Below are 144,179 nucleotides of genomic sequence, written 5' to 3' on the forward strand. Positions count from 1 at the left end.
TTCTTCTCTATTATTTCTTTTGCTCACTTGTACTCCAGTACATTTTTGTCCATCTCTCAGGATTCCTGCTTCTGATAAGCTTTAAGAAATTCTTGCAATTTTTAAAAAAAATGTCTTTAGCTATTTACTCTTCAAAACCTCTCTTTGCCCTCTTAATCTTTCACTTTTCATTTAATTTACCAAAGATTGTCCTCCTTTCTGGTGTGAAGGATTAATTTCTACTTTTTGAAAGACAGTACAAGGAGGGAAAGCTAAGACTTGGAGCTACCTTGATCTACATTTATCTCTGACAAACAGAGCACATATCAACTTTGCTTGCTTGCCTTTTTGGCTTGATCTCATTGGTTTTGGTTTCAACTATTTTTTTCCCCTTAGATACCATTTTAAAATTACAAATCAGTTGAAAATGAAACCTGTGCTAAGTAAATTTTACTCTCAACTTTGTTTATTGTTGGTACATACTAGTATAGTCCTAATCTTTGCCTGAGCCTGGAATTTCTTGATTATGCACAGACTGCTATGCCCTCAGGGAGCTGCATTGAAGTCCATGGGCCTCAGCACAGGCACAGCAGTCTCTTCATATGAAAGAAGTTGTGGAGTCCAGGCTTATGTTATCATGGACATCTATTTACACTTTATACAATTTTCTCCACTAAACATGTGTCTCCATTTCCTGTTATGACAGCATGGGCATAGGATAAATTTTTTATGGATTAGCAAAATCCTTAATGGTCCTAGTAAAATGATTGACTTCAGGCCCTTTGGAAAACAGGGTGTATGTGCGCGCACAGCAGTGCCATCCCCAGACAACCTAGATGTGAAAGGAGGGTGGGTGTAGTATACATCCTGGACAGGGCCAAATGTCTTTGGAGTCAACACAACCAGAAGGGGAGCTTCTCTGTATCCATTTTCAGTAACAAATACATGTTTTGTGGTAACTGAGCTCATGCCTGTCAGTGTCATCATTCCCTGGAGTGATTCTGCCTGCTGGTGCTAATTTATCAATAAGGAGAGCTGGAGGTCATTCAAAAATACCAGGCTCTACTTTCTGCCATCACCTGCCTGTCCAGCTACTTATCTTGAATTCTTTGACTTTTTCACTTGATGTACTGCATGTGGCTGAAGTGTAGTGTAAAAATTCCTATCCTATCAAGAAGATATAGATCTCAAAATATGATAACAGCACCCTATAGAAGGAGACAAGAATAAAGAACCCACTACTAGCCTGTATCGAAATAAGCATTAGCAAGGAGATTGAGCTACACTTCAATATATTTTCTAACTTTGACCCATTTTACCCTTGATAATCTAAGTTAAATATTACTCAATCTAATGAAGTAGGGCAACTCTTTATTTAATTTAAAAAAATGCTGACCTGGAAGCTGATGCAACTACACTGATTTCAAAGTTGTTTAAAATGTAAGCTTGACCTAGTAGAGAGTTGTACTGTGCAAAACTAATCTAGATTGGAGTTTCTGGGCATGAATACAATGCAAATAAATAATAAAGTATAACAGAAAACACACCAACACTTGCTGTAACATTTATTTTTTATTTAGTCTTCTTTCCTGCAAATGTTTACACATCTCATTAAAGTCAGGTGGACTAATCAGTGTAAAGTGAAGCCAATGTGTAAATCTTTGCAGGATTGAGCCTTCATCTCCCGTCTCTGTTTAATCACTCACAGCCCACCCTAGTAGGTTTTTTTTAAAGCAAGCCCCCTGCCTTACATTTTCCTTGTGCTATATTCTACACACTGAATATCCCCAGCGACTTTCATACAACTATCTCTCTTAATAATTTCCATCCCAAAGCTCTTAATGGATTCATATTTGTAACGGCCTACAATATTCCGGCCATAATATGGTTTCCCCTTCATTCAAGGGGGTGAAGTGGTGGCGGGGAAACTGAAGCAACGAGAGAGTGATGTCTAGAAGCCCATGGCAGAGTGGGGAACAGAAGCCAGCCCCCCCCCCCCCCCCCGCCCTTCAGCAACTTGGCCAGGCTTCTTCCTCTAAATAATACAGCTGGAATCAATATCAGCAGAAGGAAAGATGAAGTGAGGGGGGAAGAGAGACGTTTGCAGATGAGATCAAAGGCGATGCAGCCTCCTGGGCGCGGGCTCCCCCTTTATTGACTCACTTGGTGGGAGGGGCAGCCTGAGCTGGGACAGTCCTGCATCTTCCAAACTCCTGCAGGATAGTTCCGTGCCAGCCACAGCCCCATCACCCAGCCGGACCTGCCCTGAGTCATGCCCCAAAGGAGGGGGAGTTGGGGCGGATGAGGAACTGCAGGTGTCCGCGTTGTGGGGCTGTGGCAGCCAGCAGAACCCCCGCCCCGGCTGGCTGCAGGGACTGAGCGCGCAGGGCAGAGCCAGAGCGCAACCCGCGCGCTCTGCTACCTCTACGGCGGCTGCCCGGCTTTTCCCATCCCCATAGCAACCGCCCGGGCAACAGGCGCTCGAGCTCTGCGCTGCTCCTCTAGCACAGCGGGCCGGGGGAGCAGCCTCGTCGTCGCAAGGTGCCTACACAGGGCTCGCGGGGGGTCGCACAGCGTTGGGCGGGAGCGGGATGCAGCAACCAGGGGCGGTAGGTGGGCGGCGGGGGAGCCACACAGGGCGCAGCCAGAGGCGGCTCGCTGCGCAAGCAGGGCGCTGAAAGCAACTGGCTTCCTTGCGCTCTGCCTTTGGGGGAGCACGTTCAGCCGCGGGGCCCTGCCCCGCGGGCGGGCACGAGCTGGCACTCTGCCCCCGGGAGCGCTGCCCTCGGCAATGGACAGCCCCATGCCGCCTCCGTCTTGTTTTGTTTTAAAGCGCGTTGCAACTTCCTCCCTCTACAGCAGTACCGAGCTCTGCGAGGAGCGCCTAGCTCTCTTCCCACTCCCACGCCCCGCTAGGGTCGCAATCAAGCAGTGCCGAGGTGACCCTTGTCCTATTGCAAGACCCTCTGTGGGTGGGTTGTTTTTGTTTCGCCTCCCGTTTAAAAGACGCCAGCCTTTCTGCCGAGCATGTTTCCCTTCTAGTAAAGAGGCTCCACCTCTGCGAGGGCTTGATTCGTCTAGCACTTTTAAGATAATTTATGGAGCAACCTGATGAGCTTATTGGCCAAGTTGCATGGTCCTTTTAGAGTCGGATCCTACCTGGCTGGGGGGTTGTCTCCCTCTCGCTCCTACTCGCTGGGGGGATACCGAGATTGCAGAGTAACTACTAGAGAGTGACTTGTAAGAAAACCAGAGAAGAGAGACTTAAAGCCAATGGATTCATGGAGGCGTCCCTCCTTCCCGTGGCCTCTGTGCAGTCCCTGCAGCAGGGGGAGGCTTCTGCTCCTGTTATTGACCGTGCGTTTGGGGAACTGGTAAGTACAAGTGACGACGGGACCTGAAGTGGCTCTGCTTTGTAGCCTCTCTCCCTCCTTCATTGATCGCTTTGGGTTGGGGACGTTGCATAGTAGCAGCCCATTGTAATTCGGAGATCACAGGCAGGTTTGTCCCACTCCCCTCCGCCCCCATCACCCAACTCCTCCTTTATGTTTGTTGTCAGATCACTTTCAGCTTGGACTTGCATCACTTTCACCTGCCTGAGAGCATTGTGTTCTCTAGGAAGGGGGGGGGGGGTGCCCTGTTGTTACAAACCTTAACATAAATTATAACTCTTTTGCAAATGACTCTCTGCAGCCACCTCTAGTGAATCTGACATTGATAAAGTAAAACTTTACTTGATATGTTTGTCATTTGCGTAAGAAGCGTTTGTGGAGCGCCTGCTTCAGTTTAGCTGCAGTCAGTGATCTTCAACTTACCCTTCCTTTAAAATAATGCATTTTTCTTACCACTCGAAATTCACTGTAGGGGGGCTGTAGAAGTCAGTACAGTTAGGAATCTATCAGAGCTTGTACATATTTTCCAGCATCTGTTTCTCAAGAGGACCTTAATACTCAACAGTAAACATTGTTTCATGCAAGCTGCAAGTTATCAGAGTTTCATCTTCGGCAATTAGTTTTATGCATTTATTGATTTGGTTTAGTTTGTGAAAAATAAATCTCTGTCATCTGACAAGTGTCAGGTTGCTGTTCCTGTAGCTGAAAAGTACTCTGATGTAAATAAATAATACAAATAATTTGGGAAATAACTTAGTCTAATCATTTATTTGCAGAAGAAATAAACCAAGATATTTGTACAAAAAAAAAAGGCAACTGCTTATCGTATTTTAGTTTTCCTCCAAACTCTGGTACTATCTGCGTGGCTTTAGGACATAGGTCCCGATCCTGCACAATTGAATCAATGGGAGTTTTGCCTTTTTCTCTGATGGGATCAGGATCAGGTCCATTGTGCACATGTGGAACAGCTGGGTAGGTTCTGAGGTGCTGTTGAAGTCTGTGAAGCTGAAAATGCAAGCTTTAAGACAAATTTACAAGACTGAGCATATGGGCTCTAAAGAAGACATTATTTTCTACCTTGTCAATATGCCATTTATAAATGTCCATAAAAGATTTAACATAATGATGATTTTGTTTTCTTTTTATCTTTCAACTCCTTTAATAATTCAGAGGTAACATATATTATTCCTTACTTAATGCATTCATAAAAAAACATTAAGTAGCTATAATAGTGCAATAGAATATTGCCCAGTGTGCCTATCTTTTTAACTATATGCATAAAATTATCATTCAGAGATGATGTAGCAGATGTGGTCTAGGATGGTAAGAAATCCATTAGCATATGTTTAAAGAAATCCATTAAAAGTTAGACCCCCCCCACGCTGAACTATAATGTATCAGTTTATGTGAAGTGCGCAGATCTTGGCTTATCTCTCATCTTCAGAGGACTGCTGTGTGATCCCAGTTAGAAACATCACTGATTACCCTTTTCTTTGGCATGTACTAGTGTCTGTTTCTTTTAAAAAGCTTGTCAGATTAAGGTAACATTTTTCAAAGGCATTGATGGAAATGATACCAGCACAGCTGTGCATCTTCAGAATGTTTCTTAATGAACATGTTGTGCCTCAGGTATGAAGGAAATTACCAAGTGATTTGAGAGAAAAGAATATGTATGCTCATTTTATCAGTTCAAATACTAAGTTTCAAAGACAGGAAGAGTTCTCTTAAAAATAGTTGCAGATGACATTTCATTTTTCACTTATTAAAAATAAAGTATGATTGTTTTAGAGGACTAGGTATGGATTTTTAATCATATATATATATAATTAGTAGTAGATTTATAAATAAGTTAATGAAGAACCCTCCATTGAGAGAAAGAAATGCACCTGGATGGATTATTTTATTCTGGGCTGCACAATCTCTTCTCAGATAATATGGAACCTATATCAGCTGTTTTCAGGCTTGCTTTTCATTCAGAGACTAATTGGTAATATTCGTTGTTGAGAGCTTTTCCAAGTGACCACAAATGGATATGTTTTCCAGAGACTGAATCTCTGATGTGTAGTTTGTTACAGCTCGCTGCTGTTCTGCAGGGAGCTCTCTGGGACTTTCCAGAGCCCCTTCTTAACATTCTGCCACTAAGATGAAAGGAAGTTTGGAGGGAATTTTCTGCTTCTCTGCATTCTGTTCTAATCTCTGTCAGAGATGGCTTTTCCTTGAAGTTCATGTGAAAAACATTCTAAAAAGCAACATTTGCCTCAAGAATAGACCGCAATGCCCCAAACTGCAGACACTTTCCAAAAATTGCTCAAGATCGGAGATCTCCAAACTCTGATACAAGGTCCCTACCTTTCACACCACTCAGACTTCAAAGGACCTAAATTGGACATTCTCTGTTATATGTCAGTAAAGACTGCTCTGTAAGTAACATACTTAATGCAAACCTAAAGGCAAGGAAATGAAAAGTTGAGTACCAGTAGTACATACCTTTTAGTCTAGACTACAACCTAGAGATGCACATGCATCACAACCTTAACTCTGCCTACAGATACCAACCTTCCAACATCCCAACTCCAGCCCTGTGTTTAACTGCAGCATAGATATACCCAAACAGACCAGACCAGACCTCCCTCCTCCTCCTTTCAGCACAGTTCTGTGAAATTACACATGCTCAGGTTTGAAGAAAGGTGTGTTGAATGGTTGGTACCTTTACTGGGGTGAAGATAAGGTTGTGGTGCTTTTTCTGTGGTGTATGGTGGTTGTGCTGGAATAATGTACAATGGAATCTCAGAGTTACGAACACTAGAGTTACGAACTGACCAGTCAACCACACACCTCATTTGGAACCAGAAAAACACAATCAGGCAGAAGCAGAGATGACAAAGAAGAAGGAAATACAGTACAGTACTATAAATGTAAACTACTAAAAAAAATTAAGGGAAAGCAGCATTTTTTTTCTGCGTAGTAAAGTTTCAAAACTGTACTAAGTCAATGCTCAGTTGTAAACTTTTGAAAGAACAGCCATAACATTTTTTTCAGAGTTACAAAAATTTTAGAGTTACGAACAACCTCTGTGGAGGTGTTCATAACTCTGAGGCTCTACTGTAGTTACCCATCAGTCACTTACTTTTAAATGCTTGTGTTTTGCAATAAGATCATAAATATTATGCTGTCTAAATATAAAAACACTGTAATTATAAATAAATGCATATATCACCATGACACAAAAACCTAGACTATAACCCAATAAAACTACTTTTCTTTTATTAGTAATTTCTAAATACACACAATATAAAACCCTTATGAAAAAGAAACATAAGTTATTACTACACATAAGTGATATATGTTGATCAGCCTCCAATGCACATAGATAGACAACTGAAACATAAATCAATATTGATACACTCTCCTACCAATATACATTATTCTCAAGAAATAGCAATTATACTTTATCAAAAATGTAATTTAGTTGATAAATATATTTAACTAATAAAACTTTTCCATCTTTATGTATCCTTTATGGAAAATATTTATATAGTGAATTCCAGATAGCAACAATTTTCCTTTTTTCTCACAACAGTCCATCAATGAAAGTGTTAAGGCTATTGTGATAAAATATGCCTTTCTTAATAATTTATAAGAATGTATTTGTAGTGACAATAAAATATTTATGATGTTCATAACAGTTAATTTCCTTTTATGTGCTTGGTATATGATGTGATAAGAAAGGACACTGTTGTCCATTAGCAACTGTAACTGGTTTTGGTTTGTTTGTTTGTTTTTTTAAGTGAAGGTTGTTTTATTAACATTTAACCTCATTTTAACATTTTCTTGATTTAATATACAGTGTATCAGGTCATAGTTAAGTACTGAGAAGAAACTGTTCTTAAAATAATTGTGCTTTTCTTACAAGTGACTTAAAAGGAAACTTTCAAACTTTGGCAAACTAGATGAAAGAGGTTATTAAAGCTTTGCCAGTCACTTTTAATATGAGGGTCTTGTGACATATACCTGTATTTGAATAAGAGGTTCTCCATTACCCATTCAGGCAGAAATCCTGCAAAAAGAACTATCCAGGCAGGCTCCCATTGTCTTTAGTCAGTCTCCATATGGATGCAGGGGTCTATCTCTGCAGTGTAACTTGCAGAATTGGCACCTCAGTTTCTGCTTGAACCCACAGTGAAGTTATAATTTCTTGTGTATAACAGAATACGTGGTTTCTGTGAATTCAAGAAACTAAACTATAGGCAATGCTATTCAAACCCGAAGAGTTTGGGTACCTTGACACTGTACTACCATCTGGGTGACCAGTCATTATGACTCAACACCATTATGTACAGATGTATTATCTCAGCACAAACTCGGCAAAGCAATGTCAATTGAACTTAAATCATATCTAACTCCTCCCCATTTCTGTGGCATCACCTACAAAAATCATTGTTTGTTTTATTTTTTTTTAATTACAAAGTATAAACAACCAGCTAACTGCATTTAAGCCATTGAGTTGTGAGTATGCCTTAACACAGGGGTAGGCAATCTATGGCACGCCTGCCGAAGGCGGCACGCGAGCTGATTTTCAGTGGCACTCACACTGCCCAGGTCCTGGCCACTGGTCCGGGGGGCTTTGCATTTTAATTTAATTTTAAGTGAAGCTTCTTAAACATTTTAAAAACCTCAGTTACTTTACAGACAACAATAGTTTAGTTATATATTATAGACTTATAGAAAGAGACCTTCTAAAAAAGTTAAAATGTATTACTGGCACGTGAAACCTTAAATTAGAGTGAATAAATGAAGACTCGCACACCACTTCTGAAAGGTTGCCGACCCCTACCTTAATAGAATAACCATGTTGGCATGTCAGTTATCAGTAGCAGAGAGGAGTGGTGATAATAAATAGCAATGGGCAAAAGTCAACATGATTTCTGTAACGGGAAATCATGTCTTACTAATCTATTAGAGTTCTTTGAAGGGATAAACAAACATGTGGACATGGGGGATCCAGTGGACATAGTGTACTTAGATTTCCAGAAAGCCTTTGACAAGGTCCCTCACCAAAGGCTCTTACGTAAATTAAGTTGCCATGGGATAGGAGGGAAGATCCCTTCATGGATTGAGAACTGGTTAAAAGACAGGGAACAAAGGGTATGAATAAATGGTAAATGTTCAGAATGGAGAGGGGTAACTAGTGGTGTTCCCCAAGGATCAGTCCTAGGACCAATCCTATTCAATTTATTCATAAATGATCTGGAGAAAGGGGTAAACAGTGAGGTGGCAAAGTTTGCAGGTGATACTAAACTGCTCAAGATAGTTAAGACCAAAGCAGACTGTGAAGAACTTCAAAGAGATCTCACAAAACTAAGTGATTGGGCAACAAAATGGCAAATAAAATTTAATGTGGATAAATGTAAAGTAATGCACATTGGAAAAAATAACCCCAACTATACATACAATATGATGGGGGCTAATTTAGCTACAACTAATCAGGAAAGAGATCTTGGAGTCATCGTGGATAGTTCTCTGAAGACGTCCATGCAGTGTGCAGCGGCAGTCAAAAAAGCAAACAGGATGTTAGGAATCATTAAAAAAGGGATAGAGAATAAGACGGAGAATATCTTATTGCCCTTATATAAATCCATGGTATGCCCACATCTTGAATACTGCGTAGAGATGTGGTCTCCTCATCTCAAAACAGATATACTGGCATTAGAAAAGGTTCAAAGAAGGGCAACTAAAATGATTAGGGGTTTGGAACGGGTCCCATATGAGGAGAGATTAAAGAGACTAGGACTTTTCAGCTTGGAAAAGAGGAGTCTAAGAGGGGATATGATAGAGGTATATAAAATCATGAGTGATGTGGCGAAAGTGAATAAGGAAAAGTTATTTACTTGTTCCCATAATATAAGAACTAGGGACCACCAAATGAAATTAATGGGCAGGAGTTTTAAAACAAATAAAAGGAAGTTCTTCTTCACACAGCGCACAGTCAACCTGTGGAACTCCTTGCCTGAGGAGGTTGTGAAGGCTGGGACTATAACAGGGTTTAAAGGAGAACTAGATAAATTCATGGAGGTTAATTCCATTAATGGCTATTAGCCAGGATGGGTAAGGAATTGTGTCCCTAGCCTGTTTGTCAGAGGGTGGAGATGGATGGCAGGAGAGAGATCACTTGATCATTACCTGTTAGGTTCACTCCCTCTGGGACACCTGACATTGGTCACTGTCGGTAGACAGGATACTGGGCTGGATGGACCTTTGGTGTGACCCAGTATGGCCATTCTTATGTTAATGTTTATGACACTGAAGGGAAGCTTCCGGCTTAGGATGGTGTAGAGGAGGCACAGAAACTTAGTTTTATTTGCAAAAATAACAGGAGTACTTGTGGCACCTTAGAGACTAACAAATTTATTAGAGCATAAGCTTTCGTGGGCTACAACCCACTTCTTCGGATGCATATAGAGTGAATCATATATTGAGGAGATATATATACACACACATACAGAGAGCATGAACAGGTGGGAGTTGTCTTACCAACTCTGAGAGGCCAATTAAGTAAGAGAAAAAAAACTTTTGAAGTGATAATCAAGATGGCTCAGTACAGACAGTTTGATAAGAAGCAAGTGTGAAAATACTTACAAGGGGAGATAGATTCAATGTTTGTAATGGCTCAGCCATTCCCAATCCCTATTTAGCCCTGAGTTGATTGTGTCTAGTTTGCATATCAATTCCAGCTCAGCAGTCTCTCGTTGGAGTCTGTTTTTGAAGTTTTTCTGTTTTAAGATAGCCACCCGCAGGTCTGTCAAAGAATGGCCAGACAGGTTAAAGTGTTCTCCCACTGGTTTTTGAGTATTATGATTCCTGATGTCAGATTTGTGTCCATTAATTCTTTTGCGTAGAGACTGTCCGGTTTGGCCAATGTACATGGCAGAGGGGCATTGCTGGCACATGATGGCATATATCACATTGGTAGATGTGCAGGTGAACGAGCCCCTGATGGTATAGCTGATGTGATTAGGCCCTATGATGGTGTCCAAGCTCTAAGATATAACTGCATTTGCTCCAATCCCTCAGATAGAGACAAGCACCTACAAGATCTCTATCAAGCATTCTTAAAACTACAATACCCACCTGCTGAAGTGAAAAAACAGATCGACAGAGCCAGACGAGTACCCAGAAGTCACCTCCTACAAGACAGGGCCAACAAAGAAAATAACAGAACACCACTAGCTGTCACCTTCAGCCCCCAACTAAAACCTCTCCAGCGCATCATCAGAGATCTACAACCTATCCTGAAAGATGATCCTTTACTCTCACAGATCTTGGGAGACAGACCTGTCCTCGCTTACAGACAACCCCCCAACCTAAAGCAAATACTCACCAGCAACCACACATCACTGAACAAAAACACTGACCCAGGAACCTATCCTTGTAACAAAGCCCGATGCCAACTCTGTCCACATATCTATTCAAGTGACACCATCATAGGGCCTAATCACATCAGCTATACCATCAGGGGCTCGTTCACCTGCACATCTACCAATGTGATATATGCCATCATGTGCCAGCAATGCCCCTCTGCCATGTACATTGGCCAAACCGGACAGTCTCTACGCAAAAGAATTAATGGACACAAATCTGACATCAGGAATCATAATACTCAAAAACCAGTGGGAGAACACTTTAACCTGTCTGGCCATTCTTTGACAGACCTGCGGGTGGCTATCTTAAAACAGAAAAACTTCAAAAACAGACTCCAACGAGAGACTGCTGAGCTGGAATTGATATGCAAACTAGACACAATCAACTCAGGGCTAAATAGGGATTGGGAATGGCTGAGCCATTACAAACATTGAATCTATCTCCCCTTGTAAGTATTTTCACACTTGCTTCTTATCAAACTGTCTGTACTGAGCCATCTTGATTATCACTTCAAAAGTTTTTTTTCTCTTACTTAATTGGCCTCTCAGAGTTGGTAAGACAACTCCCACCTGTTCATGCTCTCTGTATGTGTGTGTATATATATCTCCTCAATATATGATTCACTCTATATGCATCCGAAGAAGTGGGTTGTAGCCCACGAAAGCTTATGCTCTAATAAATTTGTTAGTCTCTAAGGTGCCACAAGTACTCCTGTTATTTTTGCGGATACAGACTAACACGGCTGCTACTCTGAAACCTTAGTTTTATTTAACATTATTGACTGTAAGTTGGAATAAACAGTGCATTGAGTCAGTCAGAAGATAAAACTGAAGTATTGGTCCTGCAAAGTTTTACGCACATGAGTAATTTTATGCATGTAAGTAGTTCCAATGAGTTCTATTAATCTATTTGCCCATGTAAAGTTAGATTTGTGTAAGTACTTGAAGGACCAGGGCCTAAATTGTTAGCAGCTGTGACGACATTGAAATAATACTAAAGAACCTTGAGAGACTAGAAATGTTGTCAGGAAATAGCAAGATGAAATTTAAATGTCAAAAATGCCAGGTAATATATCTAAAAGGAGAGGGGAAGCATATCCAGCACTGTATTTTGGTTTCCTCACATCAGTGCAATGGGAGAGATGAATGCAAGTATTTTTTAAAATTCAAGAGGTTCTTTAAAATATGTTTTTATTCATCGATTTCTAAAGTAAGAAAGGTCCATTATGATCGTGAAGTTTGACATCCTGCATAACATGGGCCATATAATTTCACCCAATAGTTTCTGTATCAAGCCCATGACTTCTGTTTGAGCTATAGCATATCAGAAATATATCCAGTCTTCAGTTAAAGACTGTAAAGTATAGCAAATCTACTGTGTCTCTAGGTAAGGTGTTCCAATGGTTAGTTACCTTTTTTTTGCCTTATTTCTAGTTTGAACTTGTCTAGCTTTAGCTTCCAGACATTGGATCTTGTTATGCTTTTTATTCTAGATTAAAGAGATATATGTTACTGCCAGTCCCAGTCCCCATCTCTGGATGGTCTCCAGTCTGTTCTGAGTCGACCTGACCACTGGATCCCACATGCTTCTAATCCCCATTCCCCCGACTCTGGGTAGTGACTATGCACTGTTTCTAACTGTGGGTCTCTCAGATACAGTGACAGGTGTCGACTCCACATCTGACACACTTCCTTAGGATATGGTCAGGAGCCCATCTGCCTTAAACCTTGATCCAAAGTCTCAACCCACCTGAGCCCTTAGTTGCTCATATACACTCTCTCAGATGCTCCTCACTGCAGGCACTCCCAAGTTCTCAATTTACTACTTCAGAAACAAAGTGGCAGGCAAGCAAGGAATATAAGCTTAGCAAAGGAATTTCTTAACCACCTTCACATTTACTCTCAAGAAAGTACTAAAGAGTTACAGATTTATGCAAAATAACATACTGAGACCCATCCTCATTAGTCTCACATCACTTCTGAGAGTCTGAGGTCTGGTCAGCATTTCAGGCAAGGCAGTGTCCCTCCTGCTTCTCCCTCTCTACAGCCAGGTCTTCTGGCATAGGGACATGTATGGACCCTCTTGCTCGAAAAGTCCCCTCCTTACATACTGTCTGCTGCTTTTTGCCCATGTGCTCCATCTGGGAAATTCCAACCTCTTCTTCCAGTCTTGTTTCTGTGTTGAGAGTTCATATTCCCATGATGATGGGCCAGTACTTGAAAGACCATCAAAGCTGGTGATCCTAGATTGCTCTATGATGGTTTCTCAGCCATAGACGTTCAACTAGGTGTCAAGCGCCAAATAATAAATGGATGTTATAATCTAAAATAGAAGGAAACACTACAAAATAAAGGTCACTGTGAAGGTTACAAACCAAGATGGAAGTTGCAATACAAAACAGAGTTCACAATTTGATACAGCCACATCCCACTTTGTCACACTGTCTACTGTTTGAAATCTTTCCCCATAATAGGTATTTGTAAACTATGATCAAGTAACTCCTTACTTTTTCTTGTAGTGACTATTGTAAATAAATGGAGCTTCTTAAGTATCTCACTATAAGGCATACTTTCCAGATGTCAAATCATTCTCATAGCTTTTTTCTAGACCCTTTCCAATTTGTCAACATCCTTCTTGAAGTGGGCACACTAGAACTGGACATATAGAAGTAAAACCACCTCCCTGTTCACAGTGGCGGATTAACAAATTTGCCACCCCAGGCCCTGAAAAAATTGCTGCCCCCCCGCCCCAGCTCACCTCCGCTCCCCCGCGGCAAGCCTGGGAGGGAGGGGGGAGAAGGGGAGTTGTGGTGCGCTCAGGGGATGGTGGTGGTGGAGCGGAGGTAAGCTGGGGCGGGGAGCGGTTCCCTGCCCCGCCCCAAGGGTTACTCCCTGTGCCCGCCGGCCCCAGCTCACCTCCGATCTGCCTCTGAGCACACCGCTACTCGCTTCTCCTCTCTCCTTCCCAGTGCTTTCACCAGCAAGCCTGGGAGGGAGGTGGAAGGAGGGAAGCGCGGTGCGCCTGGGGGAGGAGGCGGGCCGGGGATTTGGGGAAGGAGCGGAGTTGGGGTGGGGCCGGGGGGGGGGGGGGAAGCGAGCAAATTTGCTGCCCCTGCAAATTTGCCGCCCTAGGCCTAGGCCTTGTTGGCCTAGGCGATAATATGCCACTGCCTGTTCCCACTTGATATTTCTCTGATCATGCATCCCAGGCTTTCTTTCACCCTTTTAGCTACAGCATTACACTGGGAGCTCATGTTCAGCTGGTTATCTACCATGACCGCATAAGTAATTTTCAGTGTTGTTTTCTTGTGTGACCTACTTTGTGTACCCTACATTCTTTGTTCTTAGATGTATGACCTTGCATTTGGCTATATTAAAATGCATGTTGCTGAAATGGCCTCACTTTACCAAGTGATCCATGCTAATCGCTAATAACTGATCTGCCCCCATCATTATTTGCCAGTCCACTAATTTTTGTGTCATATGCAAATTTTACAAGCAATGATTTTATATTCTCTTTCAAATCACTGGTAAGGCAACTGAACAGCATTGGGCCAAGAACAGATCCCTAGTGGCCCTCACTAGAACCACTCTCATTGGATGAAGATTCTCCATTAACAAGTACTTTTATCTTGCTTATATGAAACCCCCAGGAGATGTGATCCTGTTCTGGACAACACAAATTTCAGATACACAAGGCTTTACTATATATACTTCCAACATCATGTCTTCAGCATTCATGGAATATCGTATCCTTTTTCTATACCATTTCCCCCCTTCATGACTGTAATTACTTAGGCTACGTAATTACCTAGGGTTATCCTTTTATCTTGGGTCCTCTGATGATTCTCCACTTATTTATCCCTGTTTGGTTTGAGTAGGTAGTTCCACATTAGAGTGTAGAGTTTGTTTACATTTAATTATTCAGTTAATTGCAGGATCTGGCCAAAAAACAGAAAAATGATGGACTTCAAAAATCAGAAGGACCTTTCAACCTAACTCATGTGTAGTTGATATCAGGAACTTCAGAAGGATATCGAAGCATTAGAAGACTTGCCAATCCATATTGCTCTGTTTTTCTTATATTCACTTGAAATAAGTTTTCCTAAGCAGGATTTGATTGGACACACTCCTCATTGTCTGTTAGTGGTATAAATACTTTTGATGACTACTTTATTCATTATGATAGGATAGATTTTTTTTTTCTGTTTGCATGATATATATTGAATGCTGATTTCAGAAGGTACTTTGTGGAAAAAGTTGAGATGGTTTTTACTACAAGAGGATTTTGCAATTGAAAATCCCATCACATTTACAATATCCAGCTGTTCTTTGGCACAATCAGAATAAGAATTCTACTGATGTTCGTGTGGTAACATTAAAAATATCTGAATAGGAGAAAGGAAGAGCTTCCTTGCTGAAAATAATGAGCACTCTCAAGTACCTTGCTAGACAAATACTTGCTTTAAGGGCCCATGGTAATGAGACAGGCAACTTCAGTGAGTTTCTCACAATGGGTGTAGATGTGTGCCTAAAATGCAAAAGTGGATGTCACAATTATCAAGCTGCACAAGTTTTTACTTCCAAAATAAACTACTTGAAACATCTTCAACAAGATTACAGTGGCGGGAATTGACATGTGAATATGGAGTAGAGTGAGAAACCATTGCTGCTGTCATCTGTGATGGAACAAAAGATATGTGTGATCTTCAGTAAGATAGCATTTGCATAGTCTTTCCTGATGAAACCTTTTCCAGGAAGATTTTTTTTTTTAAACCAAGCCACAGAAACCATATGAGAAGATATTTCTTACATTTTTTGATATCTTCCTGGGACTGTGAGAGACTAACCTTAGCTGACCCTGATAATGTAATTGGCCAAACAATGTTCAGGTTTGTGTGTGTGTGTGGGGGGGGGGGGGGTAGGGAAGGCAGCTGTTATCTCTTTGTTCACTTATCAGCATATGTTATTTTAGTCACACGAGAATCTTATTCCTTATCTCAAATTATGAAAGAAGGGGATGCATGAACAGTTAGGTGTTGTCCTTTGTAAATCCAAAATACTGGAAATAAGGTTTTGCAAAAGCCCTGTATGCAAAAGCATCCTATCTGAAATCCCTCTGTCAATCAAGGTAAATTGTTTTGGGATCACAAAATTGAGCAGTTTTGAAATCAGCATAAAGAAATGCGTGTGGTTCTGAATAGAGTTAGTTAAGTGAAAAACTCAACTGATTTCTGGACAGTTATGTAAAATGGGCAACATTGTTAAGGCTTCAAATAACTTTTAAATTGATTTGGGTACTTCAGCTTCTGAACAAAGCTTTTCAAGAGAAATCAGAACATACATGGTACAAAAGAAGCGTTCGTTATGGAATAGCTCTGGTACATTAGGTCCAATGATAATTTCAGTTTAAAGCTTTAAAGCTGCTTAAACCAATAGCAACAATAACCATCAGAGGTCAATTTAAAATTTATTACAGATGGTATCCACCTAAAAATATATGTAAAGCAGGAGAGAGCAATGTGTAATTTCCTCAGAACATCATTTAAATGGAATATCTTTTAGAATCTATTCTTCAGTGAGTGACTTCGTTCACAAATTCAACCAAGATTTTATGAAAGAACTAGTGAAACTGGAACAGTGAATATTTACTGGATGAGATGACAGACAATGTCCTTGTTAAGTACCCAGAGATAAGTTTGGTTGTACTGAAAGTTCAGTTACCTATGTTCAGATAGACTTTGTTATGCAAGCATCACAGATGTTGAAGGTCATTTAACTAGAAATATAAGAAAACTGTTTCAAGTGAAGATTTTGCTGTGACTAAACTTAAATTGTTGAGCTTATTATTTGTGGGAGAATTTTTTTAATGTCCTTTGAACAATATATTGCTAATCTGTGATGAATCAGAAGAGGCTTGATCACCTTGGCATACCCATTAAGATACTGCTAGCTTGATTGCCTGGGCACTTAAAAAAATTGGCAAAGGATTTCATTACGCAGAATGATTGAAAGAGAACTGAATGGGTTTCTATTAGGGAGCTGAGTGTTTTTGATTTTGAAACAAAGTTTTTAATATTTAATGTTAAACAATTTTTTGTATCTAGTATATCCTCTAAAAACTCAACCATTCCTCCTGCTCAATAAAAGTGCCTCTGATTTCTGTGTACAATATATTTTAACAGTATATTCAAACTTCCTCTTCCTTTAAATTTTTCTACTGCCTTAGGGCCTGATTCTTACATTGAATAGACCGTCTGCAAGCAGTCTTGTTTGAAATCATTGGATCCACTTGGGGAGGCAATGTGAAAAAGGGTGGCAGAACTGATTGTTAGGAGTTACATGTCTTGAGCAGAAAAAGGCTAGTTATATTCAAAGCACTTCTAAGGCCTTTATTTATTCATATACAAGGACACACTGATTAGTATTTAAATCTAACCCTAGCTTTTCATCATATTCCCCCGTAACATAAAATATGTAACCATTATTGTCCGCTCTTGCAACTTTATTGTGACACTTGTGATATTTGGGGTTCCTTTTAAATGGGTTTCCATGAATGTCTGACTTCAAGCTCATGAAGTTTTGGCTTTAACCAGAATTGTTGTCATCACATTGACAATAATGGGAGATTGCGTTTGCCCTCAGCAAAATGGCCTCCATGTCCTTTTATTCTTTGCAGGTGAAAGTGAGGCTGCCGGCTTCCATTGTTTCCAAAGCCAGGCTGCCATCAGGAAATGAGACTGTGGGAGCAGGGGAAAGGGAAGTTATGAGGAGTCAAAGGAATGTGGTGTACAAAAAGCAGAATAAGGGGATGCAGGATAATGTGGGGAGCAGGGAATAGAGGAAGCTGGAGGCAAATTGAGAGGAATATAGGGACATGAGGTAGAGTAAAGAGGGCTGTTGGGGAATGTAGAGAACAGGAGGAGCCACCCCACATCCCAAGGGATGGGAGAGAGTGCATAGGGTTCCTTCTGAGTAGTAAACATGGAGGTCTGCCTCATGTCTTTTGAACACGGGGGTTGGTAATACATCAAAAGCAACATAGAGATTACCTCATATATATGCTCCCTCTTTTGAATCAAACTATCGTCTTTGATTGATCAACTCTAACGTACTTTCTAAGAATGCCTCTCTCTCTCCCCCCCACTTCCCCCAATATGGTTAGTTCTCCAATTGCAGCCACAGAGGTGGGGAGTTCTCTGGATTAAGTACCCATTGCAATGAAATAATACATATTTACCGATGAATAATATTTGTGTATATCCAGGACTCCCAGCCTTTCTCTAACCCATGGAAGGCACAGTTGGTCCATTTTTGGTTTCTTATTTGCCCTTAATGGGCTTTGGATCAGGTCCTATTGATGATGTGAACTTTGGCCAATTCATCCAATTTCTGAAGCCTCATTAGCAGGCCTTGAAAAAGAACTTCTTTATAGTATAGGACCATGTACAATGCTCTGGAGTAGGATAGTGGCTGTTCAGGTGTCTGACCAGCTGGAAGCCTTATCTGGAAGGCTTATCAATAGAGCATTATTGTATAAAGACAAAGTCTATGCAAAATATCCCAAACTGTATCATTAGAAAGGATGGTTATTTGCCATAACAAAAAGATGAGGAAATCATCACTTTGTCCAGGCAAAAAGGCAAAATCACATTTTTAATTAAAAAGAAAAAAATACTGGAAGACAAAATTCTAATTAATACAGTCTAGATTACACAGGAGGCCTAAACAGAACACAGTGGGAAGCCCAAAAAGGAATAACTAGGTTTTCATAGCTTGTGTTATGTGATTGGCTCACTTATGTGCGGCATGGAAGGGTTTTACCTAGTGGGACTATAAATGGGTAACAAAGTGTGTGGGTTGAACACTGGGGCTGTTAATTTTGTTAACTTAATTTGTTACTCCTGTGAATCTTGTTCTTGTAATGATTTTTATTTAGTGGATACATCTCACACTCACACAAGGCCTTGGAGGATAGAGCACACATGGAGCAAGTCTTGCTGTTACTTACTTCCAGGTTCTGTTAAATATATTTGGGTTCTGGCCATATCAGGGCTCTGCCAGCCTACAGAACAAAGGAACAGAACCAAGACTGGGTCTTCTTAATGTAGCAGTACTCTGGTGTCTGTTGATCACGCAGACTGTTCCTTATGTCTTCAACTTTGTCCTTGGTTCATTCATATCTAACCAGTATCAAATGTCCCAGGTATATGGAGGTGGAATGGGGGATGTGTCATGAATACCAATGTAGTGACTTCAGTAGACTGTTAATAGGCACTGAAGTACAGTAGAGCCTCAGAGTTACAACACCAGAGTTACAAACTGACCGGTCAACCATGCACCTCATTTGGAACCAGAAGTACACAATTAGGCAGCAGAAAAAAAAAAAAAGAGTACATTACTTTGTTAAATGTAAACTACTAACAAAAAAGGGGAAAGTTTTTAAAAAAAAACTTTTTTTTGACAAAGTAAGGAAACTGTTTCTGTGCTTGTTTAATTTAAATTAAGATGGCTAAAAGCAGCATTTGTCTTGTGCATAGTAAAGTTTCAAAGCTGTATTAAGTCAATGTTCAGTTGTAAACTTTTGAAAGAACAACCATAAAGTTTTGTTCAGAGTTACAAACAACCTCCATTTCCAAGGTATTTGTAACTCTGAGGTTCTACTCAGAGCAACGAAGGGGTTAACAATGGGCTTTGACTAAAGGTAAGTGCAATGCTAGTAGTTCTGTTCAAAGCAATAGTGAAGGTAGGTGCAAATTTCAGCTCTTTTACAAGAGCGTTGACCTGAAATGTTGACCCTGTTCTCACCACCTTACTGACGTCTCATCATAGCTTTTTATTATAAGTATTATTCTGTGTTAGGAAGGAAAGCAAAGTCTCCAAGTTCATAAAGTCATAGCGAACACTGTACACTCCCCTGTGGCTTGTGCAATATTAGTTCCCATTATCCAGAAATAAAATGTCTTATCAACCACAATTAATCATTTAATTCATTTATGAAAACTCTAAGGTCACTTTATCTAAAACATTTAATCTTTATGGTCATTGATTGCGTTTAGGCACTTACATTTATAGAGTGCATATAATCCCTGGTTGGTACCTCACCTTACATATGCTGCATCCGGCAGAAGGAGTAATATCACTGCTTTATTTTTTATAATTCATTGCATAACCTGACAGATGTTAATTACAACTTAAAGTTAATCTGATTATTTTCCCTCATATTAAAAGTAGAACAAAGACCTATGATATTAAAGTCTAAAGATGAACATGCTGCCTGATGCTGAAAAGACTTATTCAGTCATTAGTCACTTATGCTCAGGGATTTATTAGTCATGGTAATGTCTCTAATTAGTTGGAGGGTATAGAGCAAATTAGGGCACTTTTTGTCTAATTACAGTTAACCATATATATGTAGTTACTGTTCAGTTTATCATCATAGCTACCGTAATAAAAACCTCTGTTTAGAAATGAAATTTCTTTTTATTTATGGTGAGACTTATTTATGCTCCTTCAAATTTATTTTTATTTTAATAGAATTCATAGTGAAGTCAAACTCAGCATCTGAAGTATAATGGGTGATAATTAGTGTAGTGCCATGGAACAGTAAATTTTTAATGTTTGAGAATCTTATCAAATTCATTCTTAATCTTAGTGCCTACAAATATTCTCCAAAGGCTTCATAGAGAGTGGTCTTGTTGAGACAAATCATATTTATTTTCCATTACTTTACACTTCCCGTAATACACAGGAGGAAAGAGATGTCATGCAGTGGAAGTACTGAAATATTTTGTGACTGAAACTGGAAGAAAATAAATATACATAAAAAAGTAAAATTGTCCTCTCTCCACTGGTTTTAGGAATGGGTAAAGTTCTAGTGGTAAGGATTGTGGCAGAAGATGGGAGTGAAGGGTGGCTTTAATATGCATGAGTATCAATAATTTATTTTTATTATGGCACAGTAATAAAAAGGTTTCTATCCCAAGTCTGCCCTTGCCAAATATTCAAGCTATAGCCTTTAATTCAACAGTTTCACCTCTGTGCCATAGAAAAAATATAGCCACCCAAGAAAATGAACAAAAATACCCCTTCCTTGAGCTAAAGACATAACTCCTTTAGCTATGAGTTGGTGGCTCTTAACTTTGGTGTGGGAAGGTCACTAAAAGGAGACATGATCATATCCACTTCATCTATTCCTTCAGAATTTAATGAAAAAGCCCCGATCCTTAAAGTGACTCCACTTGGGCAGATCCCTGCACCTCCATGGAGTCCTGCTGGTTTTAGTGAGTCTTTGGTAGGTGCAGGTTCTGTCTGTACCGAGTCACAGTTGCAGGGCTGGAACCTTTAAATAAAAAAGAAGAAGAAAAGGCTTGCTCCACAGCAGTGATGTCTCCTTCCAATGTACATTTGTTGTAAATTCAGTCTAGCTACTCATTATCCTCAAGGAAAAAAGCAAAGAGAGTACAGAGCACATACACTCTTACTAAATTTAAGCATTGATTAGAGTAACCAAGTAGGTAAAAACAGGGACAAAACATAAAATAATAGCAATTGGTAGTTCTGAAAAGATGAATGTACAGTTGCAAGACTTCTGTTAATACTCATTTTAGTGTTCGGTATGGAATTCCACTAATGGGAATCTTTAAATATTTAATAGCTGATATTTGTATAATGTCTGTACAGTACTGTAAAGATGTTAAGTGTTATGCAATGCCTTTCAAGTATAAAGAACTAAAGTGATTTCCACACTATTACAGGGGGAGCTGGCAGTGAACCCTGTATCTAGGTTGCCTAACACTTTCTATTATAAAAGATTCTTACAACTTTTTGAATAGTTATTAACACCTCAGTTGTTTGCTGTAGGCCTTTGATCTTTCCCAGGAGGCAAGCCCTGGAATCAGAGAGGTGCCTTTTGCTCATTCCATGAAAATCCATTTAGCTTTGGCTTAATTCTAAACCACTGAAAATAGCAATTTCCTCTTGTGCCTGCTTAATTTTGGCAGCAAGCCAAACACCATGAACGTTCTAAGGCCATGTCCTCACAACTGCAGCAGCAACATGTACTACAATGGGACCCCCCAGGAACAGACTGAGCAGCCATAGTTGTTGTAGCAGGGAGGGGAAAAGAACACTGCTGGGCTCCCCCTGACCACCTGGACATCCAGCATGTCACCCTAGCAGCCCAGTCTTCCCTCTAGGGGCACTACATGAGACAGAAAAGTCTTTCCACCTCCCAAAGTGAAAGACAAAACCAAACTAACATTAATCATCGTCCGAAAGCCAACACTTTCTGTGAAAAAAATAGTTTAGTTTTAATCCCAATTTTCAATTGGGAAAAAAACAGTTTTGATAGAATTTTTTCAACCAGCCTAATTATGTATTTTGAGAAATTGTAGGAGATCATCTGATTAAAGACTAATTTGGGGTATCTATACAAAGGATGAGAGTTAAGTTTAATCATTCATATTCTTGCAGTGTCATTTCCCGACTTCTTTGAATACTTGACTCCATAGGCTTAAAGTTTTCTCCATGTAGAACTTTTTCTTTTTGATTTTATTTTGATGAAATAGAATCAAGAGGGCTTGATTTATATGTGCATAACACTTTTAAGTTAGTTTAGACATTTAGGCTTAAGAACTTTGAAGATTCCCCCTTAATGATTAAAAATATGCATTGACTTTTGTAATCATTTATAATAACACATCTTAATGGCATTAATTCACTATAGGAAAGTAAAACTTTTTAAAACTAAAGGTGGGATTTTCCAAATCACCTAAGTGACTTTCAGTGAGACTTGTGATCATTAGTCACTAGAATATGTCTACACTACATTTTAAAACCTGCAGCAGCAACTCTCAGAGCTTGGGTCTACAGGCTTCTGCCACAATGCTAAAAACAGCTGTGTAGATTTCAAGCTTGGGCTGGAGCTCTAGCTCTGAAGCTCAGGCAGGGTGTTGGGGTTCAGAGAGTGAGCTCCAGCCCAAGCTGTAAGGTTAACCCTGTTGTTTTTAGTGCCATAACACAAGCCCTGTGAACCCATGTCTGAAGGCCAGGTCTCTGAGACTTGCTGCCATGGGTTTTAAAATGCAATGTAGATGTATCCTTAGGCACTTCTGAAAAATCTTACCCTAGGAGTACAATGGAAAGCAGTAATTTTTTTTTTAAACAGTATTGATGTGCAACTTCTTCCAAGGATAATAATATAATTCCTTTTTGTTGCCTAATACCTTTGCTTATCTTAGCATTGTAACTATGACTTTTATGGGTTCCATATGCTCTATTATAATTAATGGTAGCCATTGTCTCTTTGTCAAGATACATTGTATGACTCCCATAGTTACTGCTGAGAGAAGGTGGGTGCAGTAATATCTTTTAATGGACCAATTTCTGTTGGTAAGCGAGACAAATTTTCGAGCTTACACAAAGCTCTTCCAATAAAAGGTATTACCTCACTCACCGTGCCTCTCTAATATCTTGGGATCAACATGGCTACAACAACAACACTACATAGTTACTACTATCAGTTTGATGCACTTTGTTTGATTAGAAGCCCACAGCAATTTCCTTGAAATACGTGGATGAGTAACATGGATTGCAAATGTTAGCAATGGAGAAATATTTAAGTCCACACTCATTTGATTCAAATGGAGAGAAAATTACTTCTAGGCAACTTTTGCCCTTTTGGAGATCATCTGAGTGGGTCAATAGACACATTCAAGCCACTACCATTTTTCTTCTGACTCAGTGATAAATTATAAATTGCTTCTTATCTAATTGAAGGGTAGATAATAAATGGGCATGTAATTGTTTTCCTTGTGTATTTCTTCGATCTTGATAAAATGTCCTGATAAATAATTGGAACTAAAATAAATAATAGCACTCTTGCTGCCATATGTTTAAATGCAAATAAACTAATGAAATTGACACAACTTTTAGCTCCTAACTATGAACATTTAGTCATAAAAAATGCATACATTAGGAATCCTTGCTCATTATCTGGACTAAATAAAATAAATGTGTTCTGTTTTAGAACATTCTGAGGCTAGAACTAAGTATTACCATATGGGAAATCTTGGTTTGGGAATGATGTCACTGGGCACTAGGAGAGTTGGCGACATTAAGGTGATGGTCTTGATTTCTGAGGGACACCTACTCTCATGATTCAACACCCCTTAGAAACATTAACATAGTGATTTAAATACAACAATTAAATTGGGAAAAGCTTACAAAAAATCAAAATAAAGGTAAAATTGCTGTTAAGACTTCATTCTACTTCACTTTATTTGTGATCTGAGTTATTGATTCTGAATGGCAAACACTCTTCTTGACACATTTCTCAGGTGGATGAGATACTAGGTTCTCTGTGCTGCCATAAAAATAAGCAATAAAATATATCAATTAGGTGTAACTATGTGCTGGCACCAGAATACGTTCAAATCTTTATTCTACATAATAACTAGGCTGCCATATTTACTCTTTTTATCATTTCATTCTTCATGCAGTGTGTATTTGTTTCACTGTTTCTCTTCCCTCATGTTTCATTGAACCACGCTTAGTGCTGATAAAGCAGATGATGAGGATGATGAAGATCTAACAGTGAACAAAACATGGGTACTTGCACCAAAGATTCATGGTGCAGATGTCACTCACATACTGGACTCCTTACTTCAAGGCTATGACAGTAAACTTCGGCCAGATATTGGAGGTAAGTTCATCTCACATATAGTAAACAGAAAATATGAACCAGAGAATGCAGACATTGCATGGGCTTTAATGAAATGGTGGCAAGTAGCTGTTTAAAAGTCAACTGTTCATTAATTAATATATCAAGCTAGATAAACAGAATGTAAATAACATAGAACGTGTGAAAATAACTTTCAACTTTTTTATAGCAAGTACAATAGAAATTGTATATATCTGTTTTTTGTACTATGTAAAGTATTTAATTTTTAAGGCAGTATCAAATAGGTAACAAATTACTGCAATTCCAGGTTTCATTTTTCATTTTGCTATTTTAAATGTGATACCTCTGATAAGAAGGTATTCCACATACATAGCTCTCATTGACTGTCAGAAATCTATCCTGAAATCTGCAAATATTTATTCAAATGTTTCTACCCAGTATTTTTAGTCCTGTTGGAGATAACACAATGCAGTCTGTTTCATGAACAGGTTTAACTCAACTCACTGTTACTACTTATTTGTATCTAATCATGGAACACCATAATACCAGGGTACAAAATATATCGGAAGGACACAACAGGTCATGCTGGTGAGGGAGTGGAACTATATGTGAAAGAAAGTGTAGAAGCAAATGAAGTAAAAATCTTAAATGTACCATAGAATCTCTATGGATAGTAATTCCATGCTCGAATAATAAGAATATAGCAGTAAGGATATACTACCGACCATCTGACCAGGATGGTGATAGTGACTGTGAAATGCTCAGGGAGATTAGAGAGACTATAAAAATAAAAAACTCAACAATAATGGGGGATTTCAACTATCCCCATATTGACTGGGTAAATGTCACCTCAGGATGGGATGCAGAGATAAAGTTTCTTGACACCTTAAATGACTGCTTCTTGGAGCAGCTAGTCCCGGAACCCACAAGAGGAGAAGCAATTCTAGATTTAGTCCTAAGTGGAGTACAGGATCTGGTCCAAGAGGTGAATATAGCTGGACAGCTTGGTAATAGTGACCATAATATAATTAAATGTAACATCCCTGTGGCGGGGAAAACACCACAGCAGCCCAACACAGTAACTTTAATTTCAGAAAGGGGAACTACACAAAAATAAGGAAGTTAGTTAAACAGAAATTAAAAAGTACAGTGCCAAAAGTGAAATCATTGCAAGCTGCATGGAAACTTTTTAAGACACCATAATAGAGGCTCAACTTACATGTATACCCCAAATTAAAAAACATAGTAAGAGAACCAAAAAAGTGCCACCATGGCTAAACAACAAAGTAAAAGAAGCAGTGAGAGGCAAAAAAAGCATCTCTTAAAATGTGGAAGTTAAATCCTAGTGAGGAAAATAAAAAGGAGCATAAACTCTGGCAAGTGAAGTGTAAAAACATACCGGTAATTAGAAAGGCCAAAAAAGAATTTGAAGAACAGCTAGCCAAAGACTCAAAAAGTAATAACATTTTTTTAAGTACATCAGAAGCAGGAAGCCTGCTAAACAACAAGTGGGGCCACTGGACGATAGAGATGCTAAAGGAACACTCAGGGACGATAAGGCCATTGCAAAGAAACTAAATGAATTCTTTGCATCAGTCTTCATGGCTGAGGATGTGAGGAAGATTCCAAAACCTGAGCCATTCTTCTTAGATGACAAATCTGAGGAACTGTCTCAGATTGAGGTGTCATTAGAGGAGGTTTTGGAACAAACTGATAAACAGTAATAAGTCATCCGGTCCAGATGGTATTCACCCAAGAGGTCTGAAGAAACTCAAATGTGAAATTTCAGAACTACTAACTGTAGTTTATAACCTATTAGCTTCTGTACCAAATGTCTGGAGGATAGCTAATGTGATGCCAGTTTTTAAAAAGGGCTCCAGAGATGATCCCAGCAATTATAGGCTGGTAAGCCTGACTTCAGTACTGGGCAAACCAGTTGAAACTATAGTAAAGAACAAAATTGTCAGACATATAGATGAACATAATTGGTTGGGGAAGAGTCAACATGGTTTTTGTAAAGGGAAATCATGCCTCACCAATCTACTAGAATTCTTTGAGAGGGTCAACAAGCATGTGGGCAAAGGGGATCTAATGGATATAATGTACTTAAATTTTCAGAAAGCCTTTGACAAGGTCCCTCATCAAAGGCTCTTAAGCAAAGTAAGCTGTCATGGGATAATAGGGAAGGTCCTCTCATGGATCGGTAACTGGTTAAAAGATAGGAAACAAAGGGTAGGAATAAATGGTCAGTTTTCACAGTGGAGAGAGGTAAATAGTGGTGTCCCCCAGGGGTCTGTACTTGGACCTGTCCTATTCAACGTATTCATAAATGATCTGGAAAAAGGGGTAAATAGTGAGATGGCAAAATTTGTAGATGATACAAAGCTACTCAAGATAGTTAAGTCCCAGGCAGACCGCGAAGAGCTACAAAATGATCTCACAGAACTGGGTGACTGGGCAACAAAATAGCAGATGAAATTCAGTGTTGATAAATGCAAAGTAATGCACATTGGAAAACATAATCCCAACTATACATATAAAATGATGGGGTATAAATTAGCTGTTACCACTCAAGAAAGAGATCTTGGAGTCATTGTGGATAGTTCTCTGAAAACATCCACTCAATGTGTAGCAGCAGTCCAAAAAGCTAACAGAATGTTGGGAATCATTAAGAAAGGGATAGATAATAAAACAGGAAATATCATATTGACTCTATATAAATTTTGAATACCGTGTGCCCCATTTCAAAAAAAAGCTATTGGAATTGGAAAAGGTTCCGAAAAGGACAACAAAAATGACAACATATGGAACAGTTTCCGTATGACGAGAGATTAATAAGATTGGGACTTTTCATCTTGGAAAATAGACGACTAAGGGGGGATATGATAGAGGTCTATAAAATCATGACTGGTGTGGAGAAAGTAAATAGGGAAGTGATATTACTGCTTCTCATAACACAAGAACTAGGGGGTCACCAAATGAAATTAATAGCAGCACAATGCACAGTCAACCTGTGGAGCTCTTTGCCAGAGGATGTTGTGAAGGTCAAGACTATAGCAGGGTTCAAAAAAGAACTAGATACATTCATGGAGGATAGGTCCATCAATGGCTATTAGCCAGGATGGGCAGGGATGGTGTTCCTAGCCTCTGTTCACCAGAAGCTGGGTGACAGGGGATGGATCACTTGATGATTACCGATTCTGTTCCTTCCCTCTGGGGCACATGTCATTGGCCACTGTTGGAAGACAGGATACTGGGCTAGATGGACCTTTGGTCTGACCCAGTATGGCCATTCTTATGTTCTTATGGATCAAGGCTCCTTTGTTTTAGACTTTGTACAAACACACAGAAAGAGGTGGCCTTTACCTGAAGAGTTTACAGTCCAAATCAGTGGTTTTCAACCTTTTTTCATTTCTGGACCCCTAAAATATTTCAAATGGGGGGTCCAGAACCCTTTGGAAATCAAATATAGTCTGCGGCCCCCCAAGGGTCCATGGACCACAAGTTGGAAACCACTGGTATAAATAGATGAGACAAAGTCTGAGAAGGGAAACAGAGGCACAAAAAGGTGAAATGACTTGTCCAAGGTCACTGGTAGGGCCAGGATTGGAATCTAGGTTTCCAGACTCCCACACCAGTGCCTTATTCATAAGTCACATTGCCTTTCTGTTTCTGAGGATCTTTTTTTCACAGACTTTTGTCCCTGAATAAAGCATAGGTTATCACACTGTTTCCTCTGTTACTTCTCTCCAGAACCAGGAAAGCTTGTAGCCCTATGCTTCACAGGCCTCAAAATTTGGCCCATACAAAGAAATACAATCTATACCTTCAACTCCTGTCCTGCTACTTATTGAAATGCAGTAGATATTTAACAGAGAAAGAAACAAAATCAGTCAATAATGCACTCATCCTATACTCCATTCCAATTATGTTGATAAAATCTGGTGTTGGTTTCAATGTCTCAAGACTTGCAGAACAGTTACTTGACTGGGATTATCCTTAACTTTCAAGGTAATAATATCCCACTGAAGAATTTTTGCTGTTGAATTAATTTGACTCATTTATAGTAGGAACATTTTTGTCTCTGAACTTGAAGCTCATGGGTTCAAATACCAGAGCAGGATTTGGTCTCTTCCTGATGTTGACACAGCATTTCAGTATGTGAGAACAAGGGGGAGTGCTGTGCTGTTAAAAGTAGAATCCTTTGACTGAGACACTGGGTTTCCTTTTCTGCCTGTTTCTGGTGACTGTCTAGATGAAAGTTGAGAATCCTATGACAATTTTGAAATTTAAAAAGAGAGAACACCATTGTGTAGCCAGTCTTTTTCTGTCCCTCTCATTCCAATATTCATGAGCTTTGCTAACTGCTTTATAGCCACTTGGTTTGTTTATATGTTCATTATTACTAACTTATTTGTTGTTTGTACTTTGACATGCTTAGAGCATAAAGATGCTATTCTAAAACCATATTCTGTTCTAAGCATACTACTGCTGGTTTCTACATAGAAACAAGGTTGTATAAATCCAAATTACATACAGACATTACCTTGTGGAAGGTTTTTATTATTAATATGTATATATTAGGAAATCAATAAAGTGAAAGTGCAGTAATGCCTTGCCTTGCTTTTTGTCTGTTTGTTCCAGGGATTTTTTTTGGTTCATTTGGCCCTCCTGAGTTTACAGTGATCCATGTAGTTTCATCCTTAGTCCCATGTGTGACGGGTTTGGTCACAGAGACTCCCTTGGTACTGTCACCTGATGGGCTGGAATTACCTCTGCACCCGTTTTCCCTGCCAGCTTGGGACTTCCAGAACCTGCCTTGTTGAGCCAGACATGCTAGTCTGCTGCAACACAGACCCAGGTCTGGTCCATGCCCCCAAAGCTGCAGACTTAACTGAAAACAACTCAGCAGGTCACCTAGTTCCCAATGGGATCCAAACCCCAAATAAATCCGTTTTACTCTGTATAAAGCTTATACAGGGTAAATTCATAAATTGTCTGCCCTCTATAACACTGATAAAGAGAGATGCACAGCTGTTTGCTCCCTCAGATATTAATCACTTACTCTGGGTTTATTAATAAACAAAAGTGATTTTATTAAGTATAAAAAGTAGGATTTAAGAGGTTTTAAGTAATAACGGCCAGAACAAAGAAAGTCACAAAGCAAAATAAAACAAAACATGCAAGTCTAAGCCTAATACATTAAGAAACTGATTACAGGTAATATCTCACCCTCAGAGATGTTCCAATAAGCTTTTTTTCACAGATTAGACCTCTTTCTACTCTGGGCCCAATCCTTTCCCCTGGTACAGTCCTTGTTAGTTCCAGCAGACATCTCAGGTGGTAAGCAGGGGTGTTCTCATGACTGGCAGCCCCCTTTGTCCTGCTCCACCCCCTTTTAGAGCTTTGGCACAAGGCGGGAATCTTTTGTCTGTGCTTGTCCCCACCCCCACCTCATCAATGGAAGAGTACAAGGGTTAAGATGGATTCCAATATCATGTGACATGGTCACATGTCACTGTAAGACCCCTAGTCTCCATTCTTCCTGGGTTGGCCCACAGGTACACAGGAAGGCGTGCAGGTAAATAAACCATTTACAACCGGTTGTCCTAGTCAATGGGAGCCATCAAGATTCTAAACCATCATTAATGGCCCATACTTTGCATAATTACAATAGGACCTCAGAGTTATACTTCATATTTCTAGCTTCAGATACAAGAATGATACATGCATACAATTAGGATGAATATATTCAGTAGGTTATAACTTTTGTTATGAGACCTTACAAGAGACCTTTTGCATAAAGCATATTCCAGTTACCTCATATTCACACCCATAAGCATATTTCCATAAAACATATGGAGTGTAATGTCACACCATGCATGGTCAGTTCTCAAAGTGACAAAAACATGGATTGAGATGGTTGACATTTTCAGAGTTTCCAATGTGAAATAAAATGGAAGAAATAAAGATGTTCACTGTTTTCATCACTCCCCACTCCAGTCTCTGTTCTCTTCACCCCCATTTTTGACCTGTTCTAGACAGGCACTGCCTAGATCCAAAGGAAAAAGTGACACTTCTCTTACTAGACACAGGGTCCAGCTACTAAATGGGCATGCATGAGCAACATGAGGTTCACAAGGACCCTCAAAATGCAAACCTGCAGTATGAAAGGGGGGCACACTCACCCAGTCAGAAGCCATTAAATAATAAATTAATGGAGATATCCCATCTCCTAGAACTGGAAGGGACCTTGAAAGGTCATCGAATCCAGCCCCCTGCCTTCACTAGCAGGACCAAGTACTGATTTTTGCCCCAGATCCCTAAGTGGCCCCCTCAAGGATTGAACTCACAACCCTGGGTTTAGCAGGCCAATGCTCAAACCACTGAGCTATCCCTCCCCCCCTAATATTATAGTGTTCACTAATTCTTATAGATGTTTTCCCCCGCCTGCCAACTTTACTTCTGTCTCGTCTGAATTGGGCATCCTCCATCCTGATGTCATCTAAACTCTGATCTCATTCTGAGATTAGGTTATCTATTCTGCTGGATCAGCTGAAATGGGAGCTTTGCCAGTGATTTCAGTGGAGCCAGGATTTCACCTCCTGGCCCATTTAACAGCACCCTGAACACGTTGAAGGTAGGTAGACAGATGGAACCTTGTGGCACCTCACACAAGGACCCTTGAGTGTGAGAAACAATTGGTTATCTCATGGATCTCTCTCAAACTAGGAGAGGCCCATTCTAGAGACCACAAGTGTGCCCACAGTATCTCAGCAGCCCTTCATCACCTCTGTACAGCCATGTCAGATGACCTCAAATGTTCTTTGGAACTGAGAAAATAGAACTCCACCTGGGTCAACGAAAAAGTGGAAAAAATTAATTCTATATTAAATACTTTCCTTGTGACTCTTTTCTCTTTCTGCCCATAAATCAGCAGAGGGACAAAGGGGCTTCATTTTTAAAATCTTCCAGCCCATACCCACCACATTTTTATTCTGCCCAGTCCTCTTGGCTAGGGACAATGAGACAACCTTAATTCTTCCTGCCCTGTTGTGAGGTGCTGCATGACATGTCCTCTTCCCTTCATGTATATCTTCACGCACTCTGCAATATGAAGTAGAAAAAGGGAAAATTCATAGTAACAATGTTTTTAAAAACCAATAATTCTATTGCTGAGTCCTGGCCTCTCTCTCTCAAATTCCCCTCCTATAAACCAGCCGGGGGAAGGTACTGCATCCATCCTGTGACACCTATACAACAGAAGACCTTTATAAGGCAGACAGGTATTTTAAGAGACTATCCAAATAAATTGAATGCAATTCTATCCTTCCTCTGTTAGAAGATGATCTCTTTAAAGAAGCTAGTTTTTTGTTGAACACGTTAGACTGTCTTCCTTGTATAATGAAATGAAAGTCATTTAAATGTTAAATATTTTAAGAGTTCTAAATTTTGTCTATGAAGTGACATATTGATCTAGTTGATAAGAATTATTAATGCATCTTCAGGTATGCTTTCATTGGAATATAATTACATAGGTTGAAGAAACCTGGCTAAAAGCCATTTTATTTTTCCTACACATCTTCAATAAGAATTGACAAATTACACTGAGATTTTTCTCTGTGCAGTATGTAGATATGTTTACTCCTAGACCTGATTGATTGCTGTACACATGATTTTTCCAAACATTTTCTTCTTTCTGTTTGATTCAAATTTTATTTTGGCAGATGATTTTTTTTATTTTCTTCCTCCACCTGACCTTTTCCCATCACTGCTTCATATAGTTACAAAACATATCAGACAAAGGTAAATTTTCCAGTATGAAACAAAGATTCATGTCGATGATTGTAATTTAATGACAATGAAAAAAGGGAGTTATGTTTCATATGATTCTGTGCACAGTGATCAAAAGCCAATCTTATGCAATGACTACTCCTTCTGTATTTGATAAGAGGATCACTTTTATTCTTATTTCAATAAATAGCATAGGTTACATTAACAGCATACAGTATATAGAGTTGATTACATATGTAATTATTATGGCTACTCTTTTGTTTAGTGAGAACTACGGTAATTGAAACAGATGTCTATGTTAACAGCATTGGCCCAGTTGATCCAATCAATATGGTAAGTCCTGATTGACTGCAAAATATATTTGGATAAATAAGAAATACCACTATCTTTATTCAGATTAATGCCTTTAACTCCTCTAACTTTCATCCAAGTATAGTGTGCCCCGTAGTGTTAAAGAACATTTATGTTATGTTTTTAAATTGAATTATACCATTATGACAGAAGCTGAAGATTCTCTGTACTTTGAGAATAGTTTTCTTACTAAAATCCATCACCAAAAATGGTAATTAATAAAAAATAAAATGCCATGACCTACCAAACATAATGCATCAGCTTTTCAGCTGAGATAAATCAGGGTAGTTCACTAAAGTCAATGGAGCTTTGCTGATTTACACTAGCTAAGGATCTAGCCCAATATTTTAGTATTCACCAGTTCAAATCTTAATTAATGAAGAAAAATAAGAGTTGAGCTGGCATTTGTGAATTAACAATAGTTTTATGGAGTAATTTTCATAGGGATGGAAAGCGGGGGAAATACGAAACTGCATTTTTTGGCTGTTCTTACAACTCTTACGTAGTCTCATCAGGCCTTCTCCTATTGGTATATGTTGGTGTGTCTCAATTGACTTCAAGGGGGTATGCTGATGTACACCAGCTGAAGAACTGATCCATCATATTTAAAAGGAACTATTTTGTAAAAGACTGAAGTAACAGCATTCTTGATTCATATTGGTTGTATGCAGTTTCTTAAACTATTTGCATTATTTTACTTTTACAATATGTGTAGTTTCTCATGAAAAATATTGGCAGCTTAAAAAGGAGTCAGTGTATGCCATCCCCTGCAAAAGAGTCCTCTCTATTAGCTGTTGCTCCTGATAGGATGAGCTGTTAGCAATCCTTGCACTCCCATGAACTTGAGGACAGAGATTGTGTCTGGCCCCTATGCATGAATGAGGTCAGCTCATTGTACCCTCTACCCTCAAGCACACCTGTCCAGCATCAGACAAACTCTTGCATTCATACAGCATGTGAGTACTTAAAAAGGTAAAGAACGTGCACATTGCAGTGTTAGACATTTCTGAGCTTTTTATAAATGGTTACCTTAAATGATTATAAAGAGGTCCAGTGTTTTTGCACATAATGATTTATCATGGTCTATCTGAACACAAGCTCTCAAAAAGCAGGAAATGTATACGTTGCTTACATATCAAGGTAATAGGTGCAAGAAAAACCTAAAGTAGATGGTATGACCTATGGCCAAGGATATATATTGTACCCTAACAGCCTTACAAGCCCAAAGGCCTCTGGCATGAACTGCAGGTACTGTCGGGGAGTCACTCTCTCTGACTGGGTTATATAGGAAGGAATAAGTGAAAAACCCCTGAGAGAGGAGAGCAGAGGAGCAATGGGGAAGTGGAAAGCTATCCGATCTCCACCCTCCCTGCGCAAGCTTCTGCAACCCCATCTGTCTGCCTATTGCGAGTTCCTTTCACCTCCTCTCCCCATACCTAGTTTCCCTTGGCAGTCCCTGAAACAGTTCACTGTGGCAACAGCATATGTGGCTAAGCAGCCACCTGTCCAAGGGTGTAGCGAATAATAGCAGCCTCTTCTGTCAGACACTAGCATCAGTGGACAGCAATCTAATTTCAGTTGTTGGGTTTAGTGTGCAGGTGCTGGATGTAGTGTTGGTGGCCTGTAATATACAGGAGGTCAGAATAGATATCCTGGTTGTCCCTTCTAGCCTCAAACTGCATGACTTTATAATCTCTTCTACTCCTTCTGTATTTGTTTATCTTTCATTGCTCTTACTGGGCCAGATTGTGATAGATGCTTGCTACTAGTTCAGTAGTATTTCACACTATGAGCCGTGCCATTGCAGTCAGTGGGGCTACTTAGTGGAGTAAGGTGTGTGTTAGTGGAGTAGGGGTATCACAGTCTGGCCCTGAAGAAATCGCCTGTGTTAACGTTGTACTTTTTCTACTTTGGGCCCAGATTATGATCTTCTTACTCGTATTGTTGAGCAGTTACTAGCTAGAGTACTCCCACTGAAGTCAATGCAACTGTTCATGTGAGTAACTGCTGACCAGTGTAAAGGTAGGTGGGGAGAATGTTGCAATTTGGTCCATGTCAACTATACCTCAGTTATTTATATGAAATAAATTAAAATCACCATCCTCTTTGGTTTCTGAAATATACTAATGGTGTATGGCTTTGGGTCAGATATCATGCATTTCATAAAAAAAAAAAGCTTATTATGAAAGGAAAAACTACTGATACTGGAGACAGAAAAATCCACCCTTCACCCCGCAAAAAAAAAATAATCAAAGCCCTTTTGTTCCCCATACGTTTTTAAAATCAAGGGAGAACTAAATATCACAGCTATGGAAGCACTGTAGCCAGAAGTTTAGAAAGACATCCATAAGGCATCACATTCCATATCCTGTTGTAAACACCAGTGTTTCATATTCAGTTAGTTCTTGTAAACATTCATGGAATTCTCTTTGCTATCAAGTGTTGCACGCTTATTAGGGAAGGTGATTTTACTAGGATTCAAATACTTACGCCAAATAAAAGTCATTTCATTTCAAAACCTTTCATTTTCCAAACTGCTGATATTTTACAGTTAAGAATCTTCCTCAATAAGATATTTCACTTCCTTTGCATATCACTTAGTCATAAGTGGAACATTGGGTGCTAAAGATATATTACTTTGAAAATTACATTAAGATCTTCAAATATGAGCAAATAAGTACAGTGTGGAAGTTTATTACTGACTTTATTTTCTCTCATGAAGTCTGGTTTATTGATCATACATAAACCTTTGTCTTTTGGGTTTCTTGCATAACTTTACATAAATATATAATTCAATCAAACATTTACATCCTCAATGAAATAGAGAAATATACATCTAAAAATGTGCAATTGTAAAAAAAAAAGGGAAAATACGTCGTTATAATAGAAAGTATAAAACTGGGAAAATGCAGAGGACTGTGTTAGCAACCTGACAGCGGGTGTAAGGGCAACACTGTTTCACAAGTATGTAACGCACATCTGCTCTGTGGTGCTTTGTCTCCCTCTATTGGTGGCTGAGGTTGATGAGCCTGCTATAACCTTACCTTTCAGTGCAGACAACAGAGGCTCATTGTTTCAGGTCCAAAGGTCTCAGGTTTGATCCCCACCTCCAATGACCCACCCATGGACTTTACATTGCAAGTATATTTACACAACTTTATCTGAGTTGCTGTAATGTCTCCCATAATGTTTTATCTGACATAAATAAAATAAAATATAATAATCTTGATTTTTTTTTAGTTGTTACTACCTTTTCTCTCTTTATCTGCCACTGTTCTTCTTTCATGCCTCTTTTTCTCTCTTTCCTTCTATCCTAAAACCAATAAAATGCTTAGTTTCCCTCTCCTAGTTTCTCCATTCTCCCTCTCTTTACACAAACATCTCATTCATCGTCACTCCATACTCCAGGCCATGATTAGGTAAACAGGATATCTCTGCTCCTGGGCTAGGTTGATTTCAATATGAAGGAAGACTCTAATGTGCTGAGTTGAAGACAAGGCTCCACTCTGTACTCTCAGGGCATCTGTTGGCTTTTTTGTCAGCCTCTGCTATGCAGAAGTGGCAGACTTCACTTCTGTTAGGAAGGAGTTAACAGGGAAGCAGATTTTTCTTTCAACTACTGATTTCAAGTTAAACACCCAAAATTCTTCAGTTTTTTTCAGCCAGTACGTCTCCAGGTTTTGGGTGCTAAAATTCTGCAGTTAGATTGATGTTTGGAGGATGCTTTTAAAAAAAATACTTTGTAGCTTTGAAGTGTACAATCCATATTTGAATTGATAAGATGTTGTTATAGCCTCTGAAAAGGATGGTAGTACCCTATCTTCTAAAGCCTTTTAAAGTGTTTTTGGTATTTAGTGCCAATGAAAATGGGCTGATGATTGACCACAAGAAACACCAAGTTGAGCTGCATGTAGACTGCTGGTTGTGCTCTAGTGGTGTAAAATATGTGAATTCAATAAAATTGGACAATTTTTCAAAACCTTCTGTAACTTAGTGGTACACAGATGTAAAGAACACACAAATGAAGAAATTGCACCTCTTCTCTTTATATACACTTATATATACTTATTGTTACATGTAACACATTATATTACTACCCTAAAGAGATTAGAGCAAAATAACTTCTGTCTCTTTTCTAGTTTGTACATTTTGACAACAGTTTGTATATCATCAGTTTCATTGTTTCTACTGTATAAGCAATTAGTGTACCCTGCAAAGCAAAAGGGGGATGGCGGGGGAGGGGAGTTTGTAATATTTTAAAGACATTATTGTTAAACCACTAACATAGGAAGGCATAATCCATGACAATATTTATAATTAACTTATTTTAGAAAGTTGTGGTGTCCTTCTATTATTTAATCTGGTCATACGACACAGTATAGTCAGAAACAGCTTTTTTGTAACAGAATATAACACTGAAGTAGTATGTCACATGAACCGCTGTTTCTGAACTAGTTTGATAGAAGGATGTATATTTTGAAGAGCAAACCAATTACCTTTCTGATTTTAGTCTTTGTCCCCCACTTCTACCTGATGAACACATTTATACTTGCATGAAAAAAGAGGCTGTAAGTGTATGTGAGATAGTTGGTAGAATTTGTCTTTGATTGCACCATTTTGTAGGTGTTGGCTGCCAGGATTTAATTTACTGAAGTTCTACATAAATTTTAAATGGTGTGGACATGATAATCATCCTCTTGTGCCTAAAGGGTGTTTTCAGACACCATATGGTCTGTGAGTATCTACAGACACCAGGTGCTTGAGTAAATATTTTCCATGTGCTGTACAGGTACAAATCTGTCTAGTCTTTGACATCATACAGTAGCCACACAAGATATGACTAAGAGCATTTTGAATGACCAATGCCCTGGTTACAGCAGTAAGTTCTGCTGAGGCACAGGTTCTATCAGCATAGAACTTAGGCCCAGATCACACAGTGAGTTTCCAATTCTCATCCCCATGCAAGCCCATTTACTTGGGCTTTGCGTAGATCCACATAGGGGTTTCAGATGATGGAATCCTTTCCTTCTCCTCCCAGACAGGAGCCAGGTACAGAGCCACGTTATGTCTACTAGTACCAGGTCGAAGTAGTGGAATCAGCTATGAGTCTAGTCTATGGACTCTGCCCTGTCTCTCTCCATGGAGTGAGCTTTTGTGTAGCACTGCTCCAAAATGTGCAGGTGATACAAGTTCCCGAGCAAAGACTTTCCCTGTCCTTTCCTGCATGCAGTGGAACTGTGGCAATCCCTTGCTTTTCAGTTTTGGAGAGGCCATGCAAGAGGCATGTTATGGTGATTGAAGAGGGGCATGACAAGCTCCCAATACTTCTTTTATACCACCCTTACATAAAATAGAGCTGGATCCTGTAATTTTTGTTAATCCAAAACTCCCATTAAAATCAATGCATACTCACACTGCAGTAATGGGAGTTTTGGGGGAAGGAATGCAGGAAAAGTTCCATAGTTAGGAAATGCAGTTATTTTACAGAGCCAAAAGGCATTCTAGGCACTTCACAGCACAGATAAACCACGTGTGATCCCTGCCCCTGAAGTATTCACAATCTAGTTTCACACATGATACTATGGAGGGGAAACAAATAATGGAGAGAGAATGTGGTAATAAAGACAGGGGCCACTTTAATGAGATTGTATAGTTACTCACTAATGCAGGGGTCGGCAACGTTTGGCACGCGGCTCGCCAGGGTAAGCACCCTGGCGGGCCAGGCCAGTTTTATTTACCTGCTGACGCGGCAGGTTTGGCCGATTGCGGCCCCCACTGGCCGCGGTTCGCTGTCCCGGGCCAATGGGGGCGGCGGGAAGCGGCGCAGGCAAGCGATGTGCTGGCCGCGGCTTCTCGCCGCCCCCATTGGCCCGGGACGGCGAACCACGGCCAGTGGGGGCCGCGATCGGCCGAACCTGCCGCGTCAGCAGGTAAATAAAACTGGCCCGGCCTGCCAGGGTGCTTACCCTGGCGAGCCGCGTGCCAAACGTTGCCGACCCCTGCACTAATGGAAAGTGCACATAATGATTGGGGAAAAAACTTTTTGCTTGCATGGTTTTGATTAAAAGTGTATAAAAAAGAAAAATCTCTATCTTGGCTGACTCCCACATCTTTAATATTTAGGTAACAGTTTTGGATCTGCTTCAATTTTAGTGTGGTATTTGTTATTTTTTCTTGAATGTCAATCAAGATGGCACTATTTATTCAACTTTTAAAGTATATTAATGGATTTTTGGTTGTAGAACTTCTGACTAGAATACATTCCTGTAATTATACTTCAGTCTTACAGTTTCATTTCCTTATTATTCCTGAACTTGACTTTTTTTAGCTTGTGTAACTTCTATGTGACTCTTGCTAGTTATCCATTGAAGGCTCCTGTTACAGCAAGCTAACAGCCATACTTTGAAGCATAGCACCATTATTTTTAATAAGGTAGCAAAAGCACTGGATACGTCAAAGATTCACACGGTACATCAAACATTGCTTCACTAGGCACAGTGAATGGCATGGGCAGTTGTAAGGCTTGGTTTTTCTCATCTTATTGCACCATTCGTTACTTTGATCTGTAGTACTTGCTGATGGTTACTTTTAAATATCAATTTTTAAATGCCATTTTTATTCCTAAATCATAATCACTAAGAAGCAATACTTCATTTGTAAAGGTTGGTGAGGCTCATTTCCCTGTGGCTGGTAAGGTATAAATGCCCTGATATAGATTACTAAGCATTGTCCTTTATTTGTCCTAGTATAGGATGCTTTGTAGTTTGGTGCATTGGGAATGTGACACAGGATTTCAGTTACTTTTCCTTTTTACACCTTTTAAAGAACAGAAACTTGTTCTGTTAAAATTCAGTTAAAGTATCATACAATGTACATTAAACACATCAGAAAAGAAACAGTCTTGGTCAGAAAGTACATTACCATAGACATTCATTATTCCTATGCTGAAAAATGTAACACGTAATAGTGCATCACTTAATTGTATTTGAAACTGGATATTATTGAATTAAGTGTTCTATTTAATGAATGTAAAGTGACCAGTATAAATAAAGAGTGATACTTGGAGAGAGGTGCTGTAGCTATTTGTATTAGTTGTAGGGAGTAAGGGCCTGATCCTGCATATGCTTTAGGATTGTACTTCAGTTTACACACGTAGCTAGTCTTATTGACACACACTGGTGGAATCATCTACAGGAGGAGTTGAAACACATGTATGAAAAATGGACAAATCTAAATAAATATATCTATATGGTGTAGTGCCCTAAACCTACTCTTAAAAAGTAAATATAGTTCCAGGTAAGACACACAAGAAATACATAATAAATAATAACTGTCCCACACAACAACTCACCATCTATTTCTAGAGCTATGTGAACCCTCCAGGTTTTGGCTCATGATGGGTTTGTGAACTGAACAGACATTGAGAGTGAGCCAATTCCTGAAGCTCTGCTTGACAGCTTTGCTTGGTGGCTGGAGTGCAATGATGTCTAAGAGGAACATGCCACAGTCAGTAGAGTCTCTTGGCTTGGCGTGGTGAGGGAGAGAAAAGGGTGGTGGCGAATGAGGCTTACTAAGATTCACAGGTGCAGATGTACATATAACCTGTATCCATATATGTAAATTTGTCAAAATTTGGGGTGAGGATTCTAAACTTCTAGATCACTGAATCCAAACAACTTGTGTGGCTTCTATATGCATATTGTATACAATTCTCACTGTAGTTTTTCTCCTATGACAGTATGTCTCCCATGATGCTCTACTCTCAGGTCAGGTCAGCAGTACAAACCTTTGCTCAGCTCTGGAAACCCCCTCAGCTTTTAAAGCTCAAGCCCCTCTTTCAATTGAGCTAACAGAATACAGTTTTTCAATTTACTTTTCTTAATAAGGAAAGGTGGATTTTTAATGTTTTTTGTTTCTGTCAGCATTATGTGTGATTTGTTATCCACATGTATATTTGATGTTTGCTGAAATATATATATATATATATATATATATAATATGTATGTGTGTGTAAACAATGAGTAAGCAGATGTCTAAATACTACTTTAGTAAGCTTGGCAGTTGAATTGTGCTTTGCTTTGAAATGTACTTAGCTTAAGAATCCATATGCCTATTAGTATCATTAATCACTGTTATTTTATAATTTCACAGACACAGTACTGAACAAATATCAGTTTACATTCTCATTCTCTTACATCTTCACATTCTCTGTACAGACATTTGGGTATTTCACAGTAGATGAAACTTATTGCTCCAGATCTTGCATTGCAGTTGCTTTGCCTCACATCACAGCTATTGTAAAGTAACGCAAAACTTGTCATATCCACTTATAGGAAGATTACCGCAGTATATGAGGATCTTCCAGTTATGTGGTGCGGAAAGCAGATCCTATGCCACTCCCCCTTCCCATGGCTGGTGCAAGGGGTGTGGCTGGGAGAGAAAAGGAAAGGAAGTGTCTCTAAGGGAACCTTTGGACAGTTGGCACATACTAAAGCAGCTTTCAGAGATTCAACTAGAACTGGCCCAGAATGGCAATGTCACCTTTGCATCCCTCTCCCAAGTAACATTGTGCTCTTCTCAGCCACCGCTGAGAATCTGGGCAATTGTCTCTTAACAGACTTACTGTCTACAGGAGTTGATCTATTTATGGTTCCACAAAGTTTTTTTTTAAAATGCTCTTCAGTGGAAAGATACCCTGATTTGTGCATGCCATCTATGAATCCTTTGATGTATGGCTTTTGTCATTTTTAACACTGTATACCTAGGCAACTTTATGCTGTAGTGAAATTTTAAATCATATATATCCAGCCAGCTAAGTTTTGACTGTCTATCTATAAAATAACTCTGCTGTTTAAACCATAGTTGGCTTAGTTTTTCCATATCTAAAACTATCATTGGATAATTGACAAAATATATGGTGCTAGATCCTCAGCTGATATAAACTAATATAACTCCATTGACTTCAGTGGAGTATGCTATATGTATACAAGCTGAAGATTTGGCTCATGCTATGTTAGACATCTTAGACAAAACAACAATATGAATGGCCAAACCATCACCAAAGACAGAGGGTTTTTGTTTTGGTGTATTAATGTTTCCTGGCTTTCCAATATTTGATATATATTTCAATTGTTGATGCATATCTAAACTATTACCTATATCTTTTTAAAAAGCATTTGAAATTAGTAATTGAAAGATACAGTTTTGGGAAATGGAATTCCACCAGGAAATCTGCTGCCTTTTTTTAACCATGTTTTAGTATCTGCTATTAAACATAAGTATCAAATTCTGCTAATGCTATACAAGACCATATGTCCCTCTTCATAGCCTTCACTCCCCTCTCCTTCTTCTATCCAACTTGCTCCCAACACACACAGGCTACTTGGCTGCACTGTGGTAATTTTTTGTGAGATTTCCAATCAGCCCCTCTCTCTGGTGATCTGTAGGACAGACTCACTATCTTTCATTTCTTGTACCATTTTTAACACTTTCTGAGCTATCCCCTGCATTGTCAATTAGACAGTAGATATTTTTCAAAATATATCCCTATACATTATTATTACTTCCTAGCCTTCCTGTGCAAATATTGCCTTTTGATGTTGTGTTCAAGCTGTGAGAATCATCCAACCAAACTTAATTTCTGTCTATTAGGATTTCACATTATCATGCAATAGTTACTTTTACAGTTCATCTTGCCTAACTAACATTTAAAATACACTTTGAGATCCTTAGAAGAAAGCCTGTGTTTGTGCCATCATGTATACATACTACTCTAGTCAAGAAGTGATGATTTCTCATTGTGGTTGTATTTGTGCATCACAGATGCTAACAGTAAGTAAATTATTTTTTATTTCTTTTTCTTTGCTTATTACTTTTGGTTGAGTCTTATACATTCTTATTACCATGTTTTGCTTTAGGTGCTGTGGAAAGTGCATCAATGACATTTTACTTCAGACAGTTTTGGTTTTTTTTGCTTTTTTGTTGGTTTGGCATAAAATAATAATTTGATACTTTTTTTGAAGTATCAATAAATATCTCTGAACATCATAGATCAAATCTCATTTTAATAGAGGTTACCTCAAAATGAATGTTGAAGCATTTTTGAGATTTTACAGCATAATTGAATCTTGTGCAATTTGTTCCCTTAAAATTTGCACCCACATCTTTGTGCCTTCAGCTCAATTATGGATGATTGGGTTTGAGTCTCTCTAGTTATATGATGGTGGGTGTAACTCAAGAAGTCAGAGGTGCAGTTACTCAGGTTTACAGGTCACTGATGTCAACCACAAAAAGGGAAGATGAACCCTAGCCCCTTTCAGCATTCACCCCATGGCTCTTTGTGTATTTTCACCTTATGATGCTGTTTGGCTGATTAGCCTTCTCTTTCATTGCTTTGAGGTTTTTATAGGAATGGCAACAGCAGGCATACTTATGTTTAAATGAAAAGCAATGCATCACTTTCAGCAAGGGAACTCCTGTGTGTTTAAAACAAATACATAAAACCCAAACTCTCAAGTGCCATAATTGCAGGAAGTACTCTAATAAATATTTCAGGTAGAAAAATAATTAACAGGCATGATTTTTATTAGTAGTCTCTAATTTATACAGAAGAGTCAAAATAACTCTTATTATTTATTTATACAACCACTTATCTGTTTTTCACATTCATAATGGCCCAGATTAGTGTGTACACCAGATGTAACAACAAAGAATATGAATTTATCTGCTATATTATTACAATTTAGGGAGTCAAATGGACTTTTTCTATACACCCCTTGTGAACGTGTCATTGCAGTATTATTTCCATTAGCCTGGCATATGCTCACATGGCAGCCTATAGTAAGATCTGTTAACGGGAATTATCTGATTGGTTTAAAGTTTCCAACCACTGATGAAACTGTGTTCTGTTCAATAAAGTTCCTACAAGCCCCGGCTGCCTCTCCTCTCCATCAACACAATATCAAAAATGTCAGATTTATAGGTCAAAATGTATTGCGACTCATTGGGCTTCCCAGATCTGGCCTTAGGGTCCTAAGGAAATAACCAAAAGTGTTTGCTGAAACAAGTAATTTAATTTCAGCTTCAGTCCCAGGCATGGGGATCTGCTGTTGATGAATCCATTGCTAAGCCTGAAGCAGTTCCCATAGTTTTAAAAAAGGGGGCTTTAAAATAACTCACCAAAGAGAGCAGCCACATTTTTAGAACTTTTGTTAGAGTAGCTATAAATGAAAGACTGCTAAATATTTTAATACTGGAGATCTTGCTTGAAAGCCCTTGCTTACATGCAGGTAGCGGGGGGGCGGGGGTGTGAGAGAGAGAGAGAGAAAATAAGTGCTCACGGACAGCATGTTGGTGAGATGCTGATAAAAACAGCTAATGCTGATAGTTTTATTCCATGCATTCCTACCTTTTAAATCATATTTTCACTATTTTGTATTTGACTGCCTTGATCACCTAACCCTTTTATCCCCACACCAAACTCTGTCTGTGGAATTTAGTAATATCTCTCCTTATTGATAAGGACAGAATGCCAGTATATTTTCTTTAACTTTCCTGAAGAAGAATCAAAGATTTCCCTCTCTTTTTCTTGAAATCTCTTCCTGAAAACTCTTTCTTTCAGTTTAAGTTTTCAGCCAGAACCAACCAAAGAGGGCAATGACCTCTAGACAGAACTGAACTGAGATGAAATAAATGGGTTTTCTTCTTCATCTCTGCAGCTCATTTGAAGCAAGCTGCACTGCAGACCTTTGCTGAGACTTCATCTCAGACTTTGGCTGAAGCAAGTCTTATGCTATTTCTTGGACTTTTGGCTTAGGGAAATATGGTTGTATTTGTGTTTGTCCCATAAAGAATCAGGACATTTTTACTCTTAATTTCCTGTTTCCCATATAAAATACGCTCCAATTAGCATGTCCCCACTAGCATGACAGACCCACTTTGCTGCACATTACTCTTTAATACACGCTTTTACTGTGGAATAGAAAATCAGTTATGAGACTACTAGAAAAAAATAACAGAACACCACAAGCTGTCACCTTCAGCCCCCAACTAAAACCTCTCCAACGCATCATCAGTGATCTACAACCTATCCTGAAAGATGATCCTTTACTCTCACAGATCTTGGGAGACAGACCTGTCCTCGCTTACAGACAACCCCCCAACCTAAAGCAAATACTCACCAGCAACTGCACATCACTGAACAAAAACACTGACCCAGGAACCTATCCTTGTAACAAAGCCCGATGCCAACTCTGTCCACATATCTATTCAAGTGACAGCATCATAGGGCCTAATCACATCAGCCATACCATCAGGGGCTTGTTCACCTGCACATCTACCAATGTGATATATGCCATCATGTGCCAGCAATGCCCCTCTGCCATGTACATTGGCCAAACCGGACAGTCTCTACGCAAAAGAATTAATGGACACAAATCTGACATCAGGAATCATAATACTCAAAAACCAGTGGGAGAACACTTTAACCTGTCTGGCCATTCAATGACAGACCTGCGGGTGGCTATCTTACAACAGAAAAACTTCAAAAACAGACTCCAACGAGAGACTGCTGAGCTGGAATTGATATGCAAACTAGACACAATCAACTCAGGATTGAATAAGGACTGGGAATGGCTGAGCCATTACAAACATTGAATCTAGATCCCCTTGTAAGTATTCTCACACTTCTTATCAAACTGTCTGTACTGAGCTATCTTGATTATCACTTCAAAAGTTCTTTTCTCTTACTTAATTGGCCTCTCAGAGTTGGTAAGACAACTCCCACCTGTTCATGCTCTCTGTATGTGTATATATATATCTCCTCAATATATGTTTCACTATATATGCATCCGAAGAAGTGGGTTGTAGCCCACGAAAGCTTATGCTCTAATAAATTGGTTAGTCTCTAAGGTGCCACAAGTACTCCTGTTCTTTTTAAGAAATGAACAGTTTCCTTTTTTGTTGGATTTTATTTACTCTTTGGAGTCACTGTACTCCTCAGCATGCTGGAATGGCACATGGTTTCCATCACAGTGATTGTAGTTAGGCCTCAGAATCGATGTTGTTGTTGTTCCAGATGCAATAGCTGGTTTACAACCTGTGCAATAACTTTTGCATAATTAGTTACATCCACGTAGAACATCACAGAGCAGGGTCTGTTTCCTTTTCTCAGGCCCTTCCAACAAAAAGTCAAGTATCTAGCTGTACTTGAATGCTGACTATGCATATTTTTTTATTTGCTATTTGAAATTGTGACAGATCTCAGGAGCTGTCTAATTTAAATACCATGTAGTGACTGTTCCTGATTTTCTTAGTGCAGTTACATTTTATTATTGATTGATTTTTTTCATTGGGACTACTCAGCTGAGTAATTGCTCAACTGTTCACAATCTGGCTGTTTGATGGTCATCCATCACTATTCATTATTTTCTCCACTTTGAATTATGTTACAGTGCCGCAGAATAATATTTGTGCCACAGTTGAAAAGAGATGGAGAAAAATTGAGGTAAGCTTTAAATAATTAGGCAGGCTAGCTCTTTCTTCAAGTCATGGGAGAGCAGAGTTCTAAAGAGTTCAGTGTCTAATCAAATGGCAAATATAAGCTAACGTGTGTCATGGTCATTGAACCCTAGGTATAATTTGAGGCTAAATGTGAATGAGCACACATTTTGCTGTGGCCATAGATTAAATCTGTTTTAGTTTGCATGGCTATTTTATCACTCGTTTCATTTCAAAGAGAAAGCAGTAAACCATTTTTATTTTAAAATTTTTATTTTGTGGCACTGAAAGGCAAAACGTTTGATGAAAGACTAATGGAAAGTGATAGAATTGTTAAATGTAACTTTCTGTACCAAAATAAGAGAGATGAAATAATCATCTGGAGAGAGATGCTGCAGAAAGGGAATATATTATAAATCTAAAATACTGTTCTGCTGGATAGTATAGAAGAAAACTATTAGTTTCTACACACACTATGACCTTCAATCATCTGGTTGTGGTGAGCACTGCAGACAGGATACTGGACTAGATGGATGTTGGGTCTGATTCAGATAATAGGAAGTGCCACACTTATTCAGCAAATTTTAGGAGCCAGACTTCTCCCTCTTGTAGAGAAAGGACAGTTCCTTCAGGAAATAGGGAATGAAATAGGTAGCGGTTTCATCTTCCAGAATTCATGAATCCACTAAGATCAGTGCAGATATCAGGCCAACACCAGAGGCAGGATCTTTCTCTGGTCTTTCTCTTCTTACCTCTCCTTACCACAGCCTTCAGTGCTGGCTGTTGCACCCAAAAACCTCTTGAAAGTGTCAGTCAGCTGTGCAGAGGGGTTCCGTAGAAAAGTAATGCAGCCAGAGAATGTATTATGGATTCTCAAGAATAGTGGTCTCTCGGTGCAGATGAGGAAAGATGAGAATGCTTTGGAGGTGGCAGAGAAAGGGAGTGAGTTGCATGTGGAGGGCCCCCTCGCTTCCATCCCTCTCTCAGGGATCCATGGAATTGGGTACAATGTTGCACAGCAGTGAAATACTCAGCAACAGATTATTAATTTTGTTGTATTATATTTTATGCATTAGGTTGTATTTGAACAGTGAAAAATGCTGCATGCAAGGTGTTAGCAAAGTTGTGCCATTTTTTAAAAGGGGGAATAGTTAAGTACCTGTGCAATTTATGACTATGTCTAGAACTTGTATTCAGAGCTAAAATGCAAGATAATATAAGCAGCTGGCTTGGTTCGGCTGTTCCCTTGCTGGAAACCCCATTTTCCTTCAAAATCTTCTAGTAGTTTTTCTTCCTTTTTAACCTTAGTTTGTTGGGGTGATAAATGTTCTGTGGCTGCTTGAAATTTTCCTGCTCTGGTGGGTTTGACTGTAATGTTACTTTGACATATTTCTTTTTTGCAGCTCTACTGTGAAAAGTGAATATTTAAAATGTCACCTTCTTACTCTCTTGATTTGCTCCTTTTGTATATTGAAAACATCATCTGCTGATTCATTCACCTAGTGACTACTTTTTACTCCGGTTAATGCTGCAGAGGCAGCTCTAGAAGAGGGAGCTGGAGTCTGTTCTGTTCTTGTGTCTTCAAAAGAATTACTTACTCAGTTTCAATTAAACTTGTGCAGCCCATTGAAGTCACTTGCGGGGGGGTGGGGAAGTTCTCCATTGCACTATGTTTTATGTGATCATTTATACCAGTGCAGAGTGAGTGCCAAAGGCTGCCTGCCATTCTGACTTGCTAGCATTTTGCATCCACTTTGAACTGCTGTAGCTGACTACGCAAAGGACAGGCAAATGGAGAGTCAGGCTCTCTTTTGAAGGCAAAATTTAAAGACAAAGGGGTTGCACAGATATAACCAGTGGCCTAATTTGACCTCTGGAACCACAACTGCTGGTGTTAGTAGCCGTCAGGAAATAAATCAGACTTTTAGATCCAGATGATCCCAGGTCAGTCTGCATGATTAGCAGTTACAGGCCCCCCAGTCTCCTCCCTCCCACCTTTTTCCTTATACACTGATCATTTTTGAACAGGAAATCACTCAAAGAGAATAAGCAAAGTCCCCCAATGCCTTATTGGCAGAGTGATTTTTCAGTAAACAGAGACACTTCAAATTGTACTTGTGTTTAAAGTCTTTGCAATTTCTGACAAGATTGTGGATATGACTGAGACTTGTTTCACCCCGTGTAAGGGGCCAAATAGCTACTCCACCCCAGGAGCAGCCCAGGAAAAGAACAGTGACACAGAGGGTAATAATTCCTTCCCTGATCTCCCGCTCCTTGATTCAGAGGGTCAGTAACTTTTACTGCTATGCCACCCCCATGCTAGCTCAGCTGTGCAGGTTGGCATATGGGGCAACGGGGGGGAAGAGAGTAGGGGCAGAGCATTCTCCACATATGTGGACCCATAGAACTTTTCACAGGGTGGGGGAATGGGTCAGTTCTTATATTCCCTTCTTCCCATTCATGACATAAAAGAGCAAGTCACTATCTTTCCCTGTATCAGTTGCTTAACATCTTTAAACTGTTATTAGGGTGACCAGACAGCAAATGTGAAAAATCGGGATGGGGGTGGGGAGTAATAGGAGCCTATATAAGAAAAATACCCCCAAATCGGGACTGTCCCTGTAAAATCAGGACATCTGGTCACCATAACTGTGATAGACATAACTTGTTCCAAGTGTGTTATGTCACAATTATTCAGCTGATATTTTGTTTCCCCCTGGGCTCTTTTCCTACCTCTCTTTTCTGTGTTTTCTTCCATTCATCCCGTTAGCCATGGAATCCTCTCTTTGGTTTGCCTGACTTGGCATCTCTCGCCCCTCAAGGCACTTCTGAAAACATATGTCAAAGTTCAGGGCAACTGCACTTGCATTCCCCTCTATGGTCCCTCAAGAGCACTGACTCTAGGCTCCTGGCTCCTCAGCAGTCACCTCTCTTGGGCAGTGACCAACATTTCACTCCGTCCTCAACAAGGTTTTTTTCCAGGCTGCACAGTTCCCTGACTGTGTTGTGATGTCCACAGCAAGCCAGCATCTACACTTTGCTTTCTCTTCAAAGGCTATGAACAGCATAATTGCCAGCAGTTATAAGTTACCCCAAAGTCCTTTATAAGCAAGCACATTTATTCTTAAGGTGAAAGCACTGCACAGAAAACCTATTAAAAACAATAAAAGAACCTACACACATGCAAATGAACTTACCAGAGATCACACCCAAACTCCAACAAGGGCTCTTGTCAAAGTCATTCCTGCAAGCTCCACAAAGAAGTTTTTCTGTGCTTACAACAGCTTTAGCTCAGAAATCCATTCTTGTATGGGCCATTGTTCAACACAGTCTTTTGAAGTGCATATCACTTCCAACTGTTTGCATACCATCTTCACCCCAGAGAGGTTACATAGAATCCCAATCCACAGTAATACATAACCTTTGCTTATAGTACAATGGACTCCAAAGATACTTACATTTAACTCAGTAAGGTTTTTTTAGAAAATTGCCATGTCTGCCACAACATACTTAATCAAAAAGACCTTCAAACCCAATTCTCCCATCAATAAAATGTGACATTTTTCTTTTTTATATAGTCAGCTAAACAAATAAAACATCCAGCAGTTGAAGAGTAGGGTTAGCAATATGTATCAAACATCATGATTCAATCATATGTCTTTTCCCTCCACCCTAGGTTGCAAAAGGAACATTTGAAAATTAGGAAATGCCAGAATTAAGATTGCCCATGGAACATTAATTCCATTCCCTTGTGTACATGCATTCTGATACAATCTTTAATTACATGATCACATACTATTTTTCCACATGTCTCCCTGCTTCATTCAATGCACAGGATGGACAGTGCTCATATTTTTATCATCATCATTCAATTAGTGATCCCTGCCATATTTACTATACCCCATCTAAAACCAGCACCGAACATTGAATCATTCATTTCCTTGTGGTCTTTTCTATGGCACTCATTTCTTTTGTCTCTGAATGTTTCACAAACATTAAATTTAATCTTAACAACCTTCTGGGAAACAAGTATTAGTATCCCCATTTTGCAGAGGGGGGAATTAAAACTAAGACAGTGATTTTCCTGAGGCAGTGAATCAGCAGCATCTCTTATTGATCTTATGCTTTATGTTATTAGATACAGGAAGGGCCAGATCTCCAGCTGGTGTCAATTGGCAATGGCTCTATTGACTTCAGTGAAACTATGGCTAGTTTACACCCACTGAAGATCTGGCCCAAGGTTTTTATTTAGCAAGTATAGTTTCCTTCTTCCTTCCTTCCTTTGTAAAATCCAGCTGATTTTTATGTTGCTGAAATCACATTGAACTGAACATATTTTGGGTATATTCATTTCTTAGAAAACAAAGACATTAATCCCTCTGCAGTCAGTTTTACTTTTATATGACCGACACTGTATCTTGTTTTCTGGACAGACCAACATTTCGAGGCTGTATTTGAGTGACCCAGGTCAAATAATTGAGCACTACACGTAAGTGGAGTCCACTGTAATTGATAATGCCTTCCTTTTTCATGGCATTGAATTCTATGCAAGACAATTTATATTATATAATAGGACAGTTAAAGCTGCCTCCAAGTTAAAGCTGTGGCGATTTCCCCCACCCCAGGAAATGATATGTTGTTCCCCGCCCCTGGCAAAACTAGCACCTCTATAAGAGACCAAAGCCAGCTGCATGAAGACCCTGTGCCCCTACACAGGGTCAGCCCCTCCGGTCACACTTCCTGTGGCTACAGCTGTCTCTGGGACGAGGATAGAGAGTTATGTGGAAAGGTACATCTCTACCCTGGCCTTCCAAGTCTTCTTGTTCCCCAGAGCAGACTCTTGATGCACTGAAAGCCTGTGCAAGGTCTCTGTGGGGAAAGAAACACTGTTGCAGACACTTCCATGCATGGATGGTCCCTTCCCTTATGGGGCTCAAGGGCCTAATATGGCCCTGTAACAGTAACCAAACTCTCTTCAGAGGAGATAGTGTCAAGTTGCTCCTTTGTCTTAAGTGCAGAGCAGCTCTGAAGGATTTCTGAAGAACAAGTCTAACAGAGCCGTAAAATTTCTCCCCTCCCACGCTGTACAGTTACTATTGTCATATGAAGATGCAGACTGAATTGTCTAATGAGAATCCTGGTTTCTTTGTTTTTTTTATTACCATTCTTCTGTTCTGGACATAAAATATCTACTAAGGAAATTACTTTCCATCAAGATAAGATGTTACTTACAGCCTGAAACAGATATGTGGTTTTCTTTAACAAGGTTTGCTTCCTACTGTGGACTTCTGGTCCTTATGCAGAGAGTGTTCATGATCAAAATTTACATGGCAAATAGTGAAGTTTCCCTTGCTGCGTGTTCATGAATTTTTCAAACTGTGTTTAACTTGACTGGTAGACAAATTCCATAATTTTTGTCATGAGACATTGATGGAAACGTTGAAGAATGACCACATTTTACCCATGGGAAAACTTTTCACAAAATGTTCAAGGTAATTAAAAAAAACCCACAACAACAACCAGGCCTAGAAACTCTGGTCTAACCAAGTTATGCTTGGTGAAAGAGTAGTTCTATCTGCATTGTGAGCCTTTGGGCTGCTCTAACTCACATCTAGGTACCTATGGTCCCAAGTGGCTGTTCTGGCAACTGATTTAGTCATGTCCCCCATTCCTTAGTTACTCCTTTTATATCAGAGGCTAGAAGTGCTGTGCACTCCTCAAGCGCTGCAAAGGAGTCCATAGCAGAATGAAGGCGCTGACCTTAAGTTTAACATTTTTTAAAAAATATTTGGCATATAGGCTTTGGTTGTGTGTGTGTGTGTGTGTGTGTGTGTGTGTGTGTGAATATAAAAAACTATATGGTTGTTTCTCTTTTTCTAGGAATACACCATAGATATAATTTTTGCCCAGACTTGGTATGATAGTCGCCTAAAGTTTAACAGCTCAATGAAAGTGCTTATGCTTAATAGCAATATGGTTGGAAAAATTTGGATTCCAGACACTTTCTTCCGGAACTCAAGAAAATCTGATGCTCATTGGATCACCACTCCAAATCGTTTGCTTCGAATCTGGAGTGATGGACGAGTATTATATACTCTGAGGTAAGGGCTCATTAACTGGATGTAAAGGAGCTCTTCATTAATATTTTCACTCATTGTTATATTCTGCAATCCATTACAATTAAACCTATTAATTTTACAACTTTAAAAACAATTGCAAATGACAGAAATAAATGCATTATCATTAATAAACAAAATATTGTGAATGGGACTTGGAAAGAATTATAGTAAGAAGTAACTTCCAGGTCCCTTTTGCTTCCAAAGTTCAGAGGCTCAGAAACAAATGTGGAGAGGAATTAGTTGTGGCGTAGTCAAGAGGAACATAAAATATATGCTGTTGTAATGTACTGCTCAATAAGAAATTAAATCAGAGCAGGGGGCAGATTCGTTTTATTTAGCTACAAGAAGACAGTAAAGATAAATAAGATTAATGTAATGCGACAAGCCAATACCATAATTTGTGTTTAACTCTTGAAGTGTCACCACTCCAACTGTACACTGGACAGCAGACTTACTGGACTGAATTGAACTCTTAACTGTCCTCTATAGCTATATTTCACAAGATTATGTTTGAATAAAAGAAAGCACTCAGTTAAAATATTAGTCATAAATACTTATATATATGTGGGGTAGGAGTGCCCATTACACTGCTCTACAGCCAAAATGCTTCTGAAATAAATGTAGTCAAACTTTACTAATTCTGGGTCACTGAGAACGAAAATGATGCTTAAAATTGTTGATTGGCTCTAGTTTTCAAGATATGCTATTGGGTCAGTATATACGACCCTTGACTTGGGAATGGCAGAGGATAAGTGAGTTATAAAGGGAAGGGATCTCAATTTAAACCAGAAATGACTAAAATACATCTTTGACTGGATCTATGAATAAATCTATGACTGGATTTGGACAGTACTTGCTTTTTAGGCAAAACAATGAATGATGCAATCTGAAGCTGGTATTGCGTCATACATGATATGAATTGCATCATGTTATTCCTAGAAGTCATGGATGATGCAATCATAACGAAGCTTACATCACTCTGCTGAACAAATTGCCCTATATCAGCTCTAGAAATCATACAGTGTCGTGCTCTCTTATTTGTCAGTGTTTGATTTTGCAAAGGGACACATTTCTGTTTAGCCAAAGTAAGCAGAGATGCCTCGTACTTGTGTGAACAGTGCAGATAACTTCTGCTATGTTTATGGTGAAGTGACTTTTGCATCACAAAAGTGCAGTATAACCACTATGGTTAAGAAAGCCTATCACCTTTATTTTGGCTGCAAAATTGGAGATCAGGACAAGAGGTGGGCCCCACACATATGCTGCAACACTTGTTCAACAAATCTTCACCAGTGGTTGAACAGGAAAAGGAAATCTATGCCTTTTGCAGTGCCAATGATTTGGAGAGAGCCAACAGATCATACCAGCAATTGTTACTTCTGCATGGTGCCTCCAGTTGGGAAAGGTGTGTCAAAGAAGAAAAAGTGGACTGTGCATTATCCAAACATTCCATCAGCTATACGCCCAGTACCCCACGGAGAAGGACTACCTGTTCCTGATGCACCAGAATCATTCTCACTTGAGTCAGACGAGGAAGAGGATGAAACTTCTGGTCCTGAACCATCAATGTCACAGGACCCACATTTTCTCCCATCCTCCTCCTCTGAACCACACCTCATAACACAAGGTGAACTGAATGACCTTGTCAGGGATTTGGAACTACCCAAGAGTAAGGCAGAGCTGTTGGGCTCCAGACTACAGCAGTGGAATCTCCTGGCAGGTGATGTTAGGGTTTCCATGTTCCGTGACCGTCAAAAGGATCTTGTCCCATTCTTCTTCATGGAAGGTGATCTTGTAAGCCTGCAACAACATCGATGGTGTGATGGCAGCCCTCAACAGCGTTCACGATCCAGATGAGTGGAGACTGTTCATTGATTCATCGAAGACGAGTCTTAAAGCTGTTTTACTGCATAATGGCAATGTTTTGCCATCAATTCCAGTTGGTCATGCAGTCCATATGAAGGAAACCTATGACAACATGAAACAACTTTTGAGGTGCATAAACAAACATCAGTGGCAGCTTTGTGGCGATTTGAAGGTTGTTGCTCTCTTGCTTGGTCTGCAGACTGGATACACAAAGTACTGCTGTTTTCTCTGCGAATGGGATAGTCGTGCAAGAGATTCCCACTACATCAGGAAAGATTGGCCACTCCGACAGTCATTGGAGCCTGGGAGGAAAAGTGTTCAGCATCCACCACTTGTTGAATCAAGGAAGATTTTGTTACCACCCTTACACATCAAGCTGGGTCTGATGAAGAACTTTGTCAAGGCCATTGACAAAACACAAGCAGCTTTCAAGTACCTCCGTGGAAAATTTCCAAGGTTAAGTGAAGCTAAGATAAAGGAAGGTGTCTTTGTTGGTCCTCAGATTCGTGAACTTCTTCGAGATGATGCATTTGACCATGCACTGCGTGGCAAGGAAAAGACGGCATGGAAAGCCTTCCAGTTAGTGGCAATAAATTTTCTCGGAAACAACAAGGCAGACAACTACAGGTTGTTGGTGGAAAACTTCCTCAAGGCATACAAAAGCCTTGGTTGCAACATGTCACTAAAGATACATTTTTTGCACTCTCATCTAGATTTTTTTCCACCGAACTGCGGAGCAGTGAGCGATGAGCACGGCGAGCGATTTCACCAGGACATTGCAACAATGGAGAAACGCTATCAGGGCAAATGGAGCCCATCAATGCTTGCAGACTATTGCTGGATAGTGACAAGAGATGCTCCATTTAATGAATACAAGAGACAAGCCAAGAAGCGCCGAGTAGACACTGAATAGGACTAAACTATGTACAGAATAGTTTTTTGCCTTTTGTTTCATAATAATTTTATTTATATAACCCTTTTGCTGATTTTTAAAGTGTTACATAAACAGGACAGGTGAAATATTATCATGTAAAGCAACCATAAACACATGAAAAGACCTAGGTTTACAATTTATGATTAAAACTCTACTATATACACAATATACATAGACATAAAATGTAAAAACTTAAATATCTTAGAAACAGTAGCCAATCAGTTGTTTTAATTGTCATATTTGAATTCAGCACATCAAAATACATAATAAATAGCACATTTTATCTCTGAAGCAGATGACTTCTCAAAAATTGTAGACCAGTGTTATGGGAAACAGTTGTTTGCCAGTATAGGATAGTATAGTATATGTGGGGTAGGAGTGCCCGTCATGGGAAACAGTTGTTTGCCAGTATAGGATAGTATAGTATCCTGTAATAATCCTTTAGAAGGAAAAATAATCTAACATGATTTAAAGGACACTGTTAACTCGATTTCTTAAAAATATCTTATTTTGAAGAGTGCAGTTTTCTGATAGAGACTTCTGATATAGCCCTCTTTAAAGAGTATATCCTCTTCGGTAGAATTTCCTGTGTAGAGTTTTATGCTCATCTGCTAATGTTTAAAATGTTTGTTAACTTTTTGGAGCACCACCACCAAACCTGCTCATACCCATATCTTCTACTGTCTTCCAGCCAGCTTGCTGCGTGTCCAATTGCAGTTCCAGGTTTGTTGCTGCTGTTTCTGGTTAACATTCTTTTAGAAGGCCTAGGGAAGAGCATTCATGTAAGCTCTCCCAGAGCAGTGGATGAGAGTGATGTCACCAAGCTAGTGTATGAGACAGGAAGTGTAATCGACCTTCAGCAAAACCCAGTGCTGTCCAATGCACACATTTGTATCAGGGAAAGAGATGGCCTAAAGTGGAAGTAAATGGAGAAAAACAAAGTTCATATGATAGCAAATGAAGGAGCCACAACAGGATCTGACAACACATCAGACCATTTGTCTACAATTACCCCTAATGGCCTTAGCCACTTCCCTTTTGGCAGTTTGTGGAGCAGGACTGGCACTTCTTCACCCTCAACTTCATAGGCAGACTGATTTTCCTGAGGTTGGTCAGCTGATCTCTTCAAGACACCCATCTGTGATCCGAAACCTAATTTGTTTTGTCTTAAATAAAAGCTGATTTTATTGGTTAATTATCCAAAAAGAGCAAATCACAGAAAAGAAAATATGGGGAATAAATGCATGTACTGTAGTTAGCTACTTAAAGAAAGAAAGAAACAAACAAACACATGACCCAGTGGACACAAAACTTTCAAATTGAAATATAGTATGTTTTCTACAGCATGGTATAAGTCCTTTCCTTCTTGCATCCTAAAGTCTATCCGTCTGTCTCAACTGGTCAGGTCAGATTTCCAAAAAGGCCCCAGAGAAGTGTGTATATAAAATAGCAACTTACTTCATAGTCCTATTTTGCTTGTCAGGTTCTCCCCCGGCACCCCTCCAACCACACAGAGATATGGATATTTAAGCATGGTATTACTCTCAGAAATCAGTTTAGCTGACCCCTACCAAAAAGAAGGGGAGATTTAATTGCACAAATAGCAGTTAGGTGCCTAATTACAAGTGGAAGTTAATGGGAGCTGGGGACCTAATTTGTGCCTTTGAAAGTTTTCTGCGTAGATGTAAGGTATAATTTTCAAAAGCCCCTAAATGACTCAGCAGCCTAAGTCCTATTTTCTGGAGTGATTTAGGGCATTTATCTTCTTGAAAATGTTACCCATGGGCATCTTCTCTTTAAGAGCCTGATCCTGCTACTCATATTCGTACCACGAGCTTCATTGAAACTACCTACATGAGTAAGATCTGCAGGATTTAATTCCACTATTGCACATCTAGTCATCAAGCATAATGATTCCAAATTCCACTTTAAGAGAAGCCAATAGAGTAGGTTATTAGGTGGTCTAACATATAGCCATCTATCAATGGCTTTCACATAAAGGACATGTGGTTGAAGACTTTCAGGGGGTGCAGTGAAGGGAGCACAGCTCTGGCGCCTCTGCTAATACTGGTGGAGAGCTCTCCCAGTCTTGGGTAAGTGGCACTTTTCTATAACTCCCCCTCCTCTTTGGTTAGTGAGGGGAGAACTGCGCCTCCTATTTTAATCAGCTTGTACTAGTGAAGAGCTGAAAGGATACAAAAATAGAATGGCATACTTGATATAGCTTGTGGGTAGCATAACTGGTCATGTAAACTAGCATGACCAGACAGACACATGAGTCTTCAAGTAGTATTTGGTGATGGATACCATTCTTTAGAAATGATACTGAATACTTTTTGTACATAGCCAGTTGCCTATCCCTAATACACATTAATTGGCCAAAATGACTTGCATGTACTCTAATTATGTAGCCCAAAGAGTCTAGGTGCTTGAACATAACCTCACTCATAAAACTTTTTCTTCTAATTAGGTTGACAATTAATGCTGAATGTTATCTTCAGCTTCATAACTTTCCTATGGATGAGCATTCCTGTCCTCTGGAGTTTTCAAGCTGTAGGTGGTAAAATACTTCAATAATTTTATTTTCTTTTATTTAAATTCAGACACTGTTGATTGATAGGCTGCAAAGCAGCAGGTCAGAGATTGCACATTAAATTATGCAGAACAGAAAAAAATTAGCTGTTTATAGTTTGCTTGGTCTTCTTTTGAATTGAAAGAATGATGTTAAAGTTGCAGTGAAATGAAGTGTAAAAGGTTAAAAATAATCCTACCAATTAGGGGCCTGATGCAAAGCACCCTGGAGTCAACAGCCATCTGCTCATTGACTTCAGGGGGCTTTGGATCAGATATTAGGAGAGGAAGAAATGTATATAATCTGCAAAATTTACCTGCATTTAAGTGACTACATGTAGTATATTTAACAGCATAAAATTTCAGGATCAGGTCACAACAAAGTAACACTTAATTACCACAACTAGGCCCACTGTGTAAAAGGATTAAGGCCTATTTTACCGTGCCCTCCTCCTACCAGACCAGACTTGACTCTTGCTGAGTCACTCACTTCCTGGGTTAATTCTAACTAAACTCTCAAGGAATTCATGGAAGCAATTCCCAGCAGGGTTAGTTGTTTGATCTAAGCTTTATTAACAAACAAAAGCAAAACCTTGCAGACTCTTCCCTCAAATGTCTGTGTAGGCTGAGGAGTCCCTTCCTTTGCACTGGTAACTCCAGTGACCAAAGTTTCCTTGCTCTTACCTCAGAGCCTCAGCCATAAATGACTCCACGTAGTATCCCATCTGCCCGTTTGGAGCAAATCATCTCTGCAGTAGCTCCAGTAGCAGTTCTTTGGAAGCACTGTCCCTGGCCTCTCAGCTTTCTGGAGGGTATTGCAGTCCCTGTCTCTATTTCCTGCTGCCCTCTTTTATAAGGGTCAGCCAACTTAAGTTCCAGACCTTTCTCAGATGCAGTGAGTGGGGCTAATCAGCCAGCTGCAGGCCTCTGACCCTAGAGGAATACTATCCCTGATACCTTCACATACCCACCTGTCTTGAGTGGGCCTGTCATGGCACTTACCACAGGGCCTGCTGTGTTCTTCGGTTCTTGAAAGCAAGCCTGTATTCCAATGGTCCTTCCTAGGCCAATGCTCTATTATAAATTGAAAGGGTTGAAAGTCTAAGTACCAACTTGTCACATGGGCATTTGAGTCCTTCATGATTTGGAGCCATCTTAGTGCCACATGGTCAGTGACTAAGACAAAGGGTGTTCCAAACAGATAGTATGTCAGTGCCTTTAAAGCCTAGTGTATGGCCAGGCTTTCCTTCTCAAAGGACAGAGTACTGGGTTTCCTGGGCTAAGAGTTTTCTACTTATGTAAAGGATAGTGTGATGTTGTGCATGGAAGTTTTGGGGTAGCACTGCACCTGCAGTGTAATGCAAGGCGTCTGTTTGTAGGATGCATTCTCGAGTGAAATCGGGGCTAAGGGACACTGGCTTGTTGCAGAGAATCTGCCTAATTTTCCGAAATGTTTGATCATGCTGAAGGGACCATGTGACTTGTCCAGGGGCTGATTTATTTTTAAACCAGGATGGTAAGAGGTGCAGTTAACAGGGCAAAGTTGAGCACAAATCTTCTATAGTACCCTGTTAGGTCTAGGAAGGCCCAGACCTGTTTTTTGGTTCTTTGTTTGGGGGTGTTTGCTAGGGCCTCAACTTTGTCAAGTAGGCATCATACCTTATTGTTCCCCTACTAGATAGTTCCCACTTTGCAGTTCTTTGGGTTTGCTGTTAAATGGGCTTCCTGTAGGGCTTGAAGGACAGCTGCTAGGTTCTGGAGCTGAGTGGGCCAATCCCAACTGTATACCACCCTCTCATCTAGGCAGGCCGTGGCATAGTGATAGTGGGGCCATAAAACCTGATCCATCAGCTTATGACAGGTGGATTGGGCCTCATACAACCTAAAGGGCATGGTAAATTGGAATAGGCCCACTGGGGTAGAAAAAGTTGTTGTTTTTCTTGGGAATCGAGAGAAAGAGGAATTTGCCAATAGCCCTTTTATTAGAGCTAATGTTGTTATAAAGCAAGCTTGACCGAGACAATTTAGCAGATCATTGACTCAGGGCATCGGCTAGGCATCAAATTCAGAAATGGCATTTATCTGATGGAAATCTACACAAAATCGGATGGTCCCATCCAGCTTTAGTACTAGAACTACCAAAGTACACCAGGAGTCCTTGATGACTCCCATTCTTAACATTTCCTGTATTTTCTGAATGAATGGGTTTTTCACCTTCTGGGATTTGATATGACTTCTGAATGGCTTGGCCCCTAACCCTATGTGGATGTAGTGAGGCACCATGGAGGTTTGTCCCAGTAATAGGGAGAACACCTCCTTTTAAGATCTCAGGGGGTTGTTTATTTGCCTTCTCTGCCCATTAGAGGATCCCTTCCCAAGTGATACCTCCTCTATCCCAAATCTGGCTGGCTTAGGAAGCTGAGGCACCAGATCCTCTTCTCCCTCCTCCAGGTGGATGACAAGGCTTTCATGTACCTTCTAGGATTTTAACAGGTTTACATGAATAATCTGCCTTGTTTTTGCTGGTCTGGGCTGTAAATTTCATAATCTGCTGGTCCCACTTGATAGAGTACTTCATATGGGTCCTGCCTTTTGGCCAAGAGCCTGTTTTCCAAAGAGTTTGGCAAAGAGTAGGAGCACTTAGTATCCCAGTTGGAATTCCTTTGCTCTAGCCCCTTTATTATATTGCTGCATCTGGATCTGTTGGGGCTGAAAGGTTAGTTCAGGCAAAGAGGCACACGAGTTCTTATCTTTCCCTCGTTTGACTGACATATTGGAGGACATTGGTAGGTTGAGCTTCCCAAGACTCCCTAACTAAGTCTAACATTCCTTGAGGCTGTCTCCCTTTAAGAATCTCAAAAGGAAAGAAGCCCATGGAGGCTTGTGGTACTTCTTGTATTGCAAACAACAAATAGGGGAGCAGCTGGTGCCAGTGTTTGGCCTCTGTTCCCACAGGCTTGTTTAACATATTCTTGAGGACCTTATTGAACCCCTCCACCAGACCATCGGCCTGAGGAAGATAAACTACTGGAGTGGTCACACTTTCAGCAGTGCCCAAACTTGTCCCTTGATCAATGACTACTTCCAATGGAAGTCCAGCTTAGAAAAACAGTTGGAGTAACTCTCGCTCAGGGGTGGAGGCAAAGGTGTTTCATAAGGGAATTGCTTCTGGACATTGGGTGATATAGTCCACAAGAACCAAAATGAACTTGTGACATCAATCACTCTTTTATAGAGGGCCTATTATATCAATCCCTACCTGCTCACAGTAGGTTGTGATGAGGGTAGGGGAATGAGAGTGGCCTGGCCCTGACCCTTTGGGGGTCCTTTTGGTAATCAGGGCATGGCAAGCAGAAATCGGCTACCTCTCTACATATCTTCAGTCAAAAGAACTGAGCCAACAATCTTTCTTGGGTTTTCACCTTACCCAGATGTCCAACCACGGGAAGAGTATGGACTAGCCATAGGAACTCCTGCTTGGCAGATTTGTGGACTAGGAGTGGATCTCTGGGTTCTTTAGTTTATGGGTGTCTCTCTACTCAGTTCAGAATCTCATCCCATAATTCAAAGCAGGGAAACTGGTGAGATGTGTGTTCAAAAGTAACCATCCTGTTGACAGCAGTAACTTGACTGAAAGCTTCCTGTAGTGTTTGGTCATCATGCTGAGCTGCCACAACATCAAAGGTGTCACTCAAGACACTGTAGTCTAAGATGGGAACGGGATCTGCAGTGTCCATGGATAAGTGATAACATACAGACTGTTGGGATGTTCCCTTCACAGAGTTTACCCTTTGGGAAGGTCCTTCTCCAGGCTCCATGGAGTCAACTCCAGGATAGTCTTAGGCTTGTGCTTGATCCTGAGATTTCCTTGAATGTCTTTGTGAGCTCTGGACCTTCATGAGACTTCAAATAGGTCCTAGCATCCTCAGAAGGGGTCTTTTCTTGAGGTAGGGGGTCTGGGTTGGAGGGAACTGATTCTCCTTCCAGGAGAGTCAGAAGACATTTCCAGTCACATCCCAGGATCACTGTCCAGGGTAGGTGATCAACACTCTACCTGGAAGTGCCCTACCTGATCTGCTAACTGCAAAACAACGGAGGCCATTGGGTATGTACAGGTTTCTTCATGAATGCAGGAAAGTCAGATGGATCACTCTGGATCCAGGGCTTTGAGTGAGACTAAGTCCCTTTGAAGTAGAGTTTGTCCACACCCCAAATCTATCAATCCCTCCACTCTGTTTGTCCCTATTTTTATAGGGACCATGAAAAGCCTTGGGGTCAGTCCTAATGGTTGATTTGGAGTCTCACCTGCTTGGCCAAAGAGGCATCCTAAATAGTCATATTCCATCACAGGGCATTCCCATAGTCTCTATCCAGGTTGTCCAGAATGATAACATACTGCTGGCCCTGCATGGGAGGGTGGTGGTGGTCCCTTGAAAGTCTGGGACTTTGGAGCCCCTGTTCCTGATGTTCCTGTGATGAGGGTAAAGTTTCATTTGCTCAGGGCGCACCAATACTATGACCCTTGCTGGTTTGGCAGGTTATTGTCCCTTGACACTGTCTTAAGTGTGGCTAGCCCTCAGGGAGACTGGATTTCCTACTCCTAGACAATTTGGCTTCCAAAAACCTCTCAACTGTCTCTAGTGACTTCTGAATGGATGTCAGGTAAAACTCAAACCCAGCTTTGAATACTATAGGGAGAATGTTCAGGTTTGTTGTAGTCCAGTATTGTCCATAAGCTCTGCCACAGTCTTGTTCTCTGGGTTTAGCCATAAGGTAGCGGAGTCCTAAAGCTGTGGAACTACTTGCCTAGGGGCATGCTCCCTTAAGGAATGGCTCTGGCTGAAATTTCTTTTGATAAGCCTCTGGAGAGAGACAGAGGCGGTCCATAAGCACTGCCTTTAGTATCATGTAGGATTGTGCCTTGTCCACAACTCAGGGCCCAATAAGCTGCTTGGGCCTCTCTGGTGAGGTACAGGGCCAGTTGGGCCACCCAGGATCTCCTCTTTCAACCTGCTGTGGGGGCAATGCACTTGAAGGCAGTTAGGTAAGTCTCCGGGTTATCACTGCTGCTCATCAAGGTGAGACTTGGTGAAGCCCTGGTGCAGGCCACCCCTCTGGGGCTGTTCCCATCTACCAGCAGCCACTGTGAGAGCAGCCAGGCCATTTCAACTTGTAACTGTCTGTTCCGCTCATGCTCCGCCAGCTGGGCTTCCTGCAGGCATCGTTGGGTGGCAGAAGTGCCGTCTGGAATTTCCTTTCATTCTCTGCATCCTGTTGATTCACCATTATTTGGAGTATCTTCTCCATATCCTTTCTTGATGGAAGGGGTTTAGGTCAGGCCCCTGTTTGGGCATCACTTGTAAACAGATTGGGGACTATCTTAAAGCACCCTCCTCCTACCGGCATTGCTCTTGATGAGTCACTCACTCCTTGGGTTAATTCTGTCGGAGCTCTCTCGGGGAATCCTGGGAAGCAGTTTCCAGCATGGTTAGTCATTTTATCTAAGCCTTCTTAACAAACAAAAGCAAAACCTTGCAGACTCTTCCCTCAAAAGTCTGTGCAGGCTGAGCAGTCCCTTCATGCCAGTCCTTCATGCCAGTAACTCCAGTAACTAAAATTTTCTTGCTCTTACCTCAGACCCTCCCTTCTGTCCATTTGGAGCAATTTCTTTCCACAGTAGCTCCAGTAGCAGTCCATTGGGAGCACTGCCCCAGCCCCTCAGCTTTCTGGTGTGTGCTGCAGTCCCACTTCTCCATTTCTTGCTGCTTTCTTTTATAAAGGTCAGACAATTAAGTTTCAGTACGTTATTAGGTGCAGCAGGTGGAGCAAATCAGCCAGCCAGCTACAGGCCTCTGACTCCAGAGGAATTATATCTTATACATTCACATATTGCTTTCAGTGGGACTAGTATATATGAATAAGAATTACTAACTTACAGGATTATCCTCTTTAGTATAAACTCTATTAAGCATGTAAAATTAATTTGTTCCCAAGGACATTGTGCTACCACTGGTAAAATAAAACACTGAACACATCTAAACAATTTATTCCTTAATGTACAGTGTAATAGGAGATGAATGTAACTACAGTGAATCTTCTTAAATGAATATTATTGCTTAATGTTTGCTTCTTAAATACTTCAACTAAACATGCTTTCACAGCTCAGGTCTGGTTTACATCTAAAACTTAGGTTGACCTAGCTATGCTGCTCAGGGGTGTGAAAAAGTCACATCCCTGAGAGATGTAGTTAAGGTGACCTAAACTTCTGTGGACCTAGATACTGCCACTTGAGGGAGGATGGGTAGATTTACTACAGCAGTGGAAAAACCCTTCTGTTATTGTAGCAAATACCTACGCAGCTGCAGCTGTGTCACTGTAGTGTAGACATAACCTCTGTCTTCTGAAAGATTGTATTCTCCTAGTGCACCTAAAACTGGATTAATGCAGTTCTGAATCAGTCCCCAAATATTCAGCATGGAAAGGCAAATAAGTTTCCAAATGCATTTATACCTTTTAAAGCAAATTAAGTATGAAATAAATAAAAGTAGCTACCACATTTAAGCTTTAAATATGCTTCTCAAATTATGCCCCTCTGTTGTATTACATTAAACTATCATTCTAAAGAAACAGAATCACTACAAGCTAAACTTTTTCAGATTTAAATATTGCATTATTAATTTGAGACATACATTTTCCTTAAATGTCTGTATTCTCTATCATTTTGGTTGGTAGAACTTTTAGCCATCTTAAAACTGAGACATTTGCAGGCTAAAGCTTAATAGTATATCAGGTATGTTATGGAGCAGTTGTTTTCTGACCCACTTATTTGGGTTGTATCTAATTTCAGAAATCACAAGTGAAAGCATTCTTTGCTGTATACTGTGAATGAATACTTGGTTTACTCTACTTTGTTCTAGATGGATATCCCAGAAATGAAATTGAATACAAATGGAAGAAAACCTCTGTTGAAGTCGCAGATCCCAAATACTGGAGATTATACCAGTTTGCATTTGTAGGGTTACGAAATACAACTGAAATTTCTCATACTCTGTCTGGTAAGGAAAAACCTGATGTTTTCTTGCATGCATTTAAAGGATTAGCAGCCTATGCACTTTCATTCTTTGCCTAAATTGTGCCAGGGACAATTTAGTTGTTATGTGTGCTGCTAATGTCTAGGGCAAAACAGAATTGCAGCTGACCTGTTTTAATGGATAAAAGTCCTTTGGCAGCTTTGTTTAAAAGGAAAGTACATTATGTTTCCCACTGTAAATTTTACAACATGGTATGTATTTGGAACAAGAATACCAAAAATTATGGGATAGAAAACCACTTGCAATGTCTAATTAGAATTGTGGGCTTTTTCCTTGTAGGGGACTATATTATCATGACAATCTTCTTTGATCTGAGCAGACGCATGGGATACTTTACTATTCAGACATACATTCCTTGTATACTAACAGTTGTTCTTTCATGGGTCTCATTTTGGATTAATAAAGACGCTGTGCCTGCAAGGACATCATTAGGTATGTATGTTCCCCATGCATAAAAATCTTCAGAGAGAAAGAAACAAATCAAAAATATCCATGACTTTAAAATTATGATTCTGGGCTTGCACCAGGGGACACCACAGCAGAGGCTGAAAATCCTCAGGGAATCCTGATCCAAACCCCATGGATCTGCAGCTGGGCACATAGAGGAGTTTTCTATATATGCTCTTCTCATCATCCAGTATGATGGCAGCATGGTCAATGATTAGGCGGAGAGGCATGATTTTGCTGCAGTGAGAGTTGCAGAATACAGGGGAAGTTGATCCAGGAAGATTAACTAATCCCAGTGTTTAACATATCTGTGTCTTTATTGGCCTGGGACCACAAGTTTTCCGTTCTCTGGCTCGTTTCTCAGTGAGCAAGTCACCCTTTTCTGTATGCAGAAGGGAAAGGATCCTTAAACATAATAGTTGTTCCTGTCTACATGTGCCTAATTCTCCTCTCACACCTGGAAAAATTGGGAGTAACTCTACTGAAATTAATAATGGAGTTAAGCCGTGTGAGAGCAGAATTAAGCCCCATTTCTGTTATTTCCATGGTTTTCCTGTGCTCCATACGACGGAGCACAGCAACCTATCAGTCTAAATGTATAGCCCTTTCAATATTGGTTCTGTTTTAACATTTGGTTAAGGCACTCATCCCAGCTCATTTAATTAAACCAGTTTAAGAATAGTAGTAGCTAAAACAGTTTCTAATTTTTGTGGTACTAAAGAAACCATATTTATTCTTGTTAACATGTTGCAGTTATTTATGCTCTCTTCAAAAGTACTGGTTTGTCAGAATAAACACTTTTAGTCTGTAGGAGAACACTTGCAAATTTGGTTACAAAGAAATATTGTTCAATATACTAGTATTTACATACTGGAGTATGAGTAACAGGAATTTACAACACCATTAATGTACAGGAAGAACACAGGAAGATCTAGATTTTTTTAAAAATGTGATAAATTTGGTCACTTAGTTCTATGCTATTTAATTAACAAAAAGTTACATAAAATTTTAGTGAATAGAGTTTAAAACCTAATAATTTGACATGTCTCACGATATTTAGAATCTATATAAATTATCTCTAAAGTATAGTATTTAAACCTCAGCGTGGGTACAGTCTGAAAAGAGAATGTAAATATGGCATCCTATGTTCCCGATTCATTGTCTCTTGCCAACTTCATATTCAATTTGTTCACTTTACAAGTTGTTTCTTCTAAACTGCCAGCCCTGAGAACTTACCCTAGGATATGACAATCAAGCTATTCCTCCCCCCCCCCCTCCCCGCTGGCTCTCATATCAGCAACAGTAACCCTGTTCCAACTAAAATGTGTTTCAGGTATGTTATAGAGGTTTATAGTACTGCACCTATAACTCACGCCAGTTGGGTTAGTTACTGTTGACTGATGTATAAGCAGTAAAGAACCCTGGTTGACTGTCAGATCCCAGGATGATTTTGCTGACTGGCAGATGGAGTGGTGTGGTGGTGGTAGTCAGAGATTTTACTTGTAAATGGAGCTAATTTGATATGAAATCACTGTGGGAGGGAAACACAAAACCAGAATGCCCCACCATGCTGTTTTTTTAGAGTCACTCTTCTGAGTTTAACCACATTTTAACTCTATTTGACAAACAGAGCTCCTGTGCTAAAGTTTATTTCTATCATTAAAGGGCTGGACTATGAGGAAACTCTGTTGCATCCATGGGGACAGAGGAGCAATCCAGACACCTTTTCTCCCCACCCCATTTCCACTTGTGAGCAGCCATTCCATAGCTTCACAATAGCAGCATCTGTACTGCTTTCATTGTGAGGAACATTGGGAATGTTTGCAACTGCTACCTCTTCCCCTATGGAACAGGACTCTGAAAATAGAGTAGTGGGGAGGATACAGGGCCATGCCCATCCCTTCCCCACTGGCTGCTGCAGTGGGAATGGTGCATTGAAGATGGGGACTTGCTAATGGATGGAGCTGACTGCTCACCCCACCCACATGTATGGCAGAACTTTGGTGGAAATTGTGCCTTTCCAAAGCACAGTGGTTCAGATTTTTGAAGGCACCTAAAGATGCACATAGGCCAAAAGATGCACATAGGCAACTAATGGATTTAAAAAAAAAAAAAAAAAAACCTGCTGGGAGGTAGGCATTTTTGAAAATCCCACTAGATACTTCTCTGCATTGTCAGGTGTGCCAATATGAAATTGGAGTAGCCGTTGTATTCTAAAGTTAATCCTCGTGAAGCAGAAAATATAATAAAAAATTGTTGTATTACATCAATGAAGTATGATTTGGTGTGGATTCTGAATATATAGTTACTAAAGCCAGCTCTTCTGTGTGATTGGTTCATATGTCAAAGACTGTGCAGTGAGTCTTAGGTGGAATACCTCTTCTATGAGTTAGAACTTTCATAGACTTGAAGGCCAGAAGGGATCATTAGATCATCCAGTCTGACCTCCTGTATATCAAGGGCCATTACATTTCACCCAGTTAACCCTTTCTTCTGGGTTTTTTGGAAGAATCGATGGTTAAGTAGTGCACCTTTTCCCTAGATATTTACATTTGTTCCTTATTCACACTTTTTAAATATGTAAAGTCTGAATAACATTACGCTGTGTAAAATGTTGAAAATTTCACAGACCTTTACAATTTATTTAACTCTGCAGTGTGTGGGGAGAACAGAGAGGATTTGAATAGAGGCTAAAATCATCTAGCTCTCTATGGCCCCAGTCCTGCCATTGGATCCATGGGGATGGACTCTTGTGCTGGCACATATATTTGTGCTCATGTGGAGCCTCATGAAAGTCAGTAGGCTCTGTGTAGGTGGAAGAATCAGTTTGCTGAGATCTGATTGTAGCATTGGGAACGCTGTGCCAGTTTGATTGCTTTGGTACTAACGGGAATAAATTAAATGTTTCACAACTAAATCTGTCTGTAGGATCACTTATTGAAATACCCCCCTTTGTTTCTGTTTTGAACAGGTATTACTACAGTATTGACTATGACAACACTAAGTACAATTGCTAGGAAATCTCTCCCCAAGGTCTCATATGTGACAGCAATGGACCTTTTTGTTTCAGTTTGCTTCATTTTTGTGTTTGCTGCCTTGATGGAATATGGCACCTTGCATTACTTCACCAGCAACAAAAAAGGGAACAAAGAGAAAGAGAAGTCATCAAAACACAAGCCAGCTGTAAGTTTAAGAAATTTGGGAAAAGCCTACTTAGTTGTAATGTCTTTATTTTATTTTTTACAAAAAGTTATTTTTGTACTTGTTATTATTGGTATGACCATAACACCTGAGAGCCTAGTCATGGACAAGGAACCCAGTGGGTTAGGTGCTGTATAAACACAGAACAAAATGATGGTCCCTGCCCCAAGAAGCTTGTAATCTAAAAGGAACGTTTAAGAGACTAGCTGGCAAACTGCGAGGCTCAGTCAAAGGTAGCTAACACAACAGCCTTTCACCCTTGGATTCATTTCCTGATAATTGCACAAATGAACATGAATTTAGGCTCATCCTACTCTCTAATGGATATAAATTAAGCCAAAAAGCAGTTGAACATAATTTTCCATGGCTTCAAAGGAGAAACCCAAAGCCCCAATGTTTCATCAGGATCCACCAGTGCAGACCCAGTAACACACAGAGTGATGAATCCCACTGAAGATTTGGCATGTGTGCAGGGTCCATGCTAACACATCCAGATATAGAATCAGGGCACAATACTGTAGCAGCAGAGATGATGTAGGTGGATTGAGGTTATGAGGATTCACTTGGACTGCCATTACTGTCTTTGGACACTTGCATAGAAAACATTATATCCAACTTCAGCCAGAATTCTTTATTCCTTGCTTTCATGAAAAGCAAATTCCATAGCCTCATTTAAGGAGCTTTTTAATTGAATCAACACCCTGGTATTAAAGTCTGTGATTGTTGAGTGTGAAGCTCCACACAGCAGAAGTGCAGGAACAAATATTAGACTATTTTAATGAACTATGTGTTCTAATATATAAAACCTGTTCAGTATATTTTCCAAAGAATCTAATACTAGCAAATAGGAAAAATACTTGAAACTAAACTTTACATTGACAAAACATTGAGATAAAGGCATTGAATATCTTATGCATTGAAACACAAACTGAAATAGCCTTATGTCATAATAATTTAAGTTTGGTCACCACTTTCTTTGGGAACCCTGCAGGAAGATCTAAGAGGCAGGAAAATGCCCCAAAGCTGTCTTGCTGCAAAACACCCTTCCAAATCATTGAATTATAAGAAGATACAGCTTGGTGGCAATACCACTGCATGGGTGACTAAGACCACCTCCTTTTTTCCCCCAGCCTGAGAAAATCAGAGAATGACAGATAGAGCGTCCTTTCATGACCAGATCAAAGAAAAAGTTTGTAGGTAGTGTCGTGGTCAAAGACACCCACGCATTGATTTTAGTTCAAAGACTCAAGCCTGAGGCCAGTTTATTGACATACATACCAATGCATTGGGGTAACAGTCCGAAGACTGCCACACCTAGGTCAGCGCACAGGCTGCCTTTATGTCGTCAAACCGCAAGCACAGTACAAATTATACGTCATTTGCGAGAAATTAATGTTGGGGCCTGCCCCCCTATTCCTGGCACCTTCCTTATTATTTTACGAGAATTGGGTGCATATTAGGTAAGGGGTCTTTTGGTGGTTTCCGTTATGGGTGTTACTTGGCACCACTTTGGGGATATTTCTCGTCAGAGTACATATTATTTTTCCGGGGTTTTACGGTTATGGGCATAGGGGGTTAACACAGGACGCCCAAAGAAGATATATGATTGGCTAATTTTGCAGATAGCTGGAACTACAGGAGAAGTTGGCCTTTGCAAAGCAATTTCTTCATATAAGCGGTTATTATATTTCACAAACAAGCGGTTATGAAGTTGCTAAAGTGGTTATTATGTTGCTAAGGCTTTTGCATTGTTCCTTCCCCCTCCCTCCTCTGGTCATAACCCTTGACCGAATCTGGCAGGGAATTGTGCAGCTCAGTCTTGTTCAGGCCCTGGCCTGTACTGCCTTTTGTAAGGGCAGTCAGTATATCGAGCCTCTGTCAGAGGGCCTGATTTGGGGCCTTCGGTGTTACTTTGGCTGTCATAAAGAAGGCCCCCCAGTTCTTTTTCCCCACAGTAGCAAAGGTGAACATTGCTGTTGAGATCAGGTTCTCTATTCTGGCTGAACTATGTTTGGGATAGGTCTAGGATGGAGTGTGTGTGTTGGGGGGAGATGTAATTTTAAGTCACCTTTGCAGCCCCATGATTCTAGGGCAATCCAGCCCAATCAGGGAGCCATGGCGGCAGCAGGTGAAAGGAAGGCTTGGAATCTCTTCAATCCAACTGGTCGGAGGACATGCAGTCACAGATGGAAGGGGAGCCTAAGCCTAATTGATGGGAGGGGGTGACAAAGATAGAGGCTGCCGGTGATGGTGTGTCTGAGCTTCACTTTTAGGGCATGGCTCCAGGGAGGTCACTGCAGTAAGTGTCTACTGGTCATGGTAGACTGAAACAGGAGGGGAAGCTCTTAATGTACCAAGGAGGAGAGGTTGGTGTGTGGGAGTGCTGTCTGTCCAAGCCAGAGAGAGGAGGAGAAACTGCCCTTCACTTTAACCTAGCTAATCTGCCTCCATCACCAGTGGGGCTGAATGCATCCCATGTATTTTAATAATAGAAATAATAAGAATCTCTCTTCTTTCCCAGCCTGTGGGAAAGAGAGTTGGTTAATTTTATATATTGTTTCATAATAATATTTTATTAGTATTAAATGTCTTCTAATATCAGAGTCAAAATATCTAAACATCTCTTTTGAAATAGTGGCTGACCAATATCTATTAAAGTAATGGAGGTGCATTAATATAGAATTCCCAGACTACAGAATTTGCTCTCATAAACTAAGCATTTGTGTGATATTCTGCCAAATGGTACAAGACTTACAGCACATAAAGCAATATAAAATATACAGTATTGGTGAGGCATACGTGGAATCAATTACTGAATGTGTAGCTAAAGATTTATCTAAGATGAGAACCAATGATACAATATCTAGAACACTGTTTAATTATGTGTTTTCCTTTATAAATGTGCTTTGTTTCTTAAGGTCTGAGAAATGCACTCATCTGTTCATCCAGATTTCTTCAAACATGTTTATAGCAAACTAAAAATATCGGAGCGCTCACATTTGTTAAGTGATTAATCTGAAAATAGAGGAGTAATGTTTTTAATTTAATGCATTTAGTTATAAAAGATGCCAGTCTAATGAAAAATCGTTTTTGCTCACTGACATTGTTTAAATGCAGTGAGATTTCTAATTCCAAATAGAACAATTAAAGTAGCAATCTATTTAATTACAGAGAAGCCATATAGTTACAAACCCTGATGTTTTTTTCAACTGCCTTTCTTCAAGTTCTATATTAATTCCTTTTTTCCTTCTGATTATGGGTATATTATTTTAAAACCAATTTAATTAAAAAAATCATAAATTCTTTATGAAAAGATTTCATTCACACTTCTTCTGGAAAGATGTCTTATAGGAGTCTTCTATTTCCAGCTGGGCATTTAGTAAGAGATTATTACTCCTGGAGTTTACTCCAAGAAGGGGCTGATAACATAGCATTTTGGCAAAGGGCGAGATTCTGCAGCTGATTAGAACTGTGTTTATTCTACGGAATACTTACTAACATGTAGGGGCAGGAGGTGAATTCATCAACAGCATTTTACTTCATTTGTTAGTATTCACATAGCCCTTTCTGTGATGGCTGTAGGGCTAAGTTAATTTTCATGCCCAGAGAAAAATTATCCAATTTATTATAAAAAGGGGTTACTTTTTCCCTTCAGTGAACATAATACACTTTTAATAATCCCAAAAGGGTAAACATAATAAAATATTAATATGCAGCATATCATTATGCAATATATAAAGATATAACCATGTCATGTAAATAAGCAAAAGGTTACATCTCGTCTGTATATTCTCACAACAGCAAGATTACTACAATATATGAAGATGAAAACATATTTCCATGAATAAAGGAGTTTGAATGAAGAGTTATTGTCTTAGCAACACTAGAATAGTAAATAGCTTTCTGAAAGTAGAATATTCATTAAGTTAAAAATTTCCCAGGATGTGAGAAATAGGCTGAGTAACGAAGTTCCATATTTAAAAGTCATTGTTATGTGTCACATGGATGGAGATTACACAAAATACACAGATTCCCACAGTATTCTTGCCACCAAGTTAAAGAAGTATGGGCTGGATGAATGGACTATAAGGTAGATAGAAAGCTGGCTAAATCGTCAGGCTCAACAGGTAGTGATCAATGGCTCCATGTCTAGTTGGCAGCCAGTTTCAAGCGGAGTGCCCCAAGGGTCGGTCCTGAGGCTGGTTTTGTTCAATATCTTCATTAATGATCTGGAGGATGGCATGGACTGCACTCTCAGCAAGTTTGCAGATGACACTAAACTGGGAGGAGTGGTAGATACGCTGGAGGGTAGGGATAAGATACAGAGGGACCTAGACAAATTAGAGGATTGGGCCAAAAGAAACCTGATGATGTTCAACAAGGACAAGTGCAGAGTCCTGCACTTAGGACGGAAGAATCCCATGCACTGTTACAGACTAGGGACCGAATGGCTAGGAAGCAGTTCTGCAGAAAAGGATCTAGGGGTTACAGTGGACAAGAAGCTGGATATGAGTCAACAGTGTGCCCTTGTTGTCAAGAAGGCTAACGGCATTTTGGGCTGTATAAGTAGGGGCATTGCCAGCAGATCGAGGGACGTGATCTTTCCCCTCTATTCGACATTGGTGAAGCCTCATCTGGAGTACTGTGTCCAGTTTTGGGCCCCACACTACAAGAAGGATGTGGAAAAATTGGAAAGAGTCCAGCAGAGGGCAACAAAAATGATTAGGGGGCTAGAGCACATGACTTATGGGGAGAGGCTGAGGGAACTGGGATTGTTTAGTCTGCAGAAGAGAAGAATGAGGGGGGATTTGATAGCTGCTTTCAACTACCTGAAAGGGGGTTCCAAAGAGGATGGATCTAGACTGTTCTCAGTGGTAGCAGATGACAGAACAAGGAGTAATGGTCTCAAGTTGCAGTTGGGGAGGTTTAGGTTGGATATTAGGAAAAACCTTTTCACTAGGAGGGTGGTGAAGCACTGGAATGGGTTACCTAGGGAGGTGGTGGAATCTCGTTCCTTAGAGGTTTTTAAGGTCAGGCTTGACAAAGCCCTGGCTGGGATGATTTAGTTGGGAATTGGTCCTGCTTTGAGCAGGGGGTTGGACTAGATGACCTCCTGAGGTCCCTTCCAACCCTGATATTCTATGATTCTATGAAAAGACACAGCAGGGAAATTTCAAGAGGTAAGGTGTATGCAGTGTTGTTCTAACCGTATCAGTCCTAGGATTAGTGAGACAAGGTGGGTGAGATGATATCTTTTATTAGACCAACTTCTGTTGATGAGAGAGACAAGCTTTCTAGCTTACACAGCGTCTTCTTCAGGTCTGGGAAACATACGTGCTGATTTACACCAGCTGAGGATCTGGCCTTTCCTGACCTCTAGATTTTAATGTTTACTTTTTTATTTTTAAGGTTTTCTTTCATTCTGAGCTTTTCTGCTCTTTTCTCTCCCCTTTCTCGTTCTCATGCTATCTTTCTCCTCTCTCCATTATTTCTTTTTCCCCTCATACTATGTTTTCTCTCTCTCTTTTTTTTTTTTTTTGGTCCCCAATGATTCTCCCTCCTCTGAAACTCTGTGCTATGGAACATTCCAATCATTGTCATTCACTTCTCTGAGTCCCTCTGTGGAACATTCCACTAATTCTCCTCATGACTAGACTGATCACTATTGTGTGACTCAGGTCTTTCTCATTTCTTCTCCATCTCCTGAATGAGTATGAGGACATCACATCTGCAGCATTCTCAACTCTTTGCTGGCCTAAGGAGAGAAAGACCAGTAGTGGTTGTATAGCGTTATTCTTCCACATGTTGTGCCCTTTGCTGTGGTTGTCTCAGTCATATACTGGAGTAAAAGGAGCATTTTAGGTTGTCCACAATATTTTTTGTAAATGGCACTTACCCTGGTGGACGTGTGCTGCCATTATGTCTTCCAAACTAGACACAGATTAAACTTGTTCCTAACAGTGGGACATACTCTCTTAAATGCATATGCTTCTTTTTCTACTGTTCCATCTTTCACTTACTGACATGCTTACACCATAACTTCTCCTCCTACAAAATTTGATCTTTATGAGGAAGAAAATCTAGGAGCAAAGGACCTAGACACGCCTCAGATACTTTTATTTTTAGGTAAGAATAAAAGGGTATCAAGCCATTACATATTGTAACTGTTTGGGTAAGTTATGTGTGTGTTCCCTTACTGCAGTGGTTCCCAAACTTGTTCCGCCACTTGTTCAGGGAAAGCCCCTGGTGGGCCAGTCCGGTTTGTTTACCTGCCGCGTCCGCAGGTTTGGCCGATCGTGGCTCCCAGTGGCCACGGTTCGCTGCTCCTGGCCACTGGGAGCTGCTGGAAGCAGCGTGGGCTGAGGGATGTACTGTCCACCCTTCCCACAGCCCCCATCAGGGCCAGCTCCAGCTTTTCTGCTGCCCCAAGTGGCAAAAAAAAAAAAAAAGAGAGAGCGGCGGCTCTTCGGTGTCAGCTCAACCGCGCCGCTTCTTCTGCGGCAGTTCGGCGGCGGGTCCTCTCTCTCTTCCTCTTCGGCGACAGTTCGGCGGTAGCTCAAAGAGTAAGAGAGGGAATGAGGGACCCGCCACCGAATTTCCGCCGAAGACCCAGACGTGCCGCCCCGATACCGGACGGAGTGCCGCCCCTTTGTATACAAAGGTATACAATGTGCTAAGCTGGTGCCTGGAGCCAGCCCTGGCCCCCACTGGCCTGCAGCAGCAAACCGCGGCCAGTGGGAACTACGATCGGCTGAACCTGCGCACGTGGCAGGTAAACAAACCGGCCCGGCCCGCCAGGGTCTTTCCCTGCACAAGCAGCGGAACAAGTTTGGGAACCACTGCCTTACTGGATAGAATTAGAACTGCTCAATGGAGCATCAGAGACCCTTGCTTTGTGTAGTTTCAAGATTCTTGGGTATCTTTTTATACCAATAGTCAGGACACCTCTGGCACCGAATAGCTGTGCCATCTTGGATAAATGACTTGACAGCTCTGGGCCTCAATTTTCCCTTTTATAATGTGGGTATAATAATACTTAACTGTCTTACAGAGGTGCTGTGAGGCCATAATTAATGAACGGGATTATTGAATGTGGAAAGGTATACAATGTTCTGACCTGTTTTGTGCTTCTGCTGCTTAACACTTTTATACATTTTTGAATTATTTGCTAAATGAATAGTTAGTTAAAAGAAAAATGCTTCTGAAAAAAGCATTTTATTTCTCTACATTGCATAGAAGTAAAAGCTGAAAGAAGTAGTTTTGGTTATTTTCTTCATGACATCAAGTTTAGAGACCTCATCCCCCACAGCACCCTTTATGCAGCCCTCACCACTGTTCCTTGAATTTTACACCAGTGAAACCAATGGAGTAAGGCTGGTGTAAAACCAGGGTAGCCCTGTAGTGAATCAGGTCCTGTATCTTTCTACTTATTGGTATAAATTAGTAATAAAGAATAAAGTTGAACTGCAACCTTTTTTCTAATTTAAAAACAAACATTTTTGTATTAATTGAAATGAGAAACATCTAACTGTTGATTGCTAATGTAGGTAGTATTGTATTTTCACAAAATTGAAGACAATAATTAATTCCTACAGGGTAATAATTAGCTCCTGTCCAAAAATGAGAAACAGCAGTCTCTGCAAAATGTCCGTGCTTATGATAAAGTTGATATAACATGTTAAAATACATTATTTAAATAACATTTCTGGAGGCTTTGGGCAATGCCAGTGACTGCTGTCCATTGTACCACTTCAGTACCAACTCTGGGAGACTACTGGCTGCAAAGATGCACTGGCACAAATCACTCTCTTAGCAAGGAATCGGAGACCTACACAATGTTTAAGGCAGAGCCTTGTAAGTGGTGAAACAGCACCCCAAAAGTGCAAGGTCCCAGATGACTTTGGTTCCCATGTCTGTTATTGGCCATCTTGTATGGGTTTTTTGCTTGCCCCCACCATGTGCACCCCAACATGTGCACCCACAAATCTTTTAGAGAGGTTCCCTTCCATATTTTCAGGTGCTAGTGATATAAATGCTTTCATTGCAAATTTGTGCTCTCTTGGCCTATCTTCTAAATGTATTTCTTTCCATTGCTTTCTGTCTCATTCCTGTTCAGTATACCAAGGTGCTCAATCAAAGTGCTGGAAGAGGAAAGGGAACATATATGAGCATTACATAGGGATAATATGAAGGATCACCATTTTTTTTCTGTCTGAAAATGCGGGAGAGGACACCAAATCTGAGGTTGGAAGAAACAAGGAGAGTGAATGAGAGGACAAATGAGGAGTGTGGAGTTGGGGTTGGAAAGAGGATAGACTCAGGAATGAAGAAGAGTGGGGAAACAGTTGATAGAGGAATCATGGGGGAAGGAACCCGGGGACTGAAGGTGAGAAATAACATGAAAAAAGGAGACTAGTTGAAGGAGGAAAGATTAAAGTAAATAGTGTCAGTAGGAAGAAGAAAATTCAGGACAGTAGAACAGAACATCCTTTGTATAGTCCATTATGTATTATTATTATTACTTTATTATTTATTTTATTATTATTTAATATCAGACGATAGGACTTCCATCACTTACCTGATAAGATTATCTACATAAAATATTTTACCAGGTTATAGCAAGGTTGCCTTTCCATATGGCACATGTCCATTCAACACAGTTAGCACATGGTGCCATATTAATCACTGGTTCAATTTCACTGACTTGAATGGAGTTCTGCTGGGGAAGAGTTTGGCTCTTGGTTCCCAACTGCCCGAGTCTACCATTCATCAACTTTAATTCCAGAAGAGACCATTAGATCATTTAGTCTGACCTCCTGTGTACAAAGGCCATTAAACTTTCATACAGTTACCACTGTATTGAGCCTAATAACTTGTTTGGCTAAAGCATATCTTCCGGAAAGGCATCCAGGCTTGATCTGACAACATTAATAGACGAAGAATCCACCATTTTCCATGGCAGTAGTGTTCTTATCCTGCTTGTGAACAAGTTTGTGACCCAAGTTTCAGGCTGCAACTGTGTTGCAAAATGTTCTTTGTGCTGTATAGATGGGATCACCTAACTCTGTCTGTGTAACCTATTATTCAGTATTCCTGCCTCACAGAACAATTTACTGTGCATTGCACCATGTGAAAATATTCATGATCCTTTGGCCTCATCAGTTAATTATAAAATGTTTCATAACTGGAAAAGTTTCCAGAATTGATTTCTTCAAACATGAAATTCTGTGTATTGTACTGTAAAATGTGTGTAGTTGGACATCGCCCAGGGAAACATAAGGGTTATTTTTTTCTCTCTGACTGTAACCAACATATTGTTTTCTTTAGAAATCGACTGCAATTGCTGTCCGTCCTAGATCAACATTAATAGCAATTAACAACATTAATCACCTCCAACAGCGTGATGAGGATTATGGATATGAGTGCCTGGAAGGCAAAGACTGCACCAGCTTTTTTTGTTGTTTTGAAGACTGCCGCACAGGTTCTTGGAGAGAAGGAAGAATACACATCCGTGTTGCCAAAATCGACTCCTATTCTCGAATCTTCTTTCCAACAGCCTTTGCCTTGTTCAATCTTGTTTATTGGATTGGTTACCTTTACCTATAAATTCCAGAGGTTTGACAAACTCAGAAAAGGGATAACTTAACACTGATACTGTTTAATGTACCTCAGTGAAAAATATAGAATTAGAGCTGCTCAAAATCTCTGAAATTCGCATGAAAATTGAAATTCTGAAAAAATGAAAGGAAATAGAATGACATTTTCATACTTTTCCATCTCTAATTGATCAATTATATAGCTAATTTTTAACTTTTGAAATTAGGGGTAAAACTTTCAAAAAACTTTTTCTGAAATTTTTTCTTTTGTCCAGCTCTAACAAAAATGCAGAGAAACCAGTGGTTAAATGGCTGAATCAGGCACCTCTTCATAACTTTTACATTTTGTTTTTAAATGGAATAGCAGCTAAACATTGTAGCATCTCTTACACCAAAGTTAACAAAGCCTTAATAAAATAGGTGTAGCAGCACTGTTATTGAATCATTCTCATATCTACCTTTTCTACCACAGAGTGACTTTTAAAAATAAAAATCACCTGAACTTTTATAAATTCCTATTTTAAAGAGGTTGGCGTGGAATATTCCTCTGGTCCATTTAACCATTTGTCCTCTGCATAATACTGGTCACAAGTATGTGTAAACCTGAATGCAGTTAATTAGCACTTAATGAAAGCAGCATGAAACTGACATGTTATATGAAGGCGATAGTAATTCTGAACTGGTGTGATCCTGACCTAAGGATAAGTTTTGTGCTTAGAACTTGGGTTAAGTTTATGCTTGCACTTTGCCCGTCATTACTTAGCTATTGGTAGTTTCCTAGGTTTCCGAAAAAAGGGCAAAATCCTGCAGAGATCCTTAACTAATGTAAATTGGCGCAGCTCTACTGATTTCACCAGAACTATTCCACTTTAAACCAGATCAGGATCTGGGCACTGAACACAGTGCTTCTCCTTCCTTTCTCCTGCTCTCTTCCCCCAACTAGTCTCATTCATTTAAATGGACTATCCAGGGTTGTAAAAACCATTGTGCTCAGTAGAGTTTGTAGGACTTGGGGCCAGCTATTGTTCTCCCAAACTCTACCACTGCCATAGTCATTACATTCAGAGGCATTACTTTCCAACTCCAGCCCTCAGAGCAAAGGGCATGGCCTCCTTCACTTCCTCAGAAACCCATATTCTTTACAGGATAATTCAAAATGGTAGTGCTTCTATTGATTCTGTTCATCTGTGTGTCTCCTTCTGAGTCAATACTAAAAAGCAGCAGTTTTAGTACACTTGTAATATGAATTGTTTTATAATGGCTGTTGTAATAATTGTATGTTTAATTGGAAATGTGTATTGTTCAGAAAGAAAAATAATTATGTATTTCAGGTAATTCTCCATGGTGCGACACATCCCTAAAAAGCATAGGACCCTGTCATGCACCCCCTCCTCACTCAGATGTTCCATTGACATTAGTGGATATTGTGCAAGTGGTGGACTTGCTAGACTGAGCTCACCGCTTGTTGAATATTGTTGGCTGGCTAAATTAATTAGCACTTTTGTATCATAAATCATTTTGTCTTTACTGCAGAAAAGTACAATCCTTTCTGCTTTCTGACCTTTCATAGACAATGAAACTGGTCTCAAGCTAACCCACAAAAGTCAGCTGTGTAATTGAAGAATTCCTTAACTAAAAGTCAAACAAAAGAGTCCTTGAGGATACTTTAAAAGGGATGTGTGGGACAAGGAGTTGTCTACTATAGATGGGCCTTAGTGCAGACTTCACTGTATCAGAGGATATCTCCACAAAGCATAAAATAACTGATAGCTTGAAGTAGACAAAGATTTATCATTTTAAAGGGGAAGACTCTAGAGTTCTATTGAAATCATCCCTTCTCTGGATGCGTCTCAGAAACATACTGTATCCTTATAGTCACTGGTACCAGAAACAATATGGTTTGATGTACATTCCACACTGAATTCAGAAGTCCAGATCCTCAAAAATATTTAGGTGCCTAACTCCCTTGAAAGCAATGGGATTTAGGAGCCTAAATGTCTTTTGAGGGTCTGGGCCAGAGGGACTACTCATGTGAAATGTGAGAACTGCATTTGACCTCTGAGTTCAATGATGAATCCTCCAAGACCAAAAAAAAATATCAGTGGTTCTGGGGGGGAAATGTATTGATGGACACAATTTAATGCAAACTTTATTTCAATATTTAGCTGATAGGCTGTAGAAATGATCAGGAGAATTTGAAAGACTGCCACTGACGTTGTCAGACTTCTTTTACTGGGTGACCTTTTCAGAGCTCAGAGCTTCTCCTACCTGTTAGAATGAGGGTAAAAGTGATGCAGCATCTAAAGACATTTCCTAATCTACTATCATTTTATTATTGCTTAACAGTCCAGTTTCTGGGACATGTCCAAAAAAATTGAAATGAGCCAGTTCCAACTCCCAGTGCAGTTGTGATATTTTCACTGTGCATTGGGAATGTGGTGAGGCCAGTGGTTTCAATAGCAGTCGATTAAAGGAAAATGAAGGGTACCGTGCTTACTATACCACTAAAGGCCCTATCCTATGAAGAGCTGAGCTCCACCAACTCCCATTTAAACAAACAGTGCTTAGGGAGCTCAGCACTTTGCAGGAGGAACCCTCTCTTGGCACATCCAGTTAGTTATTTCTATTTCATTTAGTTGTCAGTTGCCAGTCAGCTCCAGTGAATGAATTAGCAAAGAGAGAACATCCTGAATTGGCAGGGGATGGACAAGAAGTCTGTCATCTCTAATTTGTATGAAACAATGTAATGGAGTATTAAAGCTATTGAATGTTAGGGCTGTTTGGCTTATAAATACACTTGCTTCTGTCTGTTAACCAACTTTTGTGTGTACCTCATTTGTTTCTGGTGAAAACATTTCAGGTTTTCATAGTACTGTGTGCAAACAGAAATGGGAATGCAGTGAACTATAACTTGTCATGCAATAAATGTGTTGATTTAGCCCTACATGTTTCCTTTCTAGTCTGCATGGAAACTCTCCCTAGATACCAAGACTTCTAACTGAATTTAATGAAAAATTACAGGAAGCAGAGATTAGATGTGATCATCTTTCAAATACACATAGCTATCAAAGGGAGAGTGGCTTATGTACTGAGGTGTGCCATTGTCAGATTTGGAGGTTTGGAGTAGTGCACTCTGGCCCCAATTCAGCATAGCACTTAAGTGCATGCTTAAGTCCATCCCTGTTCAGAACAATACTTGGACTGGATTCAGGAAAGCACTTGCGCATATGCTTAAGTGATCTCATGAATAGAGATGTTTTCCTAAAATTAGGCCTTAAACATGTGTTTAAATCCCATTGATTTCAATAGGCAGTATTTAAATGACTGAGCCCTACCAACATGATCCAAAGCATATTTAAGTCAATGGGAGGTTTTCTCATTGATTGCAAAGGGCTTTGGAGCAGCTGCCATATAAATGAAGAGGGATGGGAGAATGGTAATAGAGACAACTGCATGAAACCTGTGCTTCATAGGCTTGAGAAATTTCTGAAATGTATCTTGTGAAAGACCTTAAGTGATACTTTTATAGTCAAGTGATCATCTCTCTATTGTGAGTTAATGCAGCTAAATGTGTTATTTTGCAGCAAGGTTTTGTGTATATGATTGTATTTCACTCATTACCCTCAGTGTTTGAATGTTTTATTTTATGTAGTGACAGGACCAAGCAAAAAAATGTGAACTCTGATTACTGTGCTTCACACAATTTCTTTCAATATGCTTTATAGGCCTGGTCCCTTGTCTTATGACATGGAATGTTGCAACATTTTAAAGGAGAATTACTTCAGACAATGTTGTTTTGCCACTGTAATTACCTGTTGCTTACTTGTTATGTTAATGTATGGTTTGTTTTAAGATGATATTTGAAAGATGCTTTGTAATTTGGTCATAAAAATGTGAACCCTTAGCCTGTCTTTCGTATCAAAAGCTCATGGAAAAAGTTTAGATTTATTTTTTAAATATTTGTATAAAACAAGATACTTTGTTGCAGTGCCCTTCACAATCGCAATTCATATTTTCAGACTTACTGCAAATAAGCCTAATTTATATATTTTTAAAATCCTTATCAGTGTTTAAAGTTAAATTGCACACTGTTGTAATTCTTCTTTGCATAATCATACTTTCAAAATGATCTTTTATCTGTTTTTATTGTATTCATCTAAAAATGCAGCTTCTAATGATTATGCATACAGCCAATGGAAAGCAAAATCATTGTCCATGAGCTAAATTAAACAAGTTACTTAAATACAAGCACAGAACTTGACAGAATTACTTTGCTTTCATTTCCATAGAAGCTTAAATCTCCAACACACCTTGATAAACATGGCAAAGAAGCAATTCACCGAGGTGTAGAAGTCCCAGACCAGCAGCTCTGCACAAGTAAAGCATCAGCATGGCAGAGTGCATGCACGATAAGCTATGGAAGGTCTCTGTCCTGGCTTTGAATAAGGTTGAGATTTTCAAAAGCATCCAGTGTTGGACTAATTTTGTTCTTAGTGAGGTCAATGGGAGCTTTACCACTGACTTCAATGGGACAGAATTAGGTCACTTTTGAAAAACTTCACCCTAACATCCTGGCTACTGTATCTTCTTGGCTTCTTTTAGTTAGAGTATCTTTCAGAGGTGCTCAGTGTGACACTGTTATTCTACCTGCAGCTTAATTGACTTTGTTTTTAATATAACAGCAGAAAAAAAATTGTAACCAACCAGATTTAAAATAAGACATAATTAAACAACACCTGGGTTTTTTTCTAGAGATTATTGACTGGCTGGAAGGAGCTAACAGCATTAACTCCATTGGTCATGAATTCCTGTGAAATATCCTGTTATAGGGATGTTATTGCTATTATGATATTAAAACAAGGTGGAAAATGTTTTTGTTTTATGGCTGATTAAGATTCAATTGGTATTTACAGGGCCTTTCTTGAGAATTAATGCCCTCTACATTAAGCCAATAAGATTGCATGGATCACATTTCATTGTCTCATAAAAAATGTTCACTGTATCTACACAAAGAATTGGACTAAGTAAATAAATTGTTACATGTATTTTTGAAAATAGTGTATACTTTACCACACGGCAAATTGCCCATGCAATTTTCCAATGACTCACTAAAGAAAATCAGTTCACTGTGTAATAGAGTTACAGAGAGACTATTAGGTGTCAAATCAAAGCAAAAGTGTAGATAAAAATAAAATGGATAAATGGCTCTAGGCCTTGTTTTCACAGAGAGGTTTAATTAACAAAATTGATAGTAATTTGTTTAATAACAAAATCCAGGTGAACTGTGGTGGAAGTCTCATGGCATTTTTAAGGAAAAATGACTAACAGACTCCCTAAGTTTTTGGAGTGCCCACTGCAGAGGAGGATTAGGGTTCCATCTCCAAATGTCTGGTAATGCTGGATTGACAAAACTTGGACTATATGAGAGTGAGCCATGCTGACTCTCTGCAAAGCACTCCAGCTGTGAACCACTATATATATATAGAGAGAAGGTGGGGTATTAGCCAGCCTGCTAGCTGGCTAGATCTAATGGTATGCTGGTCAGTAGATGAAGGGGCATTGAGAAGAAGGGTTGCTCTCTATCAATTATCTAAAAGTAGCATCACTCCAGAACCCTCTGATCTCAGAGTTGTTTAGGTGGGCAACTAATATAGCATTTAGGAACCAAGTTCTTCTGTGGCCCTATAGGAGAGGCAGAAATTTCAATCTGCTGGCCAGGCAGATGGCTGGTGGGCATGGGAAAGTTTGCTATGTGATTAGGGGTACAGTTCCCACCAATCCGTAGATCTATTCACTCTCTCCTCAAGAGGGAGAGGAGTCAGCTTGCAGTAGTAAGGTTTCCCTCTCATACAATCCCTGCAGCAGTTGCTCTCCCATTCACCCCTTAATTGGCTAGACTCTAATAGAAAACAAAACTCAGAGGTAATTGGGAGTGGAGATCATTGTATTGTGTTGTGATAGGGTGCCTATACTACAAGGGTAGTAAAAGGGTTAATGTGGGCTGGAGAGGCCAAGTTACCCACCTGTTTGAACCTGGAGGGTGGGCCAGGCCTAATTAAGGATGAAGCCCAGCTGTGGAGAGCTGGGTACTATAAAGAGAGGAAGCCTAGAGTAGATGAGGGAGCTGCTGAAGGAGGAGCTGCTGAAAATGTGCCTGAGAGGCAGACCTCAGGTGGGACATTATCTCAAGAAGGATTGTGAGACCCTAAATGTGGGGGGGTGTCAGTGGTAAGTCTACTTTTTTTTTGTACATATGTTTCTTGGCTTTACAGACTGATCTTGGTCAGTGGGCTGGATTTTTGTTGACAGCCATGTATGGGGTCAAGGAAGAATGTTTTGTCTTGAGGCTGATTGGCTAGGGCTTGTGTGTGGTGGTTTGCTATTCTACAGCACATCTGGGAGGTGACTCTTAGGGTATGTCTACACCCAGCCGCTAGTTCGGCGGCTGGCAATCGAAGTTCTGGGTTCGACTTATCGCGTCTTGTCTGGACGCGATAAGTCGAACCAGGAAGTGCTCGCCGTCGACTGTGGTACTCCAGCTAGACGAAAGGAGTACCGCGGAGTCGACGGGGGAGCCTGCCTGCCGCGTGTGGACCGAGGTAAGATCGAACTAAGGTACTTCGAACTTCAGCTACGTTATTAACGTAGCTGAAGTTGCGTACCTTAGTTCGATTTGGGGGGTGAGTGTAGACCAAGCCTTAGATTCCTCCAGTTGTGAGGAGTCAGGATAGCACTGTTGGGTTGCAGAGTGAGTGCTTTCTGGATTATGGCTGGAAAAAAACTGTTGCAATGTTGACCAGTGGAAGTACTAGTCCCTTGTATGCTAAAATATACAACACTCACGTTTGTGGTTGGTTCAGGCATAGAAATGGTAGAATGAGTCTTTATATCTGTTCAGAAATATGATACTTGCTGCCGCTGCCACCACCATCACCCTTCCCCTTGCCTTGAGAAGACTGATTAGGGGATACTTGTTGTGAGACCAAACCTCCTGTAGACAGTAGGCCATGATCTCTTTGAACCTAAGAAGGTAAAGGTGTGTTTTTCTGTCCATCACATGATGGCAAAAGAGATATAGGGGCTGTCCTGTTATGGCCCTGATCTTCAAAGTCAGGTATGTGCAGAAACTTGTACCGGCACTGTGAAAATGCAAACACCTGATCTGTGCTCACGTATTGGGCATTCATGCACTTAAGTCTATCATAATTGTCTGCATATGTCTAATTTTGAAAATCAGGCTTTATTGCCTCACATTAGTCTTTAAGTTTTTTTTTTTTTTTTTGCAACAGTGCCCATTGTGTGCTAAGACCTTTTGTGCAAACATAAAGGTCTAGATTGGGATATCCTTATTTGTGTTGAATCCACAAATAGTCCCTTTAGAATCAACAAAACTATTCAGTGGGAGGAAGGGCATCAGAATCAGGCCCACTGGAAATCAGGATTCTTGCCCTGAAAAATTTATCGTGTTTACTGATCTTCCAGTTCTTACGTCTTAATTTTTTCATAAGGCTGACCTTTGAATTCTTTGTTTTCCCTATCCCTGAAGTTGTGCTAATCAATTAAAGTTGATTTTAGACTTTATTTTAAAAAATAACCAAACAAAAGAAACCTCCGTAGCAGCCTAGCAATGACAATACTCAGGCCTGGTCTACACTATGACTTTAATTCGGATTTAGCAGCGTTAAATCGAATTAACCCTGCACCCGTCCACACAGCGGAGCCATTTATTTCGAAATAAAGGGCTCTTAAAATCGATTTCTGTACTCCACCCCGATGAGCGGAGTAGCGCCAAAATCGATTTTGTCAATTCGAATTAGGGTTAGTGTGGCCGCAATTCGATGGTATTGGCCTCCGGGAGCTGTCCCAGAGTGCACCATTGTGACCGCTCTGGACAGCAATCTGAACTCGCATGCACTGGCCAGGTAGACAGGAAAAGCCCCAGGAAAATTTGAATTTCATTTCCTGTTTGCCCAGCGTGGAGAGCACAGGTGACTACAGATACCACAGATACCTCAGCTCATAGGTAACCATGCAGGCTGATAATCGAAAAAGAGCACCAGCATGGACCGCACGGGAGGTACTGGATCTGATCGCTATATGGGGAGAGGATTCAGTGCTAGCAGAACTTCGTTCGAAAAGACGAAATGCCAAAACTTTTAAAAAAATCTCCAAGGGCATGATGGAGAGAGGCCACAATAGGGACTCAGATCAATGCCGCGTGAAAGTCAAGGAGCTCAGACAAGCCTATCAAAAAACAAAGGAGGCAAACGGTCGCTCCGGGTCAGAGCCGCGGACATGCCGCTTCTACGCCGAGCTGCATGCAATTCTAGGGGGGGCCGCCACCACTACCCCACCTGTGACCGTGGATTCCGGGTCGGGGATAGTCTCATCAGCTACACCTGAGGATTCTGCGGATGGGGAAGAGGAGGAGGAGGAGGAGGACGAGCTTGCAGAGAGCACCCAGCACTCCGTTCTCCCCAACAGCCAGGATCTTTTTTTCAGCCTGAGTGAAGTACCCTCCCAAGCCAGTAGCCAAGACCATGACCCCATGGAAGGGACCTCAGGTGAGTTTACCTTTTAAAATATAAAACATGGTTTAAAAGCAAGCGTTTTTTAATGATTAATTTGCCCTGAGGACTTGGGATGCATTCGCGGCCAGTACAGCTACTGGAAAAGTCTGTTAACGTGTCTGGGGATGGAGCGGAAATCCTCCAGGGACATCTCCATGAAGCTCTCCTGGAGGTTCTCCAAAAGCCTTGCCACAAGGTTTCTGGGCAGTGCAGCCTTATTCCGTCCTCCATGGAATAACACTTGACCACGCCATGCTTGCAGCAAGTAATCTGGTATCATTGCCTGACAAAACCTGGAAACTGGTTTTCAAAGCTTCTCTGATGCACAGCGCTTCCTGGTGTGTTCTTCTAATCGCCCTGGTGTCTGGCTGCGCGTAATCAGCAGCCAGGCGATTTGCCTCAGCCTCCCACCCTGCCATAAAGGTCTCCCCCTTACTTTCACAGAGATTGTGGAGCACACAGCAAGCAGAAATAACAATGGGGAGATTTCTTTGGCTGAGGTCAGAGCGAGTTAGTAGCGATCACCAGCGACCTTTTAAACGGCCAAATGCACATTCAACCACCATTCTGCACTTGCTCAGCCTGTAGTTAAACAGCTCCTGACTCCTGTCCAGGCTGCCTGTGTATGGCTTCATGAGCCATGGCATTAAGGGGTAGGCTGGGTCCCCAAGAATAACTATTGGCATTTCAACATCCCCAACGGTTATTTTCTGGTCCGGGAAGTAAGTCCCTTGCTGCAGCCCTTTAAACAGAGTAGTGTTCCTGAAGAGGCGAGCATCATGAACCCTTCCCGGCCAGCCCGCGTTGATGTTGGTGAAATGTCCCTTGTGACCCACAAGTGCTTGCAGCACCATTGAAAAGTACCCCTTGCGGTTTATGTACTGGGTACCCTGGTGCTCCGGTGCCAAGATAGGGATGTGGGTTCCATCTATCGCCCCACCACAGTTAGGGAATCCCATTGCAGCAAAGCCATCCACTATGACCTGCACATCTCCCAGAGTCACTAGCTTGTGTAGCAGCACCTCAGTGATTGCTTTGGCTACTTGCATCACAGCAGCCCCCACAGTAGATTTGCCCACTCCAAATTGATTCCCGACTGACCAGTAGCTGTCTGGCGTTGCAAGCTTCCACAGGGCTATTGCCACTCGCTTCTCAACTGTGAGGGCTGCTCTCATCCCGGTATTCTGGCGCTTCAGGGCAGGGGAAAGCAAGTCACAAAGTTCCATGAAAGTGCCCTTACGCATGCGAAAGTTACGCAGCCACTGGGAATCGTCCCACACCTGCAACACTATGCGGTCCCACCAGTCTGTGCTTGTTTCCCGGGCCCAGAATCGGCGTTCCATGCCTATAACCTGCCCCATTAACAGCATGATCTCCAAAGCACCGGGTCCCGCGGTTCGATAGAATTCCATGTCTATATCCTCATCACTCTCGTCGCCGCGCTGCTGTAGCCTGTTCCTCGCCGCCTGGTTTTCCAGGTTCTTGTTCAGCATAAACTGCACGATAAGGCGCGAGGTATTTACAATGTTCATGACTGCTGTCTTGAGCTGAGCGGGCTCCATGCTTGCCGTGGTATGGCGTCTGCACTGTTCACCCAGGAAAAAGGCGCGAAACGGTTGTCTGCCGTTGCTTCCTGGAGAGGGGGGAGGATATACCCAGAACCACCTGCGACAATGTTTTTGGCCCCATCATGCATTGGGATCTCAACCCAGAATTCCAATGGGCGGAGGAGACTGCGGGAACTATGGGATAGCTATGGGATAGCTACCCACAGTGCAACGCTCCAGAAATCGACGCTAGCCCCGGTACATGGACGCACACCGCCGAATTAATGTGCTTAGTGTGACCGCAAACAATCGAATTTATACAATCTATTTCCCAAATTCGAATTATATAAATTCGGATTAATCCCGTAGTGTAGACATACCCTCAGTACTGCCATTATTTTATTTGGGGGTGGGAGACGCCAATCAGGAAATGAGACTGCACTATGCTAGCATGTGCACACATGCATATGAGGTCCCTGCCCAGAGTTATAGTGTAAGTAGTAGTTCATTGGTGCCCTGGCTGCACTTTACTTTCATTTGCAAATTGACATGTCCTTTCTTTCATTCAGTTTCCTTTATTTTTTAAAAAAAGTATTCCCTCCCCAAAGCATTGCACAGGCCTCCTTCCTGGTGCTTGCAAATTGGAATGGCTTCTCTTCTCTCCTCCCATGGGTTAGGGTCTTGGATTCTTTTTCAGTGCCTGTCTCTGCTCAAGGTAACTCCTTTCTGTGCCTGGGACACAGTGATATAAAATTATTCTACTTAACTGCCAGGAGGCAAATTTGTCATGTACACATGGGAGAAAGAAGAAGGACAAAATGCAGGGTCAGCTATAGGTAGTCAGGAAGTTCCTTCAAGAGGAAATGTAGCCAAACTCCAAACCTGGAGACAATGGACCTTTCTGTGCCTGTGTCCTGTAGATAGCTAACCGCTTAGTTTGCAAAATAAGCAAGGGGGAGGGGGCAAATAGATGAACAATAAGGGGTCATAAGAGGGGCAGATACATGTAGCTTGCTAATTATGTATGGTAATGATGGCAAATTTTGGCCAATCATAGAGCGATAGATTATCATAAGCAACTGCATATAATGCTTTGGTGTAAGTGTTTTCTTTGTTCTTGCTGACTTATGAGCTCGAACCCAATTGCAATTGAAATAAACGGATCGCCTCTCCCGGGACTCCTTGCTTGATTAGCTGTGTCCGTCTCTCCTTATTCCTCAGCTGGAACGGACAGAAATTTCTATGACAACAGGGAGTGCTGTCCCTGGGGAAAATAACTAACACTGTGACTCTATTCATAAGGAATATAACCCAGTACATGAACAACACAATACATTAATACGAGCCCCAACCAATGAAACGCCACACTCAGAACAATATAACAGAGAACTGTACTGGGGGCTGAAAACAAAGGATCAGTACTAACTAAAACATCAACCATATAACACATTCCCCACCTCCCTACCTTTGCAACTGTACACAGACCCCAGCTCCCTCCCTAGCATTGTTCCAGGTAGATGGGATGCTGAGGATAAATCCTGTGATGAGTGCTGCAGCACTGTGAACGTTGGCCAGCTTACACAAAAAGAAAGGGCTCCCCTTTGGTGTCTTCTGGCTCCCTGATCTGGAGCCCTGTGGAGGTCTCAGCTGGACCAGGTTTATTCTCTACCTCTTTGCTTGCTGGTCTCAGTATGGCTTGGTGCTCCCAGACAGCATGTCAAATTCCACAATAGTTAAGTCCCCCTTTATTTGGGAAGTGGGAATTAAGTAGACTGCCCAAGCTGAACTGTTCCTCTCCCAGCTCCAAACTCAAACATCCCCAAAGTGAAACTAAAACAACTCCCCCATTCCTTTTGTCTCTGTGGCAGCCTGCCCCCTCCCATGAGGAACTGAGCAGTCCTAGCCTGTCATTGGTTATATGCTTTTGTGGGAGTTTCTACTCTATTCTGTGCCCATCCCAGAGCACAAGCAGGCTGAAAACTGCTATCCAGAGGTTCAGTTCAGTGTTACAGGAGCTAGCAAACTAAAGGGAGTCTCAGAAAATATTGATGCAGTCTGACTCAGGGTGTTGATTTAGGTTGGGTTTTTTCTGCCCCCATGTATCATGGTGGTACATATTGAACATTTATAGATGTATAGCTGGACATTACTGTCTATCAGATTTTCCTGTAGAACAATACGTGGGTAGTTCTTGTGGAGCACTTAATATTGGAACAAATGACAATGTAACTTACTGCTAATTACAATAATTTACATGGTTATCTCTCTAACAATGCAGAGATATCTATTTACACCTTCTGAGGCTCTGGTCCTATGTACTGTATGTGTATGTCTATACATAGACACACTTTTATTGTAAATGTAAACCTGCACTCATACCAAAATCCCTTCCAAGAGCCCTACTACTGCTTCAGTTTTGCTGGTCTCCCTATGACTGTACTAATATGTACATTTCTGTTGGGCTGTTTGGTACAATTCCAACAGTAACTTTGGTGTTCATTCAGCCTCTATTATATTCAGCTACACAAAGCTTCAGAGTATCCCAGCAAGCTTTTAATATGATTAGGCCCTGACTTGTTTGATCTCTCTTAAAAGATCATGGTCTCTCAGTGCCAAAACTAAAGCACTTGCAAGTATTAAATGGAATGTTATGTGATTCTCCATTTTGATAAAGTACCTTTGCCAAGTAAGTATCCTGTCCAAACTTCACTCTCTTTTAATATTTGACAACATTATTAAAGGTAGTGACTAAGCTATTAGAATTCAGAGTCAGTAAACAAAATAAAATCATGGCCAAACCAGGCCTATTTGAACCATATTGACTAAAGGAAAATGAGAAATTGAGAGACATTTTTTTTTTTAGGATGGATGGGAGAGTTTACAACTTTTACATATAGCTCAATCTCTGAACTAACATTCTGATATGTTTTTGGGGCATATTTTCTTATGCTACTGTGCACTGGAATAACTTTTGGGAGGAAGATTTATTCTACTTATGTGGCAGTTAAAATAAGAAGACTCCAGGAAACAATAAAATGTGTTAATGCAACATGTAGGGCTGCACAGTAAAATATAGATAGGGCATAATGTCTTACAGTTGTGAAGGGAGTCAAGGGATTTTTTTGGGGGGGGGGGTGAGAACATAGCATTTAATTTTCTTTTTATTATAAAAAGTGTAAAAGAAATTGCCTGGTTGAAGGCTAGCACTTCAATGGCTGCAGATAATCTTTGAAATTCACATCTCAGTGCGGGGTTTTGGATATGACTGATGAATACCTACTCTTAGTGCAGCTGTTATGTGGATGAAGACATTCATCTTTTTGCAAGCTTGTGCTTCAAGAGCAGAAGTGCACACTGCTTTAAACAGGGATAGCTCTGTCCACAGTGGGGAAAAGATTGAATCTTAGGCCTAAATTTTCAAGCATGATTACTGATTTTATTTTTTTTAGCTGCCTATATTCTTTGGTGTCCAATCTAATACACCTTAAAGGGGCCTGGTTTTCAGAGGGTGGGGTGTTCAGCACTTGCTGAAAGCCAGGTCCTTTAAGCTTTCTCAAGTTGGACACCCAAAAATGGAGGCAAAATCATTGGTCAGGTCTGAAAAATGTAGTATTTTAAAATAAATGGAAAGACCAGATTACTTCAGAATACAGCAGAAGCTGCCAACAAAGCTTAAAACCCTGAAACCCTAGCTTTAAATTTTTTGTTGTTTTCATGCCTATCATGTTCTTTTGTCTGAGAAATGGGGCAGAGGAGGAAGGAGGGGTTTTGCTCTCTTACTGATGCAGTATCCCTCATGCAGATTGGTCCACCAATTACCTGAAAGCAGCAGGCTGCTGCTGCTTTTGTGTCTCAGGGAAAACAGCAGCCCCTAGACACAGAACATGGTTTAGTATTGCATGGAGCAACATTAGCCTCTATTGGCATCTCAGCAGATGCCTACTAGGCGTGATCAGATATTTTTCAATAAGATTTATTTTATTTTTTCCCTCCCCAAACTGAACAGACTCCAATCATGGGTGAGGATGAGAATGAGAATTGGTGAGGATGAGGATTTTAGAAGTTTTTGCTGTAACATAGCTCAAAAAGTGTGTGGTTTTTATTTGAACAATGCAGAATTTTTTTTAGTCAAATGGATGATGTATCTCAAAATGCTAAATCTCCTTCAAGCAGAGGCAAAGCCTAGAACACTAAAAATGTTTAGCTTAAAAATGAATGGTTCCAAAAGTTGTGAAAACTTAGAAAGGCCATCCTGCCAATCTGACTCGTGCATTGGGCTTCAATGTGGGGGTGCTGATCTCATGCTTAGCCCTATTTCCCCTGGTTGGTAAAGGAAGTAATGTGGAGGCAGTACTTTCAATCCAGGTGGGTGGGAATACCTGATCTACTTCTCCAGCGGTCCTCTCGGACTGACTTGCAGGAATAATGTTAATTGACTCTGGGTGGAAATACAGCCCATCTTGATTAGAGAGAAGTGCCCTGCCACACAAGGCCCTGAGGGTAGAACATACCTGTGTTCTCCCCCCATGTTATTTAGTATCCGAGGACTCCCACCTCTACAGAAGCCTGTGCCAAGAGAGAGGCACAGCCCATGGGAATGGGAGGGGGTGGCAGCAAGTGTTGCTATAGGCCACTGCTGTACAGGATTCTGGGCTGCTCCGGGGACTTGTTCAGGCCCTGGCACAAATTATATTAACCTCCTGAGGGTTGCCTATGGGCTGTTTCACAATCCAGAGCATTCCCAAATCCCCTGTAGCATCCTGGGCTAAAGCTCCCACTGGTATGTGCCCTACTACACTAGGCTTGCAGGGAGCTAGAGTATGTAGAGGGGCTGATTTGGGGGACAGAATCTGTGTATTCCTTTTGTTTTACTTGAAGTATCTAGTAACACTAGGGCTCTGCTAGGGGTTGCCAATGTGCTCTGTTAGATGTACATTTCAGTAAAAATTGTGCTGCTACACAATACCACGTCCCTGAGAGCATGGTGTTGTTTAAATAGCCTTTTACTTCCCAAACTAGCTTCTACAGTTTGGTTCTTTTGAAGTAGTTGACGAATGGGGTAATTTAGACAAAATCTGTATGTACAGGCCTCAAAAGCAAATTCTGCCATCTATATATTTTTTTAGAATGAGTTTTCAGCAACAGGTGCCTGGTACAGATTTAAATGATTTCAAATCCTTGGAGCAGCCCCAAAGAACAATGGGGTTGGCCCTGCTTTGAGCAGGGGGTTGGACTAGATGACTTCCTGAGGTCTCTTCCAACCCTAATCTTCTACGAGTCTATGTACAATATTCCTTTCCGCACACTCAGGGTGCTGAGACTTGAGCAGGAGAGAGCAGGTCAAGATCATTCCCTGGACCAATATGCTCTGACTGAAGTTATTAAACATTAGTGCACTGGATGCAGTGTGCAGTAACACACAGGAACATCCAGTCCTTCCCATATAAGTCTAATTTAGACAAGCAATGCAGTTCAGATGCCTAGAGCATCATCTAAGTACAAATGGAGGTGCAATCTCAGAACTGAATTGAGATTTTTTCTTTTAATGTCGAGTCAGAATAGATTTTTTTTTAAATTTACCTTTTTTAATCAAGTGTGTAGACTTAGAATTTATGCTAAATTCCTGAAGTGAAATATCTGGAGACAGACACCCTCTAGCCACACAGCAGGTACATCAGTCTCACAAGGTATTTCACACTACTCTGGCAATGTGTCTCAACCCTGACCTAGATGAACCATTGCTAGTTATGAGACAGTAGTTAAATGTACAGGTGCATTCAGTCCTTGGCTTCTCTGGAACTGCTAGCTGAGTTGCCATTTGCAATAGCTATTTTTGTGATCGCCTGTCCATTGGGAACTGGACAGCAACCATCAAACTCATTTCACACAGGCCAAAGAATAGCAGTCACATAGTAATGACTTTTAGTAACTACCAGCCTGAGCTAGATTTGAATTGGTAACTGAGAAATTACAGGCTCTATAGCCCATTACTTATCCCCTGAGCCATATAGTCCATGATTAACTGCAGCCCAGCTCTCTATCCTCTTCCCACTCATTCTCTCCTTCAAGCAACATAGCTATAAGCAAGGAGAGAAAGGAGAGTGTGAAGCAATCATCTACCTTTTTATTCACTCCGAATCTACCCCATCACAATCGCTTGTTCCCTTTTCCTTTAGTTGGAGAGAACTGTTAGAAGGAAAAAAAACCCTTTATTTGACAGCCTTTTAAATGGTAGTAAATATGGTAACTGTCTTAGGAAAAAGAGAGGAAGTTAGTTATGGGCTCAGGCTGCTGCTGCTTTTAAAATCTGATCCCATTTTTTAGAATACAAAACAAGACAAACTTTCACAAAAGAGAAGAGAACAGCAAATATAGAAAATGCATTTTCTATCTCTGGTATTGACTCATGTTTCAACCTCACTACTGGAAAAATAAGGGCTAATAAGACCATGTGCCAAGTCCCTCTGATACCTGACAACCTTGTACCACCATTGGGCTGTTTAGGACATTGCTTTTAGCTGGCTCTCTAGTCACAAGCTTACAGCAGTGTTGCAAAATATGCCGTCTTCTCCGACTAAGCCAGGCTTTTATAAAACAGAAGGCAAAAGAAGAGGGATAGGAAAGAGAAGAAACACGGTGTGGAAGGAGGACACCCCAAAAAGGGGGGGGGGGAGGGAGACAAGTCTCGTATCCTAGCGGTATTTGGGATTTAGTCAGAGCTGGTGGAGATGGCAGTGTCATCTGGGTCCCTCTCTCTAGCACAATCTGGTCAGGCCATCTTTCACACAATGGTGTAAAGGTGGGTCCAGGAGATGTGGAGGTGGCAGCCATGATGGTGAAGCTCACTCCTTTCTATTCTCCCATCTTCCAGTCAGTCAGCATTTTTTAAGGACCACAAAAGGAAGTGATGGGTGGACTAGCCCATCCCCTTGATTATTTTGTTCACCAATTAGGCCTAACTTTGGACACACCAAATTTGATTTCCCCGACTTCTTTTGTTTACCTGGCATGATCTTAACAGTCCTTGAGTTATATCAGTAGGCCTTCTTGTTTAGACTTACTTAGTCTTTGTCTCCATTTTGCACCTTTCCCCATCAACTTTTATTGTTCTCAACCTTTTCCTTTCTGAGCCCTCCCCCCCTCCCCCCCCCACATGCTATTAAAAACTCCATGGTCCACCTGTGCCACAATAACTGGTTTTCTACATATAAAAGCCAGGGCTGATGTTAGGCTGTAGCAAGCAGGGCAATTGCCTGGGCCGCCATACCACAGGGGCCCCCACAAAGCTACATTGCTCAGGCTTCAGCTTCAGCCCCGGGTGGTGGGGGTCAGGGCCCTGGATTTCAGCCCAATGCGATGGGGCTTCAGCTTTCTGCCCTGGGCCCCAGGAAGTCTAACACCGGCTCTGCTTGGTGGCCCCCCAAAACCTGCCCGTGGCCCCCCAGGAGGCCCTGTACTGCTGATTGAGAGCCACTGTGCTAGGTTATTGCAACACTTTATAAAAGTTGATCCACTTTCCCACAGTTGAGCTTACAATTAGGGTAAACTTGTAAAACTTGTAGACCCAGTTATTACAACAATGCACCAAGCTAAAGAAGTTCTGTGAGGATACAAGGTCCCAATTGCAGTCTAAATGACGTCAATGGCAAAAATCTAATTCAGTGATGTAGAGCTGGGCCCCAATTGACTAGCGTAGATTATTGAAAAAGTTTATGGGTCAGACACTATCAGTATAAACTCCATTGGAGCCAATGGAGATGCACTGATTTACAGCAGCAAATGATATGACCTATGGAATGAAAAGGAAATCATTCAGAGTCATAGACTAGAAACTTGATACAGTAGTCAGTAGTTTTTTTGCATTAAATTCCACTGCTGTTTTAGTATAGCTAAGAACTGACTTTTTGGCTTCAGTGAATGAGAAACACAGGCGCTGACTTTCCAGTGTGCCAGGGAGAGCTCGACACCTGGCTCTGCCCCAGGTCTCACCCCCCTCCCCCAAGGCCCTGCCCCATTCAGCCCCCTTCCCCGATGGCACCCAGCCTTCCCACCCCCCTAGCGCCTCCTGCATGCAGCAAAACAGCTGATTGCAGCGGGCAGGAGGCATGGGGACAGAGGAGGAGGTGCTGATCGGCAGGGCCCGCTGGCAGCTGGGAGGCACTGGGGAGGAGGGGGAGGAGTTGATCGGTGGGGGAGGTGCTGGGTGGGAGCTGATAGGGGGACTGTTGGTGGGTGTTCAGCCCCCACCATTTTTTCCCATGGGAGCTGCAGCCCCCAAGCACCCACGGAGTCGGTGCCTATGATGGGAAACCAACTCAGAGGTCATATGGTGACTGTACTGCCAATATACTTGCAGTTCTGATCTTATCAGTGAGTGTGCATATTCCAATTTGTGTCATTTAATGCGTATTTGTGTAAAGAAGGTGTTGCTTGAGAGATGGGGTTGATATTCTTTAATTTATTGTATGGAAAAACAGATACAGGAAAAGCTTTACTCTAGTCTATTGGACTGACCAAAATTCATCTCACTTGCTGAATTTATAGGCCCAGATTCTTCCTTACACTGACTCTAGGTGTGGCATAGGGACCAAAGGGAGGCAACTTATTATAGGAACAAAGTGCCCTGGCCACTCCTCCTACCATTTCTGGCACACCCTGGAATGCCCCCTGTGCCAGGATGTTGACCTGTGTAAAATGTTTCCACTGGCATGAGTGGAGAATACAGACTTGATAGCATTTCACACCCACTTTGCACAGGTCTAAATGACTTCGCAATGTGCAAGACTGGCTTTTTTTTTTTTTTTTTTTTTTTTTTTAGCGCTATAACATCCTCTCTTTCTAAGACACAAAGTGCAGCTGATATTAGTTAATGTTGCTGCCACTGATCTAAACACAGCTAAGTGGTCTGTTTGGATTAGTGCTGAAAGAATCAAAGATGTGAATGGAGTTAAATCTCAGTCATAACATTTATACTCAATCTTCCTCAAAATTAGGACAGATTGGGAATGGTATTCCAAATCTGTCTTTCCTAGAGAGATTCCAATAAAACTTAGGATCTTGGTCAGATGTTCCCCCTGCCAAAGTTTGGACAGGAAGTGGCTTGACTCTTTTTGATTTTGGGCCCATCTTTAGTGAGAAACATGGCAAGGAATCTATACTTCAGAATGGTGAGGTTTTTTAGGGCAGGAGTGGGGCATGGTTTGTGGGGTCTCTTTCCTACTAAACATGAATTGCTTTTCCAGATCTCCAGTTACAAAGCAGGTTGGTTTTGTCTTTTAATTATAGGTATATATAGGTGAATAATGTAAGGATTGAATTACATAAACACTGCATTGCAATTTTCTATAGTTCTCTTCAGTCCAAGTAACATGTGATGTTAATTTACAGATTTGTGGCTGCCTTTAGGTGACACACAGTGCCTTAAAATTCTAAATGATGACTTGGCTAAATGGAAAAATCGCATTACAAACAACCTTTACACTTCCCAGGAGCCACAAATGAATGTGATGCCCTGGCACCATTCTAAAATGACACTAAATTAAGTTATACATCGAAGCCACATGGTCCTCGAAGCCACTTGAGATAGTGAGTAATTTTTGGACATGTGCAGACAGCCATTAACAATGTGCCCGATGTTACCCCGAGTGTGGGGGAAAATGTATATCAGATGCTTGCAGAAAGTTTTGAAGTGGCTACTAAGTTCAGTAGAAGTAAACACTATGTAGAAGTACTTCAAATATTTCTACCATCTACTACATTTAATCAATGGAAATAATTAAAGTCTCTGTGACAGCATCTGTAACTCAGTCGTTATTTTGCACACTGTGTCCACAAACTCCTCAGTGGCCTCTTAGGAGCAGAGTCATCAGTGCCTTCCCTAGCACAAGATCAGTGACCACACTGTTACTCTAATTTTTTACCTTCCTCTGGGAAAAAGGACCGTCATCGTGCTTTTCAAGATGGCAGACAGTATTCTAAAAACAGATTTGATTCAGCAGCCTTGTTTGAGCTAAACAAAGTGGACTTTTTATAAACAAAGCTGGAATGGAAATAAAATATATTTAACAGCACTTAAGTTACTAGCGAGGACTGGCAGTGTTGTATGGCTACTTGGTTGGGGCCTGTTTGCAGTGGAGATGCTGGTTTTAAAACTGGTTCAGCTAAAGCTGTTCTAAAACCTATTAAAACCAGGGTGTAGACCCAGCCTGGGTTGTCCTCTTTTGCCTTTTTATTTTGCAAACCAATTTCAAGACCATCTAAGGTAGGGCCACCTTAAAGCATTTCAAGCCATTCTACAGTTCTAATGGGCTTGAAAACTGGTATAAGTCAACTGATTTAGAAAATGTCCCCATGAGCATGGAATTGCATCTCTAGCATATTTCCTCTTGTTTTGGGAGTATTTCCAATATACCATGTTCTAACTTGGCAAATGCTTTTTCCTCAGATACCTCAAAATTCCTTCTTTTTCTATGCTGGCAAGGCCTGACATCTGATGACTTTTTTTTATCTATCTCTTACCTCCATTAAAGACACTCTTCTCCTGCCCAGTCTCTTCAATTCCATTAACTTTTTTCTTTTTCTTTTTTTTTAAAAAGGCCAACAATTCTAAAATTTCACTGTGGTGCTTGCACACAGTGTTTGAGTTATTCACTAACGGTAGCAAGGCAATGTAACTATTCTAATATTACAAGTACAAAATGAAAGCTTGTAGATACAGACTGAGAGGTTATGACCTACTGCAGCATGTCTTCCCTAAAGTAAAATGAAAATAGTTCTGATGGTGTTATCATGTAACTGCTGCAAAGGGTAGGCATATTAAATTTTTCCCTAATGCTCACTTGGCCAAAAAAAAAGAGGGTGTTAAAATGAATGTTGAGGGGTAGGGTGTGGGAGGAAGAGTGGCTTGGGGCTCCCAGGAGCACCCAGGCCAAACTGGGCATGCTACTACATCTGAGGAGAAACTCTCTTCCCGTGGCACAACAGCAATTATAGTATTAATACAGTGACCAGGACAACCAAAGGGCGGCTGCAGTGAAAGTGAACACAGGGGCTCTGACCCCTTGCTCTTGGCAGCTCATCTCCACTTCTCTGCTCTGCATAATGGAAGCATGAAGTACAGATTTGAGAGACCAACAGGCTGTGATTGCTTGGCCCCATCCTAGCCTCTTGCCTTCAGAAGGTGTCTTCTGCTCTCACTGACCAGTAGCTTCAGGGAGTTTGGAAGGAGAAGGATGCTATACATTCCCCTTTCCTCCACTGCCTCCCCACAAAAAGCAATTTTATAAATCGCTATATTAGCAGTTTTCAGAGCAAGATGGACCAACACTTTGAAGGGGAACTGAAAATGAATCTCTTAGGCCACACAGAAACCCTTTCACTTTGTAAATAAACATCCAAGTTCATGTACTGTATTGGAGTGGTCATCTTCTTTAAGGTTCAGGGCGCCTGGGGTCAGCCAGCCTGGTCTGATTATCAGTTCCAGCTGGGAAGGAGTCAAGTGGTCTCTATAAAAGTGGAGAGCACTCAGGTGGAGGAAAGTTGTAGGAGGGAGCCTTGTTCCCATGAGTCACCCTGGAGCAGAAAGAGGGGTACACAGTGAAAGGCCTCTGGGCCCATTCAGCCTGGGTTTGTTTGGGGGGGGATACTGTGGTGTTTTTTGTTAATAAATAAAATAAAACCTTCCTGAGAGAAGATCCAGAAAGATCTGAATGTGTGTTTAATTCTTCCTTGATTGGCAAAACAGGCCAACAGCCTTACAGTTCACTTCAAGGAAGTTTAAAGTGTGTGTGTATTTTTAAATAGACTCGTGGCTCCTGACTCTCCGCACCAATGGCTAAACTAAAGTTTATTATCTGACAACTTCTCACCTGTGGTTTTTTGTTTGTTTGTTTTTGTTTTTTCTTCTGTACTTGCTTCCTTCCTACTTCTTCCTTGCTCCCCCATACAAGGTTCTGTTATGAACTAGTACCTGAAGATTCATAGATTCATAGATTCTAGGACTGGAAGGGACCTCAAGAGGTCATCGAGTCCAGTCCCCTGCCCGCATGGCAGGACCAAATACTGTCTAGACCATCCCTGATAGACATTTATCTAACCTACTCTTAAATATCTCCAGAGATGGAGATTCCACAACCTCCCTTGGCAATTTATTCCAGTGTTTAACCACCCTGACAGTTAGGAACTTTTTCCTAATGTCCAACCTAGACCTCCCTTGCTGCAGTTTAAGCCCATTGCTTCTTGTTCTATCCTCAGAGGCTAAGGTGAACAAGTTTTCTCCCTCCTCCTTATGACACCCTTTTAGATACCTGAAAACTGCTATCATGTCCCCTCTCAGTCTTCTCTTTTCCAAACTAAACAAACCCAATTCTTTCAGCCTTCCTTCATAGGTCATGTTCTCAAAACCTTTAATCATTCTTGTTGCTCTTCTCTGGACCCTTTCCAATTTCTCCACATCTTTCTTGAAATGCGGTGCCCAGAACTGGACACAATACTCCAGCTGAGGCCTAACCAGAGCAGAGTAGAGCGGAAGAATGACTTCTCGTGTCTTGCTCACAACACACCTGTTAATACATCCCAGAATCATGTTTGCTTTTTTTGCAACAACATCACACTGTTGACTCATATTTAGCTTGTGGTCCACTATAACCCCTAGATCCCTTTCTGCCGTACTCCTTCCTAGACAGTCTCTTCCCATTCTGTATGTGTGAAACTGATTTTTTCTTCCTAAGTGGAGCACTTTGCATTTGTCTTTGTTAAACTTCATCCTGTTTAACTCAGACCATTTCTCCAATTTGTCCAGATCATTTTGAATTATGACCCTGTCCTCCAAAGCAGTTGCAATCCCTCCCAGTTTGGTATCATCCGCAAAGTTAATAAGCGTACTTTCTATGCCAATATCTAAGTCGTTAACGAAGATATTGAACAGAGCCGGTCCCAAAACAGACCCCTGCGGAACCCCACTCGTTATGCCTTTCCAGCAGGATTGGGAACCATTAATAACAACTCTCTGAGTACGGTTATCCAGCCAGTTATGCACCCACCTTATAGTAGCCCCATCTAAATTGTATTTGCCTAGTTTGTCGATAAGAATATCATGCGAGACCGTATCAAATGCCTTACTAAAGTCTAGGTATACCACATCCACAGCTTCTCCCTTATCCACAAGACTCGTTATCCTATCAAAGAAAGCTATCAGATTGGTTTGACATGATTTGTTCTTTACAAATCCATGCTGGCTGTTCCCTATCACCTTACCACCTTCCAAGTGTTTGCAGATGATTTCCTTAATTACTTGCTCCATTATCTTCCCTGGCACAGAAGTTAAACTAACTGGTCTGTAGTTTCCTGGGTTGTTTTTATTTCCCTTTTTATAGATGGGCACTATATTTGCCCTTTTCCAGTCTTTTGGAATCTCTCCCGTCTCCCATGATTTTCCAAAGATAATAGCTAGAGGCTCAGATACCTCCTCTATTAGCTCCTTGAGTATTCTAGGATGCATTTCATCAGGCCCTGGTGACTTGCAGGCATCTAACTTTTCTAAGTGATTACTTTACCTCAGTTTTGCAAACAACTTTAATGGACATTTGACCTCTGTCTTTGTTTCCTCTCTTAGTATAAAGCAGTCAGGTTTTTAAATCCACCTCTTAAATGGATCATAGCACAAACTTGAATGAATATCTCTGCTCTGGGTTTTCCCTGCCATGTGCTGCTCTGGACTGCTCAGGGGAAGAGAAAATCTGGGCTTGGTACAATTTAACTTCTCTGTTTTACAGTGTCTGAGTTCCTATGCTCCCAGTTGAAAATATTCCCTCTGAGGACTCCCATTCACTAAAGGGATTATTGTCAGAATAAGCTACTATAACAATAAACTGCTTTAGGTCAAAATAACCTATTTTTGTCTTACAGCACAGCAGAGAAATGGTAATGTTTTGCATTTTTTATGTACATACAAACAATGAGCTGTAATAGCCATTGCCCAGTTTTAAAAGTCCAGATTAGGGCTAGCCCTTTCATGGCTACTTGGTGAGGGATGATTGGGTGGGGGGGGGAGGGGGTTAAAGGAGAGATAATCAGGGAGGAAAGAGCCTTCCTCTCTGACATTACACTCCATATTCTTTATGGAAAGATCCTTATGATATGGATATGACATAACTGAGATTTACTTTATGCAAGATGGTTCATGTAAGGTATCATTGGAAAGGTTATGATTTACTGAATGTATTTATCCAATTTGTATGCATGTATCATTGTTTTATCTGAAGCTGGGAATATTGACCATGTCTATGTATTTCAAATGGACTACATTGGATGAGGCCAAACAGTATTAGTGGCTGACTGAAGAAATGCACACAAGGATTACCCCAGGAACAGTGTGCAATACAAACCTCTCGGAGATAGCTCTGCACAATGGGAACTGTTTGACCCAGGTCACAGCAAAAAAGCTTTCCAGCAAGTGTGTGTGTGTGTGTGAGAGAGAGATATAAAAGAGAGACAACTACAGTATGAGGGGTCCTCACTCTCCCTACAACAACACAACTGAAAACACCCGAGGAACAAAGACTGAACTGTGGGAAGTGATGGTCCCAGGCTGGAAGGATTTTCAGCCTGTGTAAGAGAATGTGGGAAAGCCAAGGCAACTTGTACCTTAAGAATCTGCCAGCCTGTTTATCATTCAGGGTGCTAATTTACTAATTTGTATCCCACCTATCTGGTGTGCTAAACTCAGTTTGCGGCTTTTGTTTATTTACTAAGGCAATCTGCTTTGTTCTGTTTGCTAGCCTGTAACCACTTAAAATCTACCTTCTGTAGTTAAACTTATTTTGTTTATTAAACCCAGTTTATGTAATTTCTAACTGGGGATGGCAGGAAGTCGTGTACATCTCTTCGCATTGAGCAAGAGGGTGGATTTTTATGAGCTTGCGCTGTGCAGATTTTTCTATACAGTGCAAAACAGTATTATTTTGGGTTTATCTCCCAAAAGGATGTTCATGTGAGTGCTGGAGAAGTCCTCTCACATAGAGCTGACTTCAGTCTGTGGCTGTAGATGGGTGTGCCCCCCCTACCTGTATGTATGCTGGTGGAGCAGGAGAGACTCAGTGAAATCCAGTACATCAGGTGGCATCCCAGAAGCGGGGTCCAACCCATCACTCTTCTTTTGTGCTAGCCACATAGAGGCTGCCAAGAATATCCCCTGTATGGTTGCTCCCCATGGGAGCAATTCACTGGATAAGGTGAGTGTGGGAAGTAGGAGGATCCACGGTGCTAAGCAGTGAGGGAGCTTTAAAGGGCAGGGCTGTGGCAAATTTACTCCTTCCCCTCAGCACAAATCCAGGTTGCGCCAGCAGACACTGTGCCCCCTAATGCTCCCCCAGAACAATGCAACTACAGACACATTTTAGACCGAAATGGAGTAAAACTGAGAAGTTAGATTCCTCATCAGTTAATCCAACATGTGTACTTGGGACTGGAGATTATACAGTTCCACCACCACTGCTAAATTACCTTATTGGTATGAAGTGTTCTGACTTTACTGAAATGAAACACTTTGAAGATCAAATGAAATGTTTAGTTTTATAAAAACCACCAAGGTTTTTGACTCTGGTTTAATCCTGAATAGGGACAGACTTTCAAATCTTAGAATTTCCATCCCACAGGAAATTTAAGGTTTTGGCTAGCTCCATTCCCAATTTATGTGTAACAGGGCAAGCTGGCTGGTGGAGAAGGAACTGTGGATTGGGAAATAGGATGTGTTAAGGAAAAATGTATGAAGTGGGATATAGACACTTCTCTTCCTCCCCCTGCCCCCGAAACAAAAACAAAAAAAGCAAGCCCCTGGGTGCCCAGACATAGAGGGCTTTGGACTCCTGCTCATTTGGAACTTTGGGAGGTTAATTTGAAGGATTGTCCATTGCTTCTGAGGAGAGGGATCATTGATTGACTCCCTCTCCTCACAGGAGCCAAAGCTAGACTACCTGGCCCTGAGGGGAAGCACTGCTGGTCCCTTATTGGATTAGGTTATTTAGAGTATTGAAAACTGTGTTTAAAATGACAAGCTAACACTTAAACTTAATTTAGGTTGCTGGCAGGCTAGCAGGCCCTGGAGGAAAGTATGGGATCAGAGCCAGCCTAGAGGGGGGGAGGGATAGCTCAGTGGTTTGAGCATTGGTCTGCTAAACCCAGGGTTGTGAGTTCAATCCTTGAGTGGGCCACTTAGGAATCTGGTGCAAAATCAGTACTTGATCCTGCTAGTGAAGGCAGGGGGCTGGACTCGATGACCTTTCAGGATCCCTTCCAGCTCTGAGAGATAGGTATATCTCCATAGAGAAAGTTGGGATGGGTTGTGACATTCTGTTTAGGGAGAAGTCTGCTGTATGTGTTTCTGGTTTGTTCTTGTGTGTTATTCTGAATTCTAAGATATAAAGTAGGGTAATGTCAGCCTTCCAGCCAGTGTATTTCATGTTTATCTAATGTCTTTGTATGTGTGCCTGAACACAACAGGCTGTCCCTAGAAGTAGAAAGATTATTGAACACTGCTGTTGGGTTAAGTAAAACTTCAGTGGTTTTTGACTACACCTCCAACATCGGGGTCTGACAATCACTGGGGCTTGCAGAGATCTGCAGGGCCCTTAAAATGGAGTTAAGAAAAGCAGCCAAGCTCACCTGATATTTACAGGCAAGTAGTAGTACTGGTGACTCAAACACACAGGTTGAATGTGTGTATGTCCAGGAAGGGGCAGGTTATGTGGCCCTGTAAGACAGTCTACAGGACTGGCATGGTCTGGTTCCCAGTTCAGCCAACCACAGGGACATTCTGGAACTTGTGGTTCCTGTTAGATAGTTGATCAGATGTCCGGTAACTTAGTTCTATTGGTGTTTATTAGTCAAAGATAAATCAGCACTAGACAGGCAAATACATTATACCAATCTGGGAAACAGCATGCAGCAGTTAGTTTTCAAAGTACAATCTTAATCCTATCCTCCTTTTGTATCATACTTGATTACAGCAGATGGAAAGTCCACGGTTAATACAGACCTTTCTTCTCTTACCTAGTTTGTACCTCCTGTTTTTTCAGGGTACAGAGATACCTACACCAATTATTTCTAGTGCCTGCACCAATTATCCCTAGAAGATAAACAAACCATGTTGGTTATATTTGGCATTACTTCTGAAAGGTTCTGCATACACAAATGGTTACATACAGTTCACCTGCATGGCATGAGTAACAAAGCATACTGGGAGCCTGGTTCACAGTTAGCATAAGTGCAAAGAATACAGAGTCTTCTAAAAATATATAATATTGGCTAACATTCCCACAGTAATGACTGTTGGAGACACAGCAAGGAATGCCAGGAATATAGGAAGCAGCCCATTCAACAGAGTGCAGAGAGACTGGTTCCTGTTTTCTCTACTAAAAGACCCTGGATTGTGCCAGGGCAGCGGGGAACATCACAAGAGAGCCTGAGAAGGAGAAGTAGAGACTGAAGGGTGTAAAGGAGGCTTGGACTATCCCAAGGAGGGGAAGAGCATAGGAAGTTGTATTGGAAGTGAAATGGGAGAAAAATTGATTGTTTCTACCAGGGCCGGCTCCAGCTTTTTTGCCTGCCGCCCCAAGCGGCAGCGGGGAAGAGAGAAAAAAGAAAAACCCAATTCAGCTGCCGCCAAAGTGCCGCCAAAGAGGACGAGAGGGAGTGAGGGACTCACCGCCGAAGACTGAAGCGGAGTTGAGTTGCCACCAAAGTGCTGCCGAAGACCAAGTTGCTGACGGACCCGCCACCGAATTTCCGCCGCAGACCGGACGTGCTGCCCCAATGACAGATGGAGTGCTGCTCCTTTCTATTGGCCGCCCCAGGCACCTGCTTCCTTTGCTGGTGCCTGGAGCCGGCCCTGGCTTCTACTTCATTCAGGGCCTCATGGGTGGAGCTCTCAGAGGAAAAAGCATGAGCTCTCCTAAGGAAATACCAAGGGGTGCTGTCAGACACTGAAAGAAAGGAGAACCTTGATAGACCTTTTGAGGGAAAGTAGTGGTCCTCAGATACTGGATGGGGGCAGGTGGAAGCCCGTGATGCATTCCTGCATGAGAGGGAGGCCTTGTGAACTGGATTTATAACCCTGCGTGCAGTGGTGGTGGTAGTAGTGGGAAGGTTGATACAGCCTTCAGTGAAGAGGGTGTGGCCCATAGAGGGAAAGAAGCTGGGTGAAGGCTGCCTGATAGAATCATTTGAAATTCTTGGTTTGGCCAAGAGGGCTAACTACCCACCAAGGAGGGAAACAAAAGCATAGTTGCATCTCCATGCCAGAGAGGTAAGGTCCTCATTATAATACTAAATTTTCTAATATTGAAGAAAATTAACTATACTTAAGAGTCTCTCTTGAAACCGTGGAAATTCATCTGCTCTCAAAACTGGTTTCACACTTGTTTCTTCCATTTCTGAAATTTAGACCTAAAAATAAACTGCTATAAACTTCACTATGAATCCTTAAATTGAAAACCACTTTGGTCTGAGAAAGTGACTCAATACTTTATATAAAAGAACAAAAGGTAGTTCTGGAATAATTTCAATGGTGGAAGAAGTTGCGGGGGGGGGGGGCAGGGGAATGATCATTCTGTCAATTGTTGCAAAAAATGGCTTACATAACAGTGATTCCACAGTCAGCTATGCTATATGAGGAGTAATGTGGCTATTGAGCCCTTATCAGGGAAGCAATGTGAGTGTGAGTTTCTTTCATGTGGCCACTTTTGATTCTGAATTTAAAGAAATGCAAATTTTCCACGTCTCATCATAACCCTGAAAATGAAAACAGTGTTATGCCAATCAGATACACCGCATGAGAAAGTTGACTACATTTTTCTAAAATATGATGATTTATTCTCTACTAAAACATGCACACTTTAACCAATTAATTTTCATTTTAAGGATTTTGTAGATGTGCACTAGAAGAGCTGCAAGACACTTTTAGATTAAAATGTTTTCTTCAGAATAGTTTGAATGACACCCTAAATTAAAAATAAAGAAGAGAAATCAAATGAAGGGCTAGATTACTTTGGGTTGTGCCTAAAGTCAGAATACAAACTGCACCACCTCAGGAGTGGCCCTGGAGGCATTGTGTTATGGACATGCTCCTCTGAGGTAAAATTTGTCTCCTGACCCTCTCTTGCTTCATGGGGAAGTAAGTTACTGCAGCCTTTAAAAGGGTGCACTTTACTTCTTCATGCCTGGATATCTAATCTGGCCCCATGAGCAGAGGGGACAAAGCCAAGACTCTGCTTTTCCCACTGGAGCAGATGGGCAATGAGTGGGTGCAGGAACTGCCTGCTATCCATCATGCCTGGACCCATTCTCTGGATGCCTTATGCCCCTGCACAGGGTAAGTAGGAGGGCTATATACCCCCTCTCTTAGTCACAATCTAGCCCCAAAATAGTTCTGGGGAGTGTGGGGCAGACAAGGAAAACATAGAGGCATACAGCTAAACAACAACTTTAATGCATGCCCCATTTATTAAAGAATAAATATTTAAGATTATTCTTTAAGAATAAATGGATACAAATCAGATGTCAAGAATTATAACATTCAAAAATCAGTCAGAACACTTCAACCTCCCTGGACACTCAGTAACTGACGTAAAAGTGGCAATTCTTCAACAAGAAAACTTCAAAAACAGACTTCAATGAGAAACTGCAGAACTGGAATTAATTTGCAAACTGGACACCATCAAATTAGACCTGAATAAAGACTGGGAGTGGATGGGTCACTACAAAAACTAAAAACTAATTTCCCCCTACTGTTACTCAAACTTTCTTATCAACTGTTTGAAATGGGCCACGCTGATTACCACTACAAAAGTGATTTTTTTCCTCCTGTTGATAACCCACATTAATTGAATTGTCTCGGTAGAACTGACCCCCCTACTTGGTAAGGCAACTCCCATCTTTTCATGTACTGTGTATATATATCTTCCTACTGTATTTTCCACTCCATGGATCTGCCCACGAAAGCTTATGCCCAAATAAATTTGTTAGTCTCTAAGGTGCCAGAAATACTTGTTGTTTTTGCTGATACAGACTAACACGGCTACCACTCTGAAACCTCTCTCTCATATCCTGTTTCTGAGTTGGGTTGGCAGGCTGAGAGGTATGATACTAATCATTTCTCTTTCTGAACCACATATGAAATTACCTGGATAACTGAAGTTTCAGAGGGTAAACCCTATTTTTCCCCATGCTGTGTTTTCTGAAGAAGCTGTTGGTATCCAGACAGGCTACATTGAGGAATGCAGCATAGGTGTTTTAGGAGAACTTAAGTAGGCTTTTATTATTGCAAGCCATTCTACTTAGGAATGAAGCCACACATCTGGAAAAAGCCCTGATACAAAATGCAGCAGCCATATTTGTTTAGCAGCACAAGTCACAATGAATGCATCATCACAGGAAATTTATTTAATTTTGTCCTGGGGATCTGTTTTTTGCCATCACTCCTGTGACACTTTCTTTAGGTATCCAGGCTGAGTCACCTTGCAAACTGCCTGCCTCCAGCGAGAGAGAGACTTGCTGTCATCTCTGATGCCATCAGCCTATTAGCCCAAAGGAGATAGCAATTCCTTACTTTGCCTTGTAGGCTAACAATAGGTGCACCCCAGTTCCTGAGTCTCTTTGAAGCATTCCCCTGTGATATCCAGTCCCTGTCACTGGCTATTCACAGAAATAACAGGTTTGTTGTCCCAAGGGGAACAATATACGCACCAGCTGGACTGATTCAGCTTAGGTTCAGCTCCTTGTACAATAAATATAACTCAGTGCTGTGGTATAGCAAAAACAATCATGAGCCTATTACCAGAGATCAAGAGTTAAAGGAAAACAGAAATATATTATATAAACAATTATAAGTTTTAATTTCTACAATGCAGGTTAACTTTAGCAGGCTAACAATCTGTCTGAAGCAGTCTTATCTCACCCAAATGTCCTTTGTAGCACTTCCAACCAAGGATGGTTGGGATCCCACTTTCATGAATGTAAATCTACTGTCTATTTCCTCAGGTGCAGGAATAAGGGGAGGCTTTTTGCCTTTTCCTTGTATCCCCCAAAGTTCATTGTTCATCTCCCGAGTCAGGATCATCCCATGCACCCCCTCCCCCCACCCAAAGCTTATACTGCAGTGTGCTGATTTCATACATAAATGGGACTTCCATTGTGTTGGCTTACAATGCTAAATTTACATGTGAACTGAGGCAAGCAGGTGACTATACATCCTTTATCTAGCAAAAACCTGTTTTATCACCCCAATAACAGGTCCATCAATGGCTATTAGCCAGGATGGGCAAGGATGGTGTACCTAGCCTCTATTTGCCAGAAGCTGGGAATGGGTGATAGGGGATGGATGAATTGATTACCTGGTCTGTTCATTCCCTCTGGGGCACTTGGCATTGGCCACTGTAGGAAGACAGGATACTGGGCTAAATCGACCTTTGGTCTAATCCAGTATGGCTGTTCTTATGTATGCCTTGATTCAGACTTTAGGGACTACACACTTACATGGTATTTGCACATACATTTCACAATGGTATTAATAACCAGTGTGTCTCTAGCTTTTATGAAAGACCTTACTGAGCAATCTCTTGGGCATTGTGGTGCTGCAACTACCCCTGCTCAGGGCTGGGCCTACAGGCACCAATTTAGCCTTAGCAATGATACAGTAACATATACCTACAGCATTAGTTACAAGCATAAAAGCATTGGGCAGGATGTGTGCCAGATCCTCAACTGGTGTAAATTAGGATAGTCTATTGACTTGGGTGAAAGCCAGTTAATACTGGGGTTGGGAAAACCTGGTTCAGATTCAATAAATTGAGCCAAATCTTTGCCCAGAAGTTGAACTGAATGACTATCCATTTGGGGGTTCCAAATCTTTCTTCTAACTTTTGTCTGACTGTGCAGTGCCTGGGTTAAGAACAAAAGTGGAAGTACCAAAGGTTTGCTCCCCCTCCCCCGCTGTTCTCATAATACTTCCTCCTCAGCCGAGAAGTATGGGACCTCTCCCAAGTAATACTGCTCACATAAGGCTTGCAGAACAATGTGGTTTCAATTAAGCTTTGGGTAAATCTTCACTTTAAATGTCTGAATTGAACATTCAAACTTTGGGTGGTGGGGGCAGGTGGGCAGTAGTTCATTAAGAGCATAGTGGTCAGGAGAGAACTTGTATACTACAATTGGTCCTTTTCACTTGCAAGGCAATCTTACAAAACCTTTTAATAATAAAAAACTCCTTAGAGAACAAATGTCTAATTCAAAAAGTATAGTACAGTAGCCAGGTCCTCTTTCTTCACAAGCAAGACTTGCAGGCTAAAGGTTCTGTTCTGCAGCCCTATCTCATTTGAGCCCACAATCCCCTTGATTACAGTATCGTTGATCTTCATGGGCCTCAATCTACTCCCTCAATCAGTAATAAATTGTAGATACTACTAGTAAAAATCTCAGATTCTAGAGGCAACTCCTGATACAGCATACTTTGCTGATTCATACTACTACTATATCCAACTCCCTGAGCAGGGAGCAATAATAGCAATGTTAAGGAAAGCAGACCCATTGTTAGTTAAATGTTGTAGTATAACTCAGTTACTACTTCATTTGCCGTTGGCAAGGAAAAATATCTGTGCTGTTTTGGTATTCTTTCAGATGGCATTGTTTCCACTTGTCCTTGCAAGAACCTGTTAAGTTGTCATCTTTTGAATCCAGGATGCCTTTTTTCATGAGACTGATTATTTACCATTTCAAAGTCACAGCCATCATGGATAAGGTTTGTTAGTATTATTAAAACATGAAGAGCAGAATTGCTGCAGTTTAGAAAACATTAGAAAGGAAAGGCCAGATTGTAGATCAACCTGATTGCAGCGACATGCTGACAGCAGAATACTTGTTTACCATTTTTACTTACTAGGCTGCTCCAAAAAGTGCCACTTGTTTAAAGCAGTGATACAACCTGACATGTGCATCACATTACATTAGGCTGTATATGACCTGGAGGAATCAGAAGGTATATAGGTGGGCTAGACAACTTAAAATAGGAGCTCCTAGTCAGGGACGTGCTTTGCAAATGGACTTTTGAGGTCTAGTACAGCTGCTGCAGGAGGGATTAAGGGAATTCAGGCTATAAAGGCTCAAACACAGAAAGAGCAGTGGCCTCTTCAACTCAGACAGGGCCCAAAGCATGTTCCTGAGGTGCTCAGGCTGATTAAATCCACCTGAAAGTGATTTGCCTGCATTCAAAATGGTCACTTAATAAAATCAGTGGCTAGAGCAGTGAAAAAGCATCTTAAAACAACCAGGACCATTTTGAAGGTTCTCTACCTGCTTTCCAGTCAGTAAAGTGAATTGAAGCTTTAAATAGTAAAGTTAAAGGGACACTGCCAAGATTTCTTAAAGTTTTGGTTTCCATTATTTCTAATATCCTAGTAGATGCTGAAAACACTTCTCCCCTCCCCTCATATTTTGTCGTCTTCCTTTTTTTTTTTTTTTTAGTTTAATAATAATAAACATTGTCCCCTCCCTTGTAACCAAGGAGTACAGAGTTAGCAGAAGCCTTGTTTGCTCACCAGCATTACTGATGATGACATTAGCACAGCTGGTGTGTGTACTGAAGTAGTGTCTGAACCACAGCATCAGATCTGAGGCATCCTACATCAAACCCTTCCCTTCAAACATTGGGGTTGTTATGAAATCTGAACCAAAGATTGATCCAAATTTTGCATTTAAGAGTTTGGGTATTTATGTACCAAATTTACATTTGGGCTAAATAGCCCTCACCTAATTGCTCTTAAAAGCTGTAAGTAAACAACCCAAACAGAAAAATAATGTGGTAAAGGGTCCTTCATGCCAAAATTCCAAACATTCCTTCCTCTCTATCAGGGCCTTACTTTCTTCCTACAAAGGACATGTTCTCTAACCTGATGCCATGTAGGTCCACACAGCTCATTCCTTGCTGTGGCCTCCACAGCCCTGATGCTGATGGCCAGTACGCATTCCAGCACCAATGAGGTGCCCACGGGGAGTGTCAGCCTGGCCATTCTGTGAAGTGACAGCAGAGGTACCCAGTAGGAACACCAGCACTATCATGGGCTTTCTAACTGCCCTCTCTCTTTCAAAGGGCTTTATTATACAGATAACTGATGGAATGGCAAAAAGAACGAGGAGTACTTGTGGCACCTTACAGACTAATACATTTATTTGAGCATAAGCTTTCGTGGGCTACAGCCCACTTCTTCGGATGTGTAGATGGAATTGCAGTTAGACTTCTAAATAAGACTCCTAGGCTTGGTCTACACTTACCCCCCAAGTCGAAGTAAGGTACGCAAATTCAGCTACATGAATAACGTAGCTGAATTCGACATACCTTACTTCGAACTTACCGCGGTTCAGACGCGGTCCACACGCGGCAGGCAGGCTCCCCGTCGACTCCGCGGTACTCCTCTCGTCTAGCTGGAGTACCGCAGTTGACGGCGAGCACTTCCTGGTTCGATTTATCACGTCCACACCAGACGCGATAAATCGAACACGGAACTTCGATCCCCAGCCGCCGAACTAGCGTGGCAGTGTAGACATACCCCTAGTGTCCTGATTGGTATCAAAATTAATATCAGACTCTGGAAACATTGAAGGGAAGGAAATTCAGCAACAACAGACAAGCAAAATAGTCTCCCAAAACTCAATCATTGGAAATAAAAACAGAGAACTTTAAATCCTGGGCTGCAAAAGTACAAAAAAATCAGAGTAAAGAAAATAATGGATTACATTTTTTGAAATAGACTACCATTTTCTAGAACGAAATTCATTCTTTGAAACTTTTAATGTTTTGGACTTTTAGTGGTTCACCGCTATTCATTCCTATACTGAACTGCCAGCAATATTTTTGTGAGACTATCTACATTCAAGTTTTGATTGTGTGCCTCTGTCTCTCATCTTAATGATGATTAACTCTTTCCTGCTGTCTTTTCATAGACCAAAAGAAATTTGCTTTTTCTCTTAGAGTCCGATTTTCATTTCTTTGAGCTGGCCAAGTCCAACAGAGATTATTTTGGCCATCTTAAGTAAGTTTACTTTTGTACTGTAAGGACTAGCATTATAGAATCTTAAAGAAACATGCAATAAGTCAATACTGACTCCTGATGAGGTTAATATCAGTTTTATTGATGTGGGATGTAAATATCGTGTGCCCAGTACTTGTTGGGCCTGTTTGTATTTTCAATTAAACTGGATTTGGACAATTGAGTCCATGGCTCAATGAATGCTATGATTGATCACTATTCAAGGTGACCATTGGCAGTTACATTTGGAGCATCTTCATCAGCAATGTATAGAATTTTCTGTTTATAGAGGAAGTTCTTTTTTTTTTAAATGCTCCTCCACTAGTATTTCTTTAGAACTCTGTCAGAGTACTTGCACACCAAGTTGTAAGGCATCTAAAACTATGCAATTGCAAGTGCAAAGAAATGCTCCTGAAATTATGTGCCTATATTTTTATTTGCAGAATGACTTTAAGAAATAAAAATAAGGGCAGATAAGCTCATGGTTTTTGCCTGGCCACTGTAGTGTATAAACTCGAGGCACTTCTAATTTAAAAATATTGCCTATAATATGTATATGCTCTGATTAGAGATGGACTTTGCATTCTACTATGGTAGAATCTGTCTGGAAGTGTACCTAAGTACAGTATCTTAATTTCTTTCTCTGACCTTTGCAAAGAGCATGTGAAAAACATACTAATGGGATCTAATAATTCACAATTGATTTAACAACCTGCACTAAGAAATCTAGTAAAGCTTACAGTGCTAGGTAAGCTTTTGAATATGCTACTGAAGAAATATAGTGGTATCAAAAATAAATGATCAAATACACACAGTATGTGTCAGTTATTATGTTGTGGGACATATGATGTGAGATAAAATCAGACTCCTACTTTCCTACATATTCTTACATTTTATTTCAGGCTGTTTTGCATTTTGCAAAAAAAAAATAAAAAAAAATAAAAAAAAAATTGGGACTCTATTGGCCTTTATCTGGTGTGCGACCGCAAAAGCCTGGCCCTTTTCATGGGCTGTGGAGGTGTTTTTCTATTTTCTTTTGGACTTCTTTAAATCCCACACTCCAGAACGGGGACATACTCCCTAAGAAGTACAACTGAAGGGCTAGACCCCAAGTCTGGAACCTAGATGAGTCATAGTACTGAGAGAAGGATGTCCAAGACAAGGATGCCCCCTCATCCCAAGGTAGTGCCAGAGAAAGAACCTATGTCGTTCCCCCCACCCACCCAACACACACACACACACACACACACACACACACACACACACACACACACACACAGATTTTTACCCACCCCACCTGAAAATAAACCAGCTGAACTCATGGTCAGTGCTGATTACTTGCATCCCGTGTGTGGTTTGTTTCAGCAGTCTTGGAACTTGACCATGCATCTCTAACGAGCTTAAATCATCAGGGCAATGTCTCTAAAGTCTTACACGTGGAAAGGGATACCAGGTATTCAGTAACTTGTTGCAGGCTGCCACACTAGAGCATGTCTAACAAATTCGAGACTTTGGATACTCTTCTCAGAGCAACAGCAGAGAAGAGCAAAGGAATGCGCTGTTACTGGCCATTTAATTCCAGGGCCTGTGAGGGGAAAGGGAGTACAAAACCCCAAAGCTTTGTACCCAGGTTGTGTTCAAAACAAAACCCAAGTGAAACTTGTCTGGCTATGGGCTGTGGTTCTGTTGTGAATATATTGAACAGCTCTAAGGATCCAGATTTCTGCTATGAAATGATCTTTCTCATTAATGTGTTTTCCAAAAAGAGACTTAAATAAAAGTGAACCCTTCATAACAGGAAGAAGGGATTTCTTAGCCTCAAACCAACTGATGGAAATTGGCTTGTTAGGACCTAGAGTTAAAGTAGTATTAAATATACTAATCTTTTTTTAATAAAAAATCATAGTAAAAGAGAGATTCTGAGCCTAGTAGATCAGTTTTACTGACAGTGGCTCTGATCTACCCAAGTAGAAAGGGCACATATTCATTCCCCCCTCTCCCCCCAGGAATCATTGCAAATGAATCTAGCACAAGCTGTCTGCAGCTGCAGTCTCTCTCTTTTTTTTTTTTTTTAGTCTGTCTCTCTCTTTAAAACTCACGTAGCTCAGTAACTCATGGCCTCGTCTCACGTTTCATCTCATTTCCCCAAGTAAACCTCATACAACCTTTGAGAGAACTTTTCATGCTTCTTGTATTGAATTGTTGCACCCAGAATGAAGCTCTCTCCTGGTCAGAGGGTATTTATTAGTCACAGTCCCAAAGAGTCTTTAAACCTTAGAGATGCATTTGACTGTTACCTTTTATCATTAGAATGGATACCCCATTATTCAGAAGCCCTTGCACATTTCAGTCATGCTGTAGTCTTTAGCAATGTACTTTGTGGAAAAATAAAATGTCAACTTGCCAAAGGCAAAGCTGTGCATTTACTCCTCTTTATCAAATCAGCCGATTACAACTCTACACTGCTCTTCATAATTATACAGGAAAACATCCTCTCCCCCCACAGTCTGAGGAAAGGCACTTGGTACTTAATTGGCTGACTCTCAGGTGATAACATGAATATATAGTCAGTTGGAAAGCAGAAACGAACACAGCTTTTCTTCATGACAGTGGTGCAGATCTGATTTGTATGAACAGGTACAGCTATGATTTGACAGCAAACTAGGTAATTGTGAAATGCCAATTAGATGTATGTGTGTATATTGTTTGCATAATTTGTGAATGCATTGTTAAAAATCAGATGCATAATGTTATCTCTTAGTTAATGGGCACAGGCAGATTAACCTAAAATGGTAGGATTATAACTCTGCTATGAAGGCCCTCCCGCCATTGTCTTGACAGCTCCAGCTAATTAAGGGAACAGTGTCTCCATAATCTGTTCAGTCAAACCTTGAAACCATTAGGACTCTCAGCAATACTGCACTGCTTATGTATCATTAAACAGGGAAGAGGCTTCTTAGTGGGAGGTCTATTCATGCCAGTTGCATGCTGTCCATTGCATGAAATGTCAAATTAGTTTTATTTAGAAATGTTAGCCAGACTTCTGCTTGCTTACAGCTCACACTAGAGGTGTGCCAGCTTCTAGATAAAGGCCATGAGAAACTGAAACATTCACCTCTGATTCAGTTTGTATTAAACCAGCCTATCAATCAGGAATTCAGAGAGAGAAAATAGAAGTCTGGAATACCTAAAATATAAGATTTGGTATGAATTTAAAACATTTGTTGAAACCTCTGTATTTTTAATGTTTCTCTTGCTCCATGTATGTGATTTACACTCAGTCATTCCTATTGCTTGTACATTCAATTGTATACTTGCTCAGAACCTCAGTTATAATACCCTGCCTTATATAAAAGCCGCTGGCACTTTATTACAATAAAGGTTAATGCATTTGAAAGCCATCTTATTCTGTATGTAAGAGTGTTTTACAGGGAAAGGATTCTCCAGTGGTTAGGGCATTAGCCTGGGACATCTAGACCTGGTTTCACTTCCCTGATCTGCCACTTCATGTGTGGCCTTGATAAATCACTTTATCTCTCTGGCCCAGATCTTTAAAGGTACTTGGATGCCTAAGTCTACCATTCAGGATACCACTGGCATTTTCTAAACAACCACTGTGCGGCTTCCTAATCCTGTAGGCACTTAAGTCTTAATAGTGCCTAAATTTCCACCAGGCAACGTCCAAAAACCCGTCTAAACATTGATAACCCTACTTCTAAAGAGCTACTCAGAGCCCTAGCATAAACCAAAGCTGGAGTCTCAAAGTAGGTGGGGGGATGCCTATCTTTCTAGTGGGGCCCAATCCCATAGGCATGCTCTGAGTACCCCTAAAACCTGATATCTGTTTAGTCACACGGCAGGAGGGGCAGATTCATAGATTACCAGGCCAGAAGGGACCATAGTGATCATCTAGTCTAACTTCCTGTATAGCATAGTCCATAGAACATCCCCTAAATAATTTCTAGAGCAGATCTTTGAGGAAAAAACATTTAAATCTTGATTTAAAAATTGCCAGTATTGGAGAGTTCGCCATGACCCTCAGTAAATTGTTCCATTGGTTAATTACTCCCACTGTTAAAAATGTATGCCTTTATTCCCACTCTGACTTTGTCTAGCTTCAGCTTCCAGCCATTGGATCATGTTATACCTTTATCTGCTAGATTGAACAGCCCATTATTAAATATTTGTTCCCCATGTAGGTATTTATACAGTGCAGTTAAGTCACCCCTTAACTTTCTCTTTAAGCTAAATAGAGTGAGCTCCTTGAGTGTACACTATAAAGCATGCTTTCTATGCCTCCAATTGTTCTCGTGGCTCTTCTCTGTACTTTATCAACAACCCTTTGGACTGTGAGACACCAGAACTGGACACAGTAGTCCAGCAGAAGTTGGACCAGTGCCAGATACAGGGGTAAATAACCTGTCTACTTGTCGAGATTCCCCTGTTTATGCATCCAAGGTTCAGAATAGTTGTTTTTAGTCGGAATGTCATTCTGGGAGCTCATGTTCAGCTAACTATCTACCATGACCCCACAAATCTTTGTGACATTGCTTCTTAGTATAGCCTCCTCCCATGCTGTAAGTATGGCCTACGTTCTTTGTTCCTAGATGTATGTTTACATTTAACCATATTAAAATGCATATTGTTTGCTTGTGGCCAGCTTACCAATTCGCTCAGTGACTTGTCCCCTTTGTTATTTACCACTCCATCAATTTTTGTGTCATCTGAATTTTGTGGTATCAAGCTGAATTGCAAACTGTTTACATGTATGTAGACTTTCAGTTAGTTGGCATTTTACATCATTTGAAAGCTCTTAAATTCTTCTACTAACTGTGGCATTAGAAAGTGGTATGGCCTTAAGTTTCTTCGCTGCATTATCCCTAACCTACAGCAGGTGGAAGAATCAGTTCTTCTCCAATGGTATGGGATTTTCTGCTCTTTGTAGTCTGAAGTGCTGTTAAGAAAGATGCTTTTGGAGCCTTTTCTGGAACTGATATGTTTGTCATTTGAGTTTTCTGTCAACTGTATTCTTCTTTCTTTCTTTCATTGAAAAAAGTCTCTGGATTTATCTCATACTCCAGGTACCTTGTTGCGAGGAGTTGTTTCAACTTGGCAGGTTTAATTGCTTTGTTTGATAGGATTTATAAGCATACAATGCATTGCGATCATCCATCACTAAATTCCATAGAACCAAAATCAATATAACTTTGGTCAAACTCTGTTCTTCGTTTGTTTCTTACTACTTGAATTGCCCATGGCTTCAGCACAACTACAGTACTAGTATGAGGACATTTTTTAAAAAGTATCCATTTTCAATCTAATTTGCTCACACACTGCAAAAATATATTCCACTTCCACCCACCAAAGACATCTCAGTCATCAAAAAAATGGATGTCACTTCTGATTTGCTGTTGCAATGCAGTGAGATTTTTTTACATTGATACTTGCACAATGTGAGTATTGCGGTGTTCATGCACCATGGAACATTGTGTAAACAGAAATAGTAGATTTGTTGGTTTTAATTGTTAGGGGATGCGGACGTGGTGAAAGTTATTATTTTTTGGGGGTAATATTTTGCAGACCCCCTGTGCAGTCTTTAGGATTAACGACCTAGGAGAGAAGGACACCCCAACATTAGTAGGGTGAGGAGCTACAAATAAAACAAAGGGGCTGAAACCCATACTGAATATGCATTAGGCATGGTGGTATCAGTATAACACATAAAAGCTGTGTCCCAGCCTGTGTGCCTTAGGAGGTGCCAGGATGATGACCACTGGTGATGGTGAAAGGGAAGATGAGGAAGAGGATAACTAACACTTCAGGTTGTTCTGCAAGGGATGGGGAGAAGCATATGGATGCTCAGCACATTCTGTATTATCTCTACCTACCTTGCTGCACCTACCTTGCTGCACAACCGTTGGAGTGTTTGTAACTTTGCTAACTGTGTTAATAAAACTATCACCAATACAGAACGTCTGGATGTGGGGGCTCAAGGTGGTGCAGGGGGTGGGGCATCAGGGTGGGGGTTTGAGTGCAGGGAGCTCAGTGGGGGGTGGTCTGGGTGCAGGGGTTGGGGTCAGGAGGCAGGGGGTCTGGGTGCAGGGATGCGGGTCTGGAGGCAGGAGTTGAGGTTCAGTGGTGTGGGGTTCGGGTATGAAGGACTGGGGGGGGGTTCTGGATGTACCAGCTGAGGCTTGGCAGAGGTGACTGGGTATAGGAATTCCTGATGCGGGGGTTGGGTGGATGGGGTAGCAGTTCCCTGTACAGTGACCCCCCCCCATAGCTGATGAGCAATGGTGGGAGGAAGCAGGGGAGGATGCTGAGCTTCCTGCAGCTGGGGGAAGTTTCTGGGGGTGGGTCTGATACAGCCCCAGCCTCTCCTTTCAGGGGAAGAGGAAGTCCTGTCCTCTCCTGCCTCCAGCCCAGCCAGGACTAGCAGCTGATCCCGGCTCAGTGTAGGAGCCTCCGGCTTGGGTGTCCACAGTCCCATGGTGATTTATCCCTCCAACAGCTGCTCTGGGTGCCTGAAATGATGTACCTGCACTACTAGGGAGTGGTACATGAGTGCTCTTGCAGCTTCCCTGTCAGAAAGTCATTTTTCTGCAGGGAAGCAAAGAAATCTATGGGGGACATGACTTCTGCGTAGTGGTGCAGAATTCCCCCAGGAGTAAAAGAATATGGTACAAACAAAGCTAAAGGAATTAAACATTTTTAAAATGACAGAGAAGTAGACTTCCACTTTCTCTGTACTCTGGGGGAGAGAATAATAGTGCTCTCTTGGATATCTGCATTTGTGGCATGTTTGACACTTTCACTTGGAGTGAAATCCTGACCTCATTCAATACAGCCCTGCCAGACCTAGGTGTTCCTCCCACACACACACACACCAATGCAATTCTAAATGTGCATTCCTGTAAAAGGGGCAAAGTGGGAGCATCAAAGCTCCTGGCTCACTATTCTGTCATCAGTACCATCCCAGTGGATGGGTGGGGTGGGGTGGGTTGGAAAATGTGTTCAGGTCTAGTATCTAGAGTACAATACACATCAGCTAGGCCATTTTAATGGCCATCTCCCATGAATATGTGAGAATAGCTACAAACAACTCCAATTGATAGACACCCTGACTTGAAATGAAACCATTAGGCTGTTATGGGGTAGATTGGTAATGCACCTGCTATTCTATAAAAGAAATAGAGGCAGCAAGATGAGTTGCTGTCCTACTGTATAACCAGTTACAACATATCACATCTTCCCCATACTTTGTACTTGTTTTCTCTGTTGCTTGTGTTGTGCAAAGACCATTTTTGTGGCTTTATGCTAGTACCTGCTGCAATACGTTTGGCTACCAGTGAGTCATGTGCTTGAGTAGTCAGCTACTCACACCTGTAGCAGGTCCCATTCTCTGTCACCTCAAAGCCTTCTGTCAGTGAGATTCTGCTGTGTACTTCCCTTGCACTTCTGGTAGCACATTCTAAGTAGGAGTTACTTCAACTTATCTGTAGTTAGATAACTCTACAGCTTCTTTACACTGTACTCCCAGCAGGTGTAATTAATTGGGCTGAGAATTCAAAATGACTTAAGGGGTGAAGAGAATGATTGCCCAATTAAATTATACCTCTCACACAGGCAGAAGGCCAGGTATACTGGGAAGAAGAGAACAATTTCATTTTTTTTTTACCTGTTAGTTTTGCCAACCAATAACTGAGAACTGTGTTAGTGATAGTCACATCAGCTCAGTACATGTGAGCACCTATACAGATATCCTAAGAGCTGCCATCTCAGAAGCCAGTGCGTATGTTAATGAAGGAGACCACCTAAAGTTCACAAGTATACAACTTAAACTTTAGCCTTTTCCAAGGAACTCTGGATAGCCAGTGAAGATTAGCACAGAACCCATGGTGATACTCTATAATCAGTTCCATCAATCCAGTAGCTGGCACTGGGATTGTGGGTCCAGTGACTTGAATCCCTGAAAAGCTCTTGTGTATTTTATATACTGTGCAGAATGATGCAAAAATTGGCACTATCCCACTCTGTGCAACTAATGACAATCACAACTGATTTAGTGATGGGTAATCTTCCCATCTGTTTCGCTAAACCTCTAAAAGGTCAGATACTTCTCTGAACCATATGGAAACCTGGAACTTCCATTTTTCAGTCACAAGCAGAAATGAAAATAATGTTTAAAAAAATAATCTTTTAATCTCAGAAAAGGTTTGATTCATGCTTGGCTTGTGTTCCAGGTGATGGTTCTGTGAGTTAATTTCATCCAAATCCACTTGTTCACTGCCACTCTGTGGTGGTATTTTATCTTTAAATTTAAACAGCAAATGAGTGGTGCCTTTACTACAGTAAGGACTACAGTGTAGGGATTTTCCCAAACGAAAACCAAAACCAAAACCTTACCTACTGCTTGCTACAACTTCAGTTTTCAATTATCCATCAAATGAATAACTGATCTGCAGAGCAGCATAGCCTTTGGCAGCCAGTTACTAAGGTTCTTATCTGCAGGAGTTAAAATTTAGCTAGAATTTGACATTACTAGAATTTGACAAGTCCCTTAGTATCTGAATTAGGTCTGAATATCAAGCAGAGCTTGCCAAGGTCCAATTGAAAGACAAGAATAAAATCTCTGCCTAAGCTGAAAGAGTATATACAGAGAAGGTACATTTACTGTATGTCATAACTTGTGCAGCTCTGCAAAATTGACTGGAGAGATCAGCTTATTGATGCCCTGAAAGACTGGGGATGGGGGAGCTAAATGTGAACTAAAGAAACAAATAATCCTTTATGACCTCCTGAGAACTATATAGAAAAGACAAAGAAAGTCCAACAAAATATGAGAGAGGGTGCAATATACCTGATAGACTGAAAAGCAGCAGCAACAGAGGTGATGCTGGTAAGTGGCAGACAAATATGTAAAATGAGCTAAGGAAATGAACTGTTTCAAAAGGAATGATTCTCGGGGCAGGTCTATACTACAGCCAGGATTGATGTTCTGAGATCGATCCACCAGCGATCGATTTAGCAGGTTTAGTAAAGACCCGCAAAATCGACAGCAGTTTGCTCTCCAGTCGACCCCTGTACTCTACTCCCAATGAGAAGAGTAAGGTAAGTCAACGGGAGATTTTCTCCCATCGACCCCCCCCGCGACGTAGACCCCATGGTAACTCGACCTAAGGTACATCAACTCCAGCTACGTTATTCACGTAGCTGGAGTTGCGTAGCATAGGTCAACTTACCGTGGTAGTGTAGACATTAGCCTCAGTAACTTCAATTATCAGGGGGTAGCCGTGTTAGTCTGTATCTACAAAAACAACAAGGAGTCTGGTGGCACCTTAAAGACTGACAGATATATTTGGGCATAAGCTTTCATGGGTAAAAACCTCACTTCTTTTTACCCATGAAAGCTTATGCCCAAATATATCTGTCAGTCTTTAAGGTGCCACCAGACTCCTTGTTTTAGTAACTTCAATGTGCATCGTTATTTTTGTAAATTTTAGTTTTGATCTTGAGTTGAGTTGTTTAGGGTCCAATCCTGCAATGAGATCCACATGTGCAGACCAGAGTATCCATGCAAAGCCCTAAGGGTCCATTTGTATGGATCTGATTACTGGATCATGGCCATTGTTATGCTAGTAACATGCACAACAACATGCAAAACTCTCTGACTTTAGCAGGATTTCTGGGTGACAAAGGGAGTTGTGCAATTGACTTGAGTGGAATCAAGATTTCACCCTGTGAATCTAGAACAGACAAAATATATTTCCAATGCTGGAAGATCTAACTAAATTAGCAGAGATGATCAATTTTTTTCATATTTGAAACTTGGATGAAAATTTAAAATCTGATTTATTTTTTTAAAAAATTGAAAGTTTGAAATTTTCTCTTTTTCATGCTAACCCCCCCTCCCCCCGAACAAAAATATTGTACAAATTAAATGTGGCCTTTTCCATCAGATTTCTGAATTAATGAAGACTTTTGTGAGGATAGTCCTCCCCTCCCCCCCCCCCATAGAAGTATTACATTTACTGGTGGGAGGTAGGATGGAGGAAATCCTAGGTAGTAGCCACTAGAGTTGGGTGAAAATTTTTTAAGCTGAAACTTTTTTTGGTAAAAAAAAATGTAGATTTAGTGATGCTGAAATGTTTGAGAATTCATAATTGTGAAAAATTGTTCAATTGGAAAAAAATAATTCTGAAACTGAAATATCTTGTTTTATTTTTTTAAAAGTCAAATGTTTCAATTTTTGGCTTGAGGGGACTTTTTACTTCAAAGTTCCTTTAATTTTTATTTAAAAAACCCTAAATATTTTTAAATGGTCAAAAAAATCCCACCACATCACTTTGTTCAACCTGATTCTTCCCCCTCCCCCCACTTTATTTCAATTCACCCAATAGGATTTTATTTTATTTTTCATTTTTATCTGACCAGAAATAACTTAAAAATACTCTTCAGAATTGCCAATGAACCAAACATTGGTTATTCAGCTATTCTAATTGTCACTCCTGACTGCTTTCCATGCATCAAACGTCCTAAATCTAAAAGCTTCAACTACATAGTTTCCCTTTAAAAATGATTTGTTTTGGAGAAGTTTTTGTAAAGTGAAAAGTAACTTGCTGGAAGAACATGGCAAATCTTGTAGATTCAGCCCTTGCATGTGACCTATTTAATTGTAATGCCTCCACAAGGTTTTTTTTTAATTATGTTATTGAAGTTATTGTTCTTTACTAGAGATGACTAAAAATTTTCCATTTAAACAGTTTTTTCCAAAGGAAAATTGGGTTTTTTGATCTAACAAAATTTCTCAGTGTCTGCATTCCACACACACCTTCAGTTTTTCATGGAGAAACTGAAACCAAAAATATGAAACTGAAATATTTTGATTTGGATGCTGTTACAATGCCTTGTGGGTTGTAGTTCGGTTGTTCATTTCCCCATTCTTATGATACACTACAGTCAGAGACTCCAAAAAGAGACATGGTGGTTTTATGAGAGGCATACTCCAACTAGAAGGCCTGGCCTATAGAAGAGAAAGGGAGCATGAGGCATGCAAAGCCCAACTCCTATGAAGCACTGCTGGTACATCCAAATCAGTATATTTTGGTTTGGGGGTATTCAGCTTTTCAATGAAAAATCAAAACTTTTTTTTTTTTGGGGGGGGGGGGGGGGGAATGTCATTTTCTGATCAGCTCTACTTATTACAAATACATCTGTGCATTCATGTAAATGAGCCAGCAATATTGTGGTTCAGCTCAGTCTTTGCTCAGCAAACATGTTTACTATGACTGCTAGATAGTGGGAACATCTATGTACAGACCAACAGTAAATGGAGAGGCCTTCCCCTCCAAAAATCCATAGCTCAGGACATAGGACAAGTAGGTAGGGTCTACTCCAAAACCCACTGAAGTCAATGAAACATTTTAAACAGGAGAACACCATAAAATACAGGGCACTTCCAGTGTGAATTCTGAGACAAGTGCTCATTGTTCTAAAATGTGGCATTTTCTGGCTTGGTGAACACTCATAAAATGCCTAGTGACTGCATAAATAGCCATGAATAACAAGTATTATGATCTCATGTACCATAGTGAACCAAACTGGTGTTTTAATTCCCACAAATATCCATAAATCAGGATTTTTTTTACTATTCCTCTAGCTCTAGTTATATGCCTGGATTTTGGTAGGTGATAAGGCAAGCTTCACTTTTGTATTTAAATGCCTCCAGTCCAGACAGCTGAGAAGTATTTCTTTCCAATAGTTTATTTTAGGAGGAAGAGAGAACTAGGACTTTCAGGGCTAAACACATACACCCATATTGTCTCTTGTTGCGGGAAATTCCTATGGGAGTGGGCTCTGGGTGAGAATCTCCAGAGTTCCCTCTCCACCCCCCCCACCTCATTCTTTTAGAGGGGTGTGCTATTTCCCCTTGTCGAAATGGCTATAGGGCTCATTCCCAAACCTAGCAGATCCCAGGAATCTGTCGGAGACCAGAGTCATCCACTCTAAGTCTTTATGCCTCTTTAGCAACCCTGGCTCCCTGGTGAAATGTTATGTTTCTGCATCTAATTTCTGTGGAACCAGAGGGTGGGGGAAATGATGTGCATTCCTCTTTCCATGACCTACCTAGTTGCCCTCCCACACAGGGGTTCTCACAACGAAATTTTTGGTGGCCTCAGAGTACGGCCACCAACTCTTGCTGGTGGCCACTCAGACAATTTTTCCTAAAATACTTTAGGAAAAACAAATAAATATGCACACATACATGTCCAAATATTGTAATTTATTTATGTAGGGCTTTTTCCAGACTCAATAATAAAAATAATGTACAGTGGTCTCTAATCTTTACTGGACCTAAACAGAATAGCAATACAAATAAGGTGCTTTGAGTGTTTTTGCTTTTTTTGGTTGATTTTTTTTTTTTTAAATTTGCTAGCTAGTAAGTCTGCTACTGTGAAAAGTGATATTTGTATATTTGTTAATATCACTTTTCACAGCAGACTTACTCATCCCCGGCAAGCTGGGGGACAAATTAAACCCTGGATGGGGAGGTAGGCAATGGGGGACTGGATGGGGGGCTGGAAGAGGTAGTGGGGATTGGGGCAATGCGGGGGATTTGGGGGGGGGGTTGAGTCCAGGGCTAGATTCTGGAGTCCTGCTGCATGGCTGGGGACTGTAGGAGGCAGCAGGGGCAGGGGTGACATGGGGGGGAATGAGCCCTGGGCCAGAGCCCAAAGCCCTGTGGCTGGGGGATGAAGCCCACCATCTCATGGCCAGAGCCTGCCGCCCACCAGCCCAGGGCTGAAGCCCCAAGCCCCAAGCCCCAGTACCCCTGGGAAGGTGGGGGACTCCAATTGGTCACCTGCTCTTACAGTGTTTGTGGCTCCAAAAGGGGGCAGGGACCAACCCCTGCTGGTGGCCCTGAGGGAGGAGCCTCTGCTTCCCGCCCCCTCAAATACCACCCAGGAGGCTGTGGCTGCAGCTGCAAGTAAAGCCTCTGGTGGCCACATGTGGCCACAGTGCACGCATTTGAGAAACGCTGCACTAGACTTCAGAGCTCTGTGCAGGGCCTGGAGTTGGGGGGGGAGGCAGATCGGGCTGTGGAAGTGGCCAGGTTCCTTTTTATACGAGGAGTCCCCTCTATTTGCAAATATAGGCGATGTGATCTAGCCTGTCACTGAAATCTCCCTCTGTGAATATGCCATTTTCCTTCCCTAGGAATTTAGGGAAAATGTTGTTTTCAAATATGTGCCTATGCCTCAGGACTGACAAAGTAGTATAGAGCCATGGTAGGTATTGTAGAGTTAAAGTTGTGACTCACTTCCTTTTAAAGCCAGATTTTGATTCAACCCTCTCAAAAACTTCCTTTCTGCCTGAATTTTTCATGTCTAGTCTCCAGACAAATGAAAAGTGTGTTTTTGGAAAGTCTAAGGTGAATAAGACAAGTTGTTTTTTAGATATGGGACTTGGAACAACGGAGGTATTTTTCACGTTGAGAGATCTCTTTTGGAAGGGCATTTCTCAAAAACCTTGCCTTGGTACATAAACTTCAAATAGTCCTGGGACCCAATTTTGTTTGAGTCTCATTTACTTTGGTGCCTTTAAAGGTATATCTCTCTTATACCTGCAAAAGTCAATCCACAATTCTAAATGAAATGAAAGAATACAATATATGGCACATTGTGGTACCTGGATATGAAAAGTGCCATATAAACTCAAACACTCCCTTCATAAGAACAATGGAAAGTTAACTTTAATCTTAACTCTCTACCGGCTACCAATACTCCATGATGTTCACATTTATTACCTGTATTAATCAGCTTTGAAGGCAAGTCCACAGATGTACATAATTTTATCATAAAGCAATAATGTTAGACAGTTTTCCTGTCAGACTATAAATACAACATTATTCTCAAGAAACAGCAAATAAGTACTAACACATTCGATCAGAAACTTGCTTTGATCTTGGTAGGGGTCTCTAGACATTACTGTAATAAGAATATTTTAAAATATATCCCATTTAAGGGTGTCCCTTAAAAGAAAACTGGGTACCAAAATCAAGACAACAGTAATAGTAAAAGTGAAGACTTAGTTGTTGTTGTTGTTGTTAATGAAATAGGCATTTCCTTATAAGAATAACAGGCCAGATCCTTATTTGGAGCAAATCGGCAACGGAGCTACTCTGATTTACATTTGGCTCACTGTGTTTGTTTATTATGTGGGAAGTGTAAGATGTATGGTGTCCTTATCTTTTCGTTTCCTTGATTTTTAAATGCATGGCTTTGTATATGATGGGATAGGTAAGTACCTGAGCAACTTTAACCAGTTTTTAAAACTACTTGGGGTTTTTTAAAATGCGTTGTCAAGAAGCAAACAAAGGGCACAAGCTTATTTTTGCCTTGAATGTTTTGGCGAACTGAACTAGCTATTGAATAGGTGTCTACAGTGAAGAACTCTGTTATTAGGAAGCCAGCTAGCATGATGGAGGAGTTATTTAATATTTTGCCTTCTTAAGAGGAATTTGTGAGAAGGCTGTAATGGCTCCTTTAAGTTAAAAAGAGGAAGGACCTTAAAATGCAGTTGTAAATGCAAAGACCCCTCAGGGAAGTGGCAATGCTGCTGAAGGACCCTTTGTGTATTGCAGCTGCTCACATATTATCCATTGTGATGTAGCAGAATTTCCCTGATACTAGACCAGGCCTTGAGTGAGCACAGATGGATCTGGCTACAACTTAAAGAGGTCACTAAAATATGGCACTTGATTACAGTGTTCTTTGAAGGGCATACAGCTATTTTCACTACATCAGAACACTCGACAATCATGAACATCATAAATACTCTCTTGTCTCTGCTGTTTGGCATTTTGGCTGGGCTGATCCTAGTTTTTGGCTTGATTGTAATGTTTTGCATCCTGCTTTTCAGCACAAGGCTAACTGTTACATTTGGTGAAACTAAGATGGTCACCATATTTGAAAAAGCAGCAACGGTGACTGAATTTGTCAAACCCAGTCCAGTCACCAAACCAGAAGCAACCCACCTAGTAATCGAATTTGACAAAGCTGAGCTACTTGCCAAACTGGCCAAGGAGATCGCTCCCAACTACAGTGTGGTGGGTATTAGCATTTTCTTACTCCAGGCACAACTTAGAGTGTGAGACTCCTCAGTTTAACTCATTCTGCCAGGCAGAACAGACAATGTGTGAATGGGTGACCATGTTGGTTTAGAAATACTACTACTTTATGACTCAAGGGCTCCATTTTCTCTTCTGCTACTGTCTGTTTAAAATATTACCATTGATCCACAGGACTGCGGTAAGAATCAGCTTAAACCGTACTAGTTATGAGGGTGGGAAAAGGGGTTATTCCTAAAGTTATTAATGCAGAGATCAAGGCAATTTGAGGCTAAAGTCATTTTAGGAGAACTTAATGAATATTACAGACATCTCTGTTTGGAGTGTGTTAAGGAGGTGGTTGGTAGGAACAATTTAACTGATGCTTCAGAGTTCCCTTCAGTTTTATTAGAGAAAAGAATAAGGACGAAAGAATCTGTTACTTATTTTGACATAGAAGGTGCTGTTACTATAGGGCAAGTTTTGGCCACTCTTATGTTCCACAGTACCATATTTCATGAGATGCTTTATTGAAATCAATGGGACTTTTTGAGAAGTAAGATGTTACTTAATGTCAGAGATGGTGGCAGAGTCTAGCCTTTAGTGATTATGATCTAAGCTCTGGAAGAAGAGGGAGTATTTTAGAATTTTATGTATTGATTTAAGATCAAGTAATAAACAGTGAACAAATCTGTAAAGAAGGCAGAGAATTCAAACAGTTAATGTATCTCAATAGAGCAGTAGTAGGCCTGCTACACTACTACACTAAGGCCACTTCATACCACTCTGACAGTGCAAGGGGGTGTTAAAATAGGAATAAATGTAATGACAATATAAATTACTCCACCTTTAAGGCCCTTTTACACTGCCAGTGGTATAAAGCATCCTTAGTGTAAATGAGACTGTAATCCACTACACCTCTACCCCAATATAACGCGACCCGATATAACATGAATTCGGATATAATGCGGTAAAGCAGTGCTCCGGGTGGGGCGGGGCTGCGCACTGTGGTGGATCAAAGCAAGTTTGATATAACGCAGTTTCACCTATAACGCGGTAAAATTTTTTTGGCTCCCAAGGACAACGTTATATCGGGGTAGAGGTGTACTTCTAATCACAAAGAAAGAGGAGATCCTCTGTATTACGCAGAGCTATTTCATAAGAGTAGAACTGGAAATTGGCTAAACACACTGATGGCCTAATTCCTATGTTAATACATCTCTCCCAAGTGAGATTTATGAAAGAAGAAATGTTTTTGCAAACAGGCCGATGCTGCTTCGTCTGTGGTCTGACACTGAGGTACTACTGAGCCCCACCCACTCCCTTTGTAGTCAGTGGAAGATGGGGGGTGCCCAGACCTTGCAAGAGGCAACCTCATAGAATTGGGTGCCTCAGCTGGAAGGTGATTCAGTTCACTTTGGTATTACCATGTCTCTGAATATGGTGGAGGCTCTGATCCTGTCGAGCTGTTTCACATACTTAAAATGATACTGTTGTGGGCCTCTTGGGTTTTTGTTTGTTAGTCAACTTGCTATATACTAATCCCATGTCGTGTGTTCTTTGTAATGGCTTTATTTCAGCCTCATTCAGCCTCACTCATTCCTAGACTTCAAAGCCAGAAGGGACCATTGTGATCATCTAGTCTGACCTCCTGTATTTACCTACTTTTAAATAGTTAAATTTATTTACACAACTTGTCCATATTCTCTTTCCTTTTGTACTAGTGATCCTCTGTATTTCAATATTTCCATTAAATAATAAGCTGAGATTCTGGTCCTCTGTATTTTTCTAAGTTTTTAATAAACAAATAGACCCAGTGATTGCCCAAGTTGTGTAAATTGACTGGCATAGCTCCACTGAAGTCAATTTTGCTCTACAAAATGGTGTCCTCCTTTTTGCTGTCTCAGGTCCTGTGAGGAAATAGTTCATTAATAGTTCTGCCTGGGTATGTGGGTCGATCTCAGGATGACTGAGCCAGCAATGTGATGCAACTGTGAAAAAGGCAAATGGGCATTTCAGTAGAGGGAGAGAGAAGTATTAGTGCCATTGTACAAGGCATTGATAAGACCTCATTTGGAATAGAATTTTTGTCACCCACGTTCAAGAAATACAAATTCAAACTGGAGCAGGATGATCAGGGGAATGGAGGGCCAATTGTGCAAGAGGAGATGGGAAGAGCTTGGCTTATATGGTTGCTCTCTCTAAATACACCGGGGGCTAAACATCAGGGAGGATGAAAAGCTGTTTAAGTGAAAGGACAATGTTGGCACAAGAATAAATGAATATAAACTGGCCATGTACAAATTCAGGCTGGAAAGTAGAAGACCGTTTCTAACTATCAGAGGGATGAGGTTTTGTAACAACCTCCCAAAAGAAGTTGTGGGGGGCAAACAACTTAATTAGTTTTAAGAGAGACCGGAACAAAATCTGAGTGTGATTGTATGATTGGGTTGCTTGTGATTGCAGGGGAGGGGTCAATAGCCCTGGGGCTCACTTCTAGTTTGTTTTATGTTCCTCAAAGCTCATGCATCACTGTTTCAGCTGGCCACCTGCAGGTGTGAGGAAGGGATTCCTGCCCCCTCAGTGTATTGTGTGGTGTCTTTTTGTTGTTATTTATTATTATGTTTTTGTCTCCTTCCTCTAAAGCAACAGAGATGGCCAGGGCAGGAGATGTGCAGGGTGAGCCAGGGTTATGAGGTGTAACTGAGCATTTTGTCTCAGCGATTGGCTGGGTGGTTCTTGCTCACATGCTCAGGGTCTAACTGATTGCCATATGTGGGGTTGAGAAGGAATTTTCCCTGAGGTCCGAGTGATAATGATTTTAGGGAGGGTTTCACCTTCCTCTGTGGCATGTAATTTAATTGTAGTTGGAATTTCTAATTTAGTTGCATTTATTATTGTTTCTTATTTGTATTGTGGTCGCATCTAGAGCCCACATTTGGGAATCAGGGCCCCTTTGTGCTAAGATCTATACATACACATAACAAAAACATGGACTATGTCCCAAAGCCTTATAATATGTTGGGCTCAATTGGTATTTCTTACATGTATCAACAATTAATATAATTTATTTTAGCAGGGAGCAATTGGGCTAAATATCAGAAGAAAAAAATCTTCATAATGAGAACTATTAATCTGTGAAATACGTCTCCTAAGGAAGTATTGGAACCACTGTTTCCTGAGACATTTAAAACTACACAATACACTAGGAAAAGAAGGAATAGTTCTGAATTGGTAGGTGATTTATATTTTATAGGCTAACAGGACTTAAAACCAGTCACTAAACTTAGACCCCCTAAGGGTAGAATGGAAAGAAAATATCATCATGTAGCACAGAGAAGTAGGCACAAGTCTACAAAGTTTGTGTTTGTTTAGCATGTTTTGTCTTAGATTAGACTGTCTATGCAGTTCTTTCTGGCATTTATTTGTTTGCACCATGGAGTCCTGATCCTGAACTGGGTGCCTGGTAATAATAAACAGAAGAAAAATAAGATGTTGACTATTCTAATACCTTTTTTATGGGATTAATTGCATTGAAGAATAGTTGCTATTAACTATCATTACCCATAGTTACTACATGATCATAGAATCCATACGTTTTCCCTTTATTCTTAGAATAGAAAAGAGCTATAGTATCTCTGATACTCTTGCAAAGGGTAAGTAAATACTGACTTTTAAACAACTAAGGTAAATGGTCTTCTCCCAGGCCACTACAATCAATATTCTGGCATTTGGAGGCATCGTTCTTAACTCAGACCTGAGCATGCTAGTTTTAACTTAAGTGCACTTTTTTTTTTTTAAACAAAGAACATGCAGATCTCTATGAAAAACAAGACTTGGACTGGCATCTCAGTGAAAGTGGATCCCAATGACAACACTTGGAATGCCAAGGCCAATATCCAAGTCAAGTCTGATGCCCAAGAAGATGTCAATTTAGAAGAGGAAAGCTTAATTTTCAGCTGTAAACAGCTGAATGACAGCTGCACTGTAACAACTTACAACATCCAAAATGAACCCACGATCCAGAGTCTAGAGCTGAGTGATGTTGTGCGGGCCATCTTGCAGGTGTTTTATGGCACTCTTCAAATGCCATCAGCTGTAGGATCCACTGACACCAGTGAGATTAGCAAGAGTAAGGAGGCAGAAATCTACCAGAGCAGTGAAGACTGAGCCTATCCTCTTCACATCTGGAAGACTGACACCATTTACAAGATTACAACCTACAAGAACCCACTTTCCATGGATTGTTGCATTTGAGGAACAAGACAGACATAACTTGCTCATCTGTTACTGATCTGTGGAAAAAATCAGAGCATTCTGCACTCCTAACACGTCCTTGTTTTTTTGTTAGTTCTTTAAGTTATACATATAGTTTCTTTATAGTTCTTTTAAGTTATACATATAACAGCCACACTATTAGCATCTGCCATTTCCTCATTCACTGCTTAGTGCAATAAATTATATGTTACTGTTCAGTGATTTAACTACTGCTGGCAGAAAAATGGGGGAAGGGAATTCATTAATTTTTATAGGGTTTTTGTTTGTTTGTTTGTTTCCCCTTTCTTTCATTGAAATTCAATATTTGAAGAAATTTGTGAAAATATTGAGAAGTTTCATCATGACCAGCCTTCCCCTTAGTCACCAGCAATTGAGGGGGGGAAAAGACCTATCGGAGTATAATGATCTCAGGCATGAAATCAGCAACTATTTTTAATCCTCCCTGTTATGCACAACAATGAAGACAGTACACATAAACCTGTTAATATTTGATACACTAGCTTCTATGTCTGTCTCAGTGCAAACTTTATTTTTGCATAATCAGCACTAGCCTCCTCTATGGAAAAGATGTAGAGGGATAGCAGAGGCTTTATTAGCCCATATTCTGAAGCAGTGGATGTGGAGGGAGGGGCTGAGTTGTGTCGTCCCCTGCGCCTCGCCCCCCAGCCGGCAGATGATATGGTAGTGAATTCCATCCTTGCCACCTATACAAAGCTGAGGTTTTAGCACAGAGAAGTGAATTTCACTCAATCAGTTCCTCGTATAGCTCACTTCAAGAATACTATAACAGGCCAGACCTGTAGCTGGTCTGAATGGGCCTGGCTCCATTAACCTCAGGGGAGCTGCGCATGTTTGCACTAGCTGAACATCTGATACAATCTATACCTGAAGTGAAAAGTCAATTAATTTAAGAAAGCCTGTGAACCTAATTTCCAAACTTGAATGTCTAAAATCAGTCCCCTAAATCCATATTAATGCATCCATATGTCAATTTTAAATGTCAAAACCCACATTTAATTACCGAAAATGTAGACTTAAGTGCTAGCTTTAGACAACCATGTTTAAAACTTGGAACTATTATTAAAAATATATAAAAATCTGCATAACTCAAGTAAATAGTAATACAGAAATATAATAAGCCGTAGCATTTGCAGTGAGGGGCATACAACCAAGCAGACTTACCTCACTAATGTTAAAGTGTGCTTAACTTCTGCCTTCAGATGTATGTGAAGTCAATGGAAGCTGCCTTCAGATATGTGTACACTGAATTTAGCTCAGAAATTTTGCATTCTATACACTTCTTTGCCTGAGGCAAAGTAAGACCTCCATGCACAAAAAATACAATTCTTTCTCTGAGTCCTAAAAATAGGTGAGAGCTCCCCTGTGAGGTACAGTACAGTGTGCCTGTAGAGTAGTAGTAATAGTTTCACCATCTAGCCTATTTAGTAATACTCTGGTGAGTATCTTGGCAGGTTTTGGAATAGTAGTTTATAGTCTATAAAATGACACTGCTATTTGTGTGACTTTAAAGCTACTTTTCCTAATACAGAGTTCATAGAATTAACTCAAACATTGATTGTAAGAAGGAAACCTGTTCCCTTGCAATTCAGGATAGTGAATTTACTTGACGTTATGAGGCACAATCAATGCTTGTCTTTTTTCCTGAGGTTAATGTTAAAATGCCTTTTGAACAATCCAGTCTGAAGAAATTGTTACACAAAAGTATTTTCAGAGGATGTATGTATAAGGCTGATTTGTTTCTGAACAAAGTCTACACAGGATATTCCATATGACATAAAAATATACTGGCCAAGGGTTCCATATTTTTTGCATGCATATGATGCAATAGAGTTTATATTCTCATAATATGGTTGGTGGGATCTCAAATATCTGATGGAATCTGTGATGGTGTCAATTTACTTATCTGTACAGTCAAATGGTCAACATGTGACTGTACTATGTACAGTACTTTTGCATCAATGGCACTGCATGCTGAGAAAATGAAATGATACTTCTAAAGCGCATACCTATATGTTTATGCATCAGATCCTCTGTTGTAGGGGTCTTTTTTTCTCTCTTATTTGGTACTGCCAGATCTACCTGCTCTAGGAACAAACTTGTAAGTTTTTTCTGGTAGAATATATTGTCCTTAAATGAATGAAGTATTCATTTAAGATGTACATCAGATTTTATCTGTGTATCTGCAAATTCCTACTGTAGCAGTATTAAATCTTGTGTGCCACCTAGGGTTCTAACAGTGGTATGAAGGGTGCCTTCTCAATATTAAGTGGCACATTGCTTGACCTTGGTTCATTTCATACCATAACTTTACAGGGTGTTTTCTCAAAAATATTATTTTGCACACCTAAATCCTGGTGGTGTGTTAAATCTAACAGTAAATCTACATCTCTTTTCTGGGCATTTCAATGTAATTAGCTTTTTACTCTTCCAAAATAATTTTACAAAAGGTTTGTCAAATTTTAACTCTTGTGGAAAGGAAAGGGAGCATCAGTAGAACAAAATCTCATTTTAATGCCAATAGGCCTTTTCAGCCAAGATGGAAAGCGTTTATTCCCAAATTGTTTGTTGTTTTCTGTACTACTTGAAGGTGGTTAGTTAAAATGTATTTTTAGACATTGGATTATTTTAGTTCTTGACCAATAGAAAGTAGCGCAGAATAAATGCCACTCCCCACCACCAACACCAAAATCAATTCAATTAGATGTGTAGTTCTAAAACATCTTCAAATTTTGATAAGGTTCATATATGATCAAATTAACGTTTTGGAATACAGCAGAACAGAAGAGTTTGCCTGCATGCCTCAAATATAGACTTAGAATAGAAGAACTATTAAGGATGAACATTCGTGATTTTCCTCCCCGCACACCCTCTTGTCTCCCCCAGTTCAAGTGAAATTAGATGAAGGTTCTGATCTTCCAGCCCTTAATGTTGTGAGCAGTCTAATTTAAGTCAATGGCACTAATAATTATGTGAACAAATATATGAGGGTCACCTACCACCACCGCTCCTCTCTGCATCAGCAGTGATACAAGCTTTCTTGTCCCATTTGTATACTTCCCCCTCCATTTATCCCATATCAACTCCTTAGACTTGAATTCCCTTCCAATGTTCATCTGGCATGCCACGATCCATCATTCAAATCCTCCTTAAGATTTTTGTCTGCTATGATCTCCAAAAGAAATATCAACAATGACGGTAAAAACAAAACCGTTCCTCAACCTTTCACTATTCTCAGTTCAGCCTTCTATGATAGGTCTTCTATTGTAATGCCTTCCCGTGGGGGAATCCATGGAGTAAGGTGTCAGTGCAAATGCTCTCTGTCTTCTCCAAAGTGAGGGGGTAATCCTCCTCCTGGTATCTAATGGCCATTGCCAATACAGAGAGGTGTGATTTACATAGTCCTATGATATTGGGATTGAAAAGTGGTCTGTAGGCTAAGGGTTCACTATATATAAATATTGTTTCTGAGACTATACAAGCAAGCTTTGCTAACCAACAAAATGAAGTGCTGAATATTGAAGGATTGAATTGAAACAAAGCATTGCACTGATGTTTGTTTTTTATGCTCTTTATTATGTAGATAATAAGACTAGGTGCTTATTGCTGTGAGATTATGGGATCTCTTTGTGTTTAAAAAAAAATCCATCAGTAATGTCAGGAATTGACCCTGGGAAATAGATTACTCTTAATGGTTTTTCTTTTCTGGGTAAAACAGGCTACTCCTCTTCACAGGGCGAGCCATAACATCTAGTTTGTTTTCTAGTGTATTTTGGTCATGTTGCATTTCTTAGTTAGTTTGGGCACAGTTTTGCTTTCCTCCTTGCTCATTCAATGCTGGGCATTTTGCACGCAATGCATACAGGATTGGGCCCATAATTTCTGATTTCATGAAAATATTTTCCAAGTATTCTGACAAGAGTATTATTTTATTTTATTTTTTAAAAAAAGAATGTATTGAAGGTCACTTTTTTGTTTTTTGGGGGAAAGCTAAAAAAGCTGAGAGATTAATTCAAATGCACAAACAAAAGACCACTCATGCTTTCTTTAAACAGAGAACCAGTTAACTAAATTCTAGATGCTCTTGCAACTATATTAATTCATGAGCATTAAATAATCAGCTATAACTCATAACAGATCAGGATTATGAGGGCAGATAACTATATGTACCACCTTCTCACAGGGGGCTTTTCCAATTTATGGCTACACTCCTGCAACTGGTTCCACATGGGTGGTCCCTTTCACTCTCACAAAGTCCCACTGAAGTCAACAGTTCTTGACTTTTGTTCACCTAAGAGGGATGCATCTCATACTGTTGCATAGGGCTTTTCTAGTTATATTTCTGTAATGAATATTTTATCACTTATTCCCAAATCATGTCATAATAATGGGGAGGGGGAGTGATTTTTTTTATTATCCTTAACTAAGATGAACTATTCTGGCTTCTTGTGGGGAAAAAGTATTTTAAAACATGTACTTTGACCTTTATCACTTCTCCCCAAGGTTGAGCAATGCCCAGGAAAGAAGCACATTAGTCAGATTAACCTCTGCTACAGTACATCTTTGCTGTTAGAGAACTGTTGGACCACTCAGAATTAATTCAACCTTGGAGAAATTGGATAGTCTCTCTCAACATTTCAGGCATTTTAGGAGGGTCATTTCACGCCCTTTTTGCATAATGCATGTGTCTTTTAGCACAGAACATAAAATGTCACATTTTACTCTTTGATGGACACACCATTAAATTTGAAGGTTCATTTATTAATGGTTCAGTTTGTCAACTGAGTTGAAAGTCCTATAGAAGCTGTATTATGTAATCTCTGATATATGAATCCAGGGGATATATAATGCCAGAAGAAAATGATTTGCCTTTCATCATCCTTCACTTTCACCCTCCTCCCAACAGGCCCTGTGGGTTGTGACTCACTCCATTGTCCCCAACAGACCGAGGTATTTCCCTCTTTGCATCTTTTCCTGAGTTGAGTAGAAGACTGAAGAGAGGAGATGAGTGGAGCCCAACAACCTCCCTCCTTCACCTTCAAGGGGTGGCCAGCTGAGCGTCTATTTCCCCCTCTGGTTCTTCGGGAGTCAGTCAGTCAACTTTCCCCCTTTACTAATTTGTTTCAGGGCCATTTGATAGGTCCATTCCTCTTATGGGACAAGTGGCCACTCTATATCTTATGGGATCTGCTGCTCTCTCTCTTTCTCATCCTGTTGGAAACACAGATAAGTTCATGAATATTATAGGTTGGTTATCCTTATCATACAGAGCAAATTTCAAAGCACTGAAAGAGCTGCTTAGTTTCCAAGTTCACATTTAGGAATATTGTATGCTGCACGTTGCTTTCACTCAGCAAACAGGAAGAACCTGAACCCCTTGAATTGCTGTCATCTCCACAACCTCTTTCACCTCCACTAAGTGTGATCCTAAATCTCATTTAATGCTATAAATACACTGGGCTGCTGTCTTAAAAGTTTATACAACATAAGCAGTGGGCTGAAGCTCTAGAAAGTAAAGAGCTCATTGTTGGTGAACAGAGGGAAGAATGACCGCAGAGCTACTTCATCTGCATAAGCGATTTACCCAGAATTTTTCCAGTTTTATTTTGGAAGCCACCATAACTGTACTAAAACTTAGAATTGGTTGGGTAATGGAACTGAGTTGAGAGAAGGGGAAAAGTGCTTGTACCTTTTGGCAAGAAGCATGCCCCCAGGGGTAAGGAGTCTGTGCAAGCATCTTGTCTTCTACTGGTTCCCTTCCACAGAGGATCTTTTATTACTGGGAAGAGTTTGCAATGGGAAATGATGCAGAGGTGGCTCTTTGGCTGGAGAGAGAGAGTGCTTCAGAGGACAGCAGTAGAGCTGAGTGAACTCCTACTCAACCACTAAATAAACTAATTCTGAGGTAACTACTGGGCTATGAGATACTCTGGTTTGGGTCTCTTTCAATCTCTCTGCTTGAAACTGTTCTACTTTATAAAGAATTTAAATGTGCATTAGACCAGAAACTAAGTGAGAATGGGTAAGTACCTTAACCACTAGACTATGGGCTGTAAGGGAGGCTGCTGGAGTGGGCCTTGCAAGGGAGACTTTCCCTCCCCCACCCTGCCCAATATTCACCTGGTTTGTGGATCACACTGAGGCTTAGGTTGAAGTAGGTGTCCAGTAGCTGCTGGCTAGAGGCAGCAGTGCACATGTCCAGAGGCAGAAACTTGGGCATCTAGGGGACTTTTACAGTAAATTTAGGTGCTGAGGGATTTTAGGCACCTCCAGAGTTAAGTTGCAGCTGAGTGGGGTTTTGAGGATCTCAGTGGCATCTAAGTTAGGGTGACCAGATAGTAAGTGTGAAAAATCGGGATGGGGGTCTGGGGTAATAGGCTCCTATATAAGAAAAAGTCCAGAATATTGGGAAAATTGGGATATCTGGTCACCCTAATCTAAGTTCTCTTGTGGATCTGGGCCAAAGTTATTCAAAATTGTTCAGAAATTCTGCAATCAAGAATCCAGAACCATAAACTATATTTGACTTTTCATACTATGGCTTGAGCTATCAACAAATGGTTTGCATAGGTTAAAAATAAGGAGAATACAAACCATGCTAGCTGGTCAGAAAATGGTGTTTTCATAAAAAAATTCAAAAGAAACAAAACACATTTTATTCAGCTTTTCACAGTATTTTTCCAGTTTTCCAGCCAAAAATCCAAAGCTTTAGGTTGTTTAAAAAATTGTCAAAAACAGCCATTTTCCACAACAATTTTTTAGCCTTGATTTAAAAAAATCACCATTTTCTTATCTAAAACCTTTTTGATGAAAAAAATGTAACCAGTTCCTGCTATGTAATGATGTGTAGTCAGAGACTGCTCTGCAACAATTATGCTGCATGGTCTTATACTGTATATGAGTGCTAATGGCATAAAAGAGTGAGCACTTTGACGAGATGAATCTTCCATTCACTTAGCCTAATGGAAACTTACTGCCATGAGTTACAGTATTACTTGTCTTAAAATATCTTTTATTCTATGGGATTCTAATTGTCTCTGACCTTAACCAAAATCTTAGGCTGAAATACATTATGTATTAAGTCACCATTGTATAGACTTGGGGTTTTCTAAAGAGGCATTTCCAAAAGACCAGCAAGCATTAATTGTATTCAAAATGTCTTCCTTACCCATATCCTGGTTCTACAATGTGATATCATGTGAGTAGTCAATCAAACAGAATAAACATTTAATTTTCATAATAAATTAAATAATCTTGACATGATTTCTGAGCTATCACATTTTTAATGTACCCATCAGAGTATCTAGGCATTGTTTTTTTTCTCATTCCAGAAAATTTTCAGAGTACTTGTAAGACAATGGAATGACACGTCTTTCATAGAAAAACTGTATTGGTAGGTTAATTATCGATAATAAGCCTACAATTATTTTCAACTGAGTATTTCTAAACATTGCTAAAAAGGAAATGGGAGTTGCACATGCATAGTGGATGAGATGACTGAGTCACAAGGGAGGAGTGATGATTTTGTGGCTAATGGAACAAGTCTGTGCTATCTGAGTGCTGTTGCTGTGACTGTCCACAACTTCCACTGTAGTGTTGGTCTGTAATTCACTTTATTTCTGTCTCAGTTTCCTCATCCATATGATGGGGAAAGGGGAACACAAGAATTACCATACCAGCAATCTATCCACTCCAGCATCTTCTCGATGTCTCCCTGGGGACCTTCCCATGTGCACAGTGATGCAGTGACCTATTTCTTTAGGGTGAATTTACATGGTTGCCAGAAAGGGGGAAAATGTGTTCCTATTGAGAAAATGTGATTCAGAAGTCATTATGCAACAATAAATGTGGATCCCTACAATACTATTTTAAGAGAGTCACATTCCAAAATATAACTCCATTAAAAACAAACAAAAATACGCTAAACTTGCCCATGTAAGGGCCATGCTGTGACCTTTTAAGGAGACTTTATTAATTTGCAATAAATTGAACATGTTGGAGCCATCCTCTGCTTAATACAGAAAAGTAGACCGTGAGTTTACAGGCCCCAGAATGCTGCAACTTAATCCAAGTGGCTAGCTTGCTCTAATAATTGTGAAGCTTCACTTATGTTGGTGGCCTTAGGCTCCACTTCTGCATTACTTGTTTTAATGCATTGCCTAGGAGTCCCAGTCATGAACCAGGATCCCATTGTGCACAGTGCTGTACAAACAAAATGGCAGTCCCTGCCAGAGTATACAATCTATAAATGTCAGTTGCTTGATGGTTGATGTGAGGAACTCGATAAGTCGTTGAGATGATCTGCTTCCCTGATGAACAGCTGACACATATATGTACACACACACACTCACACTCTTTTGCTGGGTGACTCTCTATTTGGTGCCATTGTTGCCTCCACCCAGTATTCACTCCTTGTCTCTTTTAGAAATAAAAGGTTAAAACCCTTTCTCACCAGGAACTGGAAAACCCAGAGATATACTCTTGTGGTAATTATAATGTACCGTCACTTTAAGATGCAGCAGTCAGGTGTCTAAATAACTTAGTACACATATCAGGTTTAGTTTTAGGTTACTGAAAACAATCTTATTTATTACATCAAGAACAAGTACAATCTAACAAGGAGCCGGAAGCAGTAAAGAAATAGTTTTATACACAGAAAACACTCTTCTTACCCTGTCCACATCAGTCAATCTTGAACTTCTTAATTATGTACAAATATACACACCTAGTGTGCTGTGACCTGTCTGTGTTCCATGTAACTTCTGAGCACTAATCCCTGCTGCTGGGTTACTGGGATGGCTTTGAGAGGCCCTCACTTTCTCTGAGGAATCTCTCTCCTACAAAGCTCACCATGATCAACCTCTGTGGGAAGCCTCTGGGGCTCGGCACACCATGTTGAGTTCTCTTCAGGCCCCATCCTCAGAGCTCTACTAACTCTCCTTCAGTTATCCCCCTTCTCCAAGCAAATGTAGCCAGACTTTCCATCTGCCCCTCCAACTTGCGGTTCCCTGTGACTACCCTGCCACCATTCCCTGAGCTCCCTCTCTCAAAATCCACTCTCCAACTGTCTCCTTTATTGACCTGCCCGACAGAGGCTCCACCCCCCTTTAGTGATGTCATCAGCCTCAGCAATTCTTTCACCGTCATGTTCAGGGAATACTGTTAGGAATGACGGTGAGACAGTGTGGGTTAATGGGACAGTATTTGAGCTTGGCTACTGGTGGTTTAATATTTCAGGCAGGAATGTAAAAAATCAAAATACTGTCACTTTTTTATTTTAATACAGTGAATTTTGATTATGGTAAGTGAATGGTTAACTGTTAGGACCACGTAGTTTCAGAACTTAGAATTTTTAGGCCAACATGACTGGCTGTGTGATAAGAACACATTAAATTAAGAAGAAAAAAACAGCTGATAATCAAAGGTTGTGTACTCTGTGAAAAATGAAAGAAGGCTGAAATAACTCAGAAGGTTTCCGTTTCTGATCAGAAGTTTCAATTTTGCCTGGAGAAATAGGCAGGTGCCTTTTTAAATACAGCTTCTTTTACTTTTTGTCTTGTTTCCAGTTAGTAGCTAAAGGGGCCAGCTTTATCTGTGGTATGCTGCCATTGATTTCAATGCCATGGCATAGTTGCCCCATGGTATTTTATAGACCGATGGGGAAGATGATCCCTCTGCAGAAGTGACAACACAAAGCTTATGCACACCTTTTGAAGAAACAAAGTCAACACAGTTTTATGTTGGTTATGCAAGAAGCCAATAAATATAGTGTGAGGAGTTTATTGTAGTAGTAGTCTCTGCAATATGGAAACAGATTTCATAGTTGCTCACCATCAAGGGAAAGGTCTGCAAGCTTAAAACATACTGTCTTATAGCTGTTGTGGGTGAGGGGACATCATGATATTGAAGAACTCTTTGAAAAGCAGAGGAATAGAAAGGAATGAATAATAGGGGCCTAAGAACTGCACTCGATGTACATTAAGTTTAAAAAAATAAGAATGTGAGAAAGGATATTAGCTATTTTACATTGGCTACTGATAGAGAAGTTTGTATTTATTTTCAGTTACTGCACAATGAGGATATACAGATTACACCATCCAGTTTACTAGCTAATATAGCAGCTGTTTTAAGCTTCTTATTTCAAATGGGGAGCTACTACTGAAATATTTGCTTCTCTATATAAATTGGAGGACTGACCTCTGATCTCCAGTTTCATGTCATTTCTGGCAATCTGCCCTCTTCTGGTGGAGGTTCTGCAAAACTCATGACCTCAAAGTCAAGGGGTGGGAAAGACTTTGATCAAGCAGGAATAGGGGTTGTGGCTCCTTTAAGGGGTCCTTCCCTCCTTCATGTTGAGAGAGGTGCCATCACCTGAGCTAGGGGCTGATGCAAGCCATTGTTAACTATCTGGGAACCTGGCTGAGGATGAGGGGGGAGTCTGCCCAGGTAATTGCTGGCATCTCCTGGTGGCAGATGTCCATTGTAGATAGTCGTTACACAGGGAATCTGGTTGTCTGATAAAACAAAGTTGGAAGCTGACTTACAGGAAGGCATCCTCTAAAGAAGCTGGGGAATGGGATTGAGGCTCTTAACATCTGGTACAAAAAGGAGATACCCCCCTTTTCCCCAGCCCTTTAGCCCTTAGATGGGGGGAGAGTGGTGAGGTTCCAGCAATGGGCTGGGATGAGGGGTGGAGGGCTAGCAGCAGTTCTCCCAAATAGGTGGAAATGAGTGAGAAAAGAATCATGACCTGGACTGTACAAGATAATTCCCAGATGAATTAAGTAATAAAGTTTCAGCCTGCTTAAACTACATCAGTCCTGTGTGTCCAAGATCCTGATGTTGCAGCCAAATGTATAAGGCGAGGTTTTGTCATTCCTAAGTACAATACCATACTCCATATTGTGTATGTTTAGGAACAACATTAGAAAGAGAATGGATGACAAAACTGTCAATTTTATTGCTATTATAGAAATAAAATTAACTGTATTAAAGTCCCTTACACCTGTAAGAATCCAAAGCCCTCTATAAGTGAACTGGGCCTTTGTTCCTACAAATAGTCATACGTCCACTTGTGTAATTTTACTCAGTGTAAGTAGTTAAATTATAGCCAAGTGAATACATTTAAACATAAGTGTTTGTAGGATCGGGGCCTTTATATTCAGAAAAACATGACTTGTCGCTGAAGTGTAGCCATTAACCACTTGGGTGGAAATCACCATCTACCTGCCAGCATGCACCAATGACACACAGCAGTGTAGGTTGAGAAGTAGTATCTCCATGAGAAAGTTCTATGGACAAATTAGGAGGAGTTTGGTTGCACTGTCAGCACATTGGAATACCTTTGTATAGGTTGGGTATAGCCATAACACTTAATAGTGTTTTAAAAAGATGAGCTCTCTAGATGGTGCAAAAATAAACTAAGTCCCTTGTTACAGTCAAACTCTTGTTGTCTTTTTTCCAGCTGAAACTGTGGAGAGCTTAAAAGAGAACTCTGCTTCTTGACATCCTTTACATGTTGAGGTCATTGCATGCTGAATGCTCTCTGACTCAGAGATGGCCTGCTAGCTCTCTTGCCCATTCTGAAAGAGGATTCTTCCTTTGAAGATTTCACAGAATTCCAAGACATGAAGCATGACTCATT

General features: G+C 40.6%; 1 protein-coding gene across 2 annotated transcripts; it reads left to right on the forward strand.

Annotated features, from left to right (window-relative positions):
• The first annotated feature begins 3,252 nt into the window (after positions 1-3,252).
• On the forward strand, positions 3,253-77,950 carry GABRG1 (gamma-aminobutyric acid type A receptor subunit gamma1). Of its 2 annotated transcripts, XM_065404642.1 has the most exons (9): positions 3,253-3,353; positions 24,346-24,494; positions 32,533-32,600; positions 51,996-52,216; positions 57,505-57,587; positions 64,523-64,660; positions 64,976-65,128; positions 68,115-68,326; positions 77,672-77,950. In XM_065404642.1, the coding sequence occupies exons 1-9, from the start codon at positions 3,253-3,255 to the stop codon at positions 77,948-77,950; spliced, it is 1,404 nt and encodes a 467-aa protein (XP_065260714.1). The 2 variants fall into 2 exon arrangements, with proteins under 2 accessions (XP_065260714.1, XP_065260715.1); XM_065404643.1 differs by lacking the exons at positions 3,253-3,353; positions 24,346-24,494; positions 32,533-32,600 and adding an exon at positions 71,270-71,283 and having other exon boundaries at positions 52,089-52,216; positions 68,115-68,330.
• The last annotated feature ends 66,229 nt before the right edge of the window (positions 77,951-144,179 follow it).

This window comes from Emys orbicularis, chromosome 5, assembly GCF_028017835.1.
Source record: "Emys orbicularis isolate rEmyOrb1 chromosome 5, rEmyOrb1.hap1, whole genome shotgun sequence".
Classification (NCBI taxonomy): Eukaryota; Metazoa; Chordata; order Testudines; family Emydidae; genus Emys; species Emys orbicularis.

What these genes read in the sequence shown, in the direction of transcription:
- GABRG1 (XM_065404642.1), top strand. Translation starts at nt 3,253, where the DNA reads ATGGATTCATGGAGGCGTCCCTCCTTCCCGTGGCCTCTGTGCAGTCCC. An exon ending in ACTTCGGCCAGATATTGGAG is followed by an intron (nt 24,495 to 32,532) that starts GTAAGTTCATCT and finishes TCTTTTGTTTAG; the next exon opens with TGAGAACTACGGTAATTGAA. An exon ending in CAGTTGATCCAATCAATATG is followed by an intron (nt 32,601 to 51,995) that starts GTAAGTCCTGAT and finishes CTCTTTTTCTAG; the next exon opens with GAATACACCATAGATATAAT.